This window comes from Nuphar pumila, chromosome 5, assembly GCF_984573655.1.
Source record: "Nuphar pumila chromosome 5, dmNupPumi1.hap1.1, whole genome shotgun sequence".
In the NCBI taxonomy this organism is placed as follows: domain Eukaryota; kingdom Viridiplantae; phylum Streptophyta; class Magnoliopsida; order Nymphaeales; family Nymphaeaceae; genus Nuphar; species Nuphar pumila.
Window position 1 is genome coordinate 107,387,275 of NC_143253.1, and position 144,179 is coordinate 107,531,453.

Sequence of the window (144,179 nt, forward strand, 5' to 3'; positions counted from 1 at the left end):
CTTTTTATTTTCAGATAAAAAATATGATTAATCGAAATTAGATGTGATGAATATACCATGAATAAACAAAAACTACATGCAATGCTATGCTTTATGAGATGTGAAACCTAAAACTATGGTGAAACGGGGGAGAAAGAAACAAACCGAACGATCCACTTCTGACGGATTGGATGAGAAGAGAACGTGGCTAATTCCAGCTGAACACATGCCTCCCCGACAAAAAACACAGTTGCCGACGACAGATTGGATGCAAAGAGAATAAGAGAAAGAGGAGGAAGAAGAAAAAGAAAGGGGGAGAAATCAGCAATGATCGAAAATGAGGGAGAAAGAGAAGAGAGAGAGGGAGCAAAGGAGGTTTTTTCTTCAGAGGGAAAAATGTTTTCTCATGGCTGGAAAATAACTATTTATAATGCTACTCTAGGTCAAAACACAAGTTTTCAAAAAGAGTCTAAAATATTTTCATAATTTCCAAAAGAGTCCTCCTCTAGAAAATGTGTTTTTCAAAAGGGGTTCAAAAGAAAGATTCCTAAACTAATTAAAATAAGTTAATTGCAGCCTAGTCTAACTAAATTATAGTTACGAAAACTCTAAAATTAATAAAAACACTAAAAACGCAGGGCAAGCTTTGAAATACATGATTTTCCGATAATTTATATTTCAATATGGTGTCTCGAAACTAATGATAAAAATAAGGGTTTAATGCACTTTTATCATGGATCATACATAAATAAAGATGAATAAAATGTGAATATTATGCATGATCAAGAACTCAAGTGACAAGCCAGGTGTGGGCACGCCTATGGGTTGTGTGTGGGTGAATCCTTACAGTCCGCATCAGTTCCACCTTGCTTTTGTGAACTTTGTCCTCAAGGTAAGAATGGTGAAGTGAGGGAGTCAATCCTGTTTCTAGATTGGAATCTCATGGTGGGTGCCAAATTCGATAGCCATGTCATTCGCTCACGATGAATGGCCACTCTAAAACATGCAACATGCATATATAGGTACGAGGATATGGCAGCACCAATATAAGGTAAGCTTGATTAAGGGCCGATGCATGCATAGGGAAGATGCTAGGTAGGGAACAAGGTTTGCTTCCATAAATAGTCATCATCAACAACATGATATGCATGAACATGGGTGCTGAATATGCTCCATAGGTAATCATTAGAGGCATGCTGAGTGTGCATGCACATGGCTGATATTGATAGTGGTCACATAGCTGTAGGCATGCTTGCAGGAGGTAGTCGGTGGCAAGCTATAAGTACGGGTAATATTTGGGCACACATTTGTGTGAGCACAAGCAATATGTACGCGTGCAATAGATGACACACAAATAACAGATGAGCGCGTGTGCAGGGATGTTGTAGCTAAAGAGTACACTCACTGCAGATATGCTACACATGCAATAGAGGTAGTAAGTATTGTTGATGCATGTAGATGATGTGAGAAATGTTGGTGCAAGGGTGCATACAACTTGCATGTACTATTGATAAATGTGGCCATGGATAACAACTATTTTGGTGTGCTTGGTAAAATGTGCATAGGAGTTGTCGATGGGTTGTTCACCACTTGTATCAAATGCTGCAAATTGTCTGCACCCATGCACTATAATAAGAGCCAAGGATGCAGATTGGTGACATGCACAAGTGATGGTATATGCAAACTTCTCGAGCTGCTCCCTCTTATATGAGAACCTTTCTATGGTTGATGACCAAGCGTGCGACAACGAGTCAGTGTGTCACATGAAATGTGTGCATCATGAGCGATAGCAAGGCTCCTATACATACCGTATGTGAATAGTCAAGTCATAACAAGGTATATATATATATATATATATATATATATATATATATATATATATATATATATATATATATATATATATATATATATATATATATATATAGTTTTTGAGGCCTTCTTGGGGACAGTTTTAGAGGCTTCTTAGGGATTTTGTAACTCCTTACCTAGGATGACTCTCACATTGCTCTTTGAGGAGTTGAGAGTCTGTATAAGGAGGAAGACATGGACAAAATTTCAGCCCCAACTCCCAAGTCAATTTGGCGCCTTGCATGCACAAAGAAATCTCCAGAACAAGCTTGTGCATTGTGCCAAAACATGGCAGTTTCTAGCACTTGCTGAAAAACATACTAAAAGTGTTGAAAGATTATAAATTTTATTGTTAGAGATTGGGTTCATTGTGAAGCTCACACACTCAACTACAATATATCCGATTTGCAGGTGCTGAGCAAAGCTAAAATTCTGCTGGTGGTGGCCCAAAGTTGGAACAAGTGGTAGGTCACTCTATTGCAGGAAATATTAATTATGTGATAGTGAGCAATTTTGTGTCTCACATTTCTTTGCACCGACCAACTTCTGTGAAGATTTCTGTGATGGTTGCAAGGAGGGGTATGAGGAGGAGCTTCAGGTGGAGGCATGACTCAAAGGAACAAGTCATTTTCACCATGGAGACAAGCGAAGTCGGCCTTCTGATTAGCCTATGCACTATGCACAAGACAACATAGGCATTGCGGTAGGCAATTTTGATGCCTCCATTGTGCGGTTGCTCAAGTGGACCCCTGGGAGCGCTGTAGGATCCTTGGAGAGGGCAATCAATGATTAACGCTTACTAGGGCTCCTTTAGACCCTCCACTTTCCTTTCTTTAGCATTGGGATTGAACACTTCACTTTGATTTTCAAAATTATGAACTTTTCGATCCTCCTTTTCATTAGGCACATAGCCTGCATCAGATGGCAGCTTTTCCTCCCTCGATTATGTTCTTTCTTGCTTCTTATGTGAAATATCACATAGCTCATTCATATCAATAAGAAGTGAGTGATGATAAATACTAATCACATGGGTCACATCACCATACACGGGGCGAGTGAGAACCACCCTAAGAGGCCCTGAGTGCGAGTTGAGGGGTGGCATTGTATGAGGGCATCATGGTGGACTTAACACGCCACTGTGAAGCCACGATCAGCTGATGTGCTATTCCATAGTAGGAAGCAGATCAGGTCATGCTGAACATGAGCGTTTTTGCTCATGCCGACATTGTGGCCGTCTATTTGCATTTTGGATGAATGCCACATGGTTTTGTGCACCTTCGCGTGTAGGTTTGGCTAGGAGCCTCTGCATGTGGGCATTCCTCGAGGATGCGGTCATGTTTGGTTTTACTGAACGATTGGAAGACGGGTACACCATGACATCCAATGAGGTATTCAGTGGGATGAAGGGGCACCACTATGTCTCCAAGCCGAGTAGGGACCTTTGTTTCTTCGCACGAGTTCGAGAAGAAAATAGCCAATTCAGCCTGTTCCAAGATCTCCATCTACTATTCTTGCTCACTCCAAAATTCCCTACACCTTCTCCTTTGGCGATGGACCATTTCACTTAGTATTTGTCTAGTTCTTTAAACAAAAACCAATGATCATCCCCAAGTGTTGTAGTCACATCTTTCAAACTAAAATTCAATAGACTATTCATCGTATGAATGTATCCTACTATGATTACTATTCCTCTCATTCCCACCTTAAGAGCTGAGTGTCTTAGGAGCTCAATCAGCCTCCCTTCTAGCCTACAGATGTCTCGAATTCGATCAAACACATTTGAAGCATTTTGTAGATCTAAAAAACTCCCCGAGCACTTTAACTTCTCCCAAATTGAGAGAACCAAATCACATAGCTCATTGAAGGTAATAAAAAATGAGCGATGAAGATCTATTCATGTGGGCGACCAAGGATTGCGGATGAGAAACATGCACATGACACAAGCATAAATATGCGATGGACGTAGGGGGAAAAGGCTCTTGAGTAAAAGCAAGCGAGTGGTTCTCCCAATCATAGTTGGCCACAAGTTGATTCCAAAGCCAACTTTGGGGCACCAGTTATCCCAACACATGGAAAATTTGATAGTGACCCTTGAGGGTTTGGATGACCCAATAGAAGTGATCACATGACTAGTTGATTGTGCACAAGATGTACGCCAAGTTGGGTCTGAAACTAGATTGGGCCCCCTATTCTGTGAAGAACAGGGTCTGTTGCGGTTTTGGCTAGCTTGCTGCGCTTCCATTATGACAATCCTGAGGGAGAGCCTTTGGGATTTTGGTGAGGGTCAGAAGGGATAGAGGATTCCAAAAGCACATCTCGAGAGCATGCTCCAATCGTGCAGTAGAGCTCTTTGAAGTGGGTTTGATGATCACAAGTGTAATAATCTAGTTATATGTTGTTGAGGCTTGCAGAAAGTTGCAAATGTTTGTTGAAACTCACACATGATGTAAAACCTATAAATTGTTGATATTTTATGAGAAATAACATTGAATTAAGGCTAAAATATTATTTGAGATTAATATGAGAATTAATTTATAATTCGAACATTTATTAGGATTCAAAATAAATTTTTAGTGGAGAAGTTATTCTAAATCAGGGTTTTGATTTTCAATTGGATTTGAATTTGAATTCGGATTTAATAAATATGTTTTGAATATTAGAATTAGATTTGATATTGAGTTTAACCTAAATTAAGATTTAACTGAATGTTAATTCAAGTTTGACTTATACAATAACTTGAATCTTCGTCGAAATTGAATTTAGAATTTTAAATTGAATTTAGAAGTAATACATGTGATCCTTCGGAGTATTTCTAATAAATAAAATAATAATTAATGAAGAATTTTATGAAAAAGAAGTGTAAAAATATAAATTAGCCTAAGATGAATTATAAGAAACATCTTATGAAAAATTAAAGTTGATTAAAGTTGATTTTAGTGAAATTCGCATTCAGAATCGAATTTATAAAAAATGATAGAATTTAATAAAATAACTGATAAATTTTATCAAAATAAAGTCGAATAGGATTTCAGACAAATCTAAGCTAATTTGATATGTATGTAATGTAAATTCAATAAATTTGAATTTAGTTCTTGAGTTGGAAATCAATTTATAAAAAAATAAAATAAAATATATTCAAAACGATAATAGGTCCTACCGACTCTGGTAGAAATCATTTTCAAAATGCATTTTTGAGAAAATGTCATTTTTAGAAAATAATTTAAATAATATAGATAAATTGGAAATGCTAATATATACTAAGTATTATGCTATGTATTACGAAAGACTTAAAAAAATATGAATGTATGGAATATGTCCCAAGGGTTTCATCGACCCTATTGAATTTCTTTTCTTCAGAAATTCGCTTATGCCACAACCCTGATCTAGGTATATGCTTGTGTTTGTACCCACATGGATAAGAAGAGAAACCTAAATGTATGTGCATTAGAAAGACATAGCATGCATCATCTAAGAAAGAAAAGATAATTAAAGATAAGAATCAGTTCATGCATAAAAATGACTTCTGCAATGGTAAGTGCATACATTTTTAACTGTTCACGCATTTTTAATTATGTTCATGCATTTTAAATCCCTATTGCTTGAATGAATAATTATTTGGATTTGGTTTCATAATTATGTGATTTCATGAGTTATTAAAAATATATGTTAAATATTGTTATAAATACTTTTGTTAAATGCATGGAAATTCATAGTAATTCCCAATTTACATGTTTAGTATACTTCTACCCTATTGAGACAATTTTTGTCTGACCCTATAGTTTTTAAAGTTTTTCAAAAAGTGAGTGAGCTCACGTGCGATGGCGGAAGGTTGCGACGGGGACCAAACCATGCATTTCCCAATCTCCGAGCATTTTAGATTGAGAGCAAATTTTAGTTGCTCAATGACTAATAAATTAATTTATTTTTTTATGTGGATATTTATTATTAATTTGGACATGTATGGACTTTTATTCCATTTATAAATGTCTAATTCCTAAGTTTAAATGCATGTGTGAATGTGAATATAAATGAGAAGTAATGCGCCAAGTTTTAGAATTGTTTGATTTTTTCGTTATAATTTTATAAAAGCATTTAAAAGTATTTCAAAAAAAATCCATGATTTTCGAGATTTAAAAATTAAAGTGTTACACTTGAGGTTGAGGAACGTTGATTTTAATACCAAACTAATATGACCTGACCGTAGAAATCACTTATCATTTCGCTAAATTGACCATGTAACAACCTTGGTGATTTGTCCGAGGTGTGACATGTGCAAAGATGGTATAGTCGAATGCAATGAGCGGGAACACACAAGGGCATAGGCACAATGACAAGGGATTGTTATGCCATCAGATAAGCCTTTGGGTCTGTAGTGTGGATGGCTTTCTAAGCGCTGATGGTGCATATCAGAACAATAAATATGAATACAGGTTGCAGTAGGCCAAAGGCCGACTACCAACACTTTACCCGCAAGGGAGAGGTTTGGTAGGCTTAGGGCAGCCTTGGGGACGTGTGCAAACCTTACAACACTTTTGACATCGCCCAAAGGAGAGGGGTTGTTGTCAAAGCTAAAGAGAGAAAGGCATGAGAGAGAAAGAGATGAGATAGACGTTAGAGAGAGAAGAGAGAGACCTATTCTAAAAAGACTTATTTTATTCATAAGTTTCATGATGTCATAATACTTGGTTCTCTTATATACATAGAGTTCATAATTTTCTTACTAAATAAGTCAAAGAAAATAAACTAAAAAATGTTAATAATTTATTTAGTGAATGCATGCTTAATCTTATTTTTTTCAAGTATGATTTAGATTTTAGGAGTTTTGCATTTTAATTTCTAATTTTGTAATTTATTTAGTAAATGCATGCTAAAATCTGTTTTGTTTTCAAGTATGATTTAGATTTTAGGAGGTTTTACATTTTAATTACTAATTTAAAAATATATTTAGTGAATGCATGATTAATCCATTTTTTTTCAAGTATGGTTTAGCTTTTAGAGTTTTTGTATTTGAATTGATAATTTTTTACTTTATTTGATGAATGCATCCTAAATCAGATTTTTTTTCTCATGTATGATTTAGATTTTAAGGGTTTTACATTTTAATTGCTAATTTTATAATTTATTTAGTGAATGCATGTTAATTCTGATTTTTTTTGCCTAAGGTAAGAATAAAATACTAAATTGGATCATTCCCATTTCACGTTAGATGAGCGCCTTCCTACCTAAGTGACTTGCCTAAGCTAACTTCTACTTTTCATTATATTCCTAGCTACCATAAGTCAACCCCTTATATTTCTTTATTCTCCACCATGCCTCCTTCATTTTAGTTATTTCCTTTCTTATACATGACATCCGAAAATACAACCTACTTAGTCTAACCCAACATATTCAATGTCTTCTTTATTCCTCTCAATTTTGACAATATGAGCGTTGTGACAGGCAAGGGCTCAAGTGACAAGCTAGTGTGGCACGCATATGGGTTGTGCATGGGTGAACCCTTACGGGCCACATTAGTTTGGTAGAGCTTCCTGAAGTAGGTGTGTCGGTCACAAGTACAATAGATCTTCAACATTGTAGATGCTTGCAAAAACTCACACACAAGGCTAAAGAACATCGACTCTGATACCAAACTGATAGGACTTGATCATAGGGGCCATTATCATTTCGCTAAAGAGAGCGTGTTGCAACTTTAGTGATTCATTAGAAGCGTGACATGTGCGACATCAGTATAACCGAATGCAACAAACAAAAATAGGCAGGGGCAAAGGCACGATAACAAGGGATTACTGCATCCTTGGATCAACACTTGGGTGGTCTAATCCACAGTGAAGATGTCTTCCTACGCACTGATGGTGCAAATCAAAATGCCTAATACGAATACAGGCCCTGGTAGGACAAGGGCTAGCTACCATCACACTCTATGTACGAGGTGGATATCTGGTAGGCTTAGGGTAACCTTTGGGTCATGTGCAACCTTTACAACACTTATGGGAACTCTTAAAGGGAAGACAGGCTTGTTACCAAAGCTAAAGAGAGAAAGACGTGAGAGGGAAAGACATGAGATAGATGTTAGAGAAGGAGAAGGGATAAACATGAGAGAGGAAGAGAGAGAGACATATTCTAAAAAGATTTCTTATATTCATAAGTTGCATAATGCCATAAACTGCTATGGTTCTCTTATATATAGAAAACCCATTATTTTTCTACTAAATAACTCAAAGAAAACAAAACAAAACATGCTAAATAAGTCTCCCTATTGGCCTATCTAAGAACTAAGAATAAAATACTAAATTTGCTCCTCATTTCACGTTAGATGAGCTAATTTTCTACTTAAGTGGCTTGCCCAAGCTAACCTGTACTTTCCATAATATTCTTAGCTACCATAAGTTAACCCCCTACATTTTATTATTCTTCACCATGCCCCCTTTAATTTTAGTTATTTCCCTTTCCATCCATTATATATCAGAATATGACCTAGTTAGCCTAACCCAACTTATTCAACATCTTCTTCATGCCTCTTTAATTTTGACAATATGAGTGTTGAGATAGGCGAGGGCACATCTATGAGTCGCGCATGGGTGAATCCTTATAGGCTGCATCAGGGGGGTGCTGATTTCATTTCCATACAAGAAGGCTCTATATGGAATCTCAAGGCAATTTTTTCCAAGAAACAGAAGCACACTCTAAGGAGAAGGGCAAACACAATTTCATGAATTTTTTTCAAAGATGAAAATTTGAGTCATCTCATTAGATAATGAATCACACATTTTCAAACCTTGCTTTTCATATGATACAAATCTTTAAAATTTCTAAAAGAAAACTTATCACTTGCAAAAAATGTCCTCAAGTCAAATTTGAAATTGGAAAAATATATGAGAAAGTTCTACCATTGTAAGAAAAAAGAAATGAGTTTTTTTCCACTCTACCTTATGCATGATACTAAAAAATGTCCCTATCTTGAATTTTCAAGAGGATCCTTTCATTTAAAAACATTAAGATAAATTCACTATATAATCACGTGGGGTGGTTTTGCCATGGTTGGCAAAAAAAGAGGAATGATTTTGAAAACTAGGATAAAAGAATGATGGTTTTGAATTTGCCTTATGAAGACAATTATGAAAAAAAAAACAATCTTAGATCTTTATAAGGAAAAGAAAAATCTTCTTTCCATATGTCGTATATATTTTATATGAAAATTGGCATGATTTTCATAGCTATACTTGGGAAAATATCCCTAAAAAAGTCTTTTTTGAGAAAAAAAATTCAATCAAGCAGTAAAATAGAAAGTATACGATCATGGTTGGCCCATGAAAGTTCACACACACTCACACGATGCAATTACACACATCAAGGTTTAACGTGGTTTGACTTGTCAGGCCTAAATCCATGGGAAGGTTCTCTCCTCTCACTCTTTCAACCAATTTCAGAGGGAGGAGGTTCCATTAAATAATTATGAGTTACACAAATTTTGAAAACCTTTTCATTTAAGGAATCCTTGACAACCAAAAATTGTTTATCTTTTTGAACCTTCCTAATGTTTTCACTCTTATCTTGATTGATTTCTTTATGAGAGACATTTTTCAATGTGTATAGAGGTTTCCATGTGGGAGAGGTCTCTCCCAACGTGTGAGCCTAAGTCATTTAGATATGGATTGGATCTGATTCCTCTTACATCCCCCCACAAGCTGAATAGGCAGCGCACATGATGCTTGAACTATAAGACATCAAACCGAGTGGATGTTAATGGCTTGGTGAGGACATTTGTGATTTGATCGACCATTGAGATATACCAAAACATAGAGTTCATGTTTGGTAATGTGATCCCCAAAAAAATGGACATATATTTCAATATGCTTACTGTGATTATGAAGCACTAGATTCACAGTCATGTAAGTGGCACTGGTAAGGATGGTGAAGTTCAACAAGCAGTTGTTTGACCATGGCTAATTCAGTAGCCGCATTAGCAAGAGCTCTATATTCAGCCTCCGTGCTAGAGCGAGCAACAACATGTTGCTTACGAGAGTTCCAGGATATTAGATTGGCATACAAAAAATGGCAAAGCTATCAATGGACTTTCTGTCATTAGAGCAACCAGCCCAATCAACGTCAGAATAGATGAAAAGCATGGAGCAGTAGGACCGCAAAATAATAAGACCCATATCCAAGGATGTACCGCAAAATGCGTTTGACAACAGTCCAATGCTCTTCCTTAGGGCAATGCATAAACTGACACACTTTATTAACAAAAAAGGATAGACCTGATCACATAAGAGTATCATATTGCAAGGCACCAACCATACTGCAAATAGATGTGAATTGACTGGAAGAGGCATGGATATTGGTGTTGACCGAAGCATATTGTTCTTTTGAAGAAGCTCTAGGAAGTATTTTCTTTGGGAAAGAAATAAGCCACCCTTATCTCGTGAGACCTGAACACTGAGGAAATAGTGCAAGGGCCCGGGATTCTTTATAGCAAATTGATGACCCAAAGTGCAAAAGAGATCCTGAAGCATCATTATAGAGCTCCTTATTAAGATAATGTCATCTACATAGACCAAGAGATACATAAGAATCAATGAGCGATGATAAATGAAAAGAGATGGGTCTGAGTGAGACGCGGTGAAGCCAAACCCCAACAAAAAGGTGTCAAGGCACTAGAACCAAGCCAGAGGAGCTTGTTTAAGACCATAGATAGCTCGTTGAAGGTGACAAACATGATTGAAAAATGCAAGATCCTAAAAATTGAGACATTTATATACATCTTCTTGAAGATGACCATACAGAAAAGCATTATAAACATCAAGTTGACGAATCTCCCAACTGTGACTAACTACAATAGATAACACAGTACAAATGGAGGGTGGTTTGATATGTTTTAAAGAAATCAACACTCTTAGTTTGGGTAAACCCCTTGGCAACTAAACAAGCCTTATAACACTTTAGAGAACCATTTACGCATCTTTTGGCCTTAATAATCCACTTGCAATCAACCACATGAGAGGTTGTATGAGCAGGTACAAGAGTCTAGGTATGATTTTTAAATAAGGCATAAAATTCATCATTCATAGCAGCATGCCACCAGGGGTCCTTGTTGGCTTGAGAAAAGGACCGAGGTTCGATGTCATTGGAAAGCTCAGTAAGATAGACAAGAGGTAATAGGTATTTGGTGCAAGTGCATGTTTTGGGTTTTAAAGTACCATCCTGAAATCAAGTAGAAGGGGTGTGTCTGTGTGAGACCAGTGGGAAGAGGAGGGGGAAAGGTGGGTATGAAGTTAGTGAGATTGATGATGGGGAAGGAGTATCCATGTCTATAGTGGGTCTTGCAAGGGAGGATGACACAGGATGATCTAAGGAGATAGGGCTCGATGGATCAGGTACGACTAGGGGAGGGTGGTGCAATGCCTGGGTAGGGGAAGCTGAAGGGACTAAGACAAGAGGCAACAAGGGAAAATTGCGAGATGACATAGCTAGAAGTCGGCTAGAGGAGTCAACCAAGGTGAGTTCTTTAAAAGAGAATTGTCTCTCATCAAACACAACATGTCGATTAATAAAAATCCTTTTTGTGGCAAGATTTAGGCAATAAAACCCTGGTGTTGGCTGACATATCCCCAAAAAATACACATTTCAAATTTAAAATCAATCTTGTGTTTTTGGTAAGGCCTCAAACATGGAAAACATGTACACCCAAAAACCTTAAGTTCTTTGAAATCAAATTTGGCATGAAACAAAAATTCTTATAGAGACTTAGATGTCACAAATGAAAGCATTGGTTAATCTTGTAAACAACAGTGGCAAAAGCATAAGGCAAATAGGTTTGAGGAACACCCACATGAGCTAGAAGAGACAAACCCGTATCAACAATGTGATGCTTTTTCTCTCAGCTAAACCATTTTGTTCATGTGTGTGAGGACATGCAATACGATGACCAATACCACAAGAATCCAAATTTTTTAACACTGTGCGATATTCACCATCCCAATCAGTATGCAAAAACTTAACTTTTTTACCTATCAATTTTTCTACCAAAGCCTCTAATTTTTGAAAAATCCTCAAAACTTCAGATTTGTGTGTGAGCATATATATCCATGTGTATTTCGTGTGAGAATCCATAAAGTGCATGTAATAACAATATCTACCATAAGACACAATAGGAGATGAACCCCAAACATGAGAATAAATAACATCTAATGGTCCTAAAGTAACAATAATTGAGTGATCAAAGGGAAGGTTATAACTTTTTCCTTGCTAACAAGCAAAGCAAAAATCATATAGAGTTTTATTGTGATAAGGCAAACCATGCTTATTCAAAATATGTCTAACTAATCTAAAAGAAGGATACCAAAATGGTGATGCCAAAAGATCCACCATGATTTGTTCTCCAACTAATGCCACTTTATGCTTAATGTCAAGATCAATTTTATAGAGCCCTTGATCATTTTTTCCTGTGATCAGAGTTTTCCCGTAGTTCGGTCCTTCACCTAGCAACCATTAGGATGAAATTCAAAAAGAACATTATTATCTTCAGTAAACTTGCTCACATATAATAATTTTTGAATTATTTTGGGAACATGCAAAATATTATCTAATCTAAAAGATGAATCGGAAGAACAAACAATAGAGGAATCAGTGTGAGAAATTTGCAAACCTGTCCCATTGCCGATTTTGACTTCATCACGACCCTGATATTTTGAATGCAATGATAAATTGCTCGTCATTGGTGACATGACGTGTCACTCCTAAATCTAGGTACCAACCATCATCACTGAAGGTCATTGTCCCAACATAATATGCTTGCAAACCTTCTTGAAAGAGGTCATATTGGTTGCACTACCTAGCACTATGTCAAGGCATGTCGCACGCTTGACACAATCTTTTCAAAAGAACTACCTTCATTTTTACACTAAAAGTTTTCGGGTTTCTGTTGGAAGTTGGATCGACCTTGCCACCTACCTTATCCTCTAGGTGGATATGTTACACCAACCTTGTGAAAATGAATTTCAGAAAAGCGATCTCAAGCCTAGAGGCACGTTCTTAAGATCGCTATCTTTAGAACTTCAATCGCCCCACTCCGGGAATACCGAAGATGCGAAAAGGGGTTTGATGCGACTGAGTTCCCAGGATACAACTAGGCTTGAACCTCCAAAGAGTCACTGCTTCGCAAGGACAGATGATCTCTACCACACTTGTACTCTGCAAGCCAAATCGAGAAGAAGGAAGAAGAAGATTTTGGAGAGTCAGAAAATTCTTGTATTCTCAAAAGACGAAAATAGAAGATATTTATAGACTTTTAGAGAGGCCAAAACGTTTTGCGACAAATGAGATTAATGGCCATAAATCTGACGGTTTGAAAATAGGACGAAAAAGTACCTGAACGGTCACCCACCTTTGACTGTCAATCAAAGGCCTCCAAAACCGCCCAACAGTCACAATGCATCATTAACTCGATATGCATGCAACTTAAAGCTTTTCAAACGGCCAGATAACTCAAACCGAAAAGCAAAACGGATATTTACACCTCATAAGCACCTCGCACCGCTGCGAGCGTGCGAAGTGCGCCATCAAAACGCCACATTGCGCCTCAAGCGCACCAAGCGAATCAAGCGCACCAAGTGCAAAGTGCGTCATCAAAACGCCACATTGCGCCTCAAGCGCACCAAGTGCAAAGTGCGCACCAAGTGCAAAGTGCGCCATCAAAACACCATATTGCGCCTCAAGCGCACCAAGTGCAAAGTGCGCACCAAGTGCAAAGTGCGCCATCAAAACACCATATTGCGCCTCAAGCGAACCAAGCGTCCGTTGCTGCACGATGCGCAGCAACGTCCGCAATCCACCTAAAGAATCAAGGCTTACCAAAGTAAAGAATAGATAACAAGCTCTCTATTTAAACTTCTTGAAAAACTTTTCTCTCTTAGATATGGGACTAAACTTTTTCAAAACTCTTTTTGTAGTAATCATTAATATTTTAAAACTTTCCTAACAGGATAGTTGTTTCCTCTAAAGTTTTTTCGATTTTGATAATTATTTTGATTCATCTGACCTTGAAACTGGGTGACATTAGCTAAGGAATTTATGATTTCTTGATCTTTATTTGAGCATTTTCACTAAGAAAGAGACTATGTAATTCAGAAACAGAAGTAAGATCCAATCTGGTGGTTATAGAGGTTATAAAAGCAACATATTCTCCTGGAAGGCCTCTAAGCAAGTACATAATCATCTCTTCTTCGGGAAAGTTGGTGAGCAATTAATTTTGCTCGTTGAAAATATTCATCTACACTACTATTTCTTTTAAGATCTTGCAATTGTCCTTTGAGTTGCATAATTTTGGCTCGAGAATGAGCTACATGATTTTTTAAAGGTTTTCCAAAATTCAAATGACGATCTTAAATCGACCACTTGACAATGCACTAGTTTGGTTAGCCAAGCGATCAATCAACTCAAAAGTAGTTGATCTTGTTTAAGCCATTTAACATAATCTGGATCCAATACAGGGATTGATCCTTAAAAATTTTGGTTTTTCCAAAATTTTGCAAGCATGGGTTTAAATCTATCCATATATCCTATGAGATCATAAGTATTGAGAAGGACAATAAATTGAGATTCCAAAAGCACATAGTTGTCACTTGACAACTTGGTTGACAAAATATTGCAGATTAGAAGCAGAGAGGATCAAAGATGACATAACACCTTCACTCTTGTCAAATTTCTGAGTACCCTCCATTGCAACCGGAAACACGGTTCACACGGCCCTCACAACACTCATAGTTTGAGTATGGAACAAAAGACAACAATAAAGAACGCTGCACTAGCTGAAGGAGAACGTGAGAAGGACAACATGCAGTAGACTGCTCCAACATGCAGAGACTATTGTTGCAACTTTAATGATGAAGATCACCACTTCAGCGTGAGAAAAGGCAAGTCACCCACGTGTGGCTCTGACACTCACACAATGCAATCACACACAAAGGTTAAACATGGTTTGGCTTGTCAGGCCTACATCCATGGGAAGGTTCTCTCCTCTCACTCTTCTCAACCAATTTTAGAGGGAAGAGGTTTCATTAAATAATTATAAGTTACACAATTTTTTGAAACCTTTTCATTTAAGAAATTCTTGACTGATTGATTTCTTTAGGAGAGAAACCTTTTTAAACTTGTATAGAGGTTTCCATGTGAGAGAGGCGTTCCCAATGTGTGAGCCTAATATATGTAGATATGAATTGGACTGGTCCCTTAACAGCCAATAACCTGGCCAAGTTAGCTTTTATTGCATTGGACGGTGCTGAAAAGATGGGCACCCCCCTTAAGGGACGAGGTGTAAATACCCATTTTTGTTGTACAGACACTTCTATCTTGATTAATAGTAATACACGGATAGAGGTCCGCCTAAGCTCAGCTTGACTATTGAAAAAAAAATACAAAAGTATACGATCATGGTGATGAGGTATAATCACGAGAGAGATCACCATGTCCATTACTTATCAATATAAACTGTTTATGGTGGAAGGGTGAGTCTTGATAGATGGGGCATGGGTCGAGATAACATACCAATAACTGTGAAGCACAGAAGAAACCACTTTGGAAATCAGAGACCTAGTCCTGCCAACAGTGAAAAACCGTGGCACAGTCTTTGCCCTCCAGGTATTCGCCAAGCTTCGGTTGAGCAAGAGTTTATCTCTTGACCTTATTAATATTAGGAGCCCTAAGAGCCCATGCTCATGGGAATGAAACTCTGATCACCCGTCCAGTGGCCAAGGCCCCTTCCACTGCACCACCCCTCACCCCTTGGGGCTTATGCACCAATAACTAACCCCATATCCACATCCACATCATTTGGCACAGATGCGGATGCGGATCGATCAGCCCAAACCCACCCATATTTAAGCCTTACTCTCTCTCTCTCGAAACAGAAGGGATGGAGGCAAACCCAGCCCCTCCTCCTACGACGCCATCTTCCTCTGCTCCACCTTCTTCTTCTTCTTCTACGGCTGATGTCCTTTCTACCTCATCACCCTCTCCAAATCCTGCTCCCATCCCAACTCCATCCTTCCCTACCACTATCACCACCATCACCACCAAATCGATCACCCCTACCACCGTTACCACCGCTACCCCAACCACCACCACCACCAATGACACCAACGTCCCTTCATCGAACAGTACCACCACCACCAATGCCTCCAACATCCCAACTGTCACCAGTACCACAACCGCTACCACCACCATCCCCAATCCCACCTCCCCATTCTCTATTTTCGATCACCCACCACCAACAACTACACTTCCACTGAGACCCGCTTTTCCAATCAATAGGAACCGCCCCCAAACGCCGTATCCCCACTTTGCCCAACACCTTCCTTCTCCTTCCCCGCCTCCTCTGTCCTTCCCTTCATCACCGTCTCCTTCTTCTTCTTCTTCGTCATCGTCGTCATCCTCGTCTTCGTCTACTTCATCATCATCATCTGCTTCTTCTTCTTCTTCTTCGTTGCCATCCTCTTCTCCTTCCCCTCTTCAGAGAGGGGGCGTTGCCATTGGCGTCCCTGCTTACCACGCCAGACCTCAACAGCCCACCTCTTTGTTGCCTTCGTCGACGTTCGCTTCACCGCCTTTTGGTGACCAACTAGGAGGGTTGGGCAGAATTCCTGATCAGACGCCCAGCTCAAGCTCTCAGGTTTGAGAATCGAGGAATTTTTACTTGTCTTTTAGCGATTTTCTTTGAGTAGTTTTCTTGCCTAGGTTCGAATTATGATTGAAAATGATGGGTTTCTTCCTTTTCTAACATGAATCTTATTTGGTTGATAGCTTTACATGAGTTTCTGAATGTGTCAAGTTCTTTGGCATATACATGTCTGACGAAACGTTTGAGTGTCTTTTAGATCATATCATGTTCTGCGTAGAGATGTATTCTGGATAAATAAACCGTAGGTCCGTTATTTTTGTTACCATAATTTGAATGTGATTTTTGTTTTTAGAGGATGCACGCGTTTATCCACAAAAGTGGGATAGACGATGCAGTATCCTGTCTTATCCTGTTTCCAGCAATCATTGGATATGAGTGTTGCTAAGAGTTTAGTTTATTCAAAGTGTTGTTTCAAATTGAGAAACAAGCTTTGTTTCAAATTGATTTGATGTAAAAATATGAACATTTTATCATGAAATTTTAGTACAATATCAACTGATGATTTTTTTTACCTCTTTAAAATACACATCTGAGCATAAAGATGCTTAATCAGTTATAATCACTTCTCCAACCATCTTCAGCAGACCATCTTCTGCATATCTTGCTCATCCGACATGTGCTCACCAATCGCCTCCTTCCACAACTTCTTGCATCACGAAGACCTACTCTCCGAGCAGGAAGGGGCTGATGGCCCTTCTCTGGTATTTCATAGGGCACAACCAGAGAGAGAAAGAGAGACGTTGCTGGTGGTGGTGGCGTTGCCAGTGGTGGGGAAGGGGCTGGACACATTTGCGACAACACACACACACACACACACAGAGAGGATATTTTACATAAGTGCCCAAAAACTTTAAAAAAATTACAAAAATGCAAGGTTCGTGACAGGTAGTTCTTCACAAAACTAAATAGTTAATACAAATTCAAAATGACGTGCAACCCAACTGGAATAGCTTTGTCATTTTGAAATTGTTAAAACTGTGAAGCATTTTGGTCCTCTGATGCCCCTCTTTCTTCCTTTGTAAGTAGTATAGAAAAGACCAAGAGCTTTCCAAGATATCTGAATTTGTTGATCTTGTTTGCGTAATTTTTAGTAATCTGTGAATGTGATCTCTTTGAACATTCTAGTATGTAGATGGTTGATGTACCTTTTTTTTTGGACTGATGATGATTGGACACATTGGTTTTAGATGTGTTGCATTTAAGTGAATATTTTGGTAATTGCCGAAACTGATTTATTTTATAATTTACTCATGCAGGCTAGACCGAGCATGCAGGGGATTCAAACAATTGGGATGCTGGGTGCACTTTCAAGTTCCCAAATTCGTCCAGGAGGTGTTACTGGGCATCTTCCACCAAGACCTGGTCAGCCACAATTGAGACCACAACCTCCTAATAACCAACCCTTAGCACCTCAGGTTAATTTTTTCCTTTTTTTTTAGGAGAATGTATGATTTATTAAGCCAAGTGATATACATGTTTCTGATTTTTGTCACTTCTATTAAACAAACATCAAACTGAAATGATTGCTTAGCATTGTACGGTTTGGGAAAGCATGCCATATGTAGTCAAAAGCGCTAGGTGATGCCCAGTCGGTGGACCCCTAAAAAGAGGAGACTAGGCAGTACCTTAATTAAAAAAATATAAAAATATGCAAATGTACTACTAAAATTAGTAACAAACATGTATGCAACATAAAATCAATCAACAATAAGCAAAAGATAAAAAAACATGTCGAACATTACAAAACCTGCCCAAATATTTAAAAAATTGAATAAGCAAAGCAAACAACTATCAACAAATGCCAAATAATTTAAAAGTAATCTAAATTCTTAAAATAAAGTACTAAAACTAACAACAAACATGTATCCAACATAAAAATAATCAACAACAAATGCAATAAGCATAAGATATTGTGTAATGAGTAATACTAATATATATATATATATATATATATATATATATATATATATATATATAATGAGTAATGCTAAACCCACCCAGTTAAAAAATACACAATTTAGAAGAAAAAAATCAAAGAAACATGTACATATTACATGAATACTAAATTACTAATAAGTAATAACAGTTCAATCAACACAGTCACAAAATCAGCAGCAACAAAAATAGGGACAGAGCACTTACAAAATTACAAAACTTATAGCAATAAAATATAATCAGCACAACAACAAAATTTGATTAATCACCACTCTTCAATACAGCTTCACATATTAACCTTTTCAGCAAATCAGAAAATTGATTGAAGAAGGGGGGAGACAGAGACAAAGATAGAAGAGGAAGAAGAAGTAGTAGTGGAGGAAGGGGGAGAGAAGGAGAAGAAGAAGAAGAGGCGGTTGAAGTGGGAGAGAAGAAGAAGAAGAAGAGGTGGAAGGGGGGGGGGGGGAGAGAGAGAGAGAGACAAAGACAGAGAGAGAGGAAGAAGAAGAGGCGGAGGAAGGGGGAGAGAAGAAGAAGAGGCGTACTTGGAGGCGGAGGGCGGTAGTGGCAGGAGTGGGTGACAGTGGAGGACTCTCGAGTCAAGCCAGAGAGAGAGAGAGAGAGAGAGAGAGAGAGAGAGAGAGAGAGAGAGAGAGAGAGAGAGAGAGAGGGGATTATAACCCCCCCCCCCTCCTCTTTGTGTTATTGTAAAATATAAAAAAAATGTTAACTGCGCAGGTTAGGTGCCGACTAGGCACCTAGTCGGGAAAATAGGTACCCTTGTTGGGGAAAACTAGGAATCAGACCGATTCCTAGTTTACCTATCGCTAGCCCTAGTCGGCGCCTTTGACTACATAGGGCGTGCCATAGCATCCTTGTGATGTATGGAAGGTTTTAGTGAGTGGTGCACCTTAGTATGGTTCGCTTCATCACCACCCCATCTTTAATTTATTTTTCAGACTGATGTTCACTTCACTTTTCTTTCCTGTTTGACAACATAATGTTTGCTAACAGTGTTTTTTTAGTTTAGCCTGTAGTTTCATTAAATTTTACTTTTAAAATTATTTGTATCCTAATATGCCAAGATCTTAAATTAAGACCTTAATAGTAGTGTTTAACGAGTGCTAGTTCTGTATCACAAACTTGTTGATTGTTGTTAGAACCATTTGTCATGAACCCTGTCTGTGGTGGTTGATGACTCAATGATTTACTTCTTTTTCTTATGCCATCTGAATTTTGCAGAAACAGCAAGGTCCTGGCTTGTCAAGAGTGTCCTCATTCGGTTCAGGGAATTCTCAATCACCCACTATGCCACAAAGTCTGCAATCCCATCCACAGCCATGGTTGTCTCAAGGAAAACCAACGCCTGCATCTGTTTTGTCTTCTCCTTCTTACAGACCACAGTTTCGATCACCTATCTTGCCACAAAGACCAACAAATGCTCAGCAACAACAGAATCCCATGCCGGTGACACCCCAACAACAGCAAAGTCTATCTTCACAGCAACAGCAACCACAACAACCTCAACAAAACACATCACAAATGCAACATGCACCAGAATACTATCCTCAACTATATCACCCATCTAGGATGCAACATCCTGTGTCACAGCAGCAGCAAGGCCTACGATCTCAAGGGTCAACTCAGAAGTCAATCTCTCCATCCACGACACAATCAGCTCATCATGGACCTCTTGCACCAACCGCTACATCTGAAGCTGTTGAAACAAACAATAAAATACTTTCCAAGAGAAGCATCCATGAGTTAGTCACCCAGGTGTGCTATGCTATTGTTGCTTTTGTTCATTATGGTTGAGATTACTGTTGCTCCAAGTCCAACCTTATAAACTTGTTTTGTCTAGAATTGTCACAAAGTGGCATAGAATCCGAGACACAAGAAATAAAGAAAAACAATAATTTCATCAAGCATAAATGAAATTCAAATGCATTTGGCTAGATCAAATCATACATAGCTATGAGGAAAAATAAGACAAAACATAAATATTTTATTAATGATAAATATTCACACAAATATACAAGTTAACCTCACACACACACACACACACACACTATATATATATATATATATATATATATATATATATATATATATATATATATATATATATATATCCTCTCTCAAGAAACACTATGAGGCATAAGCCTCATATATGTACAAACAGTCACATACTAGCCGTTAGGATATTCTAACAGCTAGTTTGACTAGGTATTAGACTAGTGTAACGTCTAGTTTGACCCAACAGCTAGTTGGACCAGCTACAAAAAACAATAAAATAAAAAATACAAAAAAAAGTGTATGAAAAGAACCCTATTCTACAAGTATACAATAAGTATACTTATCCTAACTAAATAGGTATACCTTGTGTATATCTAGAATACAAAACAAAAAGAACACAATAAATATAATACACAATACCTATAAGTGTACATGAGAATACTTATGTATATACAAGACAAGTACATTACATATTTTCTCACAAGAATATCTTACTTGGAGATCATGATAACGTTGATGATAGTGACTTGAGAATTTGTTGTGAATTTGCTATGAATTGTACCTCTTAGCCAGTGTTTGTCTTAGTATGAACTCGTATTCATAAGGAGCCCTTGAAACACTTGTGATTTATTCTGCAGTCTGGATTTATCTAACTTTCTGTTTCATTATTTGGATGGCATTCAGAAGGCATTGCATTTGTATGTTGAGACGATCCATTGGTCTTAATTGCCCACAATGAGGGGGTCATGTTGCCATAGAAGAAAAATCGTGGGTTTTAATTTCATCAGGTGTATAAGAATGACTCATATGAGAAAAGGTGTACAAAAGTGGAAGAAGATGAAGAAGATTCAAACATTTTTTTGTTAAAGAGGTGCAAACTTGGAAAAATGAATGAATACAATGAAATAAAAAAATGTGACACAATGCAACGTTAAGTACAAAGAGTGCAAAATAAAGAAGGAACAAGTCAAGGTTGTAAGCTTAGTTGTCATAGGTGCTAGGTGGAGCCTAGACGGTGAGCCCCTAAAAAGGCCTAGGCAGTACCCCAAATAAATTTTTTTAAAAAAACATAATAAGAAACATGTATGCAACATAAAATCGATCAACAATAAGCAATAGACAAATAATGTGTTGTTGAACATTGTAAAGCAATTATATTACATAACCTTAATCTACTCAAACAAATTAAGAATAATAAACAAACCATACAACTAATAATGTGAATGAACAATACACAAAAAATAAAATCATGTATATAAAAAAATTAACAACAATGGACATAATACAAGCAATAGACAAATAATGTCTTCTTCTTCTTCTTCTCAACAATAGACATAATACAAGCAATAGACAAATAATATGTCTTCTTCTTCTTCTTCTCGACAATAGACATAATACAAACAATAGACAAATAACATGTCTTCTCCTTCTTCTTCTTCTTCTTGAAGAAGAAAACAAATGATGTCTTAAAAAAAATCTTCAAAAAAAGAAACCTAGGCTCTAAAAAAGCCTAGGTTGAAATGAAATGGGGATCTTCGAAACACGAGCTTAGATTAACAAGGGCAAGTGTCAAGAATGACACTAAAGCAAACCCCCTTAAAAAGGGTATAACTGGAAAGAAAATAAAAATAAAAATGTATTCTTTATTGATATGAAAAACCAATTGCTTAAGAAGCATTGGAATAAAATACAAGAGGGGTTGCACCCCTTTATATACACAGCTGAAAGAGGACTCAATAGAGTTGTTGGACACAGTCCAACAACTCTATTGCTAGTCAAGTCTGGACAGGACTTGACTAGCAACAGTCATTCTAGTTCAAACTGAATTAGATGACATAAAGACAAAAACTAAAAATAAAGGAAAAAAATTACAGAAAAGAAAGAAATGAAAAATGTATTTATATATATATAATAATATAATATTATTATATATACATATATTTACAGTTTTACATTTTAACACTCCCCCTCAAACTTACGGTACAATGAGCGAAAGTTTGTCTAAGAGAAAGTGAAATCGGAGAGCAGCGAGAGGCTTTGTAAAGAAGTCTGCTAACTGATATTCTGAAGTGACATATGGCAGATCAATTATCCCGTGTAGATATTCCTCTCTGACGTAGTGACAATCCATTTCGATGTGTTTTGTGCGTTCGTGGAATGTTCTGTTACTGGCAATGTAGATCGCACTTTTGTTGTCACAACACATTTGTGAAGCCTTTGTTGCTTTAGCTCCCATGTCAGCAAGCAGTCGTCGGAGCCAAACTACTTCCATGGTCGTGGTTGTCATGGCTCTGTATTCAGCTTCGGTGGATTAGAGAGATACCTTATGCTGCTTTTTACACCTCCACGAGATCAATGATTCCTCTAAAAAGACACAAAAGCCAGTGGTTGAGTGTTTGTTATTGGGATCACCTCCCCAATCAGCATCAGTATATGCAATTAAATCATGAGAAGAGGAGGAAGATAAGAAAAGTCCTCGTGAAAGAGAGGACTTGATGTATCTGATAATACGCATGACTGCTCCCATATGAACAGAAGTAGGAGCATGTTGAAATTGACTTGCTGTATGAACAACATGTGCTATATCTGGTCGGGTAATGGATAGATAGGAAAGTGCCTCGACAAGCTGTCTGTAAGGAGTAGGGTCTGCAAGAAGTTCTCCATCATCAATCTTCATTTTAACATTAACAACTTCTGGAGTGTCAACTTTCTTATCATTAGTAATACCAGACCTGAAAACAATATCAAAAGCAAATTTAGTCTGAGATAATAAATATCCTCTAGGAGAATAAGCAACTTCAATGCCTAAAATATATCTCAACAAGCCCAAATCAGTCATTTCAAAATGAGATTTAAGAAGTGTTTTGATTGTTTCAACTCCCTGTTTATCGCTTTCGGTGATGATCATATCATCCACATAGAGAAGAAGCACAATGATCCCTACATCAGAATTCTTAATAAACAAAGCAGTGTCAGTTAAACAGAATTGAAAACCAATATCAATCATAACACGACTAAACCTATCATACCAAGCTTTTGGTGCTTGTTTAAGTCCATAAAAAGCTTTTTCTAAGCGAAGGACTTTACCCTTAGGAATACTTAGACTAGGAGGGGGTTCCATATATACTTCTTCAACTAGCTTTCCATTTAAAAAAGCATTTTTGACATCCATTTGAAAAATAAACCATTTTTTGATAGAAGCTAAGGAAATTAAGGTTCGGACAGTAGTCATACGAGCTACCGGAGCAAAGGTTTCTTCATAATCAATCCCATATTCTTGGGCATAACCTTTGGCTACTAAACGGGCTTTATATCTTTCAAGAGTACCATCACTCTTGGTTTTAATTTTATAAACCCATCGACATCCTATAGTTTTCTTCCCTGGAGGAAGATCTTGAATATTCCATGTAGAAGCCTTTTCAAGTGCATCTAATTCAGCTTTCATGGCTTCTATCCATTTGATATCATTTTTTGCTTGAAAATATGTGGATGGTTCTTCATATGAGTGAATTAATGCAATAACTGCCCTATATGTGGGTGAGAAAGACTCGTATGATACAAACTTTCCTGGAGGCCTCGAGATTCAGGATGATTGTCTAGTTGGAATGTTAGAATATTTCTCAAGTGCACATGGAGGATTAGACTCTTGTCGCCTGAAATATTGAATACTAGTATCTCTATGAACTTCTTCATTTTCAACATTAAGATCAATAATTCTTTGATCATCATCAAAGTTACAGTCAAGGTCATATTCATCAGATGTTGATGTTAGATCTAGCAAAAAGGAATACTCAGTGACGTCTTTTAATTTTCTAAAATCAAAGAAGCTCTCCTTTTCAAGAAAGGAAACATTTTTAGACACATATAGTTTATTATTTTTGAAGTCAAAACATCTATAACCTTTCTGGTTTTCAGCATATCCTAAAAAGGCACAGGGAATCACACGAGGGGAAAGTTTATCATTTTTGTCAGTAAATATGAAACATTTGCACCCAAATATTCTTAGTCTAGAGTAGTCTGGAGAAATGTTCATAAGTTTTTCAATGGGAGTGATATTTTGTAACGAAGAAGATGACATCCTATTAATGAGATAGGTGGCAGTTAAGGCAGCTTATGCCCAAAAGTCTTTCGGGACTTGATTTGCTATTAATAAAGTCCTAGTGGTTTCTATAATATGGCGATGTTTTCGTTCTGCCAGTCCATTTTGTTGAGGTGTATAAGGACAAGATCTTTGATGTGTGATGCCATGCAATTTAAGATAATTTTGAAAATCTGTGGATAAAAACTCTCCCCCTGAATCTGTGCGAAAAATAGTAATATCATTTTGAAACTTGTTTTTAACCATATTATGAAAAGTTTGAAAGTATGAAAATACTTCAGACTTATGTTTGAGAAAGTACATCCACGTATGTCGGGAGAAATCATCGACAAAAATAACATAGTAAACAAATCCTCCTTTAGAAATTACTGGTGCAGGACCCCAAACATCCGAGTGTATTAATTCAAGTGGTCTTGAAGAGAAAAAGGTTCTGTTCTGAAATGGTAATCTTTTCATTTTGCCGAGAATACAATCTTTACAATCAAATGATTCAGAGTTACAAAATTTCCCTAGATTTGGAAAATGTTGGATTTTGGCTATATGTGGGTGACCAAGTCTCTTATGCCAGAGTTCCAACTCTATTTTTTGAATATTATAACAAAAAGCTTTCTTCGGCATTTCCAAAAAATCCATGTAATAGAGTCCTCCTTCTCTATGGCCTTCCCCAATCAGCTTGCCTGACTGGCGATCCTGTACCCAACAACCATGAGAAGAAAAAAAAATATTACACCCATAATCAGAAATTTGAGATACAGATAAAAGATTTAAATTTAATTTGGGAACATGTCTAATTTCTGGAATAAATTTTTTTTTGTTTTATAATTTTTTTTCAAAATTTCCTATTCCTTCTATTTCAAGAGAAGTCCCATCAGCAGTAAAGACCTTTGACACACTTGTTTTATTTTTAACACATTTGGATAGACTTTGATTATTTGGGGTCATATGAAAAGATGCACCAGAGTCAAGAAGCCAATAAATTTTACCTAGATCAGAAAAAGATGAGGCTTCTGCGCCGGTTGAGCTTCAGATGAGGAAGAGGCACCTTTGATGAGAGGCTGAAGAATCTCCATTAGTTGGGCCAGGGAAACTGGTGCATCTTAATCTTTAGGCTCCGATTCAGCAATTGCAGCTCTTTTTTCTCTCAGCTCCTTAAGTTTGGGACATTGTGGCCTGTAGTGTCCCGGTTCATGACAGTGATGACAAATAACTTTCTTCTTATCATAGTCACCATTTTGTCGGTTAAAGTGAGGAGGCCTATATGATCGAACATGATTCCCTGGTCTAGACACGGCTAAAACGGAATCATCTTCAATTTTTAAAGAACCTTTCCGGATACGATTTTCTTCCATTGTTAACTCTTCAATAGTTTCAACAATAGAAGGAATTTTTCCCCGGTGAAGTAGGGCCAATTTAGTGGTTTCAAATTCCGGCCTTAATCCAGTGATAAACTGGTAAAAATGTTCAGCATCGAGTTGTTTCTGACGAAGCTCGATGTCTTCGGCACAATGCCACTTTGGTTCTAAAAGGGAAAGTTCTTCCCAAAGTTTGGACAACCCATTGTAATATTCACGAATAGTTTTGTCTCCTTGTGTCATCATTCGAGCTTTTTCTTGGAGGTTGCACACGTGTGCAATATCTTTAAGGGAATACATATTCTTAAGGTATTCCCATGCCTTATCAGCATGATCAAATTTGGCAAGACTTGAGCATTTTTTAATGTCAACGCTATTGATAAGCCATGACATTATCTTCGCATGAGATATTCTCCATTCTTTCCATTTCTTCTCATATGAGGCAATAGCCTTGATTTTCGCTTCTTCCGATAGAGTGACCTCTTTATCTCCCTCCTTTTTAGTAAGAGATAACTTAGGTTTCGAATCGGAACCATCCACAATCCCCCGTAAGCCTTTTTCCCATATATGATGCTTCATGATTGAAGCCCATGTTACATAGTTCGTATCGCTTAGTTTCATAGGCATGATGGTGACTTTATCATTGTCATCCATCGATTACAAGGAGAAAAAGAATAGGGATAGAAGAGAAACAAGAAGGAAAATGAAAAAGAAAGAAAAAAAAAACAATACAACAAGATGTGAAATCTTCTCCAATGAAGTGATAAAACACTTCTCTTCAAGTGGCGAACACTTTTGCAAACGGGCACGGAAATCGAGGCAGCTTTTCCTTAAGATTTAGTACTTCCGCGGCTCTGATACCATGAAATGAAATGGGGATCTTCGAAACACGAGCTTAGATTAACAAGGGCAAGTGTCAAGAATGACACTAAAGCATAACCCTTAAAAAGGGTATAACTGGAAAGAAAATAAAAATAAAAATGTATTCTTTATTGATATGAAAAACCAATTGCTTAAGAAGCATTGGAATAAAATACAAGAGGGGCTGCACCCCTTTATATACACAGCTGAAAGAGGACTCAATAGAGCTGTTGGACACAGTCCAACAGCTTTATTGCTAGTCAAGTCTGGACAGGACTTGACTAGCAACAGTCATTCTAGTTCAAACTGAACTAGATGACATAAAGACAAAAAATAAAAATAAAGGAAAAAAATTACAGAAAAGAAAGAAATGAAAAAATGTATTTATATATATATAATAATATAATATTATTATATATACATATATGTACAGTTTTACATTTTAACAACCTAAATAGTGCTTAGGCAGCAATATAGGGCTCCACCACTCAAACCTGGTCGCCCAAGCGGTGGGGCTGCGCCTAGGCCGCCTTTGACAATTAAGGTTGTAAGTATCGTATCATTACCCATATCGGTCGGGCCCAAAGTAACACGTATCGTATCGTATAAAAAATGTATTGTAATTTTTTAATAAAAACTTTCTAAAAAGTCTAAAACAATCAAGAAAAATAAAAAAGATTAACAAAAATTCTAAAAAAATCATAACACATGAAACAATGATGAATTGCACAAAATACAACCATAAAATCACATTTATGTCTCTCTGAGCTATATAAGGCATCATCAAACATCAACTAATATAAAATCATAGATAATATTGCATGCATATCTCACAAGAACAATTCCACAAGACTCATACTTTCATATTATATAAACAAAAACAAAATAACCAAGTTTATGAAATACTATTAAAAAAAAAAGATATGTATTGTACGATACAATACGAGACAAGGGGTGTATTGTACAATACACCCAAACAGGTATGATACACACGTATCGAGATATGGGTGTGTATCGTATTGTTTTCACCCAAAGTAACGATATGTATCGTACGATACAATACGATACTTACAACATTGGGGACAAATAGACCACATAACATGGAAGAGTATTCACGCCAAAAATGACTAAAACTAGTGAGCTATGTATGTAATTGGTGTTTTTGCACCCCCAAAGCACCCATCACACCTGAGTCCCTGACCCACACCAAAATTGTCCAATTAAAAAAAAATAGAACCTTACAAAAAAACTTATAATTGCACAATTGCAAATATATTTTATATGTGTATATATATAGTGATGAAAACATTCTAAATGGGGTTTTCAGGTTTTCTAATGCTTTTTTCACAATTCTGACCTCATAGATGTGTTTGGCATGTTCGATCTACTTGGAATTGATACTTGGATCGTGTTTTTTTGATGAAAAAAGTGATATTTAGATCCTCAAAAATTTATGTAAATTTTTTGGCCATTCATTTCTCAGACCTTTTAAAAACTTACCCATTTGTCAGAACCAAACATTCCAAGAGGTGATCCCTATAAAATCATGCAGATCACATCTGTAGAGTCAAAATTTTAAAATAAAACAAAAAAGCCCGAGAAACCCATTTATCATGTTTTTATCACTATATATATATATATATATATATATATAGAGAGAGAGAGAGAGAGAGAGAGAGAAAGAGAGAGACCTGTACTCAAGTTTTTTGAAGTTGCAAGTGTCGCACCTGCACCTATATGACATAGCTAGCCAGACATGGTTTCTTGTGTCAAAGTACAGAAGAAATAGGTGTTTCAAGTGCAAGCAAAGAAGACAGAATTTTGGAACACCAAGTAGAAAAGTGGTTTAGGTTTTTAGGGCTGAAGGACAATCTTTTATACAAGAAAAATAGTAGAAAGGGAGAGATAGAAGAGCTTGAAGGCTAATGTAAATCTATGAAAAAAAAAGAATGACAAAATAACTTCTGGAACAATTTGGGGGAAACACAGATTGAACTACAGGTTTTGTGCTTCGATTATGAGTAACATTTGGGGAATTGAGGATTAGGAACAAGAATGAAGTGTTATAATGAATCACTTTCACAGCCTAAATCAACAGCTTCTATTTGGTGTGAAGTAGACTAGAAGCAAATTACATTTACACTCTTCCATGTTTGGTGTTCTACATTACTATGTTTCTAAAAACAACAGTGTATGACAAAAGACATTATAAGAACACAGAACAATAAATTCTGTGTAGCATAATTAGGGTGTAATTTTTTGGGTATCAAGATCTCCTTTTGTGCTTATAATACTATTATGTTTCCAGCTCATGTTTGAATAAGATAGTTGGACTGGTTAGAGTCTCACTATTGTGAGGGATCTTGGGTTCGAACCCCGCCCTCGTCCAGGGCTATCACCCAGACTAGGAATATCTTAGTTCTTTTTAATTATTCCATGCCTAACATGACTTCTTGCTGATGGATTTGGACACCATTTAATTTTATGTTTAGTTAAGGAAGATGATTTGTAAGCTATTGAAGCTATAAAGTAACCTTTTCAAAATTGTTGAACAGCATCATGAAGGAAGTTTCTCCCTTGACTTAGTCACGTACTATTTACAAGGTTGATTTACAAGCTTGATTTTGGGATGCATACATAGTTTAAAACTTTATATCAACTTCATTCGATACGTTCAGTTTTAACAATTATTCTGGACAGATTGACCCGTTTGAGAGGTTGGATCCAGAAGTTGAGGACGTTCTTGTGGAGATTGCTGATGATTTTGTTGAATCTGTAAGTGATCTGATAATCCCTTAGTGGATATATCAGTTTTACCTACTTTCTATTTCATGCCTTTTGAATGAAAACTACACAAATATGTTTGGCTTGCATGAAGGTATGGGGTCTAACACCAGATTGTTATTGGTCCTGGTGAAGTTGGGAGGCCTTTTAAATTGATCTATTTCAACTGGATTGCCTTTTAAATGTTTACTGTGGAGCCATGTAATTGTTGGAATGGCTGGATCCCTACCCTGTCCTGCAGACTTTATTTCCAGTTGTGCTTGATTACAGTAGCAACTTGTTTGTGTTTAATGTTTGTTTTGTTTTGTTGCTCTGAGCAGATAACAACCTTTGCTTGTTCATTGGCCAAACATCGGAAATCAACTATACTAGAAGCAAAAGATATACTTCTACACATGGGTTATAATTTAATCTATATCTTGATTCTTAATCTTATTTTCATTTGCTACCTGTACTAGTACAAGGTTTTTTTCCCACTCATCTTTTTTAGTTTTTGCAGAGAGAAACTGGAATATGACACTCCCAGGATTTGGTGGGGATGAGATTAAGAGCTTCAAGAAGCCGGTGGGTGTTCCTATAATTTGAGAGCAAGCAGTGTTATGCAGTATGTTTCATTTGTTGCCTCAGCATAGAAAGCTTTGCATCTGATTGCTTTCTTTGGCTGGTGATATGCAGCCTGTGAATGATGTTCACAAGCAGCGAATGACAGTGGTATGTTCTTAGTTCATCCTGTATTAAATCTTTCAGTATGCAAGGACCCAACACTAAAGATCTAGGTCCCTTCATTCTGTTACGTGGCCTGATCTTCAAGTAGTCTGGGTCAGAGACCTTGGGGGCACTCATGAGTTGGGAAAAAAACAATAAGTCAATTGTGGTGGGAAGCAACAGGGTCAGTTGCTTGGTTGAATCTAGATGCTTTTTCCGTATGGGTGCCTTGACAGCTGTCATAGGGATACTCCATTTTGACTCCCGTTTGGTATTCCCTTATGTATGAGCCATGTTGGAAACTTATTAAAAATGGCTGTATCCTCGTATCTGCAGCTGTAGCCATGTGACATAGCTTGACAGTTCCTCGGCATCAAGCTTTTTAGATTCTATGAAGTACCAAAAAGACCCAAACTAATTGTAACATTCGTAAAGTACATTCAGCAGTCGAGTTGCCCGTGTTCCTCCATGCTTAAAGACGCCTTGGAACATCTTGTAATAATTGTGATTAGTGGTTCCCATTGATAATTACACATTGTTTATTGTTTCAGATCAAGAAGTCGATTATAAGTACTCAGGCTGTGACAGAAACTGCTAATGTAAAGAGTTCTGCTGGACAAGTTCCCGGAAATGTAAAGGGCCATCTTGCAAAAGCTCCTGCAATGACCTCTCCTAAGACATGATGACGGTTTTCTCTCCTTACAACCTTGGTAGGCTTCCTGCACTCGTGTTGTCATGCTTCACTTTATGTCAATTCACATGCTTTGGATCAGACAGGCGGATATCTTTCATTTTCTTCTGCAACTGAAGGATGCAAAAAGAAGGTACACTAAAGAAGCAGGCTTGAAGTGGGTCTGTAATGTGGCTTGTGGTTTAGAGTAATGAACCATGGTCAGTTCATCAGCGAGCTGCTCTTGATCAACTCGGTGATAAGCAGCATTGATCGTTCATTATGAACATTGCATTTGAGTTGAACTGCATTGATTCCTAGCTGGATTTATGTTGGGCTCTCTCTTTTTTACCAGTTTTGTTTTGTTGACTTGACCCGAGCCCATTTGGTTCCAAATTAGAACAAGGGATCTTGAAAACCGATGGTCAAATGGGTTTGAAGAAGGTACTGAAATGAAGATTGTATATATGAAACAAAAAGTGCATGTTAATGTGCTGAGAAAATCTCACAGTGAGTTCAAAAATTTTGTTTTTTGGGGAAATCTTGGGAAAATATCAGCATATTGCAAAAGACCGGCCTGCTTAATCACCCATTTGTTCTAGACTGTTTAACTCATTGTTATTCAACAGCTTGCTTATAGCATCTGAAAACCCAACCGAAGGTATGAGATTAATGCTTTGCCTTCATCTATGGAATAACTCATCGAGCATGTTTTTGGTTGTTTGGTACGAACTTCATGAGATCCGGGTTGAATTAGATGCAGAACCGGACTTGTTTTGCAGAATTTGGATATCGGGTGTAATACAACCAGACCACCGTCCTACCTGTTTTCTCCTCTACAACTGGTCTAAGCATCCAGATTTAGCCTAACCTGGACCTAACTAGTAGGAGCCACAGTGACCAACTATCATTCATCAACCCAACCCTTGTATTTTCCTCTATTTGTTTGCACAAATAGCCCTCTTCTGCAGGATGCAAATACACCCTAAAAGCATTACATAGTGAATAAAACGAATTTCCTTTCGTGGTAACCATGGTCGAAGCGAACCTGGTAATATTATTTGATCCAGATGAAGCCTGGATCAAGCTCCCATCACATGCTTAACCAGCCATTGATTTTCTAATTTCATATCTTAACCCTAAATGGCTAAATCCTCATTAGACATGAAAATTTTAAGCCATTTTCTTTTCTGAAAAGCCCTCTCACCTCTAGAAATAAAATGTGAATTATTCGGTCTGTAATCTACTATTTTGTTTCTGATCGGAAGCAGATAGATCCATATGGTAATGGGCTATGAACCATGGGTCTAAAAGTCGAAGCCCGAAACTAGCATAGACAGGTCAGGCTGCCCAACCAAATGCCTACCCATAAGCATATCAATATGTTAATCTGCTGTGTTGGAACATTTTTCTTACTGCTTCATTTAAGACAGCCAGTATAGAGGGTTATCCTCAAGAGACCATGTCCCGGAGTGAAACCAATAGAGTATTGCTAGAAGTTTCGGAGAATACAAGATCATTTCCCAAACATTGCCAAGAAACTTTTTTTTTTTGATAAAAATTTGTCAAGAAACTTGCTCATGGTAATTCTAAAGGGAAGTTAAATGCAAGCTCAAAGATGGAAGGAAAAACAAAACAAAAATATTTTACTTTGGATCAATTCTAAGGTTATACAATTTAATTGAGATTAAAAAAAAAAACACACAAGTGCAACACAAAAAACATTCAACCTGAGCTAAATTGTGCTCAATATGTGAAATAAACGAGAATGTGGGTGGTGTTATGTACAAATACAAAACTTGGACCTAATGGTACAATCATATTCTTACCTCTGCATTGTTATCAGTACATTGCCGATAAATCATTAATAGAAGGCCTGCATGTTCCTGCAAGGCCATGATCATGTATCTCTATTAGGGGCTGTGGAATTGTCCAACTCAGTATTTGTTTCATTGGCACTGTTTTCATACTCTGAAAGCAGATCCATGAACTCATTGAACAAACACTACTTTCCTACTTGAAGCCATCGCTGAAAGAATATCTTCTCTGAGAAGCTGATGCTTTTTCATACCCTGCATGTACAATAGTAAAATCACGAGAGTGATGCAGTACATGCTTTAAAATGCTTTGCAATACCGTGTGTGTGTGTGTGGTGGTGGTGGTGGTGGTGGTGGGGGGGGGGGGGGGGGGTTGCATGCACCACTTCCTCAATCCATAAGTATGCATGAATAGATAAACCAATATAAGCAGACAATAATAACATGTGAAGCCTTAGGAGCATGAAAGGATCCCATGCAGGGTTTTGGGAGGTAGAAACGGCTGCATCAACCATGCCAGTGGGAGGACCAAGAAATGTCTCACAGACTTCTCTCAAGCGTGACTCATCTGCTTCCCTGTTTGAAAACAACAACATTATCAGGAAAGAGTGCAACAACTTCCTCAGGCTGCAAACATTCCCGACCAACCAAATTCAGCATTGTACTAGGAAATTCTGAAGAAGTACAAGCATCGTAGTGGCTTTGACACTCATCACTCCTTTCACTTACATCCACATAGGTTGTTCAGATGTTCGGGACCAAAAGGATACAATTGAAATGAAGATAAACAAAGAACATGAAAGATAAAGATAAACCAGCTTCTTAATCTTATGGAAGTGCTAACTCATCTATAAATAGATATTTTGTTTAATTTTTCTATATTTTTGGAAAAAATTTCTACCTTTTCTTCAATACCCTTGAATGGTGTGACTGCCTTCCCAGCTAAAATTGGACAAATTTTACATATATAACATAAAAAATGCAAATAAAGCAAATATAATTATAAATAATCACAATGCATTATTGTATCTGTTATACTGAATAGGCAGGGGCCTGCCTTCCCAGGTTTCCTATAAAAAAAACAGTTAATTCTATGTATTCATCCTGCAAGAGACAAAAAGTAACCAGTGATATTAGCCACATTGATTTTCAGAAGTGTTCCATTGGAAAGATGTGATGACAAAAGGAAAAAGAGAAGCATCTACCAATTTGATGATCCAATGAAGCATCGATTATATGCTTTTTATATAAAAAATTTATTTATAGCAGTCAAACAATAAAGAAAAAACCTAGCAAGAAATCGTATGTAGGAGAGGAGGCATTGACGATATTCATTAGGTGATTTCAATGCCCAGGATGACGCCAGCTGAGCTTCCAAATGTGCCCTGGTTTGTACTCCATCATCAGTCAAAGTCCTGTGACAATTAAATGCCAAAGTCTCATTCGAATTCTCTTGACCAGATAAAAGTGAAAATTCATGTCAATGTTGGACAAAACATGGAAAAGAAGGAACATCAAGTTATATCTTTATCATACATGCTGGATGTCCAGAATAGAACGGACTAATGGAAACAACAAAGCAACAGTAATAGCAAGATCATTGCTAACCACGATTTGGAGCAACTAGTAGGATACAAGGAATATACTGGGAACCATAAAGACGAGACAAAGAGCTAAAATACCCACACTGTGAACTCATATCCTCTATAGGGAGAGAGACATAATCTAAGAGCAATCTCAGAGCCATGTAGCTAGATAATCATATACAGGAGGAGGTCACATTGTCTCAAAGAAAAATGATATCATGCCTAACCTGCTAAATTCTAATAAGCCTGACCAGATTTTGCAGTTTCCAACAAAAAAGTTCTCTACACTACTATGAAAAGTGGGTGAAGCAGTAACAGATGTACCTGTTCCAACCAGGCTTTCTAGCCAAGAACTTCCCGACATCAACCTGAAAATCAGCAAGCTCACCAACTTGCCCCAGGTTCCAGGAACTTGCAAAGTTTGATCCAGGAAAACAATAATCAGCAATTCTCAGCCAACAGCAAAGGCTCAAATCGAAGAGAAAAGCTTGACGGTTGGCCAAGACAACCAGAGGCAACCCTGTTTTTGAGAATCTTGCAGAGATAACTTTGATTGAGCCTGAAAAAATTCTTACAGACTGAGCAACCATGATCAACAGCTAAAAAGAAAATTGGTATGCTATATGTCTAGATTTCCTTATTTATAAAAACCAAGATCCAAAACAACAATTAAAGTAAGCAGGACTGGGAAAGCAACTAATTTATATCAAGTATCTGAATCAGATTAATGAAAAGCAATACCTGCATCCTTTGCAGATGAGTCATGTCTGGAGGTAACAAGAGAGATCAGGGAATCATGCACAAGGCAGGTCCGGTTGAAAAGATCCCATACATAGAACAATCCCCTTTTTGTGACCAGCAACAGCTTCCAGCCCTCATCACAATCAATGAAAATTGCTGCAGACCCCATCATTATTGTTGGCATTGCTCTCCTCCCACACTTAGTGTAAACCTTCAAGAGATAGAAGAAAGAAACAACATAATAAGAATACACCATCCACAACAATATATATAATAATAATAACACATTATATACCATTCCTATTTTTCCAGGCTTAGCTAAACCTTTACAAGGTAAAAAAAAAGATCCAATAATTCCATAAAATAAAAAAAACAAAGTCCTACCTAAGCATGATGTGAATATCCTACAGTCTGTATAGCATCATGAAGAGTGCAAGTTTTTGCAACAAGGCCAATATATTTGAAAGCTCTACAAGCCCTATTGCTTTCTCCATTTAAACACAATCCAACACAAAATAGTCTCAGGAATGGATGACACAACAAATGAAAGAGAAGGGATGGTTTAAAACATAATACCTGCAAGCATCCATTTTCTGTACCAACCGCCCAGAAATTAGTGTTTCCAGCCAAGACAGTCACCTTCCTGACAACCTATCAGACCAGAGAGTAGTAACTCCTTTCTCCTTTGGAACATGTAACTTCAGTTTCCTTTAGCACAGGTGCACTCCTACCCCATAAATTTCATTCAAAACCCCACTCTACAGGCTTGGCCTCCAAACAAAATGCATTGCTATCTTCACCTTCTTTCTTATCAAAAACTTGAATTGAAAGGAGACCTGTAGATATCTGTGCACCTGATGCACCAACAAGCCCAGCATGTCCGAGATTATATTTTCCATCATTAGTAGCTGAAGCTTAAACTTTCTCAAGAACCAGACATTCATTAATGCTGGCCCTTGCAGTTACTCCACTGTGCTCCTTGACACCGTAGTGGCAGCATCTTCCAGAAAGGTTATTTGTCCCAGACCCTCCAGCAAATGGTTTCTTAGAGAGAGCTTCCCTAGCTCCTGCATCAGCAGAAATCCCCCCATTATCATCCTTCTTTTGCTCTGGAACTGGAAGAGCCACACCCATTGGACTTTCCTGGGTGACACCTGATTTCTGATGCACTGGAACACCAACTGCTTTAGGAATAATTCGTTTTCTACCATCAGGCCGCTTATATTCTCTCTGTTTTATTGGACCAGAAATCCTAGAATTATTTAAACCACCACTACCACTAACACCGCAAACAGCAACACCACCAGACATTTCATTTTTCTTTTCATCTTCAGAAGGTGCATCAGAAACCTTTGGATGTGGTTGTCCAATGATCGGGTTCTCAGTATTCATAGAAGCTTTTCCAGGCATCTGATTCTGATGAGAAAGAGAAGCTCCCCTTTTGTGACCAGATAGTGTTAAAATGTAAACTGTAATACATATATATTATTTAATATTATTATATTTTTCCTTTTACTATTTTCTTTTTCTATTTTTCTTTATTTTCTTTTTTAACATCTAGTTCAATAGAAACTAGATATTTGATCCAGTCAAGTTCCTGTTGGAACTTGACTGTGCAAATAGTTGTTGCTATAATAATAGTTGTTGGACTCTAGTCCAACAGCTATAATAAGAGCTGTTGGGCTAGAGGTCTCTTTTGGAGAGCTCAAAATGAGCTCTCCTCTCTCTTCCACTTTTTTGTATATATAGGGGTGAACCCCTTCAATGTAAATAACTATGCTTCTTAAGCATTTTGTGCATGAATAAAGTATTATTTATTTTTCAAGTGTTCTTCCTTTTATACCCTTTCAAGGGTCATGCTTGTAGTGTCTCTAATAGACACTTGTTTGTGAGTTATTCATGCATTTGTTGAAGACCACCATTTCATTACATGGTATCAAAGGTACGGAATCCTTAGATCTTGAAGTGCTTTTGCCTCGATTTTTGTGCCACATTTACAAAAGGTGTTTCATCACCTTGTTCTTGGCTCAAGAAGATTTGTTTGAAGGCGAACTTGTGCTAAAAAAATTTGGTTTTGTATCCTCTTTCTTATTCCCTTGTCGACTCTTTCTTTTCTTTTTCTTTTTTTTTCCTCTCTTTCCTCCTATCTATTCCTCTCTTACCCTTGTAAAAGATGGATGACAATGATAAGATCACCATCATTCCTATGAAGCTAAATGATACTAACTATGTAATGTGGGCTTCGATTATGAAGCACCACATTTGGGGAAAAGGTTTATGGGGTATAGTAGATGGTTCCGATTCAGAACCTAAACTATCTCTTACCAAGAAAGAGGGTGATAAAGAGGTTCCTCTAACGGAGGAAGAGAAGAGTAAGGTGTTAGCCACTCATGAAAAGAAATCGAAAGAGTGGATGATAGGGCATGCAAAAATTATGTCATGGCTCATCAATAGCATAGACATTAAAAAATGCTCTAGTCTATCTAAGTTTGAGCATGCCGATAAGGCTTGAGAATACCTCAAAAACATGTATTTCCTTAAAGATATTGCACATGTGTGCAATTTATAAAACAGTTCGGACAATGACTCAAAAAGATAAAACTATTCGAGAATATTACAATGAGTTGTCTGAACTTTGGGAAGAGTTGGCTCTTCTTGAGCCCAAATGGCATTGTGCCGAAGATATCTAGCTTCGGCAAAAGCAACTCGATATGGAACATTTCTATCAATTTGTGAATGGTTTAAAGCCGGAGTTTGAATCCACCAAATCGGCTCTTTTATATCATGGAAAAATTCCTTCTATTGTTGATACTATAGAAGAGCTCACTATGGAAGAAAATAGACTTTAAAAAAGTACTTCAAAAGTTGATGATGACTCATTTTTAGCTGTGTCTAGACTGAAGAATCATACACGTACTTACAAACCGCCTCATTTTGGAAGGCAAAACGGTGACTTTAATAAAAAAAAAATCAATTGTCATCATTGTTATGAACCGATGCACTATAAGCCTCAATGTCCAAAGTTAAAAAGAAGAAAAGAAAAAAGAGTTGCATCTGTTGAATCCGAGTCAAAAGATCAAGATGCACCCGTATCTATGGCTCAACTGATGAAAATCCTTCAACCTCTTCTCAAAGAGGTATCCTCCTCAACCGAAGCCTCAACTGGACCGGCAGTTGCATCTTTCTCCAGTCTAGGTAACTTTCCTTGGCTTTTAGATTTTGGTGTTTCTTTCCATATGACCCCAAATGTTAATAGTCTATCTGAATGTCTTAAAAATAACTCAAGTGTTTCAAAGGTTTTTACAGCTGATGGCACATCTCTTGAAGTAAAAGGAATAGGATGTTTTGAAAATCTTAAAAAATCCAAAAAAAAATTTATCCCAGAAGTTAAATATATTCCTAAACTTAATTTGAATCTCTTATCTGTCTCGCAAATATCTGACTATGGATGTAATATCTCCTCTTCTCATGGTTGTTGGGTACAGGATCGCCAGTCAGGGAAGCTGATTGGGGAAGGTCATAGAGAATGAGGACTCTATTATATAGACTTTTTGAAATTACCCAAGAATGCATTTTGTTATAATGTTCAGAAATTAGAATTGGATTTATGGCACAAAAGACTTGGCCATCCTCGTATGTCTAAAATTCAATATTTTTCAAGTTTGGAAAAATTTTGTAATTCTGAAAATTTTTCTTGTAAAGGCTGCATTCTTGGCAAAATGAAAAGGTTACCATTTTTTAGTAGAACTTTTGTTTCCTCACGACCACTTGAGTTAATACATTCGGATGTTTGGGGCCCCGCACCAGTTATTTTCAAAGGTGGTTATACATATTATGTCATTTTTATTGATGACTTTTTTAGACATACTTGGATTTATTTTCTTAAACATAAATCTGAAGTCTTCGCTAACTTTCAAATATTTCATAAAATGATTAAAAATAAGTTTCAAAATGATATTTCTGTTTTTTGCACTGATTCAGGAGGAGAGTTTATGTTCAAAGAATTCAAAGACTATCTCAATTTACATGGTATTATGCATCAAAGATCATGTCCACACACTCCAGAGCAGAATGGCCTAGCCGAACGTAAACATTGGCACATTATGGAAACTACTAGGACTTTGCTAATTGCAAATCAGGTTCCAAAAAGTTTTTGGGCTGAAGCGATCCTAACTGCCACCTACCTCATCAATAGGATGCCATCTTCCTCATTAAAGAATACAACTCCCATAGAAAAACTTATTAATTTTACTCTAGATTATTCTAGATTAAGAGTCTTTGGATGCAAATATTTTGTTTTCACCAACAAAAATGACAAACTCTCTCCTCGTGCAATCTCATGTGCCTTTTTAGGATATGCTGATAATAAAAAAGGCTACAGGTATTTCGATTTTCAAAATGACAAATTATTTGTCAAGAAATGTATCTTTTTTGGAAAAAGAAAGCTTCTTTGAATTTGAAAAATCCAAGGATATCATTGAATACTCATTTTTAATTGATCCAACTTCAAAATCCAATGAATGTGATGTTGGATGTGACCTTGACAATGATTAAAGTCCTATTGTTGTTGAAAATGATGATAATGAAGAGTCAATCCATAGGGATGTTAGTCTATAATATTCAAGACGTAGAGAGCAAAATCTTCCATGTGCATTACAAAAATACTCTGAAGTTCCACCCAGAAGAACGTTTAAAATCTCTAGACCTCCTGAAAAATTTGTGTCTTACGAATCTTTTTCACCCACATATAGGGCAGTCATTACATTAATACAATCATATGTTGAACCATCATCCTATTCTCAAGCCAAAAATCATATAGAATGGATAAAAGTCATGAAAATAGAATTTGATGCACTACAAAAGGCCAACACTTGGACGATCCAAGATATCCCTCTAGGTAAGAAACCTATAGGTTGTAGGTGGTATACAAAGTCAAAACCAAAAGTGATGGGACCCTGGAAAGGTATAAGGCCCGTTTAGTGGCAAAAGGATATACCCAAGAGTATGACATCGATTATGAAGAAACATTTGCTCCTGTGTCCCGTATGACCATTGTTAGAACTTTAATAGCCTTGGCCTCCATTAGAACATGGTCTATCTTTTAATTAGATGTCAAAAATGCTTTCCTGAATGAGAATCTCGTTGAAGAAGTATACATGGAAGCCCTAAGGGTAAAGCTCTTCGTCTAGAAAAAACTCTTTATGGTCTTAAATAGACTCCAAAAGCCTGGTATGACCGATTTAGTAATGTTATGCTTGATATTGGTTTTCAACCTTGTTTAACTGACACTGTTTTGTTTGTTAAGAAATCTGATGTAGGCATCATTATTCTTCTTCTCTATGTGGATGATATGATCATCACCGGAGGCGACAAACAAGGAGTTGCAAATATCAAATCTCTTCTTAAAACTCACTTTGAAATGACTGACATAGGTTTATTAAGATATTTTTTAGGCATTGAAATTGCTTATTCCGCTAGGGGTATTTGATATCTCAATTTAAATTTGCTCTTGATATTCTTTTCAGGTCTGAAATTAGAGATGATAAGAAAGTGGACACTCCAAAAGTTGTCAATGTTAAAATAAAAATTGATGATGGAGAACTTCTTGATGATCCTACTCCTTACAGACAACTTATTGAAGTTATTTCTTATCTTTCCATTACTAGGCCAGATATAGCTCATGCGGTTCATACAGCTAGTCAGTTTCAATATGCTCCCACCTCCGTGCCTATAGGAGCAGTTTTGCATATTATTAGATACTTAAAATCCTCTCTTTCATGAGGACTCATCTTACCTGCTTCATCTTCATTAAATTTAATTGCATATACTGATGCTGATTGGGGAGGTGATCCCAATAATAAGCACTCAACTACTGGTTTTTGTGTGTTCCTAGGTGAAGCCTTCATTTCATAGAGGTGCAAGAATTAGCAGGTCTCTCTTCCCTCCACCGAAACTGAATACAAAGCCATGAAAACCACCACTACAGAGGTTGTTTGGCTCAGACGATTGCTAGCGGATATGGGAGCTGAAGCAACGCAAGCTTCAAAGATGTGCTGTGGCAACAAAAGTGCAATCTAAATTGCAAGCAACCGGACATTCCATGAGTGCACTAAATACATTGAGATGGACTGTCATTATGTCAGAGAGGAATACTTACATAGAACCATTGATCTGCCATATGTTACATCAGAATATCAATTAACATACTTATTCACCAAGCCTCTCGCTGCTCCCAGATTTCACTTCCTCTTAGACAAACTTTCGCTTATTGTACCGTAAGTTTGAGGGAGAGTGTTAAAATGTAAATTGTAATACATATATATTATTTAATATTATTATATTTTTCTTTTTATTATTTTTCTTTATTTTCTTTTTTAGCATCTAGTTCAATAGAAACTAGATATTTGATCCAGTCAAGTTCCTGTTGGAACTTGACTGTGCAAATAGTTGTTGGATTGTAGTCCAATAGCTATAATAATAGTTGTTGGACTCTAGTCCAACAGCTATAATAAGATTTGTTGGACTCTGTCTCTTTTGGAGAGCTCAAAATGAGCTCTCCTCTCTCTTCCACTTTTTTGTATATATAGGGGTGAACCCCTTCAATGTAAATAACCATGCTTCTTAAGCATTTTGTGCATGAATAAAGTATTATTTATTTTTCAAGTGTTCTTCCTTTTATACCCTTTCAAGGGTCATGCTTGTAGTGTCTCCAATAGACACTTATTTGTGAGTTATTTGTGCATTTGTTGAAGACCACCATTTCATTACATATAGTTCAACAAATGCTGCCTCTAGCAACAAATGTGCAGGGCTTTCTGCTAAGTTCACCAGACACCCTCTCACATCACCATATCTTCTCCTTTTCAACCTATCCAACTCAGCATGGAATGTAGCTATGCTCCCATCCAAGGAACAAGCAAAAAGTTCATATCCATCTGGACTCCTATTTTAAAAAAAATGACTCGGATAGAGGACAATATGATATACCAGATGATGCTATGTCAGATGGAATAGAGGAAAGGACAGTACACATCCCTCAAAGAAAGAACAGAATTTAAAAAAATGAAAGGATTTATGGAACTTAAATGAGAAAATCTTAAAATGCACATATTTTGCAAATAACAGGAAGGACCACTACACAACTTTATAGATAACAAGTAAACTGGCAGGAACATGAAACTACCTCATGAAGAAGGACAACTATGGTTCAAATAATACTTTTTTATTAGGCAATGTAGCCAGATTCAAGTTGCTTCCTGGCAATTGGAAGCTTCAAGAAGCCAACCCAATCCCTCAGACTTTAGGTTTTATATTTTCCAGCATTAGTAGAGTCAGAAGAATCCAATTCCAAAAAAGAAGACCAAAATCAGGTGTGCATCTAATGATAAAAGCATTGATCAAACAATTATAATGCATCACATCTCATAAGATATTTGCAAGTACATATACAAAATTTCCAAGTAAGAAGGCATCCAATTCCGGTAAAAGAAGATAAAAATCATGGCTGCAGACAATGTTAAAACCATTGATCAAACAATTATAATGCATCACATCTCAATAGAGAATTTAGAAGTCCCAATGCAAAGTTTCCTTACCAGGATAAATCTACAACACTTCGAGTAAAATAATGTTTGGCAACAAAAAGTGGCCAAGGTCTTGCTGTAGTCCAAACAGTAATAGTGCAGTCCTGACTCCTGATGGCAATTACATTATAAGGGGCTAGTTCTTTAGATGGAGACTTTTTGGCTGGTTCTTTTTCTGTAGATTTGGGGGCACCATTTGACCAACCAATTGGTTCAACTCTTGATTCTGAACCATTAGCATAAGTCTTCTGGAACATAGAATGGTTATTCTTCATAGCAACAACAGGGGCATTGTACCCAAGAAAATCAAAAGTAGCAGACCAGACACCTCTTTCTAACACCGGTGCTGAGTGCCTGGGCTTCTGAAATCCATGTGTGGTGGTGATAAAATGCCCACAAGGTGACCATCCAAGCCGTCTAAAGAATGTCAATCCTACCTGGATACCATATGCAATCAGCCAGAAAATAAATAAATAAATAAAGGACAAAGAAGAGAAAAAGAACCATGATAAAAGAACATAAAGATCAATACATACTGATCCCCCCCCCCTCCCCCCCCCCCCCCCCCCTATCCTGTCCTGTGCTCAATACTCCAATCATTTGTTTGCCAGATGATGACAGTCTTATCATCTGACTGACTTGCAACGAAGGAACCAATAGGATCCCAAGCAATTCCTTTGACCAGGCTTGAATGGCCTCTTAAAACATCAGTGCAAACGCCATTACTCATATTCCATATGTGAACAGTATTATCTAAACTACAGTTAGCCAAAATGGTGTCATCTGGAGATCAGTTAAGATCCACCTACTTCAAGCACAGAAAAGAAAATGCCCCCGGTTATACAGCGTATCTGACCACATCAGAGCGAAACTTAGGGTAGCAAAATGAAAAACTTTTATGGAAAGAAATCATGGGACTTGATGAAAAAGAAAGTACACTAGAAGCTAATTACCACATCAGCAGTATACCCTCGTAAGGTCATCACAACTTTCCAATTTTCTACATCTGGAGGCTTCCCACTTCCAAATTCAGTGGTGCCAGTGTTAGATTTCACTAGGATTTGTCACACGTGAAAGAGATGAAAGAGAAAGGAGCTGCGGCTGTCACGATTTCCAATAATGAAATCGTGACCTAAAACATGTAAATATATTCTTTGTTTACAGTATAGGTGTAATGAAAAGGGGGCGGAAGCACCAATAAAGCAAAAACACTTTTTAAGAGTGATTACAAGGGCCAAGAACACAAACACTAAAAATGTATAAAAAAAACTCACAAGAGGAGAAAATGACATAAAGTCATAAGTTGGATATTATTGAAGAAAGAAAGAAGAGGGTGAAAACCCAATGTCATTACAAGTATGAGCCTCCTCTATTTATAGAGGAGGAGAGCTAAAAGAGGGACCATAAGGGGGCTCCCTTCTAGTCGTTGGGAGTCCCAACAGTCATAAATATGATCATTGGGGCCCCAACGACTAGATGGGTGGGGCCCCTTATGGTCCTTCAAAAAGAAAAATAAGAAATAAAAAAAGGAAAAGAAAAAGAAAGAAAAAAGAAAAAAGAAAAAATACAAAAGGGAAAAAGTACATGATAATTTACCAAAACACCCCTATCGGGTTTTTGGTTGTACAGAAAAAGAAAATGAAATAAATTATGTATATATACATATATGTATATATATACTTATATATATATACGTATGTATGTATATATATACATATATATATATAAGTATATGTATATATATATATAATTTAACATGCCCCCTCAAACTTTACGGGGAGAAGACCGAAAGTTTGCTAAGAAGAAACATAAATCGTGGAGTTGGGAGCGCTTTGGTGAAGATGATTGGTCCGCTCGAAGAAGTCAGTCAGTTGATATTCTGAAGTAACATATGGTAATGTGATAGTTCCTCTGAGATATTCGTCTCGAACATAATGGCAATCCATTTCGATATGATTGGTCCGCTCGTGAAAAGTATGGTTGCTTGCAATATATATCGCACTTTTGTTATCACAGCAGAGCTTGGTGGAAGAGAAAATGAGAACGCCCATGTCACCAAGGAGACTTCTGAGCCATACGATTTTCATAGTTGTCATTGCCATGGCTCGATACTCAACTTCAGTGGATGATAGTGAGACCTTCTGCTGCTTCTTGCATCTCCACGAAATGAGAGATTCACCTAAAAAAATGCAAAGACCAGTAGTTGAAATACGATCATTGAGATTTCCTCCCCAGTCAGCATCAGTAAAAGCAGTTAACTCAAGAGATGATGAAGAGGATAAGAAGAGTCCCTTGGAGATGGTATTTTTGATGTATCGCACAATTCTTATTACGGCTGTCATATGAACCGAAGTAGGTGCATGCTGAAACTGACTTACTGCATGAACCGCATGAGCTATATCTGAACGGGTGATGGATAGATAGGTGAGAGATCCAATTAATTGACGGTAGGGGGTTGGATCCTCAAGAAGAACACCATCCTCAAGTCTCAGTTTGGCATTGATAACTTCGGGAGTCTCAACTTTCTTTTCATCAGATATTCCTGACTTGGTACAAATGTCTGCAGCTAATTTCATTTGAGATAGGATGTATCCTCGCGCGGAATAAGCTACTTCAATTCCTAAAAAATATCTTAAGTATCCAAGGTCAAACATATCAAAAGTTTCTTTTAACATAGACTTTACATCATTTACCCCCTTTTTGTCACTCCCAGTGATGATCATATCATCAACATATAACAGAAGAATAACAATGAAGTCACCTATCTTCTTAACAAAAAGAGCAGTGTCAGTATAACAAGAAGTAAATCCTAAATTGATTAATACATTACTAAACTTGTCATACCAAGCTTTAGGAGCTTGATTAAGTCCATATAGGGTCTTTTTTAATTTTAAAATTTTTCCATTTAAATTCATACCAGAAGGAGGTTCCATATAAACTTCTTCATTTAAATTTCCATTTAAAAAGGCATTTTTGACATCAAGTTGAAAAATTGGTCATTTTTTAATAGAGGCTATAGTAATAAGAGCTCGAACACTAGTCATTCGAGCAACTGGGGCAAAAGTTTCATCATAATCTACCCCATACTCTTGGGCATATCCTTTGGCCACTAACCTAGCCTTATATCTTTCTAATGAACCATCACTCTTAGTTTTTACTTTAAAAACTCATCTACATCCAATGGGTTTCTTGTCATTGGGTGGATCAATGATTTCTCAAGTTTGTGCCCTTTTAAGTGCATTAAGTTCTAGTTTCATTGCTTCATTCCAATGAGCATATTGTTTAGCATCATTGTAATGAGATGGTTCATGAAAAGAGTGAAGAGCTAGTAGACATGATCGAAAGTTTAGAGAAAAAGAATCATAAGATACAAATCTATTTGGTACTTTAGAGATACGATTAGATCTTCTTTGAGAGGTTTCTTCAATCGACTCACTTTGAGAGAATTTTTCAAGGGCACAAGGGGGATTTCTTTCATTCCTTCTAGAGTAGACTTGTGTTTGTCTTGATACATTTTCTTCTAAATTTTGGTCATCATTTGGATGTTCAAAATGATCTTCTGTGAGAGGTTCATTAGGATCAACATGATCATCTATGATGTTTTCTTGAGGTAACAAGTCAAATAAAAAAGAATAATCAATATTTTCATTTGGTTTATGCGAAAAACCATTTTCTTCTTCTAGGAATGTGACATCTTTTGAGATATAAAGTTTGTTTTTGAGTATGTCAAAACATCGATAACCTTTTTGTTTTTCGCCATATCCTAAGAAAATACATTCAATAGCCCTAGGAGAAAGTTTATCATTTTTGTGAGTTAGAACAAAGCATTTACATCCAAAAATTCTTAGTCTTTTATAATCGGAAGACATATTGTAAAGTTTTTCAAATGGAGAAAGATTTTTCAAAGAATATGAAGGGGTTCTTTGATAAGGTATGTTGAGGTTAGAACCGCTTCGGCCCAAAAGGATTTTGGAATGTTTTTTGAAATTAATAAAGTTCTTGTGGTTTCTATTATGTGTCTATGCTTTCTTTCCGCAGACCATTTTGTTGCGGAGTGTTGGGACAAGAACGTTGATGGCAAATTTCATTTTCTTTTAAATAGCTTTGAAATTCATTGGACATGTATTCGCCTCCCGAATCGGACCTAAGAATTGATAGATTTCCTAAAAATTGATTTTTGACCATTGCATGGAAATCTTTAAAGAAGGTGAAAACTTCAGATTTGCGACTTAAAAAGTAAATCCAAGTAAATCGAGTGAAGTCATCAATAAAGACTACATAGTACGAAAATCCTCCTTTGGATAAAATAGGGGAAGGTCCCCATACATCGGTATGAATAAGTTCAAAAGGGCGAGTGGTGAAATAATTTCTTTGAAGGAATGAAATAACTTTAGATTTCCCAAAAATGCAATCTTTACAAGTCATATGTTTGTCTTTACAAGTATTGTCCAAAAAAGGAAAAAGAGACATCTTTACAAAATTTGGATGACAGTCTCTCATGCCAAATTCCAATACTTTTGTCCTTTATAAGATTGCAAAAAGACTTTGGAGGTAGAGTCAAAAAGTCCATAAAATAAAGATCACCCCTTCTATGGCCTTGCCCAATCAGCTTCCCTGACTGGAGATCCTGCACGGTGCAATCTTTAGGTGAGAAAGAGACTTGGCATTCATGATCGGTGATTTGGGAAACGGAAAAAAGATTTAGATTAATCTTTGGAACGATTCTTACTTTAGGAACGAAAAAGTTTTGAGAAGTTTTAAAATCAAGTGTTCCAATACTTTCAATTTTTAAAGATGTCCCATCGGTCGTTGAAACATAAGAAGATATGGGTTCGGAAAAAACATTAGAAAGAGAGTTTTTATGAGATGTCATATGAAAAGAAGCACCAGAGTCTAGTATCCACATACCTGGAGGTGATGAAGAATAGGCGATGGCGGCTCCAGATGTTGAAGAAGAAGTCTTAAGAAGATGTTGAAGAACTTCAGAGATATGATTAGGAGTTTCTTTGATATCTCCCTCTTTGGCACTTTCTTCTTCCTTCTTTGGAGAATTTTCTCCAACCGTGGCCACTTTTCCCTTAAGCTTTGGACAAACCGGTCTAATGTGTCCCGGTTCATTACAATAGTGACAAATCACTCCCTTTCTAGACCCATTATTTTTGTTAAAGTGGGGAGGTCTATATGCTTTTACATTTGATCCGGGCCTAGTAACGGCCAAAACATCATCACTCTTAATGCTTAGGTCAAGTCGAGTTTCTTCTTGGCATATTTCGGCAAGGGCATCTTCAATGGGTAGGGTTTTACTTCTATGAAGAAGGGATGCCCTAACTTGTTCAAATTCCGATCGAAGACCATGAAGAAATTGGAAAAAATGCTCCTTTTCAATTTGTTCCCTTCTCAACTCAATATCTTCCGAAGCCACCCATTTAGGCTCAAGAAGAACAAGTTCATCCCAAAGAGGGGTTAAAGAGCTAAAGTAGTCCCGGACACTCATATCCATTTGTTTAGTAGAACGGATTTTTTCTTGACAAAAAAATTGTCTAGCAAAATCCTTTTGGGTATACATACCCTTAAGGAAGAACCATGCCTCATTGGCCCTTCTAAATTTAGCAATATTAGCACAATTTTTGAGGTCCACATTGTTCATAAACCATGCTAAAATTTTGGCATGGTTACTTTCCCAATCCTCAACTTTGGATTGATGGTGATTGATAGCTTTGATGTGCTCATCGCCATCTAAAGCTTTTTCAACCTCATTTTCGATTTTAGTGAGAACAAGAGAGGGTTCGGGAGTAGTTCCCATAACAAAACCCCAAAGTTTCTTACCTCTTAGATGATTTTCCATAGCGGAGACCCACATAAGATAATTGGTCCCATTGAGCTTAAAAGAAAGCTCAACTTTAGAATCGCGTTCCATAGGTACCAAATAGTCTTCCTTTCTTCAAAAGCTTGAGAGGCACACGTCCCAAGAAAACAAAGAGAAGCCCGATCACCAACCTTGCTCTGATACCATGTAATGAAAAGGGGGCGGGAGCACCAATAAAGCAAAAACACTCTTTAAGAGTGATTACAAGGGCCAAGAACACAAACACTAAAAATGTATACAAAAAACTCACAAGAGGAGAAAATGACATAAAGTCATAAGTTGGATATTATTGAAGAAAGAAAGAAGAAGGTGAAAACCCAATGCCATTACAAGTATGAGCCTCCTCTATTTATAGAGGAGGAGAGCTAAAAGAGGGACCATAAAGGGGGCTCCCTTCTAGTCGTTGGGAGCCCCAACAGTCATAAATATGATCGTTGGGGCCCCAACGACTAGATGGGTGGGGCCCCTTATGGTCCTTCAAAAAGAAAAATAAGAAATAAAAAAAGGAAAAGAAAAAGAAAGAAAAAAGAAAAAATACAAAAGGGAAAAAGTACATGGTAATTTACCAAAACACCCCTATCGGGTTTTTGGTTGTACAGAAAAAGAAAATGAAATAAATTATGTATATATACATATATGTATATATATACTTATATATATACATATGTATATATATATATAAGTATATGAATATATATATTTATATATACATAATTTAACAATAGGTCGGGTCTGATATATTATCCAGACCCGAAATACAAAATAACAAATACAAGTGAAGAATACATAGTCAAATAGACTTTTTCACCCCCCCTCAAGTTGATCATGGTGTTAACCATGAACAACTTGCCTTTAAGTGTTAAAAACGATCCTTGGTCAAGCTTTTTGTGAATATGTCTGCAACTTGTCTTTCAGTATAAACAAATTCGGGCTCGATCTCCTTTTCTTCAACCTTTTGTCTCACAAAATGTTGATCTATCTCAATGTGCTTGGCACGACTGTGATGAACCGGATTGAATGACATGTTGAAAGCACTTTGATTGTCGCACAGCAAGACAGACTGAGATATCACTTCTCCCACTTCAGTTAGCAAATGTCTGACCCATGTGACTTCAGCAGTATCGGCAGCCATAGATCTGTACTCAGCCTCAGTACTTGATCTAGCAATGGCCTTTTATTTTCTACTGCTCCAGGATACTAAATTTCTTTCAATGAAGATGCAATATCCTGATGTAGACCTTCGTTCATCTGAATCCCCTGCCCAATTTGCATCACAATATACAGTAATCTCGCGCATGTCCTTGCCAGATGGTTTTGGAGAATATATCAATCCATCCCCAACTGTTCCTTTCAGATATCTGAGTATCCTTTTAACAACCTCCATATGCCCAGTATGCGGTTCATGCATGAACTGGGACACCTGATTGACTGAATAAACAATATCAGGTCAAGTGAATGTGAGATACTGTAACATCCCTATTAGGCTGCGGTACCTGGTGGGATCCTTACACAAGTCTCTATCATGAGCGCTCAGTTTTTGGTGAAGAATACTTGGAATCCCTAGAGGTTTACAATCCTTCATACCTGCTTTGGTTAGAACGTCCATCGTATACTTGTGTTGGGTGAGAGTCAACCCATCAGCTCGGCTATCAACTTCAACTCCAAGAAAATAACGCAGGGCACCAAGGTCTTTCATTTTGAATCTGACTCAGTAGTTTCTTTACTTCTTTGATATGATCCTCAGAGTTTCCTGTGATGACAATGTCATCAACATAAATTAGCAATAAGGTGATCACATTTTGCCCTCTAAAGATGAACAATGAGTGATTTAGTAAGGAGTGAGCAAAGCCATGCTTCTGAATCTCAAGAGAGAAGCTATCAAACCAAGAGCGAGATGCTTGCTTTAGGCCATATATAGCCCTTTTTAGTCTGCATACATTAGTCTTACAATCTTCCTCATAGTATCTAGGTGGTTGTTCCATGTAAACTTTCTCCTTCAAATCTCCATGCAAAAATGAATTCTTAACATCAAGCTGACTCAGTGTCCATCCATGTTCAATGGCTAAGGAAAGAATGATTCGAATTGTTCTCATTCTCACCACTGGACTAAAGGTCTCATCATAGTCTTGTCCTGCTTCTTGTGTGAAACCCTTTGCCACGAGTCTTGCCTGAGAAACTTGTGAATAGGTCTCAACCAGTCTCTCCCAAAGTTGCATGGCTATGCAATTGTCAGAAGTTGCAATAAGTACCTCTTGAGAGAGTGTAAAGGTAATGTACGCGACCACTGACTGATCTTTCTTTTCCAAGTTGAGATATTCGGCATTTTTGACATACACAATTGAGATTGCCCCTTTATCATCCTTCTCTTATCGCGCAACAAAGTCCAATGGAGCTAAAGCGGTTTCATCCAAATGACCTAAGAGACCTTGACTCCTTATAAAAGGAATGATCTGTCTTTTCCAAATCAAGAAGTTTAAGGTGGTCAATTTTTCAGAAACAAGCTAATTGAGAAAACTCGAAGAGAGACCAGATTGGGAAGAGTGGGAGGAGTCCATAGCTTAAAGTTAACAAGGTGTTCATGAGATACACAGTCCACTACTTGAGAAACTTGTTGGTCGTCCCTTCTTTCCTTTTTTTTTTTGTTGTGATAAATGCAGGAAAAAGGGAGCAGAACAGCTCACGCTGAACAGACTTTAATAAATCGCAGATGAGAACTATGTTGGTTCAAGAACAAAAGGATTTCATGAATATGGAATTTGACAACAGGTGTATTTCATGCACAACGATTTGCAGACATAACGATTTACAGGCACAACGATTTATAGGCACAACGATTTGTAGACACAACGATTTGTAGAACACAACGATTTGTAGGACAACGATTTGTGGACACAGTGATTTATAGGCACAATGATTTATAGCCACAACGATTTGTATGCACAACGATTTATAGGCACAACGATTTGTAGGCTCAACGATTTGTTGGCACAACGATTTGCGTGATTCAGCAATCAAGAAATATGGTATTCCATATCTGATACTAATGAATGATCAGATCTGATTGTTTCAGACAAGGTTTGGCAGAAATAGGAATTGCGAGACCAAGAATATTCACGATTAGATCTGAGTATTTCAAATTTGATAGAATGAGGAAGTGCGAGACAAAGAATATGCGCGATCAAGAAAATTTGGGATCTGACGCAAGGATTGAATATTTCAGATCTGACGTATGTACACAATCAAATCTAAATATTCAATACAAATCGTGAGACGAGAATAGAAAGAAAAACTGAAGTCTTTCAGGTCTAACGCAGATTCACGTCAAATCTGAATATTCAGGCACGAAGAATAGTAGAGGAGGAGTAAATGAAAGAAGGAGGAAGAAAATGGAAGAAAAGTGTGGAAGAAGAAAACCTCTTGATTGGATGCAGGTCGATCTCTCAAGTCAGACCTTCTGAAAGCAACTTCGAAGCCCTAGATGGATCTCTGCTCTGATACCATGTTAGATTTCACTAGGATCTGTCACACGTGAAAGAGAGATGACAGAGAAAGGAGTTGTGGCTTTCACGATTTCCAATAATGAAATCGTGACCTAAAACATGTATATATATCCTTTGTTTACGGTATGGGTCGGGTCTGATATATTATCCAGACCCGAAATACAAAATAACAAATACAAGTGAAGAATACATAGTGAAATAGACTTTTTCAGCCAGTACCAGGTTTTCTTTTGTGAATGAAAATCACCTTATCATCAGAACCAGATGCTACACATTGTTCATGTTTAGCCCACCTCACACAATTTACAGATCCAAAATGATCACAAAGGGTAGCCAGTAATGCCTGAGCTGATTGATCAAGTTCTGCCTTCTTAGATGCAGATTTCATATTCCATATCTGAACTTTCATCAGAAGAAAATCAGCAGTATAAAAGTAATTAAGCAATACAATCTGATACAAAAGTTTTTTCATCTTGATAGAGGAAATTGAGATTTGCATGGCATGCAGATGTTAAAAGTACAGAAGCAGAGAAACATGTGCTTAGAAATGCTGTAATTTCTAGTGCATGTGTGTCTAATCATTGTAAAGGATGGTACGGAAAAGGTAAGATGCAAAAATAAGTGGTACAATCTAAGAAGTGGAAAAGTATCTACTAGGAAATGATGCAATCTCCCAGAATCTACAGATTGCTGACTATGATGTATATGTGTGTATGTGTGTGATCATTGCAGCATGAACAACAATTTGTGTCATTCCATAAGAAGATATCTACTTCACATCTAACATGTTATCCTATTAACAATCATTTCAACCTTCTGCTTCAGATGCAACTTACTTCTTGATTTACCTTCTTGACACACATAATTACATCGTTGTACACTTTGGCAAATGAGAAACAAAAATATAAAGAACTCAACACACTTCATGGAGGTCTAGACAGCAACCCATGATGTCTTCTTGCTCTGATTTTTAACACACAATTGTTCCATATAATTTGGTTGCCATTTTACATTAAAAAAGAATAAAAGACAAAAAAAAAATCTAGACCAGAGCCAGATGAATATATCTGAACTTCTTCCTAAATGTCAGTGAACTTGATATCGAATACTTATGCAGCTATGTCACAGGGATACTCCACTTTGACTCCTGTTCCCATATCCCCTTGTATACAAGTCATATTAAAAATTTCATAAAAATGGTTCTCACTGTAACTGCAGCCATATCCATGTGACATAGTTATGCAGATAAACACCACTACTTTTACTCAAGACTTCAGAATATATATGAACTAATTTAAACAGTCACGGATTCAAAATCATATAAGCAGAAGTCTGATGACACATGCTTTATACCCATGAGCAACAAACACGAATTCAACGGCTTAGGGTTGTTCTGCAAGAGATGAGGTGATGATCATACAAGATGAATACCGAACATAAGGCATAGTTGAGTTTTGCGAAAACAATTACAACTCCTATAGAAAGCCAAATCTGTAACTAACAAAACGAAATAAAGAATGCAATGCACTACATTAGGCGATCCAAAGCACCATATGAGCATGATAGCAGCACCCTATGCATCAATAGAACCTTCAAGCTCTAACAGTGCTCACTTTTAATGCCTAAAAGAAAGATGGATTGATCTGTTGAACATTCCAGCACTTGCCACAAGAGTAATTATAGCATCCTGTTCCATATATGGAGGGTGGTCCTGGGGCCTCAACCGGGGTTTTCCTCGCTTAGGCGAGGGTTTCTCGTCATCAAAAAATAATATCAACCTGTTCAAAATTGAACTTCTGAATACTAACAGTGCTAACTTCTATTACCAAAAAGAGTATATGGGTTGATCTGTTCATCCTTCCAAAAAATTTCTCAGTCAGTAAAGAGCAAAGCATATTATAGGCAAAGGCAATGATTCATCAGATTTTCTAACCATCAAATGGGAGACTACAGAGATAGAATCTCAGCTCAACGGCAGGATTATGGCAACCAATCTCCAGATGAAAACCATTTATAATCATCTTAACAAACGCTGCAAGAACAGAACTCCACCAGATTTTGTCCAAGTGAAATTCTTGACCAACCAAATTACATAAACTGAAGAATACCCAACAGAAAGGAAGCCATGGTAAAAATGAGAACGAAAATACTAGAAGGGAAAGAAGCACACTATCCACCCGCGGTAGCAAAACGGAGGCCGCCAGGTTGAATATCTATAGAGAATATCTGCAGGCCTCCATGTCTCACCCATTCTGGCTTCTCTCTCTCTCTCTCTCTCTCTCTCGCTCGCTCGCTCGCTCGCTCGCTCGCTCGCGCGCGCGCGCACACACACACAAAGCTTCAATTCCCACCCTTCTTTCACCTTCCTTCACTCTAACAAGGTACTGTTTTTCGTCCTCTTGGAGGCCCTAAGATTTCCAAACCCAATAAAAAACAACATTTTAGCAAAAACCCACTTGCTTATTTAATCTGCAACGCCTCAAAATGCAGTCTTTAAGAAACCACCCTGAAGAACAATGCAGGGTCGAACCATGAAGAAGGGGGAAGATTACCTTAAAAAAAAGAAAATTAGAAAAATTAAGAAATATTCCTCTGTGGAGGATGGTAATGAATGTAATTAACAGAAAGGTCAATAGAAAAACTTCAAAATAGTAGAGAAATTGACTGTGTAAAATGTCCCTATGGTTTAATGAGGGAAAACCTAGATGGGTAAAGGAAGAAATTAAAAAAATAACCATATTCTAAAGAAATTTGAAGCACCCATTTTGTTTTATGAGGTGAAAACAAAGCTATACTGACAAAAAAGAAAAAGAAAGAAAAAGGAAGGAAAAAAAAAAGATGAGTACCTAACAGTAAATAATGATTAGTTCTGGTGATGGATGCAAGAAGGTTGAGATTGATATGAAACAATAGATGATCACATCTTTCATTAAATATATGCGTAAGATATCACGTGAAAAAAAAATACATGGGATAAAGAAATTTTACCTCCTAGGTAAGCTGATCAAAGGGTGGAAGCTCCATGACTCTATCCTTCTTGACCCACATTAACAGTAGTACAAAATCACAACTAAAAACTTTTATATATTTATTTATTTTTCCCACTTGGCTTTAGATAACATGCTAGATAGGTGCATGTGAATGCTTGCTTTTGTGTCTCAAATTGTCTGCTTCTAAATTATAACCACAAGGACGAAGCCTCATTTTTGTAACTAGTCTGATACTTGTGTATTAGCTTCTGCCTGAATCAAGTCCTAGCCAGCTTTGTTAGGCCAATAACAAAACAGCGGTGAGTAGGCTAAGACCAGGTTGGCTTAGCCCAGATAGGCCAGGGCTGTCAACAAGTTGGGTCTGGGTCAGATCCATGTTGTCCAGTTTTGGACTCTGCTAAAATGTTGGGCCAATATGTCTGATTCCAGATTTGACGGGGTTAAGGGGTTGGGTGTAGATGCACTAGACTGGACTTGCAGTAACCAAGCGCTGCAAAAGAATTACCTTTTTCTTGAGGCTTTGTATAGGAAAACAGATATCAATCCATGTTGTATCGGGTCATGTCCAGATCTGACTTCATCTGCTTGAACTGGACCTAGGTCAGGTTTTATATGAGGTCTCATAACTAAACTTAAATCCAGATCGACGTCAAACAAGTTCAGGTTCTGTTCTCGGTATATTATTTATTGAAATTCCATTTATGGGCCAACCTTTTGCCCCTAAATCCAAACTTAGGCCTCACATTTGCAAAGTTCTTGATATGGACTCTGGTTTTCTGGAAATTTCCAAATAGAGGCCTACCGGTATTATTATATATTAAATCAGGTTAAATCTCGAGCCAAATTACAATAATACCTTTCATAATTAAACATTTAAAATATTTACCTTCTTCTTTCTTAGGTTTGAACACGAAGTTTGGATGAAAACTGGATCTCATGACATAGAGTTAAACTCGGATTTGAATTACATATCCTAATGCTGGTTCCATTAAAAAAAAAGTTGAGAATAAGCTGTTTACATGTAAAAAAGAACAAATCGATATGTATTTAACAAAGCATATTAGACTGAATTTAGACCCGAATCCACAAAACGGGTCCAAATTAGAATGAATACACAATATATATATATATATATATATAGAGAGAGAGAGAGAGAGAGAGATTTTGAAGTTGTTTTGAATGCTGCTAACGTTAACATAATTATACACACAGACATGTTTGTGGTGATACGAATTGGCTAGTGGACATGCAGCACCACCTAGGAGTGTCAACGGGTTGGATCTGGTTTGGACCCAAGTGGGACCGAACCCAGATTTGATTTGAGGTGCTGGTATCGAATCTGGCCTGAGTCCAATCGGATGCACTATAAAAGAAACCATACCTTGGTAATACAGTAAAATAATAATTTTTAGGGAAATTTTATTTAGGCTCCAACATTTTGCTCATAATTTCAAATACGAGCCATGTTTCAGAAATTCCAAATGTGGCAAAACTTTTTTCTGAAAATGAGCCTGCACTTATTGTTGTCCTTCAACTGATAAGGTTAAATCATAAGTCAAATTACAACAGTGCCCCCTTAATAATTAATGGTATGTTTGGTTCTTTTCAAAAAGTGAAAAGAAATTACATGAGAACTGGAATCTCGTGAGACTCAAAATTATATGCTTTGGAATCTATCTCATGTTGGTCTGATACGAGGAAAGAATTCTCATTTGCATAAGAAACCATTTTTCTTGTTAATTTGGTTGGTTGACATGAGATTCATTTTCTCATGCCTCAGTAGAGAAGGGGTGGAGCTTGTTGGCTGTGATTCTCGGTGAGCTTCACTTGCCTACCCTGTTGCTTACCAACAAAGGGTAGGCATTGTTGAAAAATGCTTAACTTAGTGGGTAAGGCAACTAAACTTGAACTAGGTAAGCTCGGAGGCACGCATTATACACACTATCTTTCAAGCTACAGTTGTCGTGTTTAAGATGAAGTCTTTGGTGCAATGAGTATTTGTGCAACTACGCTCTTATGATACATTTGAGCTTTTGCTTTTCATGAAGATCGCTTCATGCCCAACAATTGAGTGAGACCGAGTAACTCGACATAAACCACCTTGAATAACCTCTTGAAAAATTAAGGTTGACCTAGGTTCACCTTGGGTAGGGGGGACTAGGGTTCAACTTAGGTAAGGACCCTAGGCTCGACTTAGGCAAAGCCTTAACTAAGTCAAGGACTGAGCTAGGAACCTCAAGAGAGCAGGGAGACAAAGCTTGTGAGAGAGAGAGAAAAAGAAGGGAGCAAGCTAGCTCGTGAGAGAAAGAGAGAGGTCATGCGAGTGATGGAGAAATTAAGAGAGGGTTGGAGTTTATATAGGCCCTAACCCAACAACTACTAATAAAAGTTCATAAAAGGCATTTAAATTATCCAAATGGCCAACCGAAATGGGCTTAGGCTGACCAAGGAAGGGGTGTGGTGAAAGGATGAAAAAAGGTATAACCTTGATCCAAAATAACCCCCTTTAGGTAAAGACTGTCCAAATCAAGGTTAGGCGAGTGAGTGGTGGTGAGAATGTGAGAGGGTTGGGGTTTATATAGCCTTCAGCTCAACAACTACTGATCATGCATACATATTCACATTTTATTCTCTTTTATTTATGCATGATCCATGATAAAATCGTATTAAAAACTCATCTTTATCATTGTTTTCGAGTATTTGCTTTGAAATTTGAATTTTAAAAAAAATCACATTTTTCGATTCGGCCCTATGTTTTTCAGTATTTTTATTAGTTTTAGAATTTTATTAATTATAATTTAGTTAGATTAGGACTTACTTAATTATTTTGAATGAGTTTTAGAAAAATATCCCTTTAAAAAACATATTTCAAGAAGAGACCTTTTTGAAACTTATTGAAAATTAGCAATTTTTTTTAAATTCGGATTTTAACCTAATTAGGGATTATAAATAGGATTAAGAGGGCTGGAGAAGATGTTTTTTCCAGCAACCTCAAGCCCCCTTTGCTCCCTCCCTCTCTTCTCTTCCTCCTCCTTTTCGATCCTTGTCGATTTCTCTCCCTCTCTTCTTCTTCTTCTTCTTCTTCTTCTTTCTCTTCTTCTCTCATCCAATCCGTCGTCGGCAACCATTCTTTTCGTCGGGGAGACATGTGTTCAACTGGGATTAGCCACCTTCTTTTCTCATCCAATCTGTCAGAGGCAATCCGCAATGGTTTGCTTCTTTCTCCCCCGTTTCACCGTAGATCTAGTTTTGCATCGTATAAAGCATAGCATCACATATAATTTTATTAGATCATTGCATCATCTGCATATTGATCTAGTTTAGTTCATGTTTTGCATCTAAAAAAAATAAAAAGAAGAAAATATATTTTGTTTTGATAGTTTAGCCGTTTTCTTGATTTATGCATAGAATAATCTTGATTTAAGTAGATCGATAGTTTTAGAATAGGGTTTTCATTTCTTTATTGATTCTTGATTTTTGATTAGTTCTTGATTACTTTTAGGTTAGATTTAGTTTAGATTAGCTTGTTTCACGTTTTCCTTATATTCGATGTGTTTTAGATCAATTAAATAACATTTTTTTATGTAGCCAATATGCCTTCTTTTATCAAGTTATCAATTTTTTTTAGAATAGCTTAGATTAAAGTTAGTTTGTTTTATTTTAGCAATTAAATAGTTAGTCTTTTAATTCCAAAAAAATTCTATCTAATAGCTAGATTAGAAAACAATAGTTTAGTGTTAGATGTTTTTTCAATTAGTTAGTCAATGGTTAGCCGCATGTATTTAATTGGAAATTCAGTCTTTATTCATTGATTTTTTTTCCTTACGTTCGTTGATGTTTTCAAGTAGTTAGATCAATATTGCTTTTAGTTTAAATACATTAGGCGTGATTAGACCATTTAGTTAATTTCTAGAACAAAGTATCTAAATTATTTTTAGCCAAATTTGTCAACGGTTTTCCGTTTTCTTTAATAGAGTAGTTAAATTTCATTAGATAATGGTATTTGTTGTAGTCACTTTTTGTGTAAGTCAGTCGGTCATTGACATTAATTTAGCCTAGAGTTATTTTGTTTAATCTGTATTTGCCAGTGTTAAATAGACATAGCTTAATAAGTAGCAATAGCCGGTTTTGTTAGATCTATTCATTTAATACATTTCCGTCTAGCTAGTGAGTGTGCTATTTTTTTTTACCAGTTTTGAAAATTTGTCCAGCATGTTTCATTGTGAGTCAATTGGTTGTTAGTTAGTTTGCCCTCTTGCATTTAGTTTAGTAACTAGTTTAATTAATTCTTGTTAGTCGATTAATATAGTATTAGTTAATTATCGTGCTTTAGTTCTTGTTAATTGTTATTAACGTGTGATGTTAGATTAGAGTAATTTAATTAGTTTATCATGTTCAACTGAGTGTGTTCTTGATCTTTCTGTTTTAGTTAGTCTTTTGATTTCTTGGATTAGTTGTTATTAGTTTGTTAGCAAATTAGTTTGTGTTTTAGTAGTTAGGTTGTTTAGCTATTGCCTTCTAGTATTAGGTTGTTATAGTAGTTGATTCATAGTTAGTTCTTGTTTTTAGTTAGTTTAATTTTTGTTATTGTTGGAATTTTTTTGTCATTAGTTAGTAAATTCTTGTTTAGATCGATTCATACTTCTTTGTTTCTTGTTTTTGACTTTTGCAAGAAAGCGTTTGAACGTGCGATAAACTTTTTTTTGTACCCTTGAAGTACCTTCTGAGGTCCCCTCAAGCCCTCAAAAGTGCCCTCTGAGGGCAAAAAAAAAAACATGTATTACCTGTTCCATTGAGGGAACAAAAAGGGAACACAAAGGGGACAAGAAAACTCAAGCAATGAAGACTTCTTCCTTTATTTTTAGATTAGGGTTTATTTTATTTATTAATTGGGTTGTAATAAAATCATTTATCTATTTGTTTAAGCCCTCTGCAGGGACAATACTCTCTTGTTATTTAGTTAATTAATCATTTATTTTTCAAGGCAATAAAGCGTAGTTAGATTGTGTGTTGAATACGAAATATTTCCCATTCCCTGAGTTCAACCCGGACTCCACCACTCGTGCGAACCGATTTTTATTAATTTTGGTATCTGACTTTCACATGATTTTATTTAAAAATATTGTTTTAAAAATGGTTTTCCAAAACTCATACCAACTACCAATAAAAACCTATAAAGGGTATTTAAATTGCCCAAACGACCAGTCATAATGGGCATGGGCTGGCCAATGAAGAACACAATCAAAGGATGAAAAAAGGTATAACCTTGGTCCAAAATAACCCTCTTGAGGTCAAGACTATTCAAAATTAGGGTCAAGGTCAACAGGAAGAGGCAACTTAGGGATTGTTTGACCATTTATGGCCCCATGAAAAGATGTTGGGCAGGTTCAGTCAAGGTCCAAACGGTTCATGCATGAATTAAGACTGAGTCAAAGTTCATAAATAGGTTAATCAATGGTCAGTCTTAGGCTTGGGGATTAAAATTGTTCTAAGTGCTAAAAAGAACGGTCAAAGACCAAACCAAACTTTACTGAAATCTAAACTCAAATTGAAATCCAAGTCCAAAGTCCAATGTTCAAGATACAAGATCCAAAGTTTAAAGTTTGAAGTTCAATTGCTAACCAAAGATCCAAGCCCCTTAAGGGCCTTACCCATTAAGGCAACACCCTAATATATAAAGCCTAGTGGAGTTTTAACAACCTTCAATGTGGGATTAAACTTGTAAGAATAAATGAACTCTATTAACTTAGGTAAATGTAGGATAATGCGTAGGAAACCTAGATAGTTTTCAGCTAAAATCTCAACAATTTTGCAAGTGGATCAAAACTAAAAAATTACTCAAGAGGTTATTCGTGAAGATCTAGTGCATAAATGAAGGTATAATTTGGGTTTGAACCTTCACATTAGTCTTATTTAGTCTTAGTCAATATGTGACTCCAATAACATTAGCTTTGAATTGAGAATCCTAATTGACTTTTCAGACACCGTAATACACACATTTACTTTAGGTAGCCATAATGTATCTATCGGTATATAGAAGCCGCACATTAAGGGTCCTGTGTTGTATCCGAGTTTCATAATTGATCTAAAGACAAAGTCTAAATCCCATAGAATGTGATCATTACCTTCACACTCACATAAGTAAGTCTATAAAGGGTGTAAACCTATTTAAAATACCTCAACTATAAGGCCTATGGATATTATTAAGAGTTTAATTTGAATCCAACCTCTATATATAGGTTTTGAGCACCTGACATTAGGAATGAAAAAATATTAAGTGCTCAATCCAATCACTTAGTGACTTGTTCTTCTCATTGAACTACGAGACTTGGTTTGACCCCTATCATTTAATTGGGTTTTCATCAACAGTGATTTGTTTTTATAGACTTTAGTCCTATTGTCGTTGATGTTTTAAAGACAATTCCTCAATAAAGTTTCTTTGTCAACGGATCTGCTAAGTTTTGATAATATTTCACATATTCAATAGAAATTATCCTTGTTTAAGTAAATTGTTCACATAATTGTGTTTTAGACTAATATGTCTAGATTTTTTTACTATAAATATTATTTCTCATTTTGTATATAGTTGCTTGGCTATTACAATGTATAGCTATCATGAGTATCGACTTATCTCTTAATGATATCTTCATTAAAAGATTTTTTAGCCCTTCAGCTTTCATACTAGTTGAAGTTAATGCTATCAACTTTGCTTTCATTGGAGAATGAGTTTTATCACAATTTGTTTATTGAATCCCCAAACAGCTACTTTAGATATAAAAGTAAATATTCAATCACTTATGGAGAATGACTTGTTGGAATCAGAATTCTAGTTTACATCACTATATCCTTCAAGTACAAGTTTCTTTTTATATAATATCTCATAATTTAGAGTTTCTCTCAAGTACTTCAAGACTCGATACATGACATCCAATGCTCTTTTCTTGGATTACTAGTATATCATCTCGACTTGCTCGTAATGCTATGTTTGGTCCAGTTTCGTTCATAGCATACATAAGACTACAAATAATACTTGCATACTCTAACTGAGATATGCTTCTTTTAGTGTAAATTGATAGCTTAACATTAGAATCAAACAAAGTAGTAATAGACTTACAATAATAATGGTTATATTTTTTTTAAAAATTTCAATGTAGTGAGATTAAGTATGCAAAACCATTCTCATGTCTAATCAGCTTAATACCAACTATAATATCAACTAAGCTCATATCTTTCATGTCAAATTTAGATGAAATAAAAAATTTAATATTATTTATGCATTCTACATTATTATTCATGATTAACATATTATTCACATAAAGGCTAATAATTATAACATGACTATTCTCTACTTTACTATATATGTATTTATCAAAGTCATGCATCTTAAATCTATATGAAATGATTAATTTAATAAATTTTTTATGTCATTATTTAGGTGATTGTTTCAAACCATATAAAGACCTTAGAAGTTTACAAACTTTCTTTTCTTGACCTGGTTCAACATAGCTTTCAAGTTGTTCCATATAAATCCCTTATTCTAAGACACCATTTTAAAATATAGTTTTAACATCCATTTGGTGAATTTCAAGTTTGAAAATCGATGCTAAATCTACCATTGTTTTAAAGAATGCAATCATATTGATAAGAGTATAAGTGTCAAAATAATAAAGTCTAGGTTTCTGTTTATAAGTTTAACTTTAAATTTCTCAATAAAACCATCGATTTAAAGTTTTCTCTTGAAAAATCATTTGCATCTCAAAGGTTTAAAACATGGGGATAAATCAAACAAAATCTGAGTTATATTTTCGATGATAGAAGTGCGACACCAATAGCAACAAACAATAGTTCATGTCATTAATACAAAACAACAACAAACAACAGTTCAAGCGCCTCTTTCTTCAACAATAAACCAATCCTATCAATGTTGGGAAACAAAAGCGCAATATGGAGATAAAAGTGCCACACCAATAGTATGTAACATAAAAAACAGTGTAAGCGCAATTTGCAGTTATATTTTTGATGATAGAAGTGCCACATAGTAAGGTCAGATTTAAAGAAAAACATACAAAAGATCTCTTCAAAAGCAGGCATGGATCGGTGTAAGCAGCTACTATACTCTCTCTCTTTATATATATATATAATATTTTAAGTATAATATAAATAACATGGAATATCTTTACATCAAACAACTCATGTTCAGCTTGTCTCGTTCAGAGTCGACCTTTGGCTAAATATAAATGTGGGTCGAGTCACAACCTCAATCCACTAGTAATGATGAGCTGAGCCTGAACACGGCCTGTGGAGTTCGTTTACTAAAGTTACCCATAGGTGTATCCTCTTGCTCAAGAACAACAATTACTTTGCAAATAGTTTTCCAAATAACATATCGAGTGATTTAGCAGAAAAGTTGCATTAGCTATTTATGAAAAAACTATGTAACATTTGGATTATTAGGCCTATTTTGTGTTTAAATTCTTCTTTGAGGTGTAAAATGATGCTTTTGTTCTTTTTTATTAAACAAATCTTATGTCGTCTTGTGGTTTTTTATTGAACAAATCAACTTTTTTGCAGATCAGAGAACTATTGATTATAATAAATTGTGCCAGTGACGAAGCATTTTACTGTATGGTTATACTTGTGCGATTGCGTCAGTATAACCTTTTTACTGGCGCGAAACAATGCGCGCCCGTAATGGGTTTTGTTTTAAAAAAAATTAAAATGAGGGTTCGAAAGATGCATCCCTATTTCCCACGTCTCTCAAACCCTCTCTCTCTCTCTCTCTCTTAGCCCCTCTTTGTCGGCCCTCGCCCTTTCTCTCCCCATCTCTGCCTACGGAGAGAACGAGCTCAGATGGGGATTCATCTGCAAGGTCTACGACATCCTCACCACCCAGATCATCCTCACCACGCTGGTCTCCACCCTGGTTGTCCTCTACACCCCCATCAACAAGGCGCTTGAGGATAGCCTGTTAGAAAAGTTTTAAAATTGGTGATTTTGTTCCTACCAAAAGTGCTTTAATAAGTTTAGTCCCATATCTAAGAGAAATAAGTTTTTTGAGTGGTTTAAATAGAGGGTTTGTTCTTTATTCTTTACTTTGGTAATTCATGTGTCTTGGGGTGGCTTGCGGACGTTGCTGCACATCGTGCATAAACTGACACCCCGTTAGCGCACATGCGCGTGTGTGTGCAAGGGTGCTTGAGGCGCAATGTGGTGTTTTGATGGCGCACTTCGCATGCTCGCAGCGGTGTGAGGTGCGTATGAGGTGCAAAGGCCCGTTTTGACTTTTCAGTTTTCGGATTGTTTGGCCTTTTAAAAGGTTTTAATATGCTTTTATGGTGCAGTGTGACTGTTAGACGGTTTTGAAGGCCTTTGAGCACAGTCAAAGGTGGGTGACCGTTTAGGACCTTTTTCGTCCTTATTTCAAACCGTCAAATTTATGACCATTAATCTCATTTATCGTAAAACGTTTTGATCTTTCTAAAAAATCTATAAATCTCTTTCTTCTTTCATCTTTTGAAGAGACGTATTTCTGACTCGCCAGTTTTCTCTTTTATCTCTTCCCGATTTTGGCTTGCAAAGTTCTGGTGTGGGAGAGGTCATTTGTTCTTGCGAAGTAGTGACTATCTTGAGGTTCAAGCCTAGTTGTATCCTGCGAACTCAGTCAAAACCAAACCCTTTTTCGCATCTTCGAAATTCCCAGAGTGGGGCGATTGAAGTTCTAAAGATAGCAGTCTTAAGAATGTGCCTCTAGGCTTGAGATCTCTTTTCTTAAATCCATTTTATCACAAGGTTGAAATAACAATTTTAGAACTTCAACTATGGCCTCTGGTTCAACATCTAACTCCATCAATCTGCTTAGCCGTGACCTTGAAAAACTAGATCGATTTGAGGGGTCAAACTTCAAGCGGTGACAATCAAAGGTCTCTTTCTTGTTGTCTGAGTTGCATATCGACTATGTCCTCAAAAAGGCCTGTCCCACTGTCATTGCTGGAGAAGTTGAGACAGAAGAACAAAAGAAAGAGCGAGAGAAGTGACATACTGACAACTACCGATGCAAATGGCATATTCTGAACACTTTAGCCGATTCTCTCTTTGAGTTATATTCTCCATTGGAGTCGGCTAGAGAGTTGTGGAATGCTCTCGAGATCAAGTACAATGCAGAAGATGCTGGTAACAAAAGGTTTATCATAGATCAGTATGTTAATTTTCTAGTATTGATGATAAGCCTATACTTTCTCAAATTCATGAGATGCAAATTTTGGCCTATAAGATCAAAGGAGAAGGTATGTATCTTGATGATGACTTCCAAGTTGCTGTCATCATTGGGAAACTACCGGATTCCTGGAAAGAATATAGGAATCACCTAAAACATAAAAATGAGAAAATCACTTTAGATGATCTTCTTAAGGACATTCAAATTGAGGAGGAGACACGTATTCCTGACAAAAATAATTTCAGTCCTAAAGAGGGTTATCCTAAAGTGAATTTTGTTAGTAACAAGGGTGGCAAAATCATGAAAACCCAGAAAATCAAAAAGAATTTCGTGAAAGGGAAAAAGCCAACTGATAAAAAGAAAATTAGTTGCTATGTTTATGGCAAGTTTGGTCATTTTGCTAGAGAATGCAAAGAAAGGAAGATGACTGGTCCTAAGCCAAATGAGACAGATGAGAGGCTTGTTGCTGTAATCTCTGAAACCTTCATGGTGGCTGCTAATAAGGACTGGTACCTGGATACTGGAAGCACTGTTCATATGACTAACGACAGGAACTTGTTCAAGTCATATGAAGTAGTGGGGGAGGGATGCAATCTCTTTATGAGAAACTCTTTCTCAACTAAAGTGCTAAAAAAAGGGAGTGTAGAAATTAAGTTCACCTCCGGAAAAGTCCTAACACTTGAGAATGTCCACTATGCTCCAGAAGTTTGAAAAAATTTAATCTCTGCAGATCTACTGTCACGAAATGGTTTTAGGATTGTTATTGAATCTGGGATTGTAACTGTAACCAAAAGAAAAATCTTTGTAGGAAAAGGGTTTGCCACTGGTGGTATGTTCAAGATGAGCATAAATGAAGCTACTACTTCTGTTTATATGGTTGACTCCTATTTTCTTTGGCATTCACGATTATGACATATAAATTCTCGTTGCATTCATAATATAAATAACTTTGGTCTTCTTTCTTGTCATGTTAGAATAAAACATAATCATAAGTGTGAGACATGCATTTAAACAAAGCTAACTAGACTCATGTTTCCTAGTGTAGAAAAGAATTATAAATTGCTTGAATTAGTGCATTCTGACATGTGTACGATGAATAATGTTTTGAGTCATGGCGGTAATAGGTACTTTATTACTTTTATAGATGATTACTTGAAATTCTGTTATGTTTATTTGATGAAACATAAATCTGAAGCATTTTTCAAATATCTTCTTTATCTAGCTGAAGTACAAAATAGGTTTAAAACAAAGATTGTACATTTAAGAACAGATAGAGGATGTGAATACTTAGGTGGAGAATTTGATAAATTCTATGGAGATAATGGTATTATCCATCAAACTTCAATGCCTAGAATTGCTGAACAAAATGGAGTAACAGAAAGGAAAAACAGAACACTTGTAGAAATGATGAATGCTATGCTTCTTAATACGGGTTTGCATTCCAACTTGTGGGGTAAGGCTGTACTTATTGCTTGCTATATTCTTAACCAAGTTCCTTATTCCAAATCTGAAAAATCACCTTATGAATTGTGCTTTGGTAAGAAACCTAATCTTAGTTATTTTTGTGTTTGGGGTTGTTTAACATATGTTAAAATTCCAGAAAATAAAAGAAAGAAGGTTGGACCTAAAGCATTTAAATGTGCATTTGTTGGATATGTTGAGCACAGTAAAGCATATAGATTTCTAGACATTGTTAATGATGTTATTGTTGAATCTAGAGATGCATCTTTCATAGAACATAAAAATGCATTTGATTCTCTTCTTAATGACAGTCGTATTATAGTAGATGAACATCCTGTTAATGACATGATTGAATATTCTAATGATTGTGCTGCTGAACCAGAAACTGAAGTTAGTCACAATAAACGCATTAGAAAACCAACCAATTTTGGTTATGACTTTTATACATTTCTATATGAGAATGATCTTGTGTCTTTTCAAGAGGCAATGTCTTCTCAAGATGCTGCCTTTTAGAGAGAAGCTATTAATGATGAAATAGAATCAATTATGTCTAATAATGTTTGAAAATAAGTGAATTTACCTATTGGTTGCAAAACTATTGGCTGCAAATGGATTTTCAAAAAGAAATTAAAAACTGATGGTACAATCGATAAATTTAAAGCTCGTTTGGTTGCAAAGGGTTTTAAACAAAAAAAAGATATTGATTATTTTGATACTTTTGCTCCTGTAACCAGAATATCTACTATTAGAATTTTGATTGCCATGACTGCCATATATAAGCTTCAAATCCATCAAATAGACGTGAAAATGACCTTTTTAAATGAAAAATTAGATGAAAAGATATATATGGAGCAACCTGAAGGTTTTGTAGTGCTAGGGTAAGAGCGCAACGTTTGCAAACTTGAGAAATCCTTATAAGGATTAAAGCAAACCCCTACGCAATGACATGAAAATTTTGATAGTTCTCTGCTACATAATGGTTTTAAAATTCATGATGCTGACAAATGTGTCTACAGTAAAGTAGATAGTAGCTCAATTATTATTATATGTTTATATGTTGATGATATGCTTATTTTGGGTAACAATAGTGAATGCATAAATCAAACAAAAAGATTTTTATCTTCCTTGTTTTGTATGAAAAACTTGGGTATTGCAGATGTTATTTTAGGAATCAAATTTGTAAGAAATAATAATGGCATTGTATTATGTCAATCACATTATATTGAGAAAATTCTTATAAAGTACGGATATCTTAATAGTTCACCAGCATGCACCCCATATGATCCAAATATGAAATTGACTCTTAATGTTGGTACAAGTGTTCAACAATTAAAATATGCCAGTGTTGTAGGTAGCCTTATGTATGCAATAAACTGCACAAGACCTGATATTGCCTATGTAATGAGTAAAGTGTGTAGATACACTAATAATTCTGGTCATCAACACTGGAATGCAGTGACCATGATTCTTAGATATATTAAGCATACTTTAGACTATGGAATTCACTATACCGAGTTTCCTGTTATTATTAAAGGGTATAGTGATGCAGGTTGGAATACCAACATTGAAGATTCCAAGTCTACGAGTGGTTGAGTTTTTACCCTTGGTGGAGGAGCAGTTGCATGGGTGTCTAAGAAACAAACATGTATAACTCATTGTATAATGGAATCTGAGTTTATTGCTTTGACTTTTGCCTGTAGAGAAGCTGAATGACTTAAGAATATGCTAGTGGATATTCCACTAGGTGAGAAGCCTATACCTGCTATTTCAATGTTTTGTGATAGCCAATCAGCTATATGTAAAGCAGGTAATATGAAATACAATGGAAAGTCTAGACATATTAGTCTAAGACACAATTTTATAAGACAAATGATTGATGACAATATTATATCATTGAAATATGTGAAGTCATATCAAAATTTGGCAGACCCATTTACGAAAGGCCTTTCGAGAGATGTCATCAATAAAACATCGAGGGGAATGGGAATTAAGCCAATTAAGTCATCACCTAAGGATACCCAACCTAGAGCGCTGGAGATCCCACATGCCTAGGTTTAATGGGAAACGAATTGGTGAATGACAGATATTGAGCATATTTATGTAAGCCCATTACTGATGTGTGCTCATGAGTTGTAACCATGTGAGGGTTGAGCTAATAGCTCTTAATGAGTTTGTAGGCCTTGAGGCTAGTGTGTGTGTTACAATACACCTAGACAAAACTCACCTATGTGAGTGTAGAAGTGTGAGCCGCTTCTTATAAGAATTGGCAATTCTCTAGAGCACTCATGAATCCAAGAAAGCACAAGGCTCTAAATGTGCCAACATGAAATCCACACAATTAAACTTTTGGAGACCTATGTATGATTAAAAACTCCGTTAACAATATAAGGACTAAGTTCAAGGTAAGTCCACTTAGCACCTTGGTTAATTTAGGTTTTCTTTCAATAAGTGAGGGTTCAAGTCTTACAGACACTCTCACTGATGCATAAGTTTCTATGCAAGCCAAATATATTTTAAAACTAGTGGGGAATTGTTAGAAAAGTTTTAAAATTGGTGATTTTGTTCCTACCAAAAGTGCTTTAATAAGTTTAGTCTCATATCTAAGAGAAATAAGTTTTTCGAGTGGTTTAAATAGAGGGTTTGCTCTTTATTCTTTACTTTGGTAATCCATGTGTCTTAGGGTGGCTTGCGAATGTTGCAGTGCATCGTGCAGAAACGGACACGCCGTTAGCACACACGCGCATGCGCGCGTGTGCACAAGAGCGCTTGAGGCGCAATATGGTGTTTTGATGGCGCACTTTGCACTTCGCACGCTCGCAGCGATGCGAGGTGCGTATGAGGTGCAAAGACCCATTTTGACCTTTCGGTTTTCAGATTGTCTGGCCTTTTGAAAGGTTTTAATATGCTTTTATGGTACATTGTGACTGTTGGACGATTTTGAAGGCCTTTGAGCACAGTCAAAGGTGGGTGACCGTTTAGGACCTTTTTCGTTCTTATTTCAAACCATCAGATTTATGGCCATTAATCTCATTTATCGTAAAATGTTTTGATCTTTCTAAGAAATCTATAAATCTCTTCATTCTTTCGTCTTTTGGAGAGACGTATTTCTGACTCTCCAGTTTTCTCCTTTATCTCTTCCTGATTTTGGCTTGCAGAGTTCTGGTGTGGGAGAGGTCATCTGTTCTTACGAAGCAGTGACTATTTTGAGGTTCAAGCCTAGTTGTATTTTGGGAACTTAGTCGAAACCAACCCCTTTTTTGCATCTTCGGAATTCCCGGAGTGGGGCGATTGAAGTTCTAAAGATAGCGATCTTAAGAACGTGCCTCTAGGCTTGAGATCTCTTTTCTTAAATCCATTTTATCACAAGGTTGGAATAACATAGCCCCGGTATCACGCTGAGGCTGTCGATTGTACCATTGATCTGTGAGTTTTTCTTTCTTTTTTCGAGTTTTGACGCGCACCCATGGTTGTTTTTTGTTCGTATGATACCATCCGGGGATTTTCTCTTTCGGGGATGAAGCGTGTTCTTTGTGTGGTGTTTGATTGTTTGGGGATTTGTATTGATTTGGCCTTGATTTGTGAGTTTTTTTTTATTGTTTATTGATTGGTATGCTTGTTTTTATCGTGGGTTATGGGTTTTGATTTTGTTTGCATTAGTTGTGTTTTAGTTTTTTTTCTTTTGAGAGGGAAAGGCTCATCTCTTCTTTATTGGTCTCGCAGTCAAAAGGCTTATGAAGCAGGCCTGCATCAACAATCTTTTGAAGAAAAAAAGATTGAGCTTTCACAGTTTGAAGGTATACATCGACTACGCATATATGCAACTGAAGGTCCTTTAATTGCTTTAACTTGTTTGTTGCTGAATCACATTTTACCACTTTTAGATTTTCTTTATCATGCGTTTTTTATGTTACAAATTGTTGGTGTGGCACTTTTATCTCCATATTGCGCTTTTGTTTCCCAACATTGATAGGATTGATTTATTGTTGAAGAAAGAAGCGCTTGAACTGTTGTTTGTTGCTGTTTTGCATTAATGACATGGACTTTGTAGAAACAGAGAGATCCAAAAAACTAAAACTGTGATACGTTTGTGTGCTTGATGCTATGATAACAGTCAATCAATTTAAAGTTAGATTCATCAACTTTGACAATGGTTAAATGAGCAGGGATGTCATAAGGTTAAGGTCTTCATTATCTTATGAAGGTTGTAGCTAAGATAGCCTTGTTCATAGCTGAATCTTGATAATAATTGTAATGATCGGACTCTAATAGTAGGAAGCATGAAAGTCTCTGATGATGACTTTGTAAACACTGAAACCCATACTTGTTCGTTATGTCCTTGACACTGAAGCCATACCTGTTCATTACTTCATTGACACTGAAACCCATATGTGTTCGTTACTTCATTAATAAAACAAGAAGTGTACTACATGGAATTCAGCCCTACAATTTTTTTTAATGAGGGTGATAGCTGTTGTCTGCTTTATTCTCTTAGTAGTATTGTAACATGAAATAATGTCAGTTAAATATTGGTGACTTTCATGATGAACGACTTTGCTTGTTGATAGCTCCCAGATTTGGATTTTCTCCTCTGACTTGTGATCCTTTTTAGTTATTCCATTTATTTTGTGACTTGAAATCATTGGTCTTTTTCATGAATGTGCTAAATATGAAGCTTCTGTCTCAAATGACCAAGTGGTCTTGCTTGCTCTTCACTAGTCGGACTTGGTCTCATTGAGATAAATATTCTTGATTCAAATATTTTTGGTCCCTTCTTGTGCTTTGATAATGACGGTGGGCTTAATTAAGCAGGCCAGAAGCATTTGCTGACCTTCAACTGCTATAGAAGATAGGGAGGACAACCTAGCAATGTGTTGGAGATCAAATACATGGTACCAGGAAAGAGCTTAAAGGAGATCAATCCATATAAAATCAAGTCAGTGTCACCAAGTACAAGTTCAAGCACATAGGATCCGTAAAAGATTGATATCTCTGGCTTTTTGCCTGCAAAGTCCCTTTCTGAATTCTGGTAGTTTACGCTCTAAATGTAATACTTGGAAATTTTATTGTTTAATAAATTCTAAAAAAAGTCTTGTTTCTGAATTAGCCTGGATATAAATTAAAGCCCAAAAACCCTGATTTTAACTAGTTAGTAGACCCAAACAATTATCTGAATTCATATATGAACTCTAGATGGATCAAAACAAAGAATTGTTCAGAATTTTGAATTTAGGAACATTTAGTAATTAATTAAATTGTCAAAGGCAAAATAATAATTTGTTAATTCAGTGGCATTTTCTGATAAATTTCTCAACTATGTATGGCTAAAAAGGTAATATTTTTATTAGAGACATTTTCAAGAAATTAATAAATTTGTTAGGAGTAAAACGATAATTTACCACCCTTAATGACAGGTCCAGTATTCTGAACTACCAAAGGGTAAAAGGCTAACTTCTTATTTTTATAATGACATCTATGAAATGTGGGACCTGATCAGGAGCAATTTGGATACAAAAACTAGGTATTAAAATATGATATAATATAATATTTTAATAGTCCACTCATGGTTTTGAAAAAAACCACCTACCCAAAATCATAGGCATGAGGTGTCATCTCCATAGAGGAGAGGTGACACCCATTCTCTCTCTCTTGCCAACACTTAGTCGACAGAGGAGTGAGTCATCACCTCTTACTCTGAGAGAGTGGCACCCAGCCTAAAGTGGGGCCCACAGGGGCGACACCTCCTCTCGCCCCTATAAATATCCCCTCTCCCCTCTCTCTCTCTAACATGAATTCCCCTCTTACTTTCTCTCTCTAACTCTCATAAAATTTCCCTTTTTCTCTCTCTAAACCTAAGTCCTCTTTAAAATTTCAATCCGAACCTTCATCAAAACCTAAATTTTTTCTGACAAACCCCTTTTAGCCTCTTCCCTCTTTTATAAGCGGTCTCCATTCTTTCAAAGGAGTTTTGACGGGCCAAAATCGGCCTCTGAAGTGCTGTCATCAGAAGTTCTGCTTTAATTAGCAGAAATTCTAAAGTAGGATTGTTGAAGCACTGCTCAAATCTTCTTAAACCAGGTTAGTACTTATATTCTTTCTCTAGAGCTTAATTCATGTTGGTAGGACCTTTTATTCTTTCCCTAAACCCCTAGAACTCTTTCTCTGGACTTTAAATTGTGGCAATTTTGCCAAAATTTAATCCAGTCCCTGTCCCGCCTCTACGCAGGGGAGATTCTATTAAAATTTTTGTAAGTATTTTTAAAAATTCAGAACTACTATAGCAATAGTTTTGACAAAATTTTTATAAAGACTTTTGAAAAATAGAGCTATTTTAGCAATAGTTCTGCCAAATTTTTTTAAAGATTTCTAAAAAATAGAATTAGTATAACAGTAGTTCTGGTAATTTTTTTCTATTTTTTTGAATTATTATAATTAGAATTTCAAAAAAGTTTTTTTAACCATTTTATAATTTTGAATTATTTTAGTAGGAATTATGTCAAAATTTTTATAAGTATTTTAGAAAAAATTGAATTTATAAAGGGGATTCTGTCAAAAAATTTTAAAATATTTTTTAGATATTCAAATCATATTTTTTAAAAAACCTCTATAAAAATATTTGTGATGCAAAGTTATGTAAAAATTTTTACAAATCGAATTCAAGTTCGAACCTTTTTTCGAATATTTGAGATATTATAGAGGAAACTCTGTAAAAATTTATAAATCATTCCAAAATAGTTTTTATATTTTTAGAGATTTCTTTAAAAGAATTTTATTTAGTTTTATATGGAAAATACTGCTAAAAAATTTATTAGAATGATATAATCTAATAAAATTTTTACCAGAATAAATCAAAGCACTAGTGATCTATTCTGCTCTACCTCAAAACATCAGAAATAAAAGTAAGTTTTTCTATCAAAATCTTATAATTTTTATATTAGACATGTTTCTAATGCATGCATGATTATTTAAAATTTTATTAATGATCATAGGCATATTTTAGCATCTGCATGAATAAGTGCTTGTTTACAATAACAAGATTTTGAATTAAAATTGTTCAAATTTTTTATAAAGTGTTATAGCCAAGTAGTAGCAAAAGTTAGGCGATTTTCAAATTTTGTTAAAAAGAACATTTGCTGTGTAGCATGTTATTTCTTGAAAAATTTTGTTATACGTGTTTTCTAAATCCAAAATGGTGCAAATAGAATATCAATTTTGCTTTATGAGTCATGTCTACATACAAACTTATATAGTTTCACCTTCACAGGCGAGCGTTGGTTTTACATAGCAATACTAGATGGGCTGGGTACATATGACCCTAGTATTTACTCTAAATGAGTATTTGGACTATTGAGCATAATTTTGAAAATGTTAAGTCCTTTAAAAGAACCCTTTGAGCCCATTCAAGATTAAGCCTACCTTGGAAGAAGTAGTGGTACAACCAAGATTGGCATTGTTATATTGATTTTGGGAGCGATAGATTGTCGTGGGCATCCTGTCACTCAGGTTGAGGAGGTCGAGGATATCGACATGTCTTAGGTGATAGACATTAGACTCCCGCAGTCAGTAGATGCATCCATTTCCTTTTTAAGGTCATTGTAAGACTCTTCTCGGTCACTGATTGCTTGTTCTGGGAGTCTGGTTTAGTCAGGTATTCAGATAAAGCACATTAGAATAATATACCCTCAGAATGCTTCGTCTGAATGCAAATGTCATCCACTATGTACCAGGGTGTGATGGTAAATATCAAAACAAAGACCTTTTTTACATAAATTGATATGAAAAGATGCCCTGTTAATATCACACATAATCAAGTTTTAAATTGCATAATTGTTTATTGAAGCATGCATTTTTATTTGAAATTGAATACTAAAATCATGCTTAATATTTAAATTATCTGATTATGATAATTGCTTACCAGTCTATCATGAGTCTGACCCCGTTTTATGGAGATTACATGTTTAGGTATGTAATAAATTATATAACAATTGATGTCGGACAAGAGCGGCATTGAAGAATCCAGATTTTTCAAGATCCCGAGATTAATTTAGGATTTATTTTAAATTTTAAATTCTAAATATTTTATTATCTGGACCTTGTGTAAAGGACTGTGTATATAATGCTTGTTTAAATTTAATTGTCTTTATTTATATTGTAGTTTGTGAATTATATAACCCGCTTGAGGTTTTAAACCGAAGCTTCAAAACCGTTTTCATAGCTTATTTTAAAAATAATTTTCTTTTTTATTTTTATGCATTTTTAAAATTTTAAAATCTTGCGGCATTACACTAAATCTGACAACTCATTCTGCCCCCATTATCAATGGGGGCTCTAAGAAACTGGTGGAAATGTTTGTTCAACAGCATGATGAGATTGGTTTACTTGAAGAATGTGTTATGGCATATTTAGAGCTCTCTCCTAGTTAACATGTAGAATATTCTATAGTTCTTTCCTTCTTGGTTTTCTATTCAATGCCATAAACTAAAAAGGATGCTTGAGTTATTCTTGAAATTGTGTATTTGGTAGAGAAATGTTAATATCCTATTTTTCTTAGTGATTTTATATTCAATGGAATGCTATTAGGAGTAATAAAAGAATAAAAGGAGTGGTCAGGTTTATCGGCTTTTTAATGTTGGAGGCCAGAGAAATGAAAGAAGGAAGTGAATTAATCTGTTTGAAGGAGTCAAAGCCGTTATTTTTTGTGCAGCTATTTGCGAGTAAATATCTCATGCAAAAAATTTGCTTGTTAGGTACTTGGTTAGGGGTTAGGCATCATTGTGCAAATTTCCAATGAACATTGCCACCAGTGGGGCCATCTGGAACTGGCTAAAAGGTTCCAAAGGATGCAACAATTCTGAAATGGATTATTGAAAATACTAAGACTGGTGTAATAACTTTATACAATGTTGCATAGAAAGGGGAATGAAATGGACATGTTTGGCATGACACAAGACGAATGCTCATTAGTTTAACCTACCTTGTGATTTGCATGCTATGTTAATTCACCTCGTCACTGGATTACAAATATTAAATGCACAACTATACTTTGTCTATTTAAGCAAGAAGGTTGTGATCTGTTTGGTAAGTTGACATCTATCACATGTTTTTGGTGAAATAATGATTATGTGCTGTAGGTGATGTTATCTATATAGAAGCAAATACTGGGGCAGTTAAAAGAGTGGGCCCTAGTGATGCCTTTGCTACGAAATTTGATCTTGAATCAGAATAATATGTTCCATTGCCAAAAGGCGAAGTTCACAAGAAGGAGATAGTACAGGTAGTTTAATCCTTTTCCCTTTTTGTGCTACGGAATTTGATCTTGAAAACAGTTCTCAACCTCTGAGAAACTTGCTGTTCTCAATAATTTGCGATTTGTAGGCACCTTTTTGTATATAAAAAATTTGAATCATCATGTTTGCTGTCATGCTTACATTTCACTATTTGCATCCTTAATATGTGGATTTGCAGTAGGGTTGGAAATTAGGTGTTCAGTATTTCCTTGAACAGATCAATATTTCTTGTCTACCAAAGTGTGTGTGGTTTGAATCTCAATTTAGGACTCAGGTTACTCAATTCAGCAGGATTAACAGTTTATTGAATTACTTGGGACTAGGACTGTTGTGGTGGTGTTAAGCGTATAAAGGATGAGTTGACCCCCCCTATGCAATGTTACCTGGAACTTATACCAGCCAGCCATGTCCGACATGTCCTGTAATGATGCCAGCACTTGTGGTCACTATTTTTTTAATTTATATTGTTTACGTCTCTTTTTATAAACTTAACATTATGCTTTTATATTTTGGATTTAAATATGCTTATTATGGTTAATTTTGCTTAACATGAGCATCTTGATGTGGCTTCATAGGAGAGCAGTATGTTTATGGTTTTATTTGAGTCATCAAAGAAAAAATTACTAAAATAAAACTAGAATTTTCATAACCATAAGCGTTTACTGGCGCAAAAAATGTGCCAATAAAGTGGCGCTTTATTTTTTTTTAAAAACATAACCCTTTACTGGCGCTATTGTTTTCGTGCCAGTAAAGTAAGATTTACTGGCACACTTTTTGCACCAAAAATTAAATTTTCTGGCAAAAAAAAAAAAGGGGAAAAAAATATCTTTACTAGCGCAATATTAGAGCCAGTAAAGGAATTTTTATTGGTGCAAATTTAGCACCAATAAAGACGATCTTTTCTAGTGCTACCATTTCGTGATAATAAAGACTATACCGACAAGACCTACTATGGTGCACTTACTAACATATCGACAACGTCAGTAAATCCCTTTACTGGCGCTTTCCCTGTTTTTACTGGTGTGATTTTCGTACCAGTAAACGTGTAATTTTTTGTAGTGTGATTTGTTGATTTTAGGAGCAAGCCTGTGTTTTGAAACATAACAAATAATATAAGGGTAGTTAATTGCACTAATTGAAATCTTTGGATGTAGTGATGTAAATGGTTTGGATTCGGGTTGGATGTGGCTAATACCAGATCCAGTTAATCAGATATTGGCTAAATGAATTCAGATTGTGGTTCAAATTCTGATGGAGAAAAGCTCATACGTAAATCCGATTTTTTACATGTGATCGGATTTGGATATCCATATGATTTGGTAACAAAAATGAAAAGCATATCTGAATGTGATTATATCAGATATGGTTTTAGCTTGCTGCTGAATCTGAACAAATGGTCGGATATCAGATGAATTATGATCCATTGACACCCCTACTAAGTTTCTTTTTTCAAGTATCAGAGAGCTTCTGAGAATTCTTCCAGGTGCTAGGGGTTCAAATGTGTTGAATTTGGTGGAACCTCTGATCCAAATATAATGTATTTGGATGCGAATCTTAAAATAGAATGGAAATGTGTTTTGGCACTACACTTTGACATGCTTGGAGGGACCCTTTCTCAAGTGAGACTCAGATTTGGATGGAATTTTCGGTATCATTGGTGTTAAGATCCAGATCAAATACAGTTCATTTATAAGATTTAGATGTAAAACACAAGCTTTTCCTATTTGTCCCCGGGATCCAATAGTCTAAAAAAAAAATTGGATTCGGGTTCAGATCTGCATGGTCGGATCTATATCTCGAACTCTGATTTGGACACAGACTTACTGACTAAAAATTTGCATTTCAATTCAGATAAACCATAATCTGAACTGTATATAATCTGAAGAAGGGCCAATAAAAAAAGGTTTTGCAAGATAGGCATTTGAAATACATTAGAAAATTTGGGCACTTGAATGTAATAACTGAAAAGTTGGTCTGTCTTTTGTAAATATATGTAATTAGTTGCCATCTTTTGGTAATTTACTGAGATATTTCATGGTAAGTTCATGTTTGATGTCCTCATAATTCCATACAGCATAATTTTTTCAATTCATGAATCCACCTCTGCAAAAAAATCTGATTTCTACACAATCAGGTTTCAATAGTATTTACTTGGAGCTTTTCAGATCACCAAAAGCTTGCTTTAAAATGTGAAATTGTGCACTCCCGAAGCTTTGAGGCAAACTTTAGCTTGATTTCCTAATTAATGGCAAAATTGAGCTTTCTTTACATGGAAAATGTGCTTCTGTAACTAGAAAAATGATTCTTTAAAAAAATATATATATGTTTTCTTTGAAAACTGGCATATGTGACAGGTATTTTTGGATGAAAACAAAGTGAAATTCATTTAAGTAAAAAAAATCTATTAATTATGTTTCTTAAAAGTGTTCTCTACTCACTTCCATCGCTACTAATGCATGTTAAAAGCTCCATGCTTCAAATGATGGGGGATCACTGCTGCTTTACTCAAGGGCAGGGTATATCAGCTACCGAATCATTGTGCATACATGTCCATTTTAGATTTTAGGGGATAGTTTGACTCCCTGTCAAGGTTAGGACAGAACATCTTGCCCAGGACAAACTGGCACACTATCCAGTTTGTCCTTGGCAGGGTTTTTATTTTTTTACTTTTTGTTTGTTAAAAACTGTATCATCCCCACTGTTCCCTGGGGGCTTGTTTGATGCGGCATTCCCCGCATCCCGTGGCACGCTGTGGCTGTTTGGAATGCCGCGTCGAACAAACAAGGGACGCGGGAACGCGTTCACCACATCTTTTTTAATGTGGTATTTCTGTTCCACCCTCCATTACGAAAATAACAGGGATGTGGTGGATGCGCGGAACACGCTCACTGCATCTTTTTTAATGTGGTGTTTCTGTTCTACCTACCGTTACAAAAATAACAGGGACGGGAGGAACGTTAAAAAAAAAAAAAATTGGTCCCGACTTTTTCCCAGATGCTCTCTTTCTCTCTTCGCCACCCGCAGGGGACCGCCTGGTATGCAGCACGGTAGTCACTCTCCTCCTCGGATGCCCGCTTCCCACCAAAGGAGAGGTCCAACATATTGTGGGTGATCTCAGGTGCAGCAGCACATTTAAAGCGCGGAATCGCATTGCGCACCTGATCCTACCTTACTCCAAATGATATCACTGATTTGTAATGAAGGATAAATTAAGTGAATCATGGATCCCAAGTTGACTCAAAATGCACGTTTGATTTCAACTTGTCCCATGACATGACAATCGCTGAGGGTTTCGAACATGAGACCCCTAGGTTATGATAGTGTGACCTAACCGTCCAGCTATCAGCGTCATTCAACGTCCTTATTGCAACCAAAATTCAATTTATGCTAAAAGTTGTATGATTAATCTTTTTACAATAGCCAGGTTTGAGAATCCACTGAGGCCATGCTGTGTGGGACTGATCAACAGTAGCTACTGTTCAGACTTGGATCTGCAAAGGGAACCCAGCGTACGCCTGGTCTGCGTGGAGGCTGGGCCTGGTGGTGACGCTGATGCTTACGCCTTAGAAGCGAAGCGCGTCTCGATGCGAGGCGCACACTTTACCCATGTGAAGAGTGCCCTTCAAGACTCAAATGCTTCACTACAATGCCTCAGTACCTTCAGCGTGCGCTTCGCCTCTGAAGCGTGCGCTTCTTCTCTCACAACACTGGTAGCTAATGTTTAGACTTGGATCTGCAAAGGGAACCCAGCCTACAAGGTATGTGACAAAACAGCAACTGCAGTTTTCTGGGACAGGGTGCACCCAACACAGGCTGCCTGGTCTGCAGTTGTCCAATTCCTCCACCCAACTCTCCAAAACTTGTTCTCATGAGAGCTACATCATCCTGGAAATGATCCCAACTTAGAAAGCAAAATTGTCCTAATTGGATTAGAGTGGTGTTAAGCAAGTTCAAAGTTTAAAGCTAACTCTATTTGCATTCAAGTGCTAAAATGTCAAAAAATAAGAAAATCTTGAATGTCAACTATATATTTGCCATGTCTTGAAAGTTGTTACGGTAAATGAAGGTTGTCTTTTATAAGAAAAATGTCACAAAGATACGTGGACACGAGGACGTGGGATGTGGGTTCGATTCACTGAGTTGGAAAATTTTTAGAAATGGCACACGAGGTCTTGGAATTTTTTAATTTGGAATCATTAAAAACTATTATTTTTATATTTAATATTATTTTTTTTAATTAAAATAAACAAGATATGGGATCTAAGCCAACATAGGAAGATAAGATGCCCTAATTATTTTAAGCTCCTGTGTGGAGATGATTATGATAGAGGGGTGATTGATGCAGGATCTGGACAAGCTCAAACAAAAGAGTCCTTATCGTTTTCCTTACAGTAGGAATGGGATTTAGAAGAAGACTGGAAGCATTACTCCTTTCCCTTCAATTCCTATTTATTGATCAGAAGCCGTCCCAGCTCCCCGAATTAAAAATAATGAAATAATGCAACACTAATCCATGTTTGAATCAGTGTGTCCGCTTGTGTCACCAGGGACAAACAGCCAAAATGGCGTGTCCTTGTGACATAGGGATCCTTTTAAGAAAATCCAAAATGCAAAATGGGGTCGAATGAGATAGCTGGACAATAGGTGGCACTATCATAATTGAGGGGTATCGGGTTCAAACCCCATGGGCGTTATCTCCTAGCTTAAATAAAAGAAAAAGGTGTTCATGGCGGTTCTTGTTGTGCTTTTCATTATTTAAGTATCCAGGCAAGGAGATTTACTCAGCACATTATGGGTTTGTGAGCTCGATCTTGAGGTTCATTAATTTGTTGGGATTTTGATTATTCCTAGCCATGTCCCCAAACGGACTCAATTGATATGATGCCCAGACAATTGTTTCAGTACCTCCACAACTAGAAATGTGAGTGCCAAAGAGACATATGTAAAGCACATTGTTAAAGAAATCTGATACCTTGACAAAATCCAAGTTTTTTGATGTACAGACAAAGCCCACTTGTAGGGATGTCAACGGGTCGGATACAGATGGAAAAATATAAAATCGAATTGGATCCGACTTAATCGATTCAGATTCAGATTCAGATCCAAAGTTGGATAAAAAGATAAAATCTAATCCAGGTCCGACTAGTCTAAAACCATATATATATACACTTAATTGAATTCAGATCTTAGTTGGATTCGGATTTCAATGCAAAACTAATACCTAATCCAAATCTGATTTCTAATCAGATCCGGATTTGGCTACCAAAACTGACTACTCAGATTTGGATTTGGGTTGGATATCGTGTTACATCCAACCTGTCCCTACCCACTTGCCTTTAAATCCCTAAACTTTTAGACAAACTTAAACATGTGAGAAGCACTTTGAGATGTATCACTCTGTTTAAACTTGTTCACCGAGGAATCTGTTAGCAAAGATAATCCAAATGATAAACTCGATAAGCTTGAGTTTATCCAAGATCATTCTGTGCCAAATGGGAAACTCGATAAGCTCGCAGGTCACGATAATGATAATCTCGATAAGCTCGAGTTTATCCAAGATCATCATGTGCCAAATGAGAAACTCGATAAACACAAGTTTATCACCTTAACAACAGGTCACTATAATGATAAACTCGATAAGCAGGAGTTTATCATTTTAGCTCAAGAGGCCAACGTGATTGAGAATAAGAACAAAGTTCAAGAGGATCAAGTTACTAAAGAAAATAACAATAGGCAGCTAAAGAATCAGTTGATACTCTTGTCATATGTAACCGAATGGATAATAACAATCAAAATAATGATAATCGGCTAAGGAAAGTCGATAGACAATGTAACCAGTTTTGTAACTATTTTAATAGTGAAAAACTCTACACTTATCGTGTTGAGTGAAGTATCATGGACGTAGGTGATTTCTCATCGAACCATGTTAATATCATGGACTTTAACAATTCAGCTTGAAGGGTTGTGGCTTTATCCAAGCAAGCCAGTGTGGTAGTTGATTCAATCAAAACAAAGGCAAACCTGGTTCAAATCACCCGAATGCCAAAACCAACCAAGAAAAAAAAAGAAAGTTTTGTGTCAAATATGTGGCAAAATAAATGACTGCACCATCAATTGTTGGCATCATTTTAATCATGCCTATCAAGCCGAAGATGTACCACAAGATCTTGCTGTCATAAAATTATCAGATAGCCAAGTGCAAGATTGATTCCCTGACATGGGAGCTACCTCTCACATTACGACCAACCCAGGTAATTTTGAAACTTGCTCCAAATATTGTGGTTCAGAAAAAAATATGCTTAAAAATGGTGCTAGATTAAATATTACCCATGTAGGGTCTACTAAAATTAAAAATGGTGACCACTCTTTTCACCTAAATAATGTTTTGGTTGTTTCCGAAATTAAAAAGAACTTGATGTTCGTAAGTCAATTAACCTCTGATACACTATGTTTGTTTGAGTTTTCATTTGATGGTTTTGTGATTAAGGACAAGAGGACAGACATGCAAGTGACGACAGGGAGTAGAGTAGGAGATATGTATGGATTCGACAACTCAAGAAACAAGATTGGTCGTGAGCAACAAGTTTTCTTTTCTTCAAGGTTTAGAAACTTCAGTTGAGACTTTTGGCATCAATGACTTGGGCATGTTCATGCGCAAGTTGTTGACTTTCTTGAAAAAATAAGTTTATTTCAATAAAATTGAAGCCCATTAAAAGTGCTATATGTGCAAGTTGCCAAATGGGTAAAATAAGCTGACTTCCTTTTTTCTCTATTGACACAAATAAATTTCACTAGAAAATGTTACCATGTGTATTTCTGGGTTATAGTGGTCACCACAAGGGCTGCCACTGCCTTTTTTCCCCTACTGGCTGAGTTTATACATCAAGATACATTGCATTTGATAAAGGTGTTTTCAAAAAACCAACAAGTGAGTGAGTTAATCAATTTGGAAGAATGGTCAGATGATAAAGACTCATATTATCATCACATTTTGACCGAATCTAATAACCAACAAGATCCAAGGAACCTAACGTGTGAGTAGCAACATGGTCAACCGATCATAAAAAGAGAGATTGTTCACAATGATCCGACTAGTGTTCCATCTCAAGGTACTTAGGCTAGAGACTTAAGTCTTGATGATAGTAGGCAGTCAATTGCTAATGAAAGAAGTGAAGAAGGCACTTACGATACTCATAATTATCGAGTTTATCATATGGTCACTCGTATGAGGGACAAAATAGTAAAGCCCAATCCCAAGTATTTTGTTGCTTTATCTGTTCCCCTAGAACCCAAGAGCCTGGAGATGCATGCCCTCAGTGTCAACGATACATGAGATCTTGTGCTTAAAGAGCATGGAATGCATATAATCCGAAGTAAATGGATCTATAAAACTAAATTAAAAAGTGATGGATCAGTAGAACAGTTAAAAACTCGTCTTGTTGCAAAATGATTCAATCAAATCTTGGGTATTGACTTCATGAAAACTTTTTCTTCAATTATAAAGCCAACTACTATATGTATTGTCCTCACTATTTCTTTGGCCTATAACTGGGATATTCAACAGTTGGATGTTAAAAATTCATTTTTACATGGTCATCTGAATAAAACAATGTTTCTTGAACAACTTTCAGAATTTTAAGATCCTCAACATCCAAATTTAGTTTGTAAACTGAAGAAAGCCCTATATGGTCTAAAGCAGGCTCCTCAAGCTTAGTATAATCGGTTTGATACTTTTCTCCTGTCTCTTAATTTTTTCTCAAGCATTGTTGATCCCTCATTATTTATCTGTAAAAGTGGATCCATGATAGTCATTGTCTTATTATATGTTGATGATACTATTCTTATTAGCAATGATACTCAATTTCTTAGTCATTTTATCAAAACTGTAAGTCAACAATTTGCAATGAAAGATCTGAGGTTCTTGCACTATTTTCTGAGAATTGAAGTCTAATGGTTTTTAAGAGGTCTATTATTAAATCATAAGCAATATGCCTATGAGCTCCTTGATAAAGATCAGATGGTTGGTGTCAAGCCTGTCTCTACGCCCATGGTGACTCATGCCACAAGCACCACTGATGGTGATTTGCCATTCTGGGACTGTACCTTTTATCAGAGCCTTGTTGGAGGCCTTTAGTATCTCACAATGACTCACCCAGATTTATCATTCAATGTTAATTTTGCCAGTCAGTTCATGCATAACCCGACCAATGTTCATTTTTAGATGGTCAAACAAATTCATCGTTATGTTCATGACACTATTGATCATAGAATCTAGCTACTCTTGCACACCTCCTTGTCATTATATGCATTTTCAGATGCTGATTGAGCAGGTTGCCCTATTACTCAGCACTCGACCTCCAGCTTTTGCATGTTTCTTGGTAACAATTGCATTTCCTAGAGTGAAAAAAAGTAACCTACTTTTGCTAGGTCAAGCTGAGAAGCGAAATACAAATCCATGACATCAACCACTGCTGAACTTATGCAGTTCACATTTCTTTTGTGTGATTTGGGAGTATTTCTTCATCAACCACCTATTCTTTTTTGTGACATTATTTCGGCTCTTCAGACTACCATGAAGCCTGTGTTTCATTCTTGCATGAAGCATGTTGAAATCAATTATCATTTTGTCTGTGAAAAGGTTGCGCTGGACCCTCTCATCACTTGTTATGTGATCTCCTCCAAAGAGATTGCTGACATCTTTACCAAGCTTCTTTCGAGTACTCACTTCCTTGATTTATGAGTCAAAGTGGTTCTCTTTGCTCCGCTCGCAACCAGTTTGAGGGGAACTATTAGCAAAGATAATCCAAATGATAAACTCGATAAGCTCAAGTTTATCTAAGATCATCCTGCGCCAAATGGAAAACTCAATAAGCTCGCAGGTCACAATAACGATAAACTTGATAAGCTCAAGTTTATCCAAGATCATCTTGCACCAAATGAGAAACTCGATAAACCCGAGTTTATCACCTTAACAACAGGTCACCATAATGATAAACTCGATAAGCTCAAGTTTATCGTTTTAGCTCAAGAGGCCAATGTGATTAGGGATATTGTTCCAGCTCAAGAGGCCAACATGATTGAGAATAAGAACAAAGTTCAAGAGGATCAAGTTACTGAAGAAAATAACAACATGCAGCTAAAGAATCGGTTGATACTCTTATCATATGTAACCAAATGGATAATAACAATCAAAATAATGATAATCGGTTAAGGAAAGTCGATAGATAATGTAACCATTTTTGTAACTATTTTAATAGTGAAAAGTTTCACACTTAGCTAGTTGAGTGGAGTATCGTGGACGTAGGTGATTGCTCACCGAACCACGTTAATACCGTGAACTTTGTCTCTCATGTGTTTCTCTTTAGAATCAATTACCCATCACAAACTGGCAACACAAGCACAAAGAGAATCTGACAAATGTGGCAAATGTGCACGTTCTGGACACTTGAGTTTCTGTTTGATTGGTAGTTTAATACTCTCTCTCTAGTTTCACATTAAGGCTCTGTTTGGGAGCGGATGGAAAAGCAATTTCCATGTGTTGCCAAAACATATTAATGTTATTAAAATGTGGGTTGGGATGAAGTTGCAAACATCTTTTGTGAATGATGGTTAAATTTGGTTTTAGAGTTGACAACTCCATTCCCAATGCAGTGTTTGACAATACTGTTGCTCCAAAACAACAAAACAACAAGTGATGAGGATATTTACAAAGTACTCGGGCCACAAAAAAATACAGAAAATCACTGCCACCTGCAGCGATTTTCTGTGCAAAAACAGAAAACACGGAAAATAGCTACCGCTTAGCAATTTTCTTTGTAAAATACAAAACACAAAATTGCTACAGGACAGAAATTTTCTGTATTGTGTATAGCCCATATTTGGTGTGAAACATCTGTTTTTTTTGTTTTGTAGTTTGGAAAGATGATGCCGTGAACAGGAGGGTCTCTCCTGAGCCTTACAGGATTTGATACCGAACTACTGAAATAAAGAACTGAATTAAATATGAAAAAGGAAGCAAAGAAAAATAAAGTATCAAAATTCTTTTAACTTCACTTTTTTACTGTTTTCTAGATACGTCCACTCATCTATAAATAAATGAGATTTTTTTCTAATTCAAATCTAAATAAACTTACTAATTTGATAATCCTCTAAAAGATAAAACTTATCATAATCTAATAAATTCTAGATATTGGATCTAATTAATAAACAATCCAATATCTATTACAAATGAACAAAATAATAAAATGATCCAAATACAAAAGATCAAAATGACAAAAAATTCAAAATCTAAATTAGATCCTTATTAACTCGGGTCTTGTACTCCACTCCTGTTTCATAAGGCTATCTCAACTCATTCGTGAGCTCCATTAAGTCTATGTTTGGGAGCGTTGTTGGATGAAAAAACAATTAACATGTATTGCCAAAACATAATGTTGCTAAAATGTGGTTTGGGGATGAAGTTGCAAACATCTTTTTGTGAATGATGGTTAAATTTGGATTTAGAGTTGCTAACTCCATCCCCAATGCAATGTTTGGCATTGCTGTTTCTCCAAAACAACAGAAATAATATTTACAAAGTACTCAGGCCACCAAAAAACACACATAAAATCACTGCCACGTGCAGCGATTTTCTGTGCAAAAACAAAAATAAAAAAAAAAACTGCTACCGCTAGCAATTTTCTGTGTAAAATACAAAACACAAAAAATCACTACACGCACAACAATTTTCTGTGTTGTGTGTGGCCCAGGTTATTTTTATGTACTTGGGCTCAATCAGATATGATCCCCTCTCAAATAGAGCCTTACAATCACTAACCATGTATCAATGTAATTGTTATTTTCTAGTGGGAAACATTTTTTTTTTTTTTTTGTAGTCTGGGAAGACTATCTCAACTCATTCACGAGCTCATTGATATAAAAACCCCAGATCTCCCTTTTCCACTAGAGAATACACCCAACTACGGCATTGCATACAGATAGATATATATAAACAACAGATACCTTTAAACACACACAAGTTGAAATAATTTTTTCCTAAATTTTTAATTAGTGGAATCCAGTAATCCCCTGCCTCTAATGTCACAAAGCTTCCTTATGAGTTCAGACAAAAGGTCTGAGCATGTTGTTGGCTGTGTGTTTCACATCTCTCCTGCATGATCAGTTTATTTCCATGTGGTCATGTTTTATTCTTGTGTGGTGAATGAAACCAAGAATTTATTTTAATTATAATTTAGATTCTTTATACTGATGTCATTCTTGTTTGTATTTCATGAACCCCACTGTGATATAGTGTGTAGTTTTTGTTTTTTTAGTAGCATGAATATTTAATTAGGTTTTAGGGTTTTTTTTGTGCATTTTTAATTAGTATTTTGGTTTTTAATTTTTTTTAATGAGTAGAATATTTAATTAGGTATTTTGTTTTTTTTTAAATAAACATTAAACATGAACCACATGCTTTTTTTAGATAAAAATTTCAGTTTTTCTATCAAATAGCCTATAAATGAGTGATGCCTGTTAGGATTTAAAGTTTTGATTTGGTTTTTTATAAAAAATGGCATAATTTTTTTTATGGTTTCATGATTTTTTTTTCAATGGTAATTAGATATGAATCATGAATTGTCAATAACAAATGATTGATTTTAGTTAAAACAGTAACGGTTTTGTTTTTTAATCAATTAGTTTAAACGTATAGTTATGAAATTTGTAAAAATTAGGGTTTTTTTTTTTGTAAAAGTTATGCTTTAAAATAATTTATTTTTCTGGAAATGTTGTTAGTATAGTTCATTAAGAATTATTTTTCCTTTTCACTATACATTCGTGGCTACCCCAGTTTAAATTCCTGGTTCTGCCCTTGATGACAATAATAATGTCATGAAAGCTCCTCCTCCAATTCACCAATTCAAGGCAAAATCTTGAAATTCAACTAATGATTTTCTCAAGCTGACAAGTCCCTTCGTCATTCTTTATGAGCAGGTTGCCGAAATATTCCTTCAAGAGATATCTTGATGCATAAAAATTTCACACAAAGCGTTAAAGCTTGCAAGAAAGACCCCCCAATGATTAATTATATTTACCAATATGTTAGGACCTATTCAAAGTGTTTAAATCACCATAGATACACTCATACTGAAAAATATCGTGATACTTTAAAAAACACCACAAAAGAACATGATATGTAACACCTGTTTTAAAAGTTCAATATGTCATGGTGTTATCGTTTGAAACAATATATAGTGTTTTTATCATCATATTTAGGTTGCTAGAAAACAGTTTTTCACATATTTTAAAATTTTATTCCTTGCTTTATATATATTTCTAATTTTTTAAATGTGTTCTGCTTTTCCTGATAATAACCTGACATGAAAATTTTGAAAATCTCATGACAAACTTTTCTTAAAGTGAATTCATGTTGCTTTCATTTGATAGCTCCATTTTTTTTGGCGCCTTACCAAAATATCTGAATATTCTTGAAAGTATGAGATTAATTAATTATAGGGTGTTGACGCAGTTTTGAACCTTATCCCATCTATCTGGACAAACAGGTTCATCCAAATAGAGCATATCTTGTTTCTAACAAAAAATATTTTTATTTTATTTTAAGAATCTTGCTTTTGGCTTGCTGGGCCACAGGTTTCACCATGAGCTATACCCCAAGTGATTAACTTCATATTTGTTTTACCACTAATGAATTGGAAGGAGTAAGCCCCTGTGAGGTTGCCTAGTTGATTGATGTCTAGAGGCTTTGAACATCATGAGTTAGGTTTTCTCTAAGATCAACTTGCAACAGGCATGGAGCAGCACAATGGGGTTTGGTCCACTCTCCTGGGGTTTACCATAGGGTGTGGATAATTAGCTAATTAGCGCTCGATCATCGATGATTATCGTTGGTTTCTGATCACCATTTAATTCTTAAAAAAAGATAAAAAACACACCAAAATTTGATAATTATAGTTCTCTAAAAAAAAAAGAAACTTTGGTAATTATAATACACATTTGAGGGTAACTTTGACTGAATTGAACCCTGAGTTTTCTTGATTATTCATGAAAAAGTTTACATGTGGTTATAAGGATACTGAAAACTTAGGTGTGTGTTTTATTATTGCTCAAAATTTAGGCGTATTTTTTAAAATTTCACTTTAGAAAAAAAAAAGGCTGGGGGACCGGTATAAGACTCAGCTTGCACAATGCCTAGCCATGCAAACCAACAAAACAAGCAAGCAAACAAACATATGCAATTATACAAATGAAAACAGAATGAAGAATTGCCAAGTACTTTATCAAGGGTCCTTTTTTAAGTTTCCCACTAGGAAAAGGTGCGTTTGCCATCTTTTCATAAAGACAGTCGGCAAATTGGACCATGTACCCTTTTAATTATCAATTAAGTAAAGCGTTTTATAAGCAAAAGCAGGGGAATCTTCATCAAATTCTGTCTTGCAAAGAGGTTTTTATTAAGAATGCTGACAAAAAACCAAAGGGGCTCCGCTTGAGTGGCAGGAGCAGTTAGTGCACGTCACTTTGTGTTGGGACGTTGCAGGTTCTAATCCTTATGGTATAATTGTACAACTGGTAGGGGTCTGCCCTCGAAAAAAGAATGCTGATAAAAAATGTCCTTTAAGATGAGGAATAGAAATCACCATCTTGACCAACGGGGGGCTTCGCTTGTCTGGTAGGAGCAGCTAGCTAGTGCACATCACCTTGTGTTGGGAAGTTGCAGGTTCAAAACCCAATGGTATGGTTGTATAATTGGTAGGAGTCTGCCTAACCCCAGCTTGCTTTTAAAAAAAGAAAGAAATCATGACAATAGGAGGTCAGGCCCAGCTTAAGAAAAGGAGAAATAAAGTTTTCTTCAACAAGATATTTAGTAAAAGATCATGGCAATTACTTAAATAAAGTAAGGCATGTTAAAATAAACAGTGACTAATTTTAGAAAACATGAGCCTTTAATTAGGTTAAGAATAAAAAAAGAGAATGCCACCAATAGAGGCTCCATCTATTTGGTAGGAGCAGTTTGTGCAAGTCACCATGTGATGGGATGTTGCAAGTTAGAACCCCACTGGTATGAATGCTTGAATTACTGCCTGGTTGTATAGACACCGGTAGCACTTGTCTACTACAAAGGTGGGGGCTCTTAACCCCCCAGCTTGCTCATAAAAAAAAAAAACAGAAGAGAATGCCACAACACAAACAACAGAACCGGAATTTTCTCTGAAGGGAAGTCCTTGATAAATTGGAAAACTTTATTTTTTAGGAAAAATATCAGGAAAATATAATCATATATAAAGGTTAAAGATAAAGAAAACATGAAAGCAAAAAAAGTGTTAATATTCTACTGATATTGCAGGCAAAATCATGATATGTTCAAAATAAGTAAAAATTTAAAAAATATGGTGTTTTGGGTGGGGGTTTACCGTGAAATTCTATAAATCAATGATAAAAATTTACATACTATCACCCAATAAGGGTAGCCAGTAGCCAATCAGGTGGCTTATTTTTTCACAATAGATCATTGCTAGTTAGTAGGGATGGCAGTGGACCGGGGGGAAAGCGAGGCCCCGCCCCGTTTGGACCGGGGATGAAGGGTATGAAACGGGGATGGAGGCGGGGACAAAGGTTAAAATCCATCCCCGTTCAGGGATGGAGGCGGGGATGGACGTACAATACTTTTTCCCGCCCCGCCCCGACCCATTCCCGTCACTTTTTCCCGCAATATCCCCGCCTCATCCCCGTTTGAACCAGGGATGGAGGACATGAAACGGGGATGAAGGCGGGGGTGGAAGTTAAAATCCATCCCCGTCGGGGATGGAGGTTCTAATCTTGAGGCGGGGCGGGGGTGGAGACCTTGTCCCCCGTCCCGCCCCACTGCCATCCCTACTAGTTCGTAACATAAAAAGAACCCACCCCATTGCCAACATTGGCTTTTTACATAGAACCCTATCAATAAAAAAATGATGAACCAAGGTATATATACTAAAGGCGTACTCTGACATCCTTCTAAAGCTATTGATATACATCCACACCACCTCTTGGAGTTAGAGATAACTTTCACCTTACAGCTCCTCTGGACTTCTTAGATAGCCCGAATACACGCTTCTTCTAATAACTCTCTAAAACATGGTCTTTTGAACCCACAGATAATAATAATGAATTTATCATTAGAGCATGCGGCAAAGGATATTGTAGGGATAGTAGGATCGGGGTGTACAATGAATTACTCAAAGAGAAGGAGCATTTAGGGAAGAGATTAACAACCTGCATCAGGGGGGATCATTGGACCTTTTTGGGATGGTTCTGCAGAGGCAGGGGGCTGGAGAATTTAACCTCTTCTGGGTAACCGTTATCTAGCCTAACTATCTCATTGGATTCTCAAATATGCTGAGAATCCTATGTAGACTGGGTTTCACCATTATCCTGGTGGTGTATATCTCAATGACCTATCAGGTGGTCATTGGATTCTATGTGAGACCCATTTGGTCACACTGGATCCATATCAGGATCCAACATCTCCCACTTGACCATATAGAGCGAACACCCATATTTATCATAGCTAGTGCATTATGTATTGCACTCATGACATTATGAGGTTTACATACGCTAGTTGGATTTTTCCTTCATGATATATCCCTATCATGAGGTTATTCACAAACTAGGTTATTTATCCATCATGTCATAACTTTCAAGTATTCACAATTCATTGCATATTAAGTCATGCAGTTCACAAATACATCATAATGTGGGTCTCACATAGTCATGAGGTTCTTTTGCTCTTTCATGACCTTACCATAGACATGCACTCTAGTGGAGTACATACTATGAAAAATTCATAAATTCGTGGTTTGCCAAATATAGCAAATACTCCCACTTTCCATGTGTATTAACACATATGTTCATCACTACCTGATTATTTTAGATCAGTATATCCGGATCCAAATAGTCATAAGAGTAACTCACCAATACCATTTATCATTTTATGCATGAAAAATAAAATATCCCTTCATGCATTTATTCAAACATAATATAAGGAGCATTATGATTATTTATCATTATTATAGATAAATATCCTCACATGCATGTGCAAAATTATAATTCCACTCCCACTTTTCCATGCATTGCATTTTAAGCAATATTTGCATTAAGCCATGATATCATATGGTTTTTCATACACTAGTTGGATTTTTCCTTCATGATATATCCCTATCATGAGGTTATTCACAAACTAGGTTGTTTTTCATCATGAAGTAAATCATAAATCTCATACCCAAATCCAATTTGGATATGCACCATATCCATATCCAATGAGAGTTGTCTCATTATCATTTGGATATGTCATAATATGATAAGCCAATTACCCGGTTTTAATCAAACTACAAGTTTGAACATTTAAGTTCAACACCATTACCGGATCCACACACACACACACACACACACATATATATATATATATATATATATATATATATATATATTCAATTTTATTGAATTTGTAAGATTCCATATCCAAATCTGACTTGAGATGTTATCTATCAAGTCCAACACGATTCATATTAAAATGGATTTCTATACGAGTTTAACTAAAACCATGGATCTTACAGGATTTGACTAGAATCCAAATCCATATATTTCAAGTGCCAATGGATTCATATTACACATCCAGTATTCTACTTATCTGGATTTAACCGTGTAAATCCTGGATCCATACAAAATATATCATAATTAGATCCAAATATTTGGCCTTATATTATCCAGATCCAACATAAAACTTGGATCAAATCTAGATCTATACAAAATATGTGACATAATATATATATATATATATATATATATATATATATATATATCTATATCAATTCTGGATCCATATCCCATATCTGGGCATATCACTCAACCAGATCTAATTTACATCAAACTAGATCCATATCCTGCATCCGGGTATCCGAACCCAACACTAGATTCGCTCAAGTTCAACAAAAACCAATAACAATGTATGGATCTAAAACTAAATCATCTAGATCTATACCCAATAAATTTAAACTATCTAGATCTATTCAATATTGCTTTATTGGATCCAAATACATCTATATCACCTTACTGGATTCAAACATCTGATCTAATACCGATCAGATCCAATCTTGACCCAAACAATTATATTTAATAGATCTTTCAATTAAACTTGATCTAAAAAATTGGATCAATCTTATTGGATTCAGATATTAACATGAAAAGAATATTAATGCATATAATAAAACCATATGCAAATACAATATTTCTGGAACCAAAAATATCAGAGTAGAGATATAAACCAAAAAATAACTGGGTCTAGAAAGTTTTACCGTATCCAACCAAGGTCTGTAAGAAGCTACCTGAACAACTTGACCCAATCTATATTTAAACCTGTTTGAGGTATTCCGCTAACCAGAATCACTTTTCTACAAAATAAGAAAAGTCAGAAACATTTCTGGGAAAAATCAACAATCTAGAACACCAAAGCATAATTTTCTGAGTTAAACAAAAAATTGTAGTTGCTTTTCTATAATTTCAAAAAACTTTGGGGTTGTTTTGAACAAACCAGAAAACAAGACTCTGTCTCAGATATAAACCAGAGGAAGGCATGTTTCTGAAAAATTTCAGAAACAGAGCCTTTGTTTTGAAAAATAGAAACCTCGAGTGGTTTTCTGTAATATCAGAAAACATGTTCTTATCTTGGGTATTAACGAGAAGACATGTATGTTTTGGAATTTTAAAAAATTGGAGCTTCTATTCTAAAATAATAGAGCTACCAAAAAGTAATATCATAAAAAAATGGACTAAATATGAAAAATAATAAAAAGAATGAGATAAAGGGTTCTCGAGATTTCGAGAAACCCTTACCCTTGTATTCCATTTTTTCCCCACAGATTACTCTGCAGTCGGCACAGTGGCCGAGATTTTCGACGAGAGCCTGGAGGAGATAACTTGGTCGAAAGATCCAGCAACCGCCAACCATGGTAGCCGACAGTCGTCCAACTATCAGGCACTCCGTAACCGCCATTCAGTGGTTTTAGCACAACTGCCCGACAGGGGATCTCCACCACCCTTCAGCAGCCTGCTGCCAGAGACCGACAGGGATCACAACCACCACCGTCGCCGCTGCTTTCGCCGGAAGATCCGACATCACTACCTCTTACATCGGCAACAAGGAGGCATCTGGCTCCAGAACAACCACTGCCATGGATTTCGGCAACCGTCAGCCTTCGGTACTGGGGGTATTTTCCACCCTTTGGCAGCATCACCGCCCTCCGGATGCTGTCGACCAGTGGAGGAATTTCATCATGCTGGAGTCCTGTTGCTCGATCGTCATCTACAACCTCATCACGCGAAAGATCAGGACTTCAGCATCCTTTCTGGTGGGATGGATGAGATTGTCATCTCGCCCTCCTTTTGAGATCGATCGAAGATGTGTACAGAAATGCCCGGGTCCAAACCCTCATCACAGAGGTAGCACGCTGCAGGTTCGTCGATTACCTCAACTTTTCACATTTTCCTTTTTTTTTAATTGGGTTACCCTATTCGTAAAAGGGGAAACTCTTAGGGTTTCCCTTTTTTACGAAAGGGAAAACATGAGAGTTGAGAGTGACAGTCGTTGCCCTCTGTGATCATCGCAAAATTTTTTTCCTCTTGGTTTCTCTTTCTTCCTTTTCTTTTCTCTTTCTAACCTCTATTTCCCTTTTTGAAGGAAAAAATAAAAGATAGAAAAGAAGAGAGAAGAGGAGAGAAAGAGAGAGAGAGAGATAAACTCTTTTGCGAAGGTCTCACTTGACCTTAATTTTGAAAAAAAGATTTAAAAAATTACTCGCCTCTGTTTTGAAATATTTGTGGGAGAAAGGGAGAGACGGGATTCGCTCGTCGGTACGAGGTTCGATCGTTCTTGGCGCCTTTACCAGGGGTAATCGAACCAAGGATCAAATTTATGCCTTTTTGCTTTGCCATAATATTCTCTAAGAATTTATTCTAAGTTTAGGGATGCACCAAGAATCATGCTTGTGTAAATGCAAATGCAAAAATGTATACTTTTGAGAAGAATGATTTAGAAATCTTGGGATTTTCCAAATGATCTTGAAATAAATTTGAGAATATGGTGAAGAAACGATTTTTGAAAGTTGAAGTTGATTTGAAATGGATATAAACTCAAAGTTTAGAATCAACTTGAGTTTTGAGAAAGACAACTTCAAAATTCTGAAGTTGGAATCATATCTGAGATCAACAAGACTTGAAATGACTTTAGGTTTGTTTTTGGAAGAAGGAAGATTTGAAGATAGAAAATTGGAATAGAATTTTGAAGATGAGAATGGAATTTGAAATGAAGATTGAATCTGGAACTTTGGAACTTGAAAGGTGAAATTAGAAATCTAGATGAATTTATGAAAATGGAACTGAATTCTGGATTTTAGGTGTTTAGATCAGAGGAATTTGGAAATAAAATGGATTTAAGAAGTCCAAAAGGGATTTTGAAAATAGAACTTTGGATTTTAAGAAATCCAGATGAGATAAAAAAAATAGATTTGGTTTTGAAATATGGGATTCAAGATAGGATGTTGATTAGAAATCTGGATTTGGGAATGGATTTTTGAAAATAGAATTGGATTTTAAGAAAATCAAATAGACTTTGAAAATAAAATTTGGATTTCAGAAATCCAGATGGAACTTGGAATTGGATTTGAGAAATCCAAATGGAATTTGAAGATAGAATTGGTTTTTGGAAATCCAGATGAAACCTCGAATTGGATCTGAGAGATCCTAAAAATCGACTTTTGAAATTTGAAAGGAAGGATAGAGAATGAAACTTGATTTTCAAACTTGAATTTTGGAATCACGAAATGAATTTGGAAATTTCAAAGTTGAATTGAACTTTGAAATTTGATTTTGAATATTCAATTAAATTTGAAATTGAATCCTGAAAATGGAAATGAATTTCAATTTTGAATTGAACTTTGAAAGTTGATTTGAATTGGAAGTTGAATTTTGAATATAGAAGTGAATTTGAAATTTCAAAGTCAAATTGGACTTTGAAATTGGAGTTTGAATAGAAAGATGAATTGAAATAAAAATTAAAGAGTGATTTGAGAAGTGAGGAAGATATTTGAAAATATATCTCAAAAATCACTTGGATTTTGAAGAAAGATTTGAAATAATTTGAAAATATGATGTGATTCTATCCTAAATGATGAAATGAATTAAAGAATTTTTGAAAAAATTAAATATTTGAAAAGCATATTTCATTCTTTAAATGAATTGAAATAAGATTGAAGATATAATACATCTCTGACTATGGTCATAAGATGTATTATATAATAATCATATTTAAATTCCAGTGAAGAATAAAACACATTTTTGGTGCATTTATAGAGTTTAAAATGAAATTAACTCTCAATATATCTTGACTATGGCCATTGATATATATTTTGAGTTAAATTTAAGTTAAACTCTGATAAAGAAGAAAAATATTTAAAAATATGAAGATTTTTGAAAAGAGACCCAGTGTGAATCCAGTGTTATTCCATAAAAGATGAAAATCCTAAGTTTTGTTCATACCTTGATTATGGCCATTGATGCAAATCGTCAACTTAGGATTTAATCACCTTTTATTAGAATGGTGCACGTGCCATTCGTGTTCCCATTCGTGATTTTTTGAAATAAAAGAGAAAATTGATATAAAACAAGTATTTCTAGAAAATATGCATGCTCATACATTCTAATCTAATGCTTGAAATGTAAAATTTCTCATTGATATCTAGCTATTACATCACTGAATTGTAATTTCTAAGCCAAAAAAGAAAATGACAGTTTTCACACATTTTTCTGCAAAACAAGGTTAGCATACAACATAGATACAAAATATGAGAGAAACCCAGAGTTTGCATTGAACCTAAGGTGCATGTCTATATGCTAATGAGGGGAACTACATGAAAATGTATATACATTTAGTGAATGTTTGTGGTGAGTGGGGCAAATGAGTAAGTGGGTTGAAAATGAAAACATCAATCAAGATGTGATGATGAGGTATTGTGAATCTGAGTAACTAGGTTTGGTATGCATTATCAAGCGATTTTCTTTGTTCTCCGGTGCAAGATGATCAAGCCAACGAATTCCATTGTTTCTTGGACACCTCATTTAGCAAGGCAAGAGGATAATAATCCTATGTCATATCTACAAATGGGACTTCTTTTGCAAGGTTACTAAGTTATTTCAAAACTCTCAAAATGACATAATCTGGATATAGGCCAACCCCTTAAAACTATTCTTCATCTACTTACCTCATTTTCGGCCATTGATGGCTCATAAACAACAATTAGTATGTATACTAAAAACAAGCAATCACTCCATGCTTCACAATGCTATCAAAATTCCAACACCTCTCAGACCCACTGGATTCAAATACTTGGGATCCCAACTAAAATTTCTGGGAAAGCTACAACCGCTGTAAATCTGTTGATAGACCCTACATCTTTCAAGGAAGTATGTTTTTATTTTCTCAAATCCAGCCCTTGCTGGGGGCTCATTACAGGTGGATCAGGGAGATTATTTATAATGTGGAAGAGGTGTGTGATGTAGTTACAACTGGGAGATGGGAAACTACTGGCATAGGAATGGGTTGTGGGTGCTGCTGTAGGGAGTATAAGAGGTAATGCACATATGCTGTGTATAGGGGGGTATGGAAAGTGGATGTGACAGGGCATGAAAAGTAGATGGAATGTCGTGACTAATGGAATATTAAAGCTAATGGAATGCTACAACTAGTGATGACATGCAAATACTCATGAAACAAGGAATGCAAATGAATGAGGATGAAACAAAAATAAAATGAGCACAGGTGGGATGCAGGTGAAGTTAAAATGTTGTAAAGAGGGGTGCTAGTGTATGTATAACAGTAAATGGATGATAGAAGTGAGGAGTGGGAAGTGCAGGGAAAGACATAGGTAACAAGTTGCAGGGGCTTGTAGTAGGAGCAATTAGAAGCTGTGACATAGAGTGTGGGATCCTAAGTGAATCATAGCAATGCAGGGGCACTGCTATAGATATGCAAATAACTACAGCAGTGCCAAGCATTGTTGTAGATTTGTAAATGGCTACAACAGTGCTAGGCACTGCTGTAAGCATGTGGAAGGTTACAACAAGTGGAGGAATTAATGAGGTTGCAGCAGGGATCACCACAGGCGACAAATAGATGGAGGGAGTGTTTGGAGTTGTGAATGCTTATGCCACAATAGCTTTCATGGAGGAGAATGAAAACTAAAAGAATGATTCACTTTACCCAGCTAGCTTCTGTTGAATCTCTTACATTCAGAATTTGCAAATTTTCACTTTCTTGCTTAATCAGGAGCTTCTCATTGAACTGCTCAATGAAATTGACCTTTCTGGACCATTTTTGATTTTCTGAATGTCCCTGTCAGATATTACATAGAGAAAGGAGTAATTCCTCAAAACAAAACCTTGTATATCACATCCTGGGCTGAATAAATCAGAATCTTTCCGTTCACCTCATCAAACTCCACAAATCTAGGCCATTTCAAAGATTCTGATTCAAAGAGAACATATCGAGAATCTAATTGATTCATCCAGATACATTCTATAGGAGTCACTCTTCATTTCAAGAAAATAAAACAATCTGGAGCATAAACTGATGCATCAATTAATAAGTTATTATTTTCACTACGGAAGGGACTTCTGATCACTTTGCCTGAACTGATTTTCAAAAAGCACACACGTTCATTTGTGGCCTGACTGGATGTAGCACAAAGACCAGATTGAGCAAGAGCAAATATAACATCTTCTGCTGTGATTTTTGAAAGCCGCTTAAGGGAACTGTGATTTCAGAGAACAACAAGCCTTTGAAATGAAGTGATCAACTGGAGTTGGAAAAGTAGATTTGGGCAACATTTGAGGGAAGTATCTGATAAATGCCAAGAAGTAAATGTCTACTGGAGGAATCTGGATGATAACATAGGAGATGAAAAAAAAAACTTTGAGAGTTGTTCTCTGAGTTTTTGAACAACTGCTTCACATAAGTTTATTAGAGAGGGTTGAGAGCAAACTATGAATGCATGGCTGCATAGTTTTTTTTTTTATCAAATAAAAGACAATCTTTTCAGGCTTTAGGGATGCTCTGACAGTTGAGGAAATGACAACAAAAGTTGCAGGAAGGTTATCAGTGGCAAGAAAAAAGTGGTGGTAGGAATTGTTAGAAAGTGAATGTAATAATTCAGGTGATGGGAGCTGCTTTCGGGCATGAGTAGTGGACGAATATTCATCTGTCAAACATAAAGCAAGGCATTGCATGGTTTTGGGGATGTCGTTGGATACATGTATGCGCAATAGGTATATACATACGGGAGCATAAATCTCTGATTGGATCATTTACATACAAGGGTTATCTTACAGGGATAACATAAGCATCTATGTATGAGATTAGAATATAATGCAATATTATCAAGATGATATGTATTCCAGCCAACATAGATAACCTGATAATAATATCTAACATTGAATATGCCACCGTTATCATCATCTTTACAATACCATTGGGATAGTTGAATCATAATAGAATGAAGGTATTAAAAAAAAATAAAGCTATGATTCTGCACAAGGAAGTAATTAGGCACACAACCACAAAACTAATGCACGATGCACCTATAGTGAGACAGAGAGGACGACACACATGGCTGTTGGATGAAAATGGAAAATGCAAGACATATAGTGAAATTAAAATTTACCATGCACATGGATTGAACTGAACATCAAGAACTACTGTAGTTGGTGTGCTAGGATCGACATAATATAATGCTTAACGAGATATGCAACACTCCCCTTTCTTTTTTTTTTATGTGAATACTGAAAATGAAGGTGTGTGGTAATGAATGCAACGACTAATGAAATAACGATGTAATAAAACAAATCTGGAATGCTAAAATGCAGGAACGAAATGCAGATATACAGGAAAATAAACAACACGCCCGATCCCTGATGCAATGTAGATTGATAACACTAAACAAACCAATGAAATTGAGAGAAAACAACAATCAAATGTTTAATATAAGACGAAACAAAAAATGTGATGATTAGCTCATGATAAACTACAAAGAAAATATCTAATCGAGACAACACAAACAGGTATCAAAACTTCCATAAATCGAGAAAATTCAAACGAAGAATTTGCAGAAAACAGATGGCCATCCTTTTTGCTGTAGCAGCTGGTGGATTGATCCTGCTATATGCAGATCAATCTCACCTACGGTGCCTTTTGACGAAACAAAAATGGGAAAAACAGAATCAAAACATTAAGATAAAACTTCTGCAAAAAAAAAAAAAGAATCAAAATGCAAAGGGGAAAAGATAACATAAATGTAGAGATAGGATTAGAATACAAAACCCCGATGGATCGGCGATGCCATTGTGAGGCATCGTCGGTCCTCAGTACGTAAGAAAGGATAAAACCGAAAATCTGCCGTGAACTTTGAAACAGAGATGAATGTTGAGAACTAAAAGGAAATATAGCAAACAAATAATGACGGTGAGAGCAAAAGAAATTAAATTCTAAAGATGCGTTAAAACCATATGAGGAACCAAAAAAAAAAAAACTCAGAGATACAGGGAGAGAATCATACCTTGTTTTACAGAAGTCCTGAAAGAAGGAGTTGGTGCTCCTTCGGTGGAACCGGAGAGGAAGCCTGTTGGCTCCTCTTGTTTGCAGGGACTTCAGAACTTGAAGAAGGAGATCGAGAGGAAGAAGGAGCAGAAGATGATCAGAACAATGGGGAGGTGAAGAAGCGATGATCGAGTGGAGTCCCCTGCGTGCCCCTTTTAAAGAAGAAGATGAAGACTCTGGAAGGCAGTTGGAGATGAGCGGGTGAGGAGGAAGAGGATCGACCGATCGTTGATGAGCGATCATGAGAGATGAAGCAGAGAGAGGGAGGCCTCTGCGGCTTCTCTCGTAACGGAATTCCGTTGGGATTTTTCAAAAGGAAACGTCTAAGTTTTTCAAAATTTTCAAAAAGGCTCTTAAAAGTTTTCTCAAAAGAAAAAAGGTTTTTAGCAAAAAGGTTTTTGATTAAAAAGGGATCTTAAGAACTATTTTTTTTTTCGAGTTTTTGAAAGAAAACCCCCAAAACATGATGATTTTAACAGATTGGACCAAAACGAAGCATTTTGAAGTATTTTTGCAAAAAGAATTTTATTTTGAGATATAAGAATTTTTAAAATGAGGTTTTTAAAAAAAATAGGGTTACTTTCAGAACTAGGATTTCAAAATGGCTCAGGGTCCAAAATTTTTGGTGAAACTTTAGATATCGGATCTCAAATTGAGATTGGATCTAGATAAAACCTCTGAGAAAATACAAAGAATTGATTTTTTTGTTTTTTTGACCAATAAGAGATCCGAGATCAGCATTGGATCCGAGTATCCGATTTAGATCAGAAAGTAAGTCAGAAATGAAAATTGAGTCTGGATTCCAGCGAATCCGAGAAATGAATGAAAATTTGATCAGAAATTGACCTAGTTTATTCAAAAAACGGGCCATGAGAAAAAAGGAATTTTTTTGGATTTTTTAGAAAATTTGGGGTGTTCACACCCTCGCCAGAAGATCTGACAACCTCCCAGTCTCCTGGGGGATATCCTCCACCCTACGGCTGTGTTGTCATTGTTGCTATTCGCACACCTCTTCTTCGAGAGGCCAACAGACCTCAGGCCCTCGTTGCTTTCCTTCGCGATTGTCTCGGTGCTGCCGCTGTACGACTCAGACAGAGACACTAGAACTCCAACCATTCTGTCATCCAACAGTCGGTTGGTGATCGGATCTGGCGCCCCGACTTCGGCATCGTCGGCTCTCTCCGGCTTTCGAGTCCTCGTGTTCTCCTCGGTCGAGTTTAACTCGTTGAAGGGCCGGTTCTCGCGATCTGATTCCTCAATTTTCCTATCCGCTTGGTCTCGGAGTTGGTTCCTTTTTTTTCTTATCGTTAAACTTAGTCGGTCGAAGGGGGTCTCCTCTAGTATTGACATCGTTGTTGCTGCAAGGTTTTTTTTTTTCTTTGCCCCATTTTTTCTTTATCCTCTGATACCCTTCGCCGCTAGTAGTAGGGCCATTAGGCTCAAACGACTGTCAAGACTCATCTTGCGAGACGATCTATCCATGAGGACTCGATCCACCCTAAGTTGCTGCTCAATTGGATAAGATCCCATCACTATCTCTCACTGTAGACACAGGGCTCTGTCGCCCTACTTGATTGACTCTCTGCATTTGCTTAGACATGAGCCCCTTCTTCTGTGTACTCCGACAACCGAGCTCTGATACCACTGTAGGAATAGTAGGATCGAGGTGTGCACTTAATGACTTAAGGAGAAGGATTTAGGGAAGAGATTAACGGCTTGCATCAAGAGGGATCATTGGACCTTTTTGGGATGGTTCTGCAGAGGCAGGGGGTTGGAGAATTTAACCTCGCTTGGGTAGCCGTTATCCAGCCTATCAGTCTCATTGGATTCTCAAATATGCTGATAATCCAATGTAGACTAGGCCCCACCATTATCCTGGTGGTGAATATCTCAATGACCTATCAGGTGGTCATTGGATTCTATGTGAGACCCATTTGGTCACACTGGATCCATATCAAGATCCAACAGATATAATAGTATCCTCTAAAGGTGCTGGAAGCAAAGAGAAGTAAGAGAATGATCCACTCAAAAATTAACTGAAATGATCTCTGACAAGGCAAACGATTGAATTTCTTTACTAACTTGGCCAGTCAAGAGCACACAATATGTATGCACAACGATTTCTATACCAGCTCACCAACGGATGCTAATCTTAGGATTTCTCCATCATGATAGACTTTATTATGGAGCTTCCATAGATACCAACACACAACATGAAATACTACGTCCCAGCATGACTTCAACCATGCAATGCTGAACCGAGAACTCATCCACCATTTTAGTTCCTGAATGAGTTCAAAATGAGGATATCGATTCTTTTCAAAAAGAGCGCAAATATATTTTCAGACAATCTGAGAATTAACTGGATACTTGAAAAAAATATGGTTACAATCTTCCTCAGCTTTGGAACACAATGGACACCTATTAGGTAATGAGATTTTAATCTGTCCCGAGTAAGAAGCCTTCCACGACAAGCAATGTAAATCACCCAGAAGGCCTTGGGCTGAACTTTCTTTGCTGAGACCAACATGTACTAGTCACGTTGATCAGCAGTTTGATGACGAATACCGCCGTCTCAAATGTCATGTTTGAAAAGATTAGAGATTTCAAAAAGAAGCTGTCCAGCAGATTTGGTCTCTACCTTCCGCTAACTCAAAATCTTGAACAATATGCCATACATCATAAAGTCCAACAAAAAGAGATCGCCTATTTCGATATTTAATAAATCTCCTCTTTTAACTGTGATTTTCTTGACATTAGTAATCATCCTCACCTCCTGCATATTTATATAAATGAAATAAGAGAAAGACATGACCATGGGGTTAAATCTTGCAAAAATATTTCTTGGAAGTTAAAAATAGTAATTTCTCATGATATTTTCAATTTTTAGTGAGTTTCAATATTTGTGTTTTTATAGGTTATTTATAATGAAAAAACGGTGTGGTTTTTATTTATATTTTCTTATAAAAATTAATATTTATATTTTCTTATAAAAATTAATATTTATATTTTTATTGATGAGATTTTGGCAAAAAAAACGAGATATTTAAAAAAATAATTTCTCGCGAGGTTTTGGCTGGCGATATTTTACCCGTCAATGGTTGAAAGCATCACAACTCTAGAGATAGAGTCAGAGTATGCCGGCAGAAACGTAAGGAGAATGCCTCAGAACCCACCCACCCCCACCCGTCAAGGCCAGCGTACAAGATGACCAAAATACCCCCCTGATTTTTTTTTTTAATCATTTCTTAAGGCAACCAATGAAGTTGAAGTTTAAATTCCCAGCCCAAATCAGTCTGTATGATTAGACAATGCAATTAATCGAGTTTAGCTTCATTGTCCAAAGGAGAACAGCCTGTGTATCACCAGTTAAATGACCGAGTCCATAAGTGAGACCACGACCTAATAGCATGTTTACAGTAGAATCACAACTCCTAAATCATTATTCATTAATCAAAATATATGGTGATTGCAGGATCTTTAGGTACAAGACAATGTATTCGCTAAGTTGGCGATTAGACCTTGGTCATGTATTTGGCTTTCATTGATCAATCGCACAAAAGAAAAAAGAAGCCAAGCCAAGCTTATAGGATTGCAAGGATCAAGAATAGGGGTGGCAATCGGGTCGGGTTGGCGGGTCATGTCGGCAGGTCAGCATACCTCAACAAGAACCCGACCCATTTATTAAACGGGTCGGCTGTGGCAAACATGAACCCAACCCATTTATTAAACAGGTAACCCGACACGGTTAACCCACCCGTTTAATAAATGGGTTGGCGGGTCGAGTTCGGGTAAATAGGTAAACGGGTTGACAGGCAGGTCAGGGTCGGGTAAACAAGTTGGCGGGTCGGGTTCAGATAAACGGGTTGACCCACCCGCCATTTATTAAATGGGTCAGCCGGGTTGGCATACCCCTAACACGAACCCGACCCGTTTAATAAATGGGTTAGGCGGGTGAACCCGTTTAGCCAAACCCCAACTCGCCTAAGAAGCGGGTTGGTGAGTCGGGTTGTCGTGTCAGATTTTGCCACCCTTAATCAAGAAGGATGCTCCGAGAAATTTTGCTTACCAAAAGGGATAAATTTGTAAAATCAATTTTGTGAAAAGTTGACAAAGTATATATGTGAATTATTTATTTAGCACATACAACTCATAACTTTTCAGTATAAAGCCTGCAAAGCACCTTCTTTTTATGTCCCTCTATTATTCTTTAGTTACAAATTCCCATCAGGAGTGTCAAGGCATTCAGGCCTCTCTTTCTCTCTCAATGGATGCAAGGTTTTTCTTTTCAGGCTTATTTCTGGTGCTTTTCTTAGGTAAAGTTGCTAATTTCACTAGTTTTTTTGAATAAAACTGTTGGAATTTGAGTATGGGAATGAAGGTATTGTTTTTTACTCACTATGTTTGGATTGGATTGATGTTTAGGCACTAAATCTGAAGGTCATGGACACCACCACCACCATCATCATCATTACCACCACCACCACCCTTCAAAAATGATGTTTGTGTTTGGAGACTCATACGTAGACACAGGGAACATAGGCAAATCTCAGGCCAACTCATGGAAGTTCCCTTACGGCATAACCTTCCCCGGAAAACCCTCCGGCAGGTTCTCCGATGGCCGTGTCCTGACCGATTTCGTTGGTAACTTGACTTCCTTTCCTCTTCCCTTCACTTGTCTTTTGGTTACCAAGCTGGTGGACTGGCATTTTTGTTTCTTTTCCTCTGCTTTATTATTTATTTATTTATTTATTCCTTCTTTTTAAAGTGTGACTTGGATATCTTTCACAAGGGCCCTAAAATTTTTTATCTAAGAATCCAAAAATAGCAATTGTAACATGTCCCTCCAACCTGTCTCTCTCTGAATTTAATAAAACCAAATTGGATATTTAAAAAACAAAAGAAATTTCTAATGGTTTAGTTGGTGATTTGTCACTTTTTCCCTAAAGATATATATATATATATGTATTATTTGTTAGTGTCTCCAGGATCCGGAATCTAGTTGTAAAATTATAAATGCAACTCGTGTCCACTCATTGTGGCCTCATAGATATATTTAGCATTGTTTGTTTGCTGGGATCCCAATGTAAAATTGTATTTTTTTATTTTTAAAATTTCAAAACCCATTATCTAGATCACATAGGTAGGGTTAGATTTACAAAAAAAATTCCAAAAAGAAAAAGAATAGCGTCTTCTAGTATGTTCTATCGAATGGACAAAATTAAGAATGACAAATCACCAACTAATCCATTAGTCCTTTCTTTTTTATTTCAATTTCTAAACAGTATGGTCAAGTAAACATTTTCAAAAAAGTGGCCTTCTTAAAGGTTATTTCCCTAAAAAACGAAAAAGGGAAAAGGTTATCGGGTTTGGAGCAATAAAAGCTGACCCGCATATTTTGGGTTCAGTGCCGTGACGTAATCGGGTGAGCAACCTGGTGCGAGTCTGACCTGGATCCATGACCAGGTGCTGGTTCTGGCCGGTGTCACTAACAGGTCCTGACACGGCAAGGTTTCAGATCAATCTTGTTAGTAACAAAAATGCCCCGTCGGTAATTAGACCTAACTATTCTGTCCATACCTAACGTAGCTGAAACTTGATCCTGGGTTTGGTCAATGTCTTCTAAAGGTGTAACCCGTTCGGATTTGGGTTGGATGTGGTCAATACCAGATCCAACTAATTGGATGTTGCCTAAACTGATTCAGATTCGGAATCAGATAGTGAAAAGCTCATACCAAATCCACTTTTTTTTACATGTAATCAGATTGGGATATCCATCAAATTTGGATATTTGTCGGACTTGGAAACAAAAAACCAATACCATATATGCATTCAATTATAGTCGGATATTGTGTTGGCTAACCAAATCTGCTTAAATGAAGTTGGGTTCATTCAGATATTGGATAAAATCAATCCATTCCTTGTTCGTGCCATAAGCTTTGAAAGTCATTGGGTTTTGTTATGCTGATCCATGGGCGCATTTATAATATCAACATGATGCCTAAAGTTTTAGTATTTTCATGCAGCTGCCTATCTGGGAATCAAGTCTCCTGTTCCTTATAGACTGAGACGAGTTGGACAACTCGCTGCGAGTCGAAAGCGGTTCGGTATGAATTTCGCTTACGGAGGGACCGGCGTTTTCGATACGCTCGTTTTGCTGCCAAACATGACCACACAGATCGACCTCTTCGAGCAACTCATCGAGCGAGTTGAGTACCGGGATCAGGAACTGAGATCTTCGATTGCTCTTGTATCGGTTGCAGGCAACGACTACAGTGCATACTTTGCCAGAAATGGCACCATTGAGGTAATGTATGTTGACCCATAGCTTGAGACTCATCAACTATGCTCAGGACTCGGATCGCCTTGATTCTGAATCAAGGTGAACTCGGGCGATTCAGAAAGACTCGATTCGGTCTTAGATAGACTCGGATCTGAGTCCTAAACTCCAGACTCGGGGTTAAAAAGGATAAAAACAAACTGAGGGAGGAACGAGTCAAATCTTAACGCACCTAATATTCATATCTTATTTTTAAAAAAAATTCAAACTTGAACATCGAACCCACCTACCGTGTCTCTGTGACGTAGCTTTCGACCACAAAAGCCATTTGAGGTAGCTTGCTTCATGCTCATGAAAAACACTAAAAATTATGTTGCCCCGTACATTATTAGTATCCAATGCATATGTTTGTAGTGTCTACCCAAGCACTAAATCCCACTCTTCCAACAAAGCTCCCATAGGCATGGAATATGGATCCAATTGTTTTGGATGAAACTGGAGCATATCCAGATCCATTTCCAATTGGATAGAAGAGGGACCTCTAAAATGGACTGTTGTGAATGCTGGACGTTGGGCTTGGTTGCAAATTGGCTCTAGCTCTAGCTCTAGCCAAAGTTCATTCCTTTCTTGGCAAAATCAATATACAGATGGTGGGGGCTTGGGTCCATTTTCATGTCCATTGGGGAAGATCTGGCCCAACCTTTCCAACCGTTCACGTAAACATGAATTATTGGCATATATGTTTAGATCCGGATTTCTATTATGGATCTCCCTTCCAACCTATTCACCAAAGCGGGTTTGGATCGAGCCACTGCCAATTGCAATGAGGTCGGATCGGGTCAAGAAGAGTAGGGTACTGGATCCATTGACATCTCCTCACAAGAGTGTATTTTTCTTAAAAACTCTAGGGTTTGAAAGGTTTTGTGGAGTCCGTGGTGAACCAGACGACCCTGAACCTACAACGGATAGTCCGATTTGGGGTCCGGAAAATAGTGGTGATCGGTGTGCAGCCACTGGGCTGCCTGCCCTTCGATACGATGCGGAGTTCCTACACGGCGTGCAATGAGGTATCCAACCGATTCGCTGTCTACCACAACACCCTCCTGCGAGCAGCCGTCGATGCCATCAACTCTCATCTCAACCGTCCGTCTGGTATTGCGATCCTCGATCTCTACGATGCATTCTTGTCCGCATTAAAAGGTCGGTACCATTTGCTTCATTCTAACTTTTTATATTCCATTTTTATTTTTAACATCCTGATTGGATTCGTTGTAGTACTTTTACATCTGTATCCAAATCTGGTTCTGAGTCGCTCAAACCCGACAAAATATGGCTGAACGTGCTAAAGCATATCCTACTAGGTCATATAGCTTAATCGGATCGGAGTTTGGTAGAGGCTTTCTAAATCCAAATCCGAGTCTAACTCTGTATCCAGTTCACCTAGATCTGACTATATCTGAATCCAGTCCCACCCATATATATCTAACCTGCTTAGATCCCTACTTATGATCCAGTCAAGCCTCTGTCAGAACTCCGATGCACTAATGTGCACCCAAACCCACACAGCCAAACAATGTAATTTGGGTCGGAACATCGACCCACTAGGGTTCTAGTTTGGGTCGTATCAGGTTGAGAAAATGAGTATCCAAGCCAGAACAATGTAATTTACCAACCGCACATTTGCAGTTCATCATTGAGGTTTCCCCCTGCCCACTGGAGAGTACACCCAGCTTTTACTCTGATTGTAATCTTACTTAATTACATTGAAAATAAAAATCATAAGTTGGATGTATGGATCCGTCACATCTAAAAGTATGGATACGGGTCGGGTTGAACATTTATTTTTTTTATATGACGAAAATTCCCCAAGAAGCGGATAATCTCCGGGTGGGGTTACCGACACCCAAGCCCACCAATGAAAGGCATTGGCACACCTGGAACATTTATTAAATCCAAACCACTGGTAGCGCTCTGATCCAAACAAGCCCCAACTGTTTTTCGTGTGCCCTTTTTCAGGACCAAAATTTGAGAACCGGTTGAAGCCATGCTGCATTGGAGTGAACTCATCAAGCAACTGCGCCAACACGGACCAGAATGGGAACAGGTTGTATGAGCTATGTGGGAGCCCTGGGTCCACCTTCTTCTGGGATCGCGTGCACCCAACCCAGGCTGGTTGGTCTGCAGTCTTCTCATCCCTTCACCCAACTCTCCACCGTCTGCTGTCATATGATGATCAGCCCTAGAAGACAAACAGATGTGCCATGTAACAATAACATTTCTGTTTTATTTTTCCTTCAATAAATCTGTTTTTTTAATAGTTGTAAAAAAACCGTGATTTTCTGCCTGCCAAAAGTGTAATCGGTTGATTCGTGACTTCTTTGCGACACTTGTACACTTAGTTTCGGCCTCGTCGGCATAGAACTCAAGTCCGTTGTTTTTGAACGGCGAGATGGGGTTAGGTCCGGCAGACCCTTACCAGTTATATAACTATACCATTGGGTTTTGAACCTGCAATGTCCCAACACAAGGAGACGTGCACTAGCTGCTCCTATCAGACAAGCAGAGCCCCCCATTGGTACTCCAAGTCCTCCTTGCCCACCCAAGAGTGCACCTAGTTTCGGCCTTGCGGCAAAAAACATATATACCACAGGTTTCAAACTTGTGACGTCCCTTCAACATGGTGATATTAGGAGTCACACACAGACCAGACCGGAGCCCTCATGGGCTTCTTCATCTAATTGACTCTCAGGTTTTGCGTTTTGCATTCTTTTGCTTAGGGCTGGAGTGCGAACCAGAGTTACCAGAAGCTTCTTAGGTAGGTGGGAAGCTCGCTTTCCGGAAACTCGCTTTGGAAGCGCGATACTCCTCGCTTCCGAAACTTCATGGAAAGCTCGATTCCCCCACGCTTCTTCTATGCTTCTCGTATACATGGTCTATGCATACTATATACTTTTCTCACGTTTCTTTTAATCTTTTCATGTATTTTCTCACGCTTTCACTCACTTTCCATGTACTTTCTTTAAATTGGTAACCATCATTGTTAGATTTTAACAAAAAATTTAACTCTTTTACAAAAAAATTATAAAATATAAGAATGATCAATTTTATTTTAGTTTTTATTTGTTTCTTGTTTGATTTCATGTTGCTTCATTTTTTATTCATATTTTGCTTTTAAATTGAAACTTGGCTTCCCGTTTTGTATAAATTTTAAAATGCTTCGCTTCTCGCTTTCGCTTCCCGTATCGTTTCCTACTTCTGCTTCCTAGTTTGGCAACCTTGGTGCGAACCCACCAATAACTTTCATCAAGGACAAGGATCCTTGCACTGAGGATGCATATGGGTCAGATCCAGGATGGAGGTTTTGCAATTTGTTTGCTGTTCCAGATTGGACTTCCACATGTATGTAGCTGTTCTGAATGTGAACCTTTTGAAGGGCCGAATGTAGTTCATATGTAAGCATTGCAGGTGCTATATAATGGGATATGGTCTGACTGACTGGATTCGAAGTTGGAACCCAGATTCAGATGAAAAAGGCTACTACCAAATCCATATGTAAGCTAATGGAGTGTGCCTTTTAGATGTAAACAGATAATGGATGTTAATAGGATTTGAATTAGGATTCAAAACTCTAAACTGAATCCGAATCAGATCACTAATTAGATCTTCCCAAGATGTCACTAGGAATCAAAACTGAGGACTGGAACCATGTAGAACCCTTTTTTCTTCATACTTCTGTAAAATCAAAGATTCAATCAATTATACCAGACCAGAGCCTACACAGTAGTAACCGGTCCAAAACGTAGGCCAAGTTAAAAGGCATTGTAACTGTAGCCTGTCCTAACCTTTTAAAGGATGCTATACTTAAGATCCTGGTTTTTGTCAAATCAAGGGACTGATTGCATATTGGCAGGATACCATGCCAGTATTGCAAGGGGTGACAAGTGAATCAATGTATTGAAATTTTCAAATTAAAAGAATCTGGTAGGGTCTGACTAACCCCAGCTTGTCTTTCAAAAAAAAAAAAAAAGATACCATGCCAGTTGGTAAAACCCTTGAGGTCCCCCCCTGCTCACCGGGTTGAGGAGTATCACTCAGCTTCAACCTTGTGGCAAGGGATACCCTCCTTGGATTTCAAACAAACTTGTGAAACCCCTTCAACTTAGTAATGTTCACAACTCACCCCTACCAAATGAGTTGGCTAAAACCACAAACTTTTTTTTATCAGATCTTATGCTATACACGTTGCAATAACATGAACCACAGTTGCCCATCCTTCACACGTTTGAGCGTGCCACTCCAGGGTTTCTTCACCAAGCCTGATTGCCAGAAGACTAGGAGATCTAAGTTTGGGACCCACTGCATCTAGATAAGCAAGTATGACGGGAACACTACATTAACTGAGGAACCATCTTGGTATATGTAACTATTGATCCAATTAGGGGTGGCAAAACATGACACGACCCGCCAACCCGACCCGTCAACCCGCCTCTTAGGCGGGTTCGGGTTTGGAAAAAACGAACCTGTTTAATAAACGGGTCGACCCGCCTAACCCGTTTATTAATCGGGTCGGGTTCGTGTTAGGGGGTATGCCAACCCGCCAACCCGCCTGACCCATTTAATAAACGGGTTAGGCGGGTGGGTCAACCCGCCAACCTGACCCGCGAACCTGAGAACCCGTTTACCAGACCCAACCCATTTATTAAATGGGTTGGCGGGTCATGTCGGGTTACCCGTTTATTAAACGGGCCGGGTTCGTGTTTGCCACAGCCGACCCGTTTAATAAACGGGTCGGGTTCGGGTTGAGGTATGCTGACCCGCCAACCCGTCGGGTCGACCCGCCAACCCGACACGATTGCCACCCCTAGATCCAATAACCCATAAAACTCTTTCATGTAGTCGATGTCCCTGCATCCTACAACCCATAGTTTGGGACAAGGATGAAATGGCAAAAAAATAAAAAACAGAATTGGGGAAAGTAGAACCAACCAACGTAGCTATGGCAGATTGCTCATGGATACCCAGATTATATAAAAATGGAGTACGGGTTGATGACTCAGATCTAACAAAAAATGATCTATATCCAGATTTCTCAAGATTGGATATTGGGTGACCTCTGAAACTAAAAATGGGGCATTTACCTTACAAAAGGCTAGGTGCTCATAATTAAAGGATATCAGCTAATCATCCAAAAAATGCACCTAGAGTCGCATGCATTAGGACATAAATCAAGAGAAGGATAGAGCAAGGACAGAGGGGACAAACAAAAAAAGTAAGGTTATCTTTATCAAGGCAAAAGAGCTGCTTGAGAAAAGGCAAAAGATTGAAGAAGAAGAGGAAGTTCAGAAGCTAGCTTTTCTGATAAAGAGACTCCTGAAGGAAGAAGAAGCAAGGGGATTTCAAGATTGGCCATGTCCATGAGAAAATCTTAGCTTGCCACTCCCCGAGTGTAAGAACTGTCAAAGAGGAGTTCGATTGGCCAACGTACACACCATGAATAAGAGATTGTTGAACGCGCCTTTTATTCGTGCAGGTAAGGGCTTGATCACTCTCATCCGTCCATCATTTGCGACCCTAGCAATGGAACTGACAAGCACCATTCATGTTCTTACTTTTAGCAAGGGTCAACTGGTTTATGTTCTGCCTATTATGACCCGATCGAGTTGACATTGGTTGGCTGAACTACCAAATCAGAAAGGTTCAATCGACAACTTGTTATTGCTGGCTCCCATTGAGTGCCCTGCACTCGAGGTCATGCATTGTCATCAACAGGTTGAGGGCTCTAGTTTGCTGCAGCGCACAAGGGTGTATCTCTGCACTCAGTGCTATTGAACTCATGGCAGTTGTCATCACGACTGTAGTGGTATGCTATGGGCTGGTTGAGCTGCTAGCTTGGCTGGATGTGCTCTCTTAACCCATGGTGCACTGTTATGGCATGAGTGATGACCACACTAGAGGAGGAATCACCACCGATGACAAATCAGCCTATGAGATATTCAACTTCATAGATCTGTCGTCCAGGGGTTGGGGCCTCCAAAGGCTCCTACCATAGGTGGCCTACAATTGTACTGTTCTTACGGGTGTGTGAACATAAAAGGTGTTTACACTTTTTCATTACGTGAGTTGAGCACAAACTCATTGTCATTCTTGAATGTTTCTTAGAGCTCTATACTCTAGTCATATTCAAATTCATCATTTTTCGCAAGAACACATACTTCATGTTGTACTTTTTTTAGCCCTATCAAAATATAATTGCGAGTCTTGTGATCCATGATTTCATCCTCCTTAAGCTCTAGTTTAGAGCTTGGACTAGAAGGAAGCCCTGGGCAAACAATAGATGGGTACTTTAGTTTGAGTTAGTGGAAGCAAGATGATCATGCTTATAGCTTTTAGACCTATGAGGCTTTGATGGATGTGTCAGGGGTACCGACCCCTACTAGACACAATGGGGTAGAGGCCTAAGGGTAACCGTGATGTAGGGTTAGGTAGTTCTGAAAAAAGACTTAAGAAAATAAGAAAACCGAGCAAGCTAAAAATGACTCGGGAGGCTAATCGAGAAAGGGTTTTGGTTCAGATTTAGTGTAGAACAGATCTGATGTGAAATAAACTAAGAGCTTACTGGACACCTAAAGACATGTGTCACAGTTAGGATAAGTTGTTGGAGGTTAGGGATCATTTAAATAGGGTCATTGAGTTGTCAGGATGCTCAAACAATAAAAAAAAGGCCTTTTCGGGTTAATAAAGTAGTTGTAGTTTTTGTTCTAAGTCTATGAAAAACAAGATAATACAACTTAAGGTCTGATTACAAGTTTAAAATATTAATATCAGAGGTTTATATGGCTAGGTACATGAGTTAAGCTTTAGAAAGGGCAACACACCAAACCCACAACTGTAAAGGCTTCCAAATGGCTTTCCTGAGCAATGTAACCTTCTTGAATCTCTTAAAGAAACTCATGAAAGGCTTGAGACTGTTGCATTGTCTAGATCCACCACCATATACATAGTGTCAAGTGAGATCAGATAAAGAGAAGAGATGACGATGTCAAGAAGGTAATGATGTCTAAAAGGGAGGAGAGGGAAAAGAGAGCATCAAAGGATAAGAGCGCCATAGAGAAAGGAAGAGAGAGAGATGACTAGGCCTTAGAGGAACTTAATATTATTCAATTCAATGCTTATATGGCTTCTCAAGACTTCCTTATATGGAAAAGCTTGGTTAGAGTCCTAATTGCATAAAAAAATCAACATGACTATGACTCAGCTCAAGACTTCTCACAAGAACAAACTAACTAAAAGACTCTCATAATTAATTAACTAACTTCTAGAAGTAGAGGATATTCCTTAGGACTCTCAAACATGGCACACCCTCTTCACTGAGCTCCACTCCTTAATTGCCATGCCTTATAGGCTTGACATATATCTTGTTTTTTCTTTTTTTGCTTTGGACTCTGAATCATTAACTTATCAACTATTAGAGAAGCTATGTCAACTGACACATCATCAACTTGGGTCCCACCTAGGCTTGAATGACCCTCAATACCTAGAGAAAAAGGTGTGTGGATCCTAAAGCTCAGATCAATACCATCCTTTTCAATTTGGGCAATAATTGATTCAATATCAAATAAGGAAAGAGTGATTTTTAAATGGGTCTTTGTAAAGCATATGACACGGTGGGCTGAGATTTTCTAGAGAAAACTCGCATCTTATTTGGATTTAGTCCTCTTTAGATCAAGTGAATCATGGTATGTGTTTGCCATCATTTACTGTGATTGTCAATGGGGAGGCCACAAAGCAATTCTAGGGTAGTTAGGGAATTCATCAAGGAGACCTCGTATCCCCATTCCTCTTTCTGCCAATCTTGGAATGTCTCACTAGACATCTTGATCATGTGGTTGCCTCTAACCTTATTACTCTTATTCAGATTAAAGAGTTTAAGTGACACCACACCTTCTTTGCACTCTTTTTTTATCAGGGACTAGGGTGAATCGATTCCAATTTTTTTAAAGCTTCTTGCTATATGAAGGAGCCTCAATCTGACAATTATCGATCATAGCTACCAGAAGCTTCTTGCTATAAGAAGAAACTAGTTTCCCCACTTTCCAAGCGAGAAAAACCTTGCTTAGTCTAAACAAAAGGAAGCTTTGAAAAACTCACTTTTGAAATATAGAAAACTAGCTTCCCTTTAAAAGGAAGTCCGCTTCTCCTCTTGCTTCTAGATGGATTACTCTTCGTTTCCTTAGCATTTCTCTTCCCTCTCATTTCCTACGTCTTTCATATTAAGAAATAATATATTTTTTGTTCACAAGCCTGCATGTTGATTCTATATATGTTTCTAGTCATTTTCATGTAGTTTCTTATTCACTTTCGCTCTTGTTTCAGACTTTTTTATGCTTTTTCTTTTCATTTCTCATGTGATTCCATAATCACTTCACGCCTAAGTCCCTATTCATAGCATGTAACCTTTCCCCTCATAAAGCTCACACAATTCAATGGCATCAAAAGACTCTTCCCATCAATTACTTGTATCTACTGCTATTCAAGGGTAAGTTGAAAAAAGATGTGTGCCCCCTTGATATTGAAATTTTGTAACCAACTAGAGGCTTGAAATAAAAAGCAATTATTGATGGCCGGTTGAGTAGTGTTGATCAAGTCCGTTCTCACCTCCTTTCCTATATACTGGATGAGATCCTTCCTTCTCCCAAGCAGCATTATCAGGGAGGCTCCCCGACACCACCACCATCTCATGGCATGGGAACATATTTGAAAACTGCGATGGAGGTTGGTTTCTTCTTATAAAAACCAAATATCTCAGCAGTGTCCCTTTGGCTCCCCCTTAAGCTCAATAGGGGATCCTTTGGTTGGAAAGGAATTAAGTGTCTGCTGCCATACTTCCACAAACTCTTCAAAAAGTTGGGTTCAATACTAAACTTTCTCTCCCCATCCACTCAGCAGGTCATGTATCAAAGTCTCCTCCCCATTAGATTTACTGATGTGATTGATGTGACTCACTTTCCAGAATGTAGGTTGAAGAAATCCCCACTTATCTTTCCTGAGTCACTATGAAATCATGTTCATTCCTATTCATGGCATCCAGAGAAAGAAGATGTTTTGTAGTGGAATCCATCCAAACTGTTTTCTACCAAATGAGTGCGGGACTCCATCAGAGACCAAAGCCCCAAGAACTCCATCTTCAAATTGGTTTGGGTCAAAAATTCTTTTCCTTGAGCGGACATCACTCCTCGGTGGGATCTACAAGACAGACTCCTTACCCAAGAAAGACTCCAATATCTAGGATTTCAGTTTCCTTCTCGGTGCCACTCAACCCCTGAGAATCAATCCCACTTTTTTTTGTTGTCCAGTATCCTCTTTCTTGTGGCACGACCACCTAGCTAGATTTTTTGGCATTCATGTACGAACCTACATTAGGACTGGGGGGTGGGGGGGTGGGGGGGGGGGCAAGAATTTAAAATTCTCATTAGAGCCCTTACCTAGAAAAATGAAACTTTCGTTGGAACCCCCATGGGGCAGTTCCAAGTTGATCTCCCAAGTTGGTTTAGCATTCGGTTCTCAAACAGGCCTGTTCAACAATGTTGAGAAATGGTTTTTCGGGGGATTATCTAGGTTATATGGAAAATCAGGAACCAATAAATATACGAGGATAATTATAGAACTATTGCAGGGAAGGTCTATATATGGTGTGAGATCAAGTTCTACGGATACTTGGGGGATCCCAACTTGAGGTGTTGCGCAGATGGCAAAACCTCTCCTTTTGTCTGCCCCAGAGCCAAGCATGGCACCTTATCAACATTTCTGGAATTTTTCTTGGAGTTTGGCATTTTGCTTGTACAGTTAGAGACCATACATGTGAATTATCTTCCTCGGGTTGCTTTTCTACAACAGGATCATTGCAGGAAAAGGAATGGGTTGGATGGATCCAGATTTTGTCATGTATACACCCAGGTCCAAACATTATAATTGAAAGCTGCCATCCTGACCTAGTATCTCACGCCATTCGAGCACTGGAGGGAAGGGTATCACCCTCTTCTCTACCTCAAGAATTACTCCAAATTTTGTATAGATACGAGAGGTGTACAGTAAGAAAATCAAGATGTACCTCAAACTACCTCTCAAAATACTTTTCTTTAGGAAAATGGGGGCTATGTAAATCTTTGGAAAGACCGCCCCAAGATTGGATCCCCTTGAGGGCATCTTGTAATTCTTTTATAATTAATTGAAATCTGATAGGGGTCTGCCTAACTCCAACTTGCCTTTCAAAAAAGAGAGAGAGAACAAGCCTAGTTGAGTCATGTTATGTAAATCCTAAATCTGCCAGTGAAAATCAAGATTTGAATGAAGGATCTTTGATTTTTATCCTTCTTGATCTTGTGGGTAAGAACCTAGATCCAACAATTTCCTACCCCAATATATTCTCAACTTAGCTTTGAGAATACCAACAGGGTGGGGGGGGGGGGGGTGAGGTGGGGTGGTTTGGTAGGAGCTGTTAGTGCACGTCATCTTATGTTGGGATGTTGCAAGTTTAAAACCCAATGGTATGTTGTATAACTGGTGTGTACCTCCAGCTTGCATATAAAAAAAAACTTAGCTTTGAGAATGGTTGATATCATAGTTAACAGGAAGTAAAATAGATAGTAAAATAGATATGGAAAAGCAATGTGTGAAGTGGAAACGACCAGTGTTAAAAAGTAGTATATATGAAGCATGACGCATGATTCACTTTGGAAGTGATTGTGGAAGCATGTAAGAAGTGAAAAATGAAACATGAAGAGAACAAGGAAAAAATAAGTGGCAAGCGAGGGAGAATAAAAAAATAAATAATAACATGAAAAATACAAAAAAACAAGAAGAAAGCAAGGGAGAAACGACTGAAAAATGAAAAGGACTCAAGAGGAGATTTGAGAAGGGAATAATAAGTGCACTTTCCACAAATGAGAAGAGAGTTTCCCCCACACTTCTCCCCATAGAGAGGTACTTTTGTTGGTTGTAAGAAGAGATGAGAAGAATAATTCAAAGAAGAAAAATAATTTGGGGACCACTCCTCTTATGGAGTACCTTTGTTTGGACTTTGATGATGTGGAATAGTCCCATATTGATGAATCACAAAATGGTGGTGGGGTTTATATCCTACATGGTGATTTAATCACTTATTCCATTTACAAGGGGATGAAATGGAAACCACACACACACCCACGCGCCCGCTCGTGCACCCACCCGAGTTCGGGTAATTGGCCCTTTAGGGCCATATCCATTAAATCTAAGTCCAATCGTTCTGTTGCAGAGTCACATCTGTTCATAACATGTAACGTATCTCTTCCACATCTTTAGTATCTGTTCATGGATTATAAAACATGGTGAGAGGGTTACAGTTAGAGGACTTTTTTTATTGTACAATATCTGTTTTTCTCTCTCCCGCTCTCTCTCTTGCTTCTTCTTCGGAGAGACGTTTCCTAGAAAGGGGAGTTCTATAACAATGGTTCTCAAAGATTGTTTTTGGAGGGTGATCTACAATCAGAGTGCACCAATCCAGATCATCAAGGCTATTGTATCTTGGAGGAAGGATGTTGGACCCTTTTGGCACCGTATGTGGGGGCGAATCTTCTCTAAGGAGAGCATTTTTATATGCTTTAACTTATTACAGAATATTAACAGATTGTCATTGTTGTTCTTATTCTATTCTACGCATCTGTTTAATCTGTTGTCCTCGTCTGGATTTTGGTATAAAATGGAACTTGACATGATTGAACCCTGTTTCAATTTGAATATATTGTTAAACATGCATATCATGTTGATTTATAATCTGATTTGCATCATGATATTATTTATGTTAGTAACAATCTTAGAGAAGATTCTAAGCATGTCAACTTCATCTAGTTTTATACCAAAAGTAGACATGTCAGGTATGCCTAAAAAGTTTTGCCAGTCAGAATTTTAAGTGTTGGCAACAATGTATGAAAATCTAGTTAACGACTATAGGCTTGATTCCTGTTCTGGAGTTTGAATGCCCTAAGGTTTCTGATACTGATCCTGATCCCGCCATTGTTACTGCGATTGTAGAGTGGAAAGAGAAGGATGATATATGTCATGGTTGCATTATGTTGGCTTTGGCCAACACTTTGTTCAACGTATACAATTCCTCCTCTACCACTGCTAAAGCCCTCTAGGATCAACTTGATAAAAAGTATAATATCGAAGACTAAGGTCTTGAGAAATACTCTGTTGCCAAGTTTCTAAAGTATCAGATGGTTGAAGGCAAGTCGGTTACTGAACAAACACATGAGTTTCTGCTATTACTTCATAGTTTGGCTGAGGTAGATATGAAACTTTCAGAGAAAAGATTTTGGCATGTCTTGGGTAGACTTTGGCATGTCTCTCAAGCATCGTACAGAAAAGATTTCTTTGGATGATTTTATGGTAGCCATAGCCATTAAGGAAGAGCATAGGAGTTAGAAACAAGTTATGATGCGAACTGAACAACCTAAAGTTAATATGATGACCGGATCATTTAAAGGCAAGGGCCAAAAAGCTAAACCTACAATGAAAAACCAATTCAAACCCAAGACCAAAATCCAGAAAAAGACAAAGAATAAACCTTGCTGAAACTGTGGATAGGTTGGGCACTGGGCCAAGGAATGTCATTTCAATAAGGCCAAAACTCATGGTACCACAGATGAAACTCCTCAAGTCAACATGGTGACTGAGGACGTTGAGACCAACGCTGAGTATGTTTCTGTTAACCCTCAAATCTATCTTGTTTATAAGCCAACTAAGTAGTTGGTTGACACTGAGGCTAATGTGCATGTTTGTGCTGATAAGTCTGTCTTTGCCTCTTACCAGGCCACTGAAGATAGATCCGTGACTATGGGCAACTCTACGACTGCAAAAATGTTGGAGATTGGATGCGTGAACCTGAAATTTCCTTCAAGACGAGTTTTATCTCTACACAGAGTGCACCATGTGCTTGTAGTTAGAAGGAATATTTTAAGTGATTCATGTCTAATTAGAGAGGGTTATGAGTTTAAATTGTTATTTTGCATTCTAAAACATTAATTGGCAAGAGGTATTTAGATGATGGTTTGTTTAAACTTCGTGTTGAACATGTTTGCAGTACTAAATTAGAGAATGATATTTCTTTTGATTCATTGTCTAATGTTGCTTACAATATATAATCATCTGATTTGTGGTATAAAAGATTGGTTTATGTGAATTTTAATTTTGTAAAATGCATGCTGAATTTGAAGATGATTCCTGAACATTTCATAGATAAACTTAAAAAATATGAAATTTGTGTACAAACAAAACAATGTAGGAAACCATTCCATACGATTGTTAGAGATTCTAAAATATTGGATTTGGTGCACACAGATATCTGTGAGTTTAATGGAGTGTTAACTAGAAATCATAAAAAATACTTTATCACTTTTATAGATGATTGCACTAAATACTGTTATATGTATTTGCTAAAATCAAAAGATGAAGCTTTTGATAAGTTTCTGATTTTTAAGAATAAAGCAAAAACACAAACTTGTAGAAAACTCAAAAGATTAAGGTCTGAGAGAGAAAGACAATATACGTCTAACAAACTTGATGAATATTGCCAATTCGTTGGCATAGTTCATGAGTTTATCGTTCTATATTCTCCTCAATGTAATGAGATTGCAAAAAAAAAAGAATAGAACCCTAAATGACATGATAAATGCTCTACTTGAGAGTTCTGGATTACCTACCTATATGTGAAGGGATGCGCTGAATACGGCTTGCCATATTCTGAATAGAGTTCTAAAAAAGCATAAGGATAATAGCCCATTTGAACTTTGAAGAAATATGAAATCTAGCTTAAAATACCTCAAAGTGTGGGGTCCCTTGTAAATGTACTTGTCTTAGAGCATAACAGAAAAAAGCTGGGTTCTTAGAGAACAACTATGCCTATAAGTTCTTAGTAATTAAGTCTGAAATATCTGGCATTGATGTAAACTCTATTGTTGAGCTTCAAGAAGCTATATTCTTTGATGATGTATTTTCCATGAAAGTTGGTGTACTTTAGAATCTTTCTTTTTTAGATGTACCTTTAACTTCTGGTTTCATTTTCGAACATGTGAAAAGGACAACAGATGTGGGGGTTGAGCCATCTTGTTCTCACTCTAGACCAAATGAGTCTGAGGAAGTGGTTGAACAAAAAAAGAGCAAGAGATCACATATTACCAAGGATTTGGAAAGTGATTATATCACTTACCATTTCAATGACGATCCTCCCACTTTCTGAGATGCAATGGCTTCACCTAAAGCAAGGCATTGAAAAGAAGCCATAAAGAGTGAAATGGACTATATTGTCTCGAATGACACTTGGGAACTAGTTGACCTCCCTCGTGGTAACTCGACTATTGGGTGCAAATAGATGTTTAAGAAAAAGTAAAACCAGATGAATCCATTGATAAGTACAAGGCTAGACTGATTGCCAAGGGGTTCAAACAAAAGGAAGGGATAGATTATTTTGACACCTATTCTTCGGTTACACAGATGGCCACAATTAGGGTGCTTATTGCACTGACTTCTATTTATGATCTCTCGGTCCATCAAATGGACGTGAACACTGCCTTTTTGCATGACGATCTTGAAGAAGAGATCTATATAGATCAACTTGAGATTTTTGTGACTTCTGGTAATGAAAACAAAGTTTATAGACTTGTTAAGTCATTATATGGAGTAAAACTAGCCTCTAAATAATGGCATGAGAAATTTGATAAAGTTATTTTATCATTTGGCTTTGTTGTCAATAAATTTGATAAATGTGTTTATTGTAAAGTTAAAGGTGATACATGCATCATTTTATGTCTGTATATAGATGACATTATATTGTTTGGTTCCAATATAAGAATTGTGAATGAGACAAAGTCATTTCTTAGTAGTAAATTTGATATGAAGGATATGGGTATTGCAAATATGATCTTAGGCTTAAAGCTAACTCGTTCCGCTGATGGTATAATTATTTCTCAATCTCATTATGTTGAGAAAGTACTTGAGAAATTTGGCTATAACAAAGAAAGATATGTAGTAACTCCATATGACCCTTCTACTCCTCTTTATAAGAATACGACTGATGTTCCTATGTCTCAATTAAGGTATTTCTAGATTATTGAAAGTTTGATTTATCTTACAAATTACACGAGACCGGATATTGTGTTCTTTGTGAAAAAATTAAGTAGATACATAAGTTGTCCAAATCGCACTCATTGAAAGGCATTGGATAGGATACTTAGGTACTAGAAAGGAACTATTTTCTTGAGTTTGCATTACAAGAGATTCTCTACCATACTTAGGGATATAGTGATACAAGCTGGATAGCTATGAACTCTGAAAGTTATGGCATAATAGGGTATGCATTTACTTTGGGTGGCGGCGTAGTCGCTTGGAGGTCAGTAAAGCAGACCATCTTATCACGGTCTACTTTTGAGGCTCAGCTCTGTGCTTTAGATATCACAGGAATGAAAGTTGAATGGTTAAAGAGACTTCTAGAGGAACTTTCTTTAATGAGCAAACCAATTCTTGTGATATCTGTGCATTATGACAATATGACCATAATTACAAAGATCAAAAGCATAAGATATAACAAAAAATAGAGAAAACACATCCAAGTCAGAATAAAATTTGTAAGGAAACTGGTGTCTCAGTTAGTGGTTGTTGTGGACTATGTTGGATACAAAGAGAACACAACTGATCTATTAATGAAAGGACTAGATACTTCATTAGTCCTAAAATTCAGAGAGGGGATGGGACTGAAACCCATCAGTAGTTCATCTACAGTGGCAACCCAACCTATCTGAGTGGAGATCCCACAAAGTAGGTTCAATGTGGTAATAACAAGTTGTAGAGTGAACTAGATAGCACCTTATTAATGAGATACTATGTATCTGTGTCTTTTCCCTTGATTACTTTGGAAAGGTGTTGTAGCTGCAAGTAAAGGAAGAGTAAAAACTCTGAATAGGTTCAAAGCCTTCTAGGCGAGATGTTAGCAGTGCATCTATAGAGAATCCCACCTATGTGAGTGTGACTGTGTGGTCACAGTTTAAGGAATTGGGTTATTCCTGAAGTCACTAATGAAACACAATTCAAGCACATGACCATTAATGTGCCGCCCTTAAAGATTACAACCAGAACCTTTATCATGTTGTTGCTAATGGATACTCCTACACCAAAGGTTCAAGTTCAAGACTTTAGTTCACTTCGTTCCTGTGGGAGTAAAGTTAGCCAACTAAAGTAGTGGTTCAAACCGAAATGTACCATTACTGAAAACATGATATGTCCTACTTCAGATTACTCTATTTTGCATCTTTGTTTCCTCCTATTTTCATTCTTTGAATTTATGGAGGAATGTTGGATATAAGAAGAGATGAGAAGAATAATTCAAAGAAGAAACACAATTTGGGGACCACTCCTCTTATGGAGTACCTTTGTTTGGACTTTGATGATGTGGAATAGTCCCATATTGATGAATCACAAAATGGTGGTAGGGTTTATATCCTACATGGTGATTTAATCACTTGTTCCATTTATAAGGGGATGAAATAGAAACCACACACGCGTGCATGCTCGCCGCACCGGGCCAGATTCGGGTAATTGACCCTTTAGGGTCATATCCATTAAATCTAAGTCTAATGTTTTTGTCCTGCATTAATTGTTTTATTTTTTATACATTTCTTTGGATTAAATAAAGGGAAAAGAAAAATGGATAATGGATCGTTCTATTGCAGAGTCACATCTGTTCATAATGGTAACATATCTCTTCCACGTCTTTAGTATCCATTCAGGGATTATAAAATGTGGTGAGAGGGTTATAGTTAGAGGAGTTTTTTTTATTCTACGATATCTGTTTTTCTCTCTCCCACTCTCTTAATTGCTTCTTCTTCGGGGGGCGTTTCTTGGAAAAGAGAGTTCTATAGCAGTGGTTCTCAGAGGTTGTTTTCGGAGGGTGTTCTACCATCGAAGTGCATTGATCCAGATCACTGAGGCTATTGTATCCTGGGGGAAGGACGCTGGACCCTTTTGGCACCGTATGTGAGGGGTGAATCTTCTCTAAGGAAAGTATTTTTATATGCCTTAGCCTATTACAGAATATTAACATATTGTCATTGTTGTTCTTATTCTGTTCTACGTATCTGTTTGATCTATTGTCCATATCTGGATTTTGGTATAAAATAGAACTTGACATGATTGAACCCTATTTTAGTTTGAATCTATTGTTAAACATGCATATCATGTTGATTTATAATTTAATTTGCATTATGATATTGTTTATGGTAGTAACACTTTTGACAACAATGGTTAAGAAACCCTTAAATCTTTATTTCCAGTCACTGATTCAAGAATTGCAGTCCAAGAATCCCCAATGCCGTCCCATATGGATGTCGATGATTGATTCGGTTCTCTTATAGAGCATAATTCAAAATCAATGATTTGTCAATCTCAGCCCTTGAATAAGGCCAATCTAGTTGTGCTTTTTCTAAGCATGACATAAACTGAGGGGACAACATTAGTGAGGTTTGAATGTAAAATTTTTTATGGATGAAGATGACAGGCTTCACTAAAGTTCTGACTTTACTTCAAGGACCCACTTGTTTGGGAGTGTGACAAAAAACCTTTCTTCAGCATGAAAACTTTGTCACCAACACTACAAGAAAAATGTGGATTAGCGATGGACGATATCCATCGCTAACGTGTTTAGTGACGGAAAGTGTTCGTCGCATAATCCTGGTCGCTAAAATGCGACCGAATTTATCTGTCGCCAATCCATCGCTAATTAGCAATGGATCATGTCCATCACTAAATAAAGACTGATTTGGTTTTGCAAAGGAATGTATTCTGTCGCTAAAATTTAACGATGAATACGTATCCGTCACTAATGTTTATCGCCAATTTAGCGAGGGATTAGCGATAAATTAAATTCCATTATAAAATATTGACTAATTTAAATTGGCAATGGATAATATCCATCGCTAATCCATCATAAATTTAAAAAAAAAATTTATTATTTTTTTAATATGAATATCGAGAAAAACTTTTCATTATACAATTTATATAACCTGTGTATAAAAAACAAAGTACACATAAAAAATACATATACAAAGTAGGTGAAACAAATTTAACATAAGTTATAAGTTAAATAAATTTAACAACCGAGTACAATCCTTGACAAGTTCTAATTAGTTATAAGTACATGGAATAAATTAAACACATGAATCTAATCCTCGCCAAGATTCGGGACATCATCCTCTTCATTGTCTTGATCTGTCCCTCCATCCATGCGTCCATCAACTCCTCTACGCTAATCATCTCCAACATCCTACAAGAGAACCAAAATGTTAGTATTGATAAACAAAATATAATAAAATACATTATATGCAATGCACCTAATTTAATGTAATCAAAGTAAATGGCTGAATGACACATATACTAGCAATAAAGTGAAGGACAATAACAAAATTCAGATATGTGTTCTAAGACTGACAAAAAAATTTCATAATGATTCAATCATGCAGATATGTGTTCTAAGGTTGTCAAAAAAAATTTATAGTGATTCACGCATGCATATAATGTTTATAAGGCTGTCAAATAAATGTGTTATGTATCACAATCATGCATATATGTGTTATAAGGCAGTCAAAAAACTTTCATAGTGATGAAATAATGCTTATATGTGTTCTAAGGTTGTCAAAAAACTTCCATAGTGATTCAATCATGCATATATGTGTTTTAAGGCAGTAATTTTTTTTTATAGTGATTCAATCATGCATATATGTGTTCCAAGGCAGTAAAACAATTTCATAGTGATGAAATCATGCTTATATGTGTTCTAAGGTTGTCAAAAAACTTTCATAGTGATTCAATCATGCATATATGTGTTCTAAGGTTGTAAAAAACTTTCGTATTGATTCAATCATGCATATATGTGTTATAAGGCAGTAAAAAAACTTTCATATATGTTAATATCATGCTCATATGTGTTCTAAGGTTGTCAAAAAAACTTTCATAGTGATTCAATCATGCTTATATATGTTCTAAGGTAGTAAAAAAACTTCCATAGTTATTCAATCATGCATACATGTGTTTTAAGGTTGTCAAAAAACTTTCATATTGGTTCAATCATGCATATATGTGTTATAAGGCAGTCAAAAAACTTTTATATATGCTAATATCATGCTCATATGTGTTCTAAAGTTGTCATAGTGATGAAAGAATACTTGTATGTGTTCTAAGGCAGTAAAAAACTTTCATAGTGATTCAATCATGCATATGTGTTATAAGGCAGTCAAAATTTTTTATAGTGATGAAATCATGCTTATATGTGTTGTAAGGTTGTCAAAAAAATTTCATAGTGATTCAATCATGCGTATACGTGTTATAAGGGTGTTATAAAAATTGTATAGTGATTCAATCATGCATATATGTGTTCTAAAGATGTCAAAAAACTTCATAGGGATTCAATCATGCATATATGTATTCAATCATGCATATATTAGCTTGAAATCCAACGACATGAAATAAATTACATGAATCTTTATACCTGACGGGCACCAGAGCTCATGTTGAATGCAGATAAAGTTCTCCAATCCCGAAAAAAGTTGTACAACTTATTATGGATAAGGTTGGGAATGACTTCATGTAAAAAGTTACGCATTTTGCCCTCAAGACACTGACAAATACCATCCCAAGACATAGCAGGGTCAATCGAATGGTGGAAGTTGATGCTGACGGAAGAACTCTGAGAGCCTTGGTTATAGGAGGCAACGACTGGTAGGTGTTCATGTTACTCCAAAACTTGAACACACGACCCTTTTTGGGTTCACCGGTTGTAGTTACCCATGTTGCATGATCAAAAAGCGGATGCTGAGTGGAGTCATCACTATATCACTCTACCATCTGCTGCTCGTATGACTCCTACAAAGTAATGATTATAATATAAATTAATAATTAAGAATTATAATGTTTATGATAATGTAATTCATAGTAACTTATATATTATAATATTTATTAATAAAATAAATATATACCAATGTCGCTCTAGCCTTCTCTGATACAAACTCTCCCGTGCTCTTACGTTTATGTGTTTCAACAAACACATCCTTGTAAGGCATAATGCCGCATTTTTCTGCTTCTTGTATGGTTAAAGGATAAAAAAATCAATTAAAAAGTATGAAAAAATACTTATAAATTTAATAATATATAAATATATATATTGATGAGTTATCATTTTCTTCTGGTGGCTCCCAAAAGTCATAAATCCACCTATGTGTAGATGGGCATCAGGCATCTTCGCTCGATTTTGTGCAGCCTTTGCTAAGCGGTTTCAAAATTCATTGCTCGCCCACTTGTCGCACATTCTCTCTCAATAATCTCTCATGATAGTAGAAGGGCCATGACCCTTCCACTGCAGTGGATTATCTATCCCACCAGCTGCTTTTATTGTTGCAGTCTTCATATTGTGCAGCATGACAACAAATCGATTGGCAGCCACCTTCTGCCACACTACCCTCGCGTTCTTCTCCTCGTTCGCAGTCATAAAGCAATGCGAAACCTATAAATACTTTCAGAAAGTTAACACACATTAATATAACAAAAAATTAAATATGAAACACATTAATTATGATAAACAATTGCATATCATGAATGAGGACAATAATCTGTCAAACACCTTCTTCGAGTACTCTTTCCATTGAGCGACCGGTCCTAAAAGATGTTGAAGTAGTCAATTGTTAATGTGTATCAATAGTCGATTGTTAATGTGTATCAATTCATGTGCAACATGAGGTTCGAGACACAAAAAGTAATACGAGAAATTAAAAAGTCACTACTTCAGCATCTTCCAAGATCGGTCGCTCAATGGAAAGAGTACCCAAAGAAGGTGTTGGACAAATTATTGTCCTTATTCATGGTATGCAATCATTTATCATAACTAATGTGTTTCATATTTAATTTTTTATTATAGTCATGTGTGTTAACTTTCTGAAAGTATTTGTAGGCTTCGCATCACTTTGCGACTGCGAACAAGGAGAAGGACGCGAGGGTAGTGTGGCAGAAGGTTGTTGCCAATCGATTTGCTGTCATGCTGCACAATATGAAGACTGCAACAATAAAAGCAGCTGGTGGGATAGATGATCCACTGCAGTGGAAGGGTCATGTCCCTTCTACTATCAGGAGAGATTATTGGGAGGGAATGTGCGACAAATGGGCGAGCAATGAATTTCAAAACCGCTCAGCAAAGGCTGCACAAAATCGAGCGAAGATGCCTGATGCCCATCTACACATAGATAGATCTATGACTTTTGGGAGCCACTAGAAGAAAATGATAACTCATCAATATATATTATCAAATTTATAAGTATTTCTGCATACTTTTTAATTGATTTTTTATCAGGAAGCAAAAAAAAGAGGCATTATGCCTTACAAGGATGTGTTTGTTGAAACACATAAACGTAAGAGCACAGAAGAGTTTGTATCAGAGAAGGTGAGAGCGACATTGGTATGTATTTACTATATTAATAAATATTGTAATATACAAGTTACTATGAATTACATTATTATAAATATTATAATTCTTAATTATTAATTTATATTGTAATCATTACTTTATAGGAGTCATACGAGCAGTAGATGGTAGAGCGATATGGTGATGACTCCACTCAGCATCTGCTTTTTGATCATACAGCATGAGTGACTACAACTGGTGAACCAAAAAAGGGTCGTGTGTTCGGGTTTGAGAGTAACATGAACACCTACCAGTCATTGCCTCCTGTAACTAAGGCTCTCAGAGTTCTCCCATCAGCATCAACTTCCACCGTCCGATTGACTCTGTTATATCTTGGGATGGTGTTTGTCAGCGTCTTAAGGACAAAATATGTAACTTTTTACATGAAGTCATTCTCAACCTTGTCCATAATGAGTTGTGCAACTTTTTTCGGGACAGAGGAACTTCGTCTGCATTCAACATGAGCACTTGGGATGGTGTTTGCATTCAACACGAACCATATTCTAACAAATAAAAATGTTATTTGGATTAGTTACATGATATGCAATTCCATGGATACATAATCAAATCGAAAATAACTTCATGCAAGCATGGATATAGTCACATCAAACATGACAATATATTCAAATCATTCATATCACACCAATGTCAAACATGTACCTGCAACAAATACACTCAAATATCCTGCTAACACTACAACAAAGCAGTAGATTAGCGACGACCACATTCCGTCACTAATCCGTCGGTAACATGGTTAGCGACGGATTAGCGACAACGAGGCGACAATATGCTTATGTCGCAAATATTTCGACGCTAACTGGCGACAAAATTATTCCGTCGCCAGGTCCGTCACTAATTGCAACGGAATAACGAGCACTATATTCCGTCGCCAATCCGCCGGTACTAAACGGCGACCACGGCTTGGCGACGGATTTACTTCCGTCGCTATGCCGTCGCTAGATTAATATGAATAGCGACGGATGGTTCCGTCGCTAATCCGTCGCAAACACGAAAAAAAATTTTAAAAAATTTATTTGAAAATTAAATACCGAGAACTGTACAATTTCTATTAACTGTACAATTTATATTTCCTGTAAATAAAAAACAAACCACACAAAAAAATTCATATAACAAGAATCTACAACAATTAATCGTTCCACCTTAAAATTAAGAAGTTTAATTATTTACAATTCAATAATTACAATTAGGAAAAATAAAAAAAAAAACTTCTTCAACACAGTCCTTTAATCATCGCCAAGATTTTGTGCGTCTTCTTGTTCATTGTCTTTATCTGTCCCTTAAGCTCCACTACGCTGATTATCGCTAGTAGCCTACACAAGAAAAGAACAGTCAGTATTGATAAACAAAATATAATGAAATAAATTACACACTATATGTGATTCTATCATGTGCTCATGTGTGATCTAAGGCAATAAAAAAACTCTATATGTGATTCTATCATGCTCATATGTGCTCTAAGGCAGACAAAAAGTTATATATATATATATATAAATGTGATTCTATCATGCTCATATGTGTGCTAAGGCAGTCAAAAAATTGAATATGTGATTATAGCATGTTCATATATGTTCTAAGGCATCTAGAAAAACTCTATATGTGATTCTACCATGCTCAGATGTGCTTTAAGGCAGGCAAAAAACTATATATGTGATTCGATCATGCTCGTATGTGTGCTAAGGCAGTAAAAAAATTGAATATGTGAATATAGCATGCTCATATGTGCTCTAAGGCAGGCAAAGCAAAAAATTTTATATGTGATTCTATCATAAATGATATATAACATGTTCATATGTGTTCTAAGGCAGTAAAAAAACTCTATATGTTATTATAGCATGCTCATATGTGTGCTAAGGCAGTCAAAAAACTAAATATGTGATTATAATATGCTCATATGTGTTCTTAGGCAGTCAAAAAACTGAATATGTGATTATAGCATGCTCATATGTGTTCTAATGCAGTCAAAAAAACTTTATATGTGATTCTATCATGCTCATATGTGTTCTTAGGCAGGCAAAAAAACTTTATATGTGATTATAGCATGCTCATATGTGCTCTAATGCAATAAAAAAACTCTATATGTTATTATAGCATGCTCATATGTGCTCTAAGGCAGTCAAAAAACTGAATATGTGATTATAACATGCTCATATGTGTTCTTAGGCAGGCAAAAAACTGAATATGTGATTCGAGCATGCTCATATGTGTTCTAATGCAGTAAAAAAAACTTTATATGTGATTCTATCATGCTCATATGTGCTCTAAGGCAGACAAAAAGTTATATATATATATGTGATTCTATCATGCTCATATGTGTGCTAAGGCAGTCAAAAAATTGAATATGTGATTATAGCATGTTCATATGTGTTCTAAGGCATCTAGAAAAACTCTATATGTGATTCTACCATACTCAGATGTGCTTTAATGCAGGCAAAAAACTATATATGTGATTCGATCATGCTCGTATGTGTGCTAAGGCAGTAAAAAAATTGAATATGTGAATATAGCATGCTCATATGTGCTCTAAGGCAGGCAAAGAAAAAAAATTTATATGTGATTCTATCATAAATGATATATAGCATGTTCATATGTGTTCTAAGGCAGTAAAAAAACTCTATATGTTATTATAGCATGCTCATATGTGTGCTAAGGCAGTCAAAAAACTGAATATGTGATTATAATATGCTCATATGTGTTCTTAGGCAGTCAAAAAACTGAATATGTGATTATAGCATGCTCATATGTGTTCTAATGCAGTCAAAAAAACTTTATATGTGATTCTATCATGCTCATATGTGTTCTTAGGCAGGCAAAAAAACTTTATATGTGATTATAGCATGCTCATATGTGCTCTAATGCAATAAAAAAACTCTATATGTTATTATAGCATGCTCATATGTGCTCTAAGGCAGTCAAAAAACTGAATATGTGATTATAACTCGCTCATATGTGTTCTTAGGCAGTAAAAAAACTGAATATGTGATTCGATTATGCTCATATGTGTTCTAAGGCAGACAAAAAACTGAATATGTGATTATACCTGAGAGGGACCTGGAATCGAAGATCCCCTATCCTGAACAGCGGCCTTGATCTCATTTCGGAGAAAGGGGGCGACAGTGTATTGGAAGTAGTTATTCAGTGATTCATTAATGAGCTCGCGTACATCATCACCGGAAAGAATAGTCGGCTGCTTGGAGCTTATGTCGGCGCAAGAAGTCGGTGAGCCGTAACTGGAAGAACCAATAACTGGTGAAGTGTTCATATTACTCCCAAACCCGAACACGCGACCTTTTTTGGGTTCACCTGCTGCAGTCACCCATGCTGTAGGATCAAATGATGGATGCTGAGTAGCGTCATCACCATATCGCTCTACCATCTGTTGCTCATATGCCTCCTACAAAATAATGTTTAAAGTATTCATTAATAATTAATGATAACATTATGATAACTTGCATATATATTGCAATGATTATTAATAGAATTAATACATACCGTTGTCGTTCTCGCCTTCTCTGATATGAAGACTCCCGTGGTCTTCCGTTTATGTGTTTCTACAAACATATCCTTATATGGTACACTGCCTCCTTTTTCTGCTTCCTGCGAAGTTAAATGACAAAAGATTTAGTACACAAGTTTGCAACAATACTTATAAAATTAATATTATATATTGATGAGTTACCATTTTCTTTAGGTGGCTCCCAAATGTCTTAGATCCACCTGTGTGTAGATGGGCTTCAGGCATCTTCGATCGATTTTATGCAGCCTTCGCAGAGCGATTTCTAAATGCATCTCCCGCCCACTTATCGCACATTTCATCCTAGTAATCTCTCCTGATAGTAATAGGACCATGGCCCTTCCACAGTAATGGATCATCTACTACGCCAGATGCTTTTTTTGCTGCAGTCTTCATAGTGTGCAGCATGTCTGCAAATCGATTGACAGCCACCTTCTGTCACACCTTCCTTGCATCATTTTCTTCCACCGTAGTTGCGAAGCGATTCGAAGCCTACAAATATTTTCAGAAAGTTAGTAGACATTGCTTAAATAAATTAAATATGAAACACATTAACTATGAGGAACAACTGTATACCATGAATGAGGACCACAATCTGTCTAACACCTCCTTTGGGTACTCTTTTCATTGAGCAACTGGTCCTGGTAGATGTTGAAGAAGTGAATTCCTAATCTCCCGTACTACTTCTTGTGGCTCAAACCTCGTGCTACACATGAATTGTTACACAGTAAATATCAATATAAAATATTTAAAAGATATGCAATAATTGAAAACAAAATACTTACGGTCGATTATCGATATACACTATTCGAATGAGTCTTCTTGTGCCAGCCTAAGAAGACCCTGTTTCCTGTGTTGGCTGTTGACTTGTGCGATCAACTGGTGTAGGTGGGTCGTGTACAGGCACAACATCATCTGTAAAAAAATACATTAAAAATTCTCAGAATGCGCATTTGAACTAATCAAGCATCCAATTAGTTATATGATATACCTATCACAGGAGCCCGTGAAGATGAAGGCTGAGCCTGGCTACTACTGGATGAGCGACCACTATAACCTCCACGAATGATATTCTAACAAATAACATATGTCATACAATACATTCAAATAATTCACATCAAGTATTACAATGCATTCAAGTCATTCACATCAAGCATTGCAATGCATTTAAATAATTCAAATCATTCACATCAAGTATTGCACTAATTCAAATCATTCGTTAATTGCATAAATTATAATACATTCAGATAATTGAAATCATTCACATCAAGTATTACAATGCATTCGAATCATTCGAATCATTCGTATCAAGTATTAATATGCATTCAAATAAATTTTTTAATCATTCACACCAAGTATTGCAATACAACTCACATTAAGTATTACAATGCATTTAAATAGAGGTTTGTAGTATAAGATTTTGCTCACTAGCTTAAGAATTCTTCCTCGTCACTAGTTTGACTTTCTTCTTCTTCTTCTTCTTCATTGTTTGCCCATCGACTTGGTACATCATTTGGATCACATTCCTCTATGAATGTTTCATCGGCCAATGGAGATATGACATGCATATCATGCGCAACATCGTGACCATAAGCGAAGTCATAGACATCATCTGATTGATAGTAATCACTGTCTTCAGCTAACTCATCTTCCTGTAACTGATCATACTCGGGGTATAGTTTGGATTTCACCTTGCAAACTGCCCACCATTCATTTCTATCTAACTTTTTTATACTCGGATATGAAGTATAATAAACTTGTTGAGCTTGCGAGGCTAATATGAATGGTTCATATGTTCCAAACCTGGATTTATGATTCACCTCCACAATGCCTGAAGCTTTGTCGAGTCTTGTTGCAGTTGGATCAAACCAATGACACTTGAATATCGTAACCCTGTTATTCATGCCTAAGTAAGTCAACTCCATTATTTCCTCTATAACACCGTAGTAATCATGTTCATTTTCACCGTAGCTGCTACCCTTGACACACACACCACTATTTATCGTTGATTTGTTTATACCGTAGTCTTTTGTATGGAATCGATAACCATTTACAATATACCCGTTGTAGCATTGCACAACTTTGGTCGGACCATTTTCTAAATCACATATTCCTTGATCTTTAACATCACCATGGCGAACCTACGCACAGACATAAACAATTATTGTGATCACGATCAATTAAGTAACTTAGTGTTGTTTATAAGTACAAAATTTATGTTAGCTTCTTTACCAACTGTTTCAACCACTCCACAAACTTAGTTTCACATTCTTTTTGCACTTCTGCATCAGTGAGATGTAAAACTTCGCTTTGCAACTCCAGATCAAATTGTCTGCAAACCACAAATACTTATATTACCGAGTCATGTATCCACATATAGAACATAAAAGGATTTATAATTGAGTTGCATATACATATACTTACTCGATGTATGGGTCGATCGCTGAGCAATTAAAAAGAATATAGATGTGTGTTGCATCTTGCTCTCGATCTGTCAATAGCCTTGATCGGCAACTACCAAATGCATGCCCAAGTGGTTGAAATATCGACAGTTTGTCAGCTACAGTTACTTGTTCTCCATCATCGTTACGGGGCGGGCATGTGTAACGTGTTGGAATATGAGGTTCGAAGTACATAGATGAGAAATTTGAAATCTCTTCTAAAGTGTACGCCTCACAAATAGAGCCTTCTACTCTTGCTTTATTACAAACCTTTTTTTTTAGGTCGAACATGCATCTGACGAGAATATACATTTCAAATTTTAAATATCTGTCATTAAAGAGACAAATATAAAAAAACATATACCTTTCAAATGGTACATCCATCGATATTGCACAGGGCCACCAACCCTTAGTTCATATGGCAGATGTATGATCAAATGTTCCATAACATCGAAAAATGCTGGCGGAAATATCTTTTCTAACAGACAAACAGTGGTGATGATAGAGTCCTCGAGATTCTTTACATCTGATACAACGACCTCCGATGCGCATAATGTTCTGAAAAATCTGCTCAACTCAGACAATACCCCCCATATAGGTTTGTCTAACATATCATGGAATGCTAGGGGTATCAATCGTTGCATAAAGATATGACAATCATGGCTCTTCAACCCATATAACTGTCCATCGTCAATCTTCACAGCCCGAGTAATGTTAGAGACATATCCATCTGGAAATCTCAGTTGTCTCAACCATTGACATACATGTTTTATTTGATCAGGTCCGAGCACGTACTTCGCCTTTGGTTTCAGTACTTTGCCATTATACTCTTTGAGTTCCAATTCTGGTCTTTTACATATTAATTTTAAATCCATACGGGCCTTCGGATTATCCTTCGTTTTTCCTTTAATATTCATTACTCTATTGAACACATTATCAAACACATTTTTCTCTATATGCATCACATCCAAATTATGTCGTATCAATAGGGTCGGCCAATACGGTAGTTCCCAAAAAATAGATTTTTTCGTCCAATTGTGATCCTTCCCAAATCCACGGAAGGGTGTAGGACTGCGGGCATCTGTTAATACATCTGGAAAGTATCGCAATCTTCTTAGAATCTCTATGCCAGACAATCTTGAGGATGGACCTTCCGTTTCCGTTGTGCCTGCTTTAAATGTATTCTTTTGACGTCAGAACGGATGATCGCTGGGTAGGAATCGACGATGGCACTCAAACCAGCAAGGCTTCCTTCCATGCCTCAATCTAAAAGCTTTGGAATCCTCCATGCAGTACGGACAAGCCAACCTCCCATGTGTGCTCCAACCAGATAACATACCATATGCAGGGAAGTCACTGATTGTCCATAGAACAACGGCCTTCATGTTGAAATTTTGTTTTTTGTGGGCATCATACGTGGTAACACCGTCATCCCACAGTACTTTTAATTCATCAATCAATGGCCTTAGATATACATCAAGATTTTGGCCAGGTGAGGTCGGACCAGGGATCAACAGAGACAAGAAAAGATTTGGACGTTTCATACACAAGCTTGGTGGAAGGTTGTATGGAGTAACAAATACTGGCCAACATGAGTATTGAGTTGATCTACCCCCAAATGGATTAAATCCATCTGTACATAGACCGAGTCTAACATTTCGCACTTCCATTGCAAAGTTCTGATGAGTACGATCAAAGTGCTTCCAAGCTTCAGCGTCAACAGGATGCGTGATCTTGTTTTCATCGTGTCGAACTTTATTTGCATGCCATCTCATGTGTTTAGCTGTCCTTGAAGACATATACAATCGCTGCAATCTAGGAGTGATAGGAAAGTAGCGGAGCGACTTGTATGAAACTTCCTTTGATCTCGTGCTACCATTGCCTCTTGTCTTTGGCTTGAACCGAGGATGCCACATGACGGGCATGATATGTCATTTTCCTGCTCTTTGAAATACAACATGCAGTGATTTGGACAAACATCAATCTTTTTGTAACCCATACCTAGAGCGTTGACCATAACTTTCGCACGATAGAAATTTTGTGGCAATTTCTCATCTTTAGGCAACATACTCTTCACAATCATGCACAAACGGTCAAAACATGATTGACTCAAATTATACTCGGACTTCAAATTCATTAGTTGAAGAACTGCAGACAAGATAGTGTGACTCTCACAACCGTTCCAAAGTGGCTCATCAGCATCTCTAAGTAAATCATAAAATCTACTAGCTGCATCGTTTGGTGATTCTTCATCTATGGCAGTTCTTACATCACTAGAACTCATAACAGAACCCAGTTCTGTTCCTGCGGCATCAAATATCAAATTCGTATATGGATTATCGTGCACCACATTCACCCGTGCATCAAAATCGTTTCTAAATTCTTCTCCATGAAACGTCCAGTTCTGATAATCACTCACAAAACCCTTCCTGTATAGGTGATGTCTAACGCCATGAGGTTCTACAAATCGATTATTCTTACAAATCTTGTAGGGACACCTAATCCGACCTGTGGGATCTACTGTACTGACACTTGCCGTTGCAAATTCAATAAAACTGTCAACACCATCCATATATTCATGCGATAACTCATTGTCCACTATCCTACGGTACATCCATTCACGATTTGCAGTCATTTTGTCGTATGATGTTGCGAATAGTATCCTAACCAGTTAAAAGAGAACCATCAGAATGCTATGATGAAGAAAATATCAAATTTATCATGCAATATATGATGTCATACAATCACAAGAATTATGATACATGCATTGATAACTTAATATTTTCATGTGCAAATTATTCATGACACGATACATTCATTTGAAGCATGCTTTCAGTATACAATTTCACATGGTAGACATAATCAAATTGAAAGTAACTACATGTAAGCATGGATACAATCACATCAAACATTGCAATACATTGAAATAATTCATATCAAACAAATCTCAAACATGTACCTGCAGCAAACACACTTCAATATCCCATTAACTACTACCATGCCTAGCATGGACTCCGTACTCCAAAAATAAGAACACTTCCATATTCATACATTAAAATCATGCACAGCATGATCTCCGAACTCCAACAAAGCAGTCCTAGATATCAACAACTAAGTGAGTGTGTGAACAATAAAGTGTTACATTCAATAAATTAAATAACATGTGATGCGCTTGCATCACTTACTCACCACGGGTATTTACCCGATTTGCATTGTTTTTGTCACTTACTTACCACGGGTGGCGGGGCACAAGCGAGTTCCGTTGAAAAATCTGCACAAAAAAACACTGTTTTAAAATAAAGTCACCACGGAAAAAAAACTGTTCTGGCAAGGGGTCGACTCCCCTACTGTTCCGGCAGGGGGTCGACCCCCTTACGAAACATAGGGGGTTAACCCCCTTACGGAATGTAGGGAGTTAACTGACCCCCTGTTCGGGCAGCGAGTCGACCCCCAACTTGTTATGGCAGGTGGTTAACCCCCTGCCGGGGTCGACCCCCTATCGGAAAGGCAGGGGGCAAGGGTCCCCTGCCGAAAAACGTAGGGGGTTAGCCCTCTGCAAGAAGCGCAGGGGGTTAACCCCCTTCCGGAAAACGCGGGGGTTAACCCCCTGCCGGAAACAGCAGGGGACGCAGGGGGTTAATCCCTGCCGGAAACGACAGGGGGTTAACCCCCTGTGTGAACCGGGAGGGGGTTAACCCCCTGCGTGAAAATGGGGGTTAACCCCCTACGTGAACCGGGAGGGGGTTAACCCCCTGCCGTTTCCTGCAGGGGGTTAACCCCCTGCGTTTTCCAGCAAGGGGTTAACCCCCTGCCGGAAACGGGAGGGCGTTACCTTTCTCCGGGCGACGAACGGTGGGACCGGCGGACGGTGGGATCGGCGAACGGCGGGAGCGGGACCGGCGAACGGCGAACGGCGGGAGCGGCGAACGGCAGGAGCAGCGAAAGAAGAAAAGGAAAAGCTGCCTGGGATTAGGGTTATTCGAAAGTTAGCGATGGCTTAGCGACAGATTCATTTCGTCGCTAAGCCAACGTAAAATCAAATTCGCGAAAATATCGACGGATTATATTCTGTCGCCACATCCGTCGCTATTTAGCGACGGACTAGGTTCCATCGCTAACGTCGTCGGTAAATGGTGCGATCGTACCGACAAACCAGTCCGTCGCAACATCCGTCGCTAAGTAGCGACGGACTAGGCGACAGACTATCTTTCGTCGCTATTTTCATAAGATTTAGTAATTATAGCGACGAATATTTGTCGCTCGCCAATCCGTCGCTAACTAGCGACGTAATCTTTCCGTCGCTAACTAGCGACGTAATCTTTCCGTCGCTAACGTCCGTCGCTAACAACGTATTTTCTTGTAGTGTAAGTACTACCATGACTAGCATGGTCTCTGAACTATAAAAATAAGAGCATATGAGAAAGTGATTCGGTATGTATTATAAGATATATTTCACTAGATCGAGTATGCTTTCTCATCACTTGTTTGACTTTCATATTCTTCTTCTTCTTCCTTCAACTCTTCGTCCTCTTCGTCTTCTTTTTCTTCTTCATTGGGCGCCCATCCACTTGGTATATCATTTAGATCACATTCTTCCATACGCGTACCATCGGACAATGGAGATGTGATATGCAAACCATGTGTGACATCGTGACCATAAAAGAAGTCATACATATTATCTGATTGATAGTAATCACCCTCTTCAACAATCTTGTCTTCCTGTAACTGATCATATTCGAGGTATAGTTTAGACTTCACCTTGCAAACCGCCCATCATTCATTTCTATCTGACTTCTTTGTATTCAGATATGAAGTATAGTAAACTTGTTGAGCTTGTGATGCTAATATGAATGATTCATATGTTTCAAACCTTGATTTATGATTCACCTCTATAATGCCTGAGGCATTGTCGACTCTTGTTGTTGTGGGATCAAACCAATGACACTTGAATAAAGTTACCCTGTTATTTAAGCCTAAATAAGTCAACTCCATTATTTCTTTATTAACACCGTAGTAGTCAAGTTCATTTTCACCGTAACTGCTACCTTTAACACACACGCCACTATTCATCGTTGACTTGTTTACACCGTAGTCTTTTGTATGGAATCGATAACCATTTACGATGTATCCGTTGTAACATTACACAACTATGGTGGGATCATTTTGTAAATCACATATTCCTTGGTCATTAACATCACCATGGTAGACCTACAAGCATAAACAATGACTGTAAACACGACCAAATAAGTAACATATTGTTGTTTACACAGAAAGAATGCATGTCATCGTCCTTATCAACTCTTTCAATCATGCCACAAACTTATTTTCACGTTCTTTTTGTGATTCTGAATTAGTGAGATGGGGAAGTTTTCTTCGCAACTCCAGATTAAATCATCTGTACTTAACAAATAATTATATTATCGAACCATGTACGTAGAGAACTTAGTGTAACATATTATGTATACTTACTCGATGTAGGGGTCGATCTCTGAGCAATTAAAAAGGATATAGATTTGTGTTGCGTCTTGCTCTCGATCTTCCAAGAGTCTTGACCGGCAACTGCCAAAGGCATTCCCAAGTGGTTTAAATATCGATAGTTTGTCAGCCACAATAACTTGTTCTCCAAAATTCTTTACCATGAAGCGTCTAATTCTGATAATCACTCACAAAACCCTTCCTGTATAGGTGATGTCTAACGCCATGAGGTTCTACAAATCGATTGTTCTTACACATCGTGCAGGGGCACCTGATCCGACATGTGAGATCCACTATACAGACAGATGCCATTGCAAATTCAATAAAACTATCAACACCATCCATATATTCAAGCGATACCTCATTGTCAATTATCCTACGGTACATCCATTAATGGTTATAACCATTTTATCCGATGATGTTACAAATATTATCCTAACCAGTTAAAAGAGAATCATAAAAATGCCACGATGAAGAAAATATCTAATTTATCATGCATTCATGGTGGATGTAATGATTTGATATATATCACACACACACACACACACACACACACATATATATATATATATATATATATATATATATATATATATATATATATATGATATCATTTAATCACAAGAACTGTGATGCATGCATTGATAACTTAATATTTTCATATGCAAAACTATTCATTTGAAGCATGTTTGAAGCATTGATAACTTATCATTCATTTTCATGTGCAAACCTATTCATAACACGATACCTTCATTTAAAACATATTTTCATGATACAATTTCACATGGAAGGCATAATCAAATTAAAAATAACTTCATGCAAGCATGGATACAGTCACATCAAACATTGCAATACATTCAAATTATTCATATCAAAACAATGTCAAACATGTACCTGCAATAAACACACTCCAATATCTCGCTAACTACTACTATGACTAGCATGGAATTCAAACTCCAAAAATAAGAACACTTTTATTTTCATACATTAAAATCATGCTCAGCATGATCTTCGAACTCCATCAAAGTAGTCCTAGATATTCACAACTAAGTAAGCGTGTGAATAGAAAAGTGTTGCATCCAAGAAATTAAATAACCTATGATGTGTTTGTATCACTTACTCACCACAGGTATTTACCCGATTTATATTTTGATTGTTTCTTTTTGCATAGCATTTTAAGCCGCATGCGACGCTTAGCATTAAGCATCACATATTTTGCTCTATTACACACCTGCAATGCACATTACTCTTGCCGGCCAAAGACAAAGATACAGGAAGAAGCATAAGAAAATAGGCAGAGCCCTCTGCCGAAAAGTACCAGTGGCAGGGGGGCGGGCCCTCCTGCCGACCAAGCTAACACAACGGTAGGAGGGGCGGATCCCCCTGTCGTTGTTGCTTAAACAAGGGCAGAGGGGCGGAGCCCCCTGCCAGAAAGTACCAGTGGCAGGGGTGCGAGCCCCCTGTCGGCCGATTAAACACAACCGTAGGGAGTGGGGATCCCCGTGTCGTTGTTGCTTAAACAAGGGCAGGGGGTAGAGCCCCTTGCCGAAAAGTACTAGTGGCAGGGGTGCGGGGCCCTCTATCGGCCGAGCAAACACAACGGCAAGAGGGTGGATCCCTCTGCCGCTGTTGCTTAAACAAGAGCAGGGAGGCTCCACCCCCTACCGAAAAATACCAGCGGCAGGGGGGCGCCACCCCCTACCGACCGAGCAAACACAACGGCAGAGGGGGGCAGATCCCTTTGCCGCTATTGCTTAAAGGAAAATACCAACGGCAGGGTGGCTTCGCCTCCTACCGGCCAATCAAACGCAACGGCAGGGGGGGGGGGGATCACCTTGCCGCTGTTGCTTAAACAAAGGTAGGAGGGCTCCACCCCCCTGCCAAAAAATACCAGTGGCAAGGGGGCTCCGCCCCCTGCCGGACGATCAAACACAACGACAAGGGGGGCAAATCTCCCTATCACTGTTGCTTAAACAAGGACAGAGGGCTCCGCCCCCTTGCCGAAAAATACCAACGATAGGGGGGCGGGTCCCCTGCCGACAGGTTGGAAAGAGGGACAGGCGCGAAGATATGAGAGGCGAGCTCACTGGCGTGGTCGCTAGTGGACTTCAGTCGAGTTGCCGGAGCTGGAGGAATAGGTGGTGGGTCGCTGGTGGGGTCACTGAGGGAAGAAGGGGAGATGGCGTCGGTCGGTGTGGTCGAAGAGGGATGGGCATCAGTCGTTGTGGCTGGAGAGGGAGGTGGTCGCCGAAGGGGGAGAAGGGAAGGGAGGAGGTCGTCAGAGAGGGAAGCGATCGCCGGAAGGGGGAGAAGGGAGGGCGAGCAACAGGGCGAGAGAAAGGAAAAGAAAGGAGACTCGCATTAGGGATTTACGAGAAATTTAACGACAGATTCACGATAGTAAAATTTCATCGTAAACTCCGCAGCACATTTGTGACGGAGTAGCGACGGAAAATTTCTGTTGCTGATCCGTCACGAAGTTGCGCCAAAGTTTGAATTAGCGATGGATTCACGATGGAATTTTTTCTGTCGCATTCCGCAAATAATTCGAATGTTAGCAACAAAGAGTTTTCTCTAGCTAATCCGTCATAAATTTGCGACGAAAAAAATCTATCGTAAATTTATGTCTCTAATTAGAGTTTTTCTTGTAGTGTAATTTTAAAAAATGTTTCTTTATTAGATTCCTCATTAAAGAAATACATTTCCTCTTTCTCAAATGGATTCAACTCAACATCAGTTGCAAGATCCTCTTCTTCAATTTGAGAATGCCTTCCAACTTTGTATGTCTTAGATAACAAAAATCCTGGTGGCCAAACAAAATCTTAACTCCTCCATCCCCATGACCAGATTCTTGTATGTGACTATTTTTTACAAGCATTACCACAGCTGGTTTCACGGTGGTTGTGAGGGTGCTTAGATGATGGTACTGGATCAAATCCGGCTGGCACATGGGTGTGTTCGTAGTTTCAGAAGTAGGCCTCGTAAGACAAGGTGGCCGTGGGCCCCACCGAAGGTTTTTCTCGCTTTTGCAAGGGTTCCTTGTCATAAAAAAGACTATTCTGTGTAAGCATTGATAGCATATTTTTTTCCTAAATAAGTTCAAGTTCTGGAGGACATAATACAGTGGCAGCATAAATCTCATTTAATTGATAATGATTTTTTGAAGAAAAGGAAGAACCAAATTGCTTTTTCAACTACTAGAGATGATTTCGTGGCTAACATCAAATGATGAAAGACCAAAGAGGCTCGATACCCCCTCTCCATCTTTTAATGGCCACTTTGTTGCCACATTGATTTGATCTGCTTCTATTGAAGGAAGAGAGAGACGTGGTGCATTGGCATGTGTGTTACATTTTTCCAACAGCCAAAGCGTTTTTTTTTTCTCATGAAGAACTAAGAAACCACCCTGAAATAAGAGACCTGGTACCACTGAACTATGTCTGCCATACCTGCTGTCGCTTATCTAGCAGCGTAAAACTGTGGCATACACGATCAACCCTTACCCTTAGACACTTTGATTTGCCATAATTCTCAAAAAGGGCACCCACACGGGCACTCAAACTTGGGGTATAGAGTGATATCTCCTCATCCACAGTCAGAGCATGTACACCCCCTTGGGGTCTACAGTTTAGGAGGTTAAGAAAAATGTTTTTTCTTTACATTTCACATATATTTTTAACCTGAGAAAAATTGCACTCTTGTTTTTTTAAAGAAAAATATTTCATTTCATTTCATTAGTAGGAAGTATTACAACATTTTGATGGTGACGAAATGTCACACAATGTCAAGAGGATAATAGCTAGGTCCTGTAGGAAAGAAAATTTCAGAACAGCATATTTGAATTTACATCTGTCAAGGGAGTTCCCGAAAGGCAGACTTAGCAATGAAGTTATGGTGCATGCTTTCTTCAATATGCGTTCTTTGATTTCGTTATAGCCATATACCACACCATAAAATAATGACAAAACACGGTCAGGCAAGGCTGTCAAAACCTCCCTGAGATTACTTGGAGTATTCCATTGCGGGGCAACCGTTTGTCATAGCATTTTGAAGTGCGCCACCACTACTTGTTGGTAAAGTTTGAATTTGGCATGTTTTTAACACATTTTTAAAGTGCAACACCACTACTTGTTGCTAAAGTTTTCTCATAAAGGGTGGAAAAAGTAAAACCTAAATGAGTGATCAAAGAGGTTGAGAACAATGTATTTTTTTCCATTTGGCACATTTTTCAAGTGCAGCACCACTACGTGTTAAGAGTTTCTTAGATCAGAGTGCAAAA

The 144,179-nt window shown here is 37.0% G+C and overlaps 2 protein-coding genes and 1 pseudogene across 4 annotated transcripts; 2 read left to right on the top strand and 1 right to left on the bottom strand.

Annotated features, from left to right (window-relative positions):
* The first annotated feature begins 15,665 nt into the window (after positions 1–15,665).
* On the top strand, positions 15,666–31,449 carry LOC149838044 (transcription initiation factor TFIID subunit 12-like). Of its 3 annotated transcripts, none has more exons than XM_090006341.1 (9): positions 15,666–16,495; positions 17,761–17,919; positions 19,682–20,215; positions 29,468–29,542; positions 29,872–29,950; positions 30,051–30,115; positions 30,227–30,262; positions 30,808–30,966; positions 31,034–31,449. In XM_090006341.1, exons 1-8 carry the CDS (start codon positions 15,740–15,742, stop codon positions 30,937–30,939), a joined length of 1,836 nt encoding a protein of 611 aa, XP_089862467.1. In that variant the 5' UTR covers positions 15,666–15,739; the 3' UTR covers positions 30,940–30,966; positions 31,034–31,449. The 3 variants fall into 3 exon arrangements, with proteins under 3 accessions (XP_089862467.1, XP_089862468.1, XP_089862466.1); XM_090006342.1 differs by having other exon boundaries at positions 31,030–31,163; XM_090006340.1 differs by having other exon boundaries at positions 30,808–31,449.
* Positions 31,450–32,826: 1,377 nt separating this feature from the next.
* Positions 32,827–76,374, bottom strand: LOC149838045 (protein HIRA-like; annotated as a pseudogene).
* A 28,458-nt stretch (positions 76,375–104,832) lies between these two features.
* Positions 104,833–109,275, top strand: LOC149838046 (GDSL esterase/lipase At5g03610-like). The gene is made up of 5 exons (XM_090007573.1): positions 104,833–104,959; positions 105,069–105,287; positions 106,670–106,950; positions 107,832–108,123; positions 108,940–109,275. Exons 1-5 carry the CDS (start codon positions 104,836–104,838, stop codon positions 109,164–109,166), a joined length of 1,143 nt encoding a protein of 380 aa, XP_089863699.1. The 5' UTR covers positions 104,833–104,835; the 3' UTR covers positions 109,167–109,275.
* Positions 109,276–144,179: the final 34,904 nt, after the last annotated feature.

What these genes read in the sequence shown, in the direction of transcription:
- LOC149838044 (XM_090006340.1), top strand. Translation starts at nt 15,740, where the DNA reads ATGGAGGCAAACCCAGCCCCTCCTCCTACGACGCCATCTTCCTCTGCT. An exon ending in CTGATGATTTTGTTGAATCT is followed by an intron (nt 29,543 to 29,871) that starts GTAAGTGATCTG and finishes TGCTCTGAGCAG; the next exon opens with ATAACAACCTTTGCTTGTTC. An exon ending in TTAAGAGCTTCAAGAAGCCG is followed by an intron (nt 30,116 to 30,226) that starts GTGGGTGTTCCT and finishes GGTGATATGCAG; the next exon opens with CCTGTGAATGATGTTCACAA.
- LOC149838046 (XM_090007573.1), top strand. Translation starts at nt 104,836, where the DNA reads ATGTCCCTCTATTATTCTTTAGTTACAAATTCCCATCAGGAGTGTCAA. An exon ending in TGTCCTGACCGATTTCGTTG is followed by an intron (nt 105,288 to 106,669) that starts GTAACTTGACTT and finishes ATTTTCATGCAG; the next exon opens with CTGCCTATCTGGGAATCAAG. An exon ending in ATTCTTGTCCGCATTAAAAG is followed by an intron (nt 108,124 to 108,939) that starts GTCGGTACCATT and finishes GCCCTTTTTCAG; the next exon opens with GACCAAAATTTGAGAACCGG.